General features: G+C 44.1%; 1 protein-coding gene across 1 annotated transcript; it reads right to left on the bottom strand.

Moving 5' to 3' along the window:
• Positions 1-28631: 28631 nt before the first annotated feature.
• Positions 28632-83436, bottom strand: FEM1C (fem-1 homolog C). Its single transcript, XM_040343755.1, has 3 exons — positions 83204-83436; positions 76886-77593; positions 28632-33003 (listed from the first exon to the last, which is right to left on the bottom strand). Exons 2-3 carry the CDS (start codon positions 77427-77429, stop codon positions 31694-31696), a joined length of 1854 nt encoding a protein of 617 aa, XP_040199689.1. The 5' UTR covers positions 77430-77593; positions 83204-83436; the 3' UTR covers positions 28632-31693.
• Between the last annotated feature and the right edge of the window lie 60743 nt (positions 83437-144179).

The raw sequence follows: 144179 nt of genomic DNA on the forward strand, positions 1-144179 counted from the left end.
AAATATGATGAGCAGGCTCAGTTAATGCTGCTCCTGGGAAGAGACATTGTGCAGTTTCATAAAGTAAGGGAACAGATTAATGGTCCCCGCAATGCTCCCTTTGCCCAAAGACTTGACCTGCGGTGGGTCATCGTAGGGGACATCTGCCTAAAGACTGTGCACAGACCCACCATGGTCAGTAGCATGTTTACTAACGTACTTGACAAAGTACGCCCTTCCTCCTTGCAACCATGTCACAACAGCTTCATCACAAAAGAACTTCCAGGTAGTACTCACATACCTTGTTTCTCTGTAGACCCAGACACAGATGACCATGCTTGTGACAGTGACCCAGACCACCTAGGGTGTACAGTCTTTCACAGAACAAAGGAAGATCAGCAGGTAGCAATGTCCTTTGAAGATAGACTTTTCTTGCAAATAATGGAAAGGGAGACAGCCAAGGAAGAGACAAACAATTGGGTCGCACCTCTGCCATTTAGACCCTATAGACAGCGTCTACCTAACAACAAGGAACAAGTCCTTAAACGCTTTGCCTCCCTTAAACGTAATTTCCAGAGAAAACCGGACATGAGAGATCACTTTACCTTCATGGGTAAGATATTTGAGAATAATCACGCAGAGTTAGCTCCTGCCCTTAAAAGACAACGAGGAGTGCTGGTACTTACCTATATTTGGAGTTTACCACCCCAAGAAACCAGGTCAGATTAGAGTGGTGTTTGACTCTAGCTCTAGCGAAGAAGGCATGTCATTAAAATGACGCCCTCCTCTCAGGACCAGATCTGAACAGACTCATTTGGGTGCTCCTCTGTTTCCGCAAAGACTCTGTTGCATTCATGGCGGACAACCAGCAGATGTTCCACTGTTTTCTCGTTAAAAAAGAACACAGGAACTTTTTGAGATTTTTCTGGTTTAAAGATAACAACCCTTCCAAAGAAATCGTAGAGTATTGCATGAAGGTCCAGCGTAGAACTGATGAAGGGCTTCCCCTCTCAAGACCACTCTGGGACTTAGGGTCCATCACCTTCCAGGTTAGTCGGGAAGAAAAGCCCTTAACACGCAGAGGCGTTCCGTCAACCATAAACTGTCTGTATGACCCTCTTGGGTTTGTAGCTCCAGTCACCATTGAGGGTAAAGCACTTCTCAGAGACCTGACTTAAGGGACAGTGAACTGGGATGATCCACTTCCCCCCCGAGAAAAGAGATCAGTGGACAGAGTGGAAAAATTCCTTGACAACCTTGTCTAACTTAAAAGGTCCCTTGACCATATGCTCCTGTGCCGTCTACAGAAGTCCAAGACCAAAGACTTTGTGTTTTCTGCAATGCTTCTGTCAAAGCAATCGCTGCTGTAGCTTACCTCAAGATCAGGGACAGGAAGGGACAGTGCCATATAGGTTTAATCATGGGAAAAGCAAAACTTGCCCCACTCCCAGAACACACAATACCTAGGCTGGAACTTTGTGTCTCAGTGTTAGCCGTGGAGTTAGCCGACACTATCACTAGAGAGATGAACCTAGAAATCAAAGACAGTGTGTTCTATACTGACAGTAAAGTAGTCCTGGGGTACATCTACAACAAAACCAGACGCTTCTACGTCTACGTCAGTAACCGAGTGTTGAGGATTAGGAGGTCCACACACCCAAAACAGTGGCACTTCGTTCCAACTAAACACAATCCCGCAGACCTAGCGACCAGAGCTGTCTCAGCCAACTGTCTTAAGGACACAACATGGTTTACAGGCCCTGCATTCCTGTACAATTCAGAACACAACACTTCTGAATCAGAGACCTTTAGCTTGATAGGTGTAGCCCGCAAGATCTTGGATTCTATTCCTTTAAATGGGGAATGCCAGACTCACGCATGAATGCCTGTCCACCTTTATGGCTGAAGTCTCAGCTATCATAAATGCTAGACCTCTCATCCCAGTTACTAACGATCCAGAGGAACCCATGCAGCCGACACCTGCAACTCTACTCAAAAAACCAACGCGGTCAGCGCTCCAAATGGAGAGTTTACAGATAAAGACCTTTTCAGATGTCAGTGGAGACAGGTGCAATGCCTAGCCAACACTTTCTGGGACAGATGGAGGAGATATTACATCCAAACCCTACAACTCAGAAATAAGTGGCAAGTTAACAAACCAGAACTGAAGTCAGGAGATGGGGTGCTCATTAAAGACTGCCAAGCACAAAGGAATGACTGGCCTTTGGGACTTATCACACAGACATTCCCAAGCAAAGATGGACATGTCAGGAAGGTCGAAGTTAAGACTTCCAAACAGGGTGAATATCGGACTTGATTTTACTTGTGTCTAATGATACTGGTAGTGGCGTTGATTAACGCCAGACGGGGAGTGTTATGTCTCCAGGATACCTTTCTCTTTCTTCAGGTTCAAAAAGACAATTCACGGTGTCGTTTAATGTGTTACTGCATTATTAAGCCATAATTATGTTTGTCCCAGGTTAGCTGTTAAGCTTGCACAATCTACTGGCCAAACATTAATATGAGTGTTAATATTCCTATTTAGCCCTTATAGGATGTGACATCAAAATCTAACAAAATTTCTAACCTATTGACATTAGTTGACTGCCTTATTTTAATCCACTGACGTCAATACTTTTTCAGGTCAGCAACTCAAAAGTTTCAAATTTACAGCACAATCGTCACACAACTAGTATTATGACAATAAGGGGTCATCAGTGGCAATCTTCTTATCTCTTTCATAACAAGTTTCCTTTTTACATAGGTGCTTTAGCTTGCGTGAGCCTAAATGTTTTTAGAATGCATTTTACTTTCTGGATACCATTAAAGTCTAATACCATCTTTTAGTGGGCTTCCCTCTCTGACAGCATGGGGGGGTACTTCTTCCCTGCAGCAGCTGTCAATTGTAAGTCTTACAAGGCTGTGTGGGGCTAATGAGTGAACAACGAGTCCTGCTTGGAACCATGGAATGGCAGACATCTTGCAACTCCTTAAAGGAATATTCATAGACCACTGTCCCTTCCTCCAGCTCAGTAACTGAAAGTTAATACCTCAGTACATCCAAGTAGCTGGAGGAAGAGCCTGCAGGAGCCTGTGCATGGCATCCACAATCCACTGACTGATCAAAAAATAAATAAAAAATGAATACATGCACTTTTTTGCTGCAAATTTGGGCACATTTATTACTTTTTGCTAAAAGTGGAATTAGCCTTTAAAGCATCCTTTAGCTCAGTTTTCGGGAGGTTACACACAGATTATAATAGGAGCACAGACTTGCAGTACTACTTGAAAATTGTTAAACACCTGCTGAAGCCTTTTTTTGAAACTGACAGCTCACACCTCCACTGTCATTGTCATTATCATCCCCAAACTAGAATTCCACAAAGCTAATCAAAGCTAGTGGAAGTAAACCAAACAAACTCTGCTTACCTTTCTTTTGTTTTTTTAAAATATGGCATTGAAAGTTGATGAGTCGATGAACTAAAGAGAAAATAGGATTTTTGTACTCACCATAAAATCAATTTCTCCGATTTCATCGATGGACACAGCACTCCATTAACCTTGACTACAGGGTTTTATCGTTCTCTGCAGGAGTAGGCAGAACAAAAAACCTTGGCTACGACCATGGGCTGTCCTCAGCTGGTATAACCCTCTCCCTGTTATAGGCATTCAGTTTAGTAGCTAAAAGTATTAGAAGTATCAAAACTCCATAGAGGGGTGGGTGCTGTGTCAGTCAAACTCAGTAAAATTGATTTTAAGGGCGAGTATAAAAATTCTATTTTCTCTTTAGTTCATCGACGGACACAGCGCTCCATTAATCTTGACTATATGGACATCTAAAAGCAGTGCCAAAAGGAAAATGAGGGGTTGGGAAAATAATCCAAGGCTAAACACAAGAGCCCTAACCGGTTATCAGGAGCTCAACCAGGACACAGGAGCCCCATCTGAAATAAAAATGTTAGGAAAAAAAAAACATCAAGAGGGAACAATCCCTCTTAAACAGCATGCGAAAAAAAAGGGGAAAATATTGCGCTAACCAGAAACAATTATAGCTAAAGCAGCCACACTACAATATGACAAATATTGAACAGTGATGTGAAAAAGAAAATGTAGCGCTGTGATACCATAGAGACAATGGGGCAGATTCATCAAGAGATACGACGGCGGATCTCCTGATCCGCCGTCGTATCTGTGAGAGCCGACGGTCGGATCTGTGAGATCCCATGGTCGGAGCTATGCGACTGATTCATAAGAATCAGTTCCGCATAGATCTCCCTTAGATCCGACTGGTGTAAGTGACTTACACCAGTCGAATCTTAGGCTGTAATCTCCCGCCGGCCGCTAGGTGTCGTCGCTTTTTTTTACACGTCGCATATGCAAATGAGGAGAACCGCCGATTCACGTCCGTACGCCCGCCCGTCGCTCTTTTTCAACGTCGTTTGCGTTCGGATTTTTCCGGCGGATAGCTACCCCTGCTAATATGAGGGGTAGCTAATGTTAAGTATGGCCGACGTTCCCGCGCCAAGTTTTAAATTTGTTACGTCGTTTGCGTAAGTACGTCGGGAATACGGATGGCCGTAAGTAACCTAGCCGCCGAAAACAATGAGGTCCTAGCGACGTCATTTGGAGCATGCGCACTGGGCTTTTTCCCCGGCGGCGCATGCGCAGTTAAATCGGCGCGGGAACGCGCCTGATTTAAATTGTACACTCCCCCTAGCCGCGGAATTTGCATTCCGCCGGGGGGAGTTAGGATCCGACGGTGCAATTTGCGAGGCAAGTGCTTTATGAATCATGCACTAGTCTCGCTAAATTGCACCGGCGGATCGTAAAACAGGTAGATCTGGCGGATCGAAAGATCCGCTGATCTACATGAATCTGGTCCAATGATTTCTCTTGGACAATATTAAATCAATAATCACTGTGCTAATACAGTGATGTGGTGCCAAAAAAACACACAAATAATAATAAATGAATAAACTTGTGTTGAAGAAAACACTATCAAAAATAATATAACACTAAAAAGTCCATCCAAAAACGGTGAGATGAATGGATAGTGGAATGACAACGTGGATCCTCACAGAAAATGGGTCACTTTCAAAATAGAGATGAAATTGCACTTACCAGAAAGCGTGGATCTACCTGTCAGCGACAGTAGATCAATCAGGAATGGACACTCACGGGGCGTACTCAGCTCAGCTTCCTCAGACTGCATTGCAGATGGAAGAGGTCATCAGTGGAGGGCCATGGATGCACAATATCCCGGATGGATGTCCCGATTATCCCAAGATGTCCGCTCAATGGTGGATGGGAAGGATAATGGTGAACCCCTTGAGGGGTGGGTGGAGTGGAATGAAAGACTCCAAACAATGTATGGGGGAGAGAAGGAAAACTCAACCCCAATGGTGCAGGTCAAAATAGATTTTTGTGTTTTATTAGAATAAAACCAGCAAATACAATAAAAGTGATCACAAATATAAAAAGGGCAATATGAGTAATGGTACACTCCTGACTCCCGTGCGCGTTCCCGGCGGTCGCGATCAGGGAGAAATGCCTGACCGTCTGTTCATACAATGTGTGAACAGCGATCAGTCATTTCCCCTAGTGAGTCTATCCCTCCTACAGTTAGAACACACCCAGGGAACATACTTAACCCCTTCCCTGCCAGTGGCATTTTTATAGTAATCAATGCATTTTTATAGCACTGATCGCTATAAAAATGCCAATGGTTCCAAAAATTTGTCAAAAGTGTCCGCCATAATGTCGCAGTACCAGAAAAAAAAAAAAAAAAAAAACGCTGATCGCCGCCATTACTAGTAAAAAAAAAAATATTAATAAAAATGCCATAAAACTACCCCCTATTTTGTAAACGCTATAACTTTTGCGCAAACTGTAACAGTATTATAATGGATATCCCCGTCAAAGTCTTCCCTTCTTCCCATAAAGAAAGTCACCCAATATTCCACGAGGGGGAATATTCCTGGAATCACCCAATAAGCCACACATGGGTCAAGCTTACTGCTGGAACAAGACAGACTTTAATGGTACAACACACAGCTTATATGTAATTTACAAAGCTGTTGCAATGACAATCCCCGCCCCCTCTCACACTGGGGCTTCCATACAGATTATTAGGCAGACACTTCGGAGCCGACCCTGAAACACATTTTCTTTAGATAATGACATCAGTGGAGTTAATTACTAGTTGTAACAGAATACGTTATCTAGACAGCCTGGCCCCGCATATAGAAGAGATAATTACCACAATGAAGCAATCAGAATAATTAACATGAGCCACTTCTAATCACAGTAAACAGTAAACACAGGTCTCCTTCACACACACACACAATAGATCAATTATCCTTTGAAATAGGACTGGCTGAGGAAGGGTCATTAACATTTCAATCAGCCTGTTAGCAGAGGAGTGAGTCACACCTGAAATCACCTTCCCTCTAACACACACACACACACACACACACACACACACACACACACAGCATTAAACAAGCAGGGAGAATTACACTGAAGCATATGCTTCACAATGGCCCCCCTTTTTCTCCCTGCTCCGGCAACCCGGTTGGACCTTCCCTGGTCCAGTAGGGTTGACGGGTTCAGAGCTTTTAGTCCGAGGTTAACTCCGTTTGGCGTGACTGACCTCCCTTGGCAACTGCTTCAGACTCAGGTATACCACCGGGTCGTCAGATCACACGCCGGTCAGTCCCCAAGTCTTTGTGCGATCTGCAGAGTCACCAGAAGTCAGTGTGAAGATGGCGAATGGGTCTGTGTGCCGCCGTCTAGGTGTTATGGGAGGGGGCAGGTTATGGCTCTGAAGTGACAATCACAGGAGATTAAAAAAAAAAGAAAAAAAAGTTATATTTGTTGAAATGCTGTAGCACTGGTGCTCAGAGTTTGGGGGGGGGGGATCAGTGCCCCATAGGGTCAGCCACCCCCTGCTCCCACCGCAGCCGCCGGTTCTCCTCTTTGAGCTTCTCCAGCTCCATCTCCAGTTCATGGAGCCTGGGGGGGTCAGCCTGCTGTGACCTCAGGTGGTTGATCTCCTCCTCCATGCGGCTTATGCACTCCTCCAGCTCCATGTACTCACGGATCAGCTCCTGCTTGCTCATGTCCTGCAGGCTCTCCACGTGGTCCATCATCAGGAACTGGGTGGTGGTGTAAGGGGCCACCGGTGGGCCTTTGGCGAACATCTCGTCCCGCATCTGGGACGCCCGCTGCGACTCCCTCTCCTCCAGTCGCTTCTTCTCTTCCCAGGTCAGCTTGTTATACGGCTCCCAGGACCTCTTCTTCTTGGAGGGTGGCCGGCGGTGCCTCTTTCTGCCCAGCTCCCTCCAGGGCCCCTCCGGCTCATGGCTGTCACCCATGACCAGCTGACAATGGTGTTCCCTGTTGTCCGTAATAACAGATTGTACCATGAGGGCTTCGTAGGGGTGCCCAATGGTTCTTCCGGACCCAGCTCCTGGGGATCCCAAGCCGAGTCTACACAATGGGCTGCTGCTGGTGGGCGGTACCCAGGTTGAGACCAATTTGACCTGGTGCTGTCATTCATGGGGCAATTCTGCTTGAAGTGACCCAGCTGTTTGCACCGGAAGCAGCATTGTTCGTTGTCCTCCTGGCGTGGATAGCGAGGGCTAGATGTCATTGGTCTGTTAAGAGGTTGGTATCTAGCGGCTGGTGGGTGTGAGGGCGCCGTTGGTCGTGGAGGTTGTACCCGTGGTGTGACCTGGTTTGTCTTGCGAGTATCTGCATATTCATCCGCCAACTTCGCGGCCTCTGGTAGAGTCATGGGCCTGCGATCTCTCACCCAGTCTTTGACGTCCGTCTGGATGTGATTGTAAAATTGCTCCAGGAGCATTAGTTGCAAAATGTCCTCTGCGGTGGTGGCCTGGCTGCTGTTAACCCAGTTAGAGGCCGACAGGGATAACTGGCATGTCCATTCCGCGTAAGAGTCTTTCGTGGTTTTGCGTGAGTCCCTGAACTTCTGTCGGTGGGACTCTGGGGTTACTGCATAACGAGCCAGGAGCACTTCTTTAATTTGGGCGTAGCTATGGATATCCTGATCTGGCACGGTCCGGAAAGCATCAGAAGCTTTGCCTGACAATATTGCAACCCACTCTCCTCTAGCTATTCGGTGCAGGTTACATTGTCGCTCAAAATCTGCCAGGTAGTTATCAATCTCACAGTCCTTTTCATCAAAAGCTTTAAAAGCGCTAAACGGAATCTTCCTTGTGTCTGCTGTGCTGTACTCACTGTTTGGAGAATGTGTGGCTGCTTGTTGGACTGCTGCCAGTTTTAACTGTAGTTCTGCGTCTCTTATTTGTTTAGCCTCCTTCGCTAACAGGTCCATCACTTTCAGCACCACATCCGCCGTTGGGTTCGGACCGAACCATGCTAGCTTCTCTCTCATTAGCTTGTTGGCTGGCGATTCCTCCTCCTGAATCACTGGTGTCTCCCTCTCTTGTACTGCTGGCGTTGCTGCAACCAAGTTCTCCTGATATAGCTCCATTGATTCTGCTATGATGACCCGCTTGGTTTTGTTGCTAGCAATCCTTCCACGAACTTCCAGTGGTTCTTCCAGTGTCTGCTTGGAATCCGGGTGTAATGGAGAGTAGAAGGGAAAATCCCGCTGCTGCCAACCAGTTGTGACGGTATTATAATGATATCCCCGTCAAAGTCTTCCCTTCTTCCCATAAAGAAAGTCACCCAATATTCCACGAGGGGGAATATTCCTGGAATCACCCAATAAGCCACACATGGGTCAAGCTTACTGCTGGAACAAGACAGACTTTAATGGTACAACACACAGCTTATATGTAATTTACAAAGCTGTTGCAATGACAATCCCCGCCCCCTCTCACACTGGGGATTCCATACAGATTATTAGGCAGACACTTCGGAGCCGACCCTGAAACACATTTTCTTTAGATAATGACATCAGTGGAGTTAATTACTAGTTGTAACAGAATACGTTATCTACACAGCCTGGCCCCGCATATAGAAGAGATAATTACCACAATGAAGCAATCAGAATAATTAACATGAGCCACTTCTAATCACAGTAAACAGTAAACACAGGTCTCCTTCACACACACAATAGATCAATTATCCTTTGAAATAGGACTGGCTGAGGAAGGGTCATTAACATTTCAATCAGCCTGTTAGCAGAGGAGTGAGTCACACCTGAAATCACCTTCCCTCTAACACACACACACACACACACACACACACAGCATTAAACAAGCAGGGAGAATTACACTGAAGCATATGCTTCACACAAACCAATCAATAAATGCTTATTGCAATTTTTTTACGGAAAATATGTAGAAGAATACGTATCGTCCTAAACTGAGGAAAAAATAGTTTTTTTAATATATTTTTGGGGGATATTTATTTTAGTAAAAAATATTCATTTTTTTTCAAAATTGTCACTCTATTTTTGTTTATAGCGCAAAAACTAAAAACCGCAGAGGTGATCAAATATTACCAAAATAAAGCTCTATTTGTGGGAATAAAAGGACGCCAATTTTGTTTGGGAGCCACATCACACGACCTCGCAATTATCAGTTAAAGCGACACAGTGCCGAAACGCAAAAAGTGCTCTGGTCTTTGACCCGCAATTTAACATATGACACTCCCCAGCAGTTCGCATATGGCAGTGTGAACTGCCATGCAAGTCGGGTGCGTTACGCAGGGTACTCGCATCGCACCAGTGTGAACCAGCCCTTAGAGAATGTTGAGATTTTTGGGGTATTTTGTTTATTTTTCTGTATTTTTCCTTTTTGTGTGTATCTGATTTATTTGTGCACTTTAGATTTTAATTTTTTTCATGTTTTTCTTCTTTTTGTAAAAAAAAAAAAAACAAAGCATAACATGAGGGGAAGCTAATGAGGGCAGTTTGGTACAAGAGTGTTGAATGGAGATTTCATAACCAGTGGCGTTCCAACGGGTGGACAATCCATCTACCCACCGCTTACTGGTGACACCCAGGGCCGGCCACCGGATTGCCTCCACCGCTCACTAACACAGGAGAGCACAGCAGGGAGCAGGAGGCAGAATAGGAGAGAGGAACAGCAGCGCTGAATAGACAGTGGGAGTTGCCGGAGTTAACTTTCAGAGTTAACCAGTAGGTGATTGGTTGCCATTCAGAGTTGCCGTTTCTCTCCTGCTCCGCTCTCCTGTGTCTCCCGCTCTGCATGCTCGATTAAGGTAGGAAGGGGCAGAGCTGTGGGGGGGGCTGTGAAATGTAAAGGTGTCCAGAGGCGTGGAAGGGGGGCTATGTAATGCAAAGGGAGGTCCAGAGGTGTGGGAGGGGGCTGTTGCCTTATAAAAATTTTATGTCTAATCGCCATTAGCAACTAGGAATAATTGTACATAGATATAATATACGACAATGATAAAATGTATAGTGTGTAAGGGAAGCATTCCAGGAACGGTTTGAACTAGACTCAGAGTCTAGTGTGTAAAAATCTATTCAACACCCTCCGTTTGATATGCATGAAGGCAAATGGATAATGTCGCAAGAGACGGCCCATCCACCTCACCTTTATGATATACAAACAACCCAGGAAGAGAGATAACAGCAGGAGGCTAGATGACACCTAGACACCGTAAATGACTCTTCCTGTACATGAAGGGCCATTGAAGGGATGTTAATGAAACATGAGTTAATTAACTTGTCTTCAAATCTATTTCATTCCTCAATTTAAGGTGGAAGGAAGCTGTGACCATATTAGGAAAGGAGAGTATTGTCCAATCAGAATGGGCCCCAGGAATATAAATTAAGACCTGGCAGTCTAGTTAGTTAGAAAGAAGAAATTAGAACAGATCCTGGGCCCAGGGAAAAACCGTTCTGAAGGTAATATCAAGGAATCTTCTCCTCACGCACTTATCATAGCTTAATCATCATTTGTTTTCTCAATACTTTTAGTGTGATGTACTTACTTTGTATTTGAAACTAACTTTTATTTCCCTTACTTTAAAACTGTATATGTATGCAGTATGTTAGATAACACATTTATTTAGAGAAAAGATATTGGCTATGTTGAAACTTTCACTCTGAATTGAACTCTCTTATTTTTAACCACATATCATATATGTGAGTTATTAAATCTTAAATATAAAGTTACTGGTTAACAGGGCTGTGTAATGTAAAGGGGTACAAAGGTGTGGGGAGGGGGCTGTGTAATGTAAAGGTGTCCAGAGGTGTGGAAGTGGGGGGCTATATAATGCAAAGGGGGGTCCAGAGTAGGGATGAGCTTCGTATTCGAGTCAAACTCATGTTCGACTCGAACATCGTGGGGTTCTAAATGTTTGCGCAAACGATCAGTCCGTTTGAAGATTCTGGTGCGAACCAAACGGGGGGGGGTGTTCGGCTCATCCCTAGTCAAGAGGTGTGGGAGGGGGGCTGTGTAATGTAAAGGGGTGCAAAGGTGTGGGGAGGGGGCTGTGTAAAGGTGTCCAGAGGTGTGGAAGTGGGGGGCTATATAATGCAAAGGGGGGTCCAGAGTAGGGATGAGCTTCGTATTCGAGTCAAACTCATGTTCGACTCGAACATCGTGGGGTTCTAAATGTTTGCGCAAATGATCAGTCCGTTTGAAGATTCTGGTGCGAACCAAACGGGGGGGGGGGGGGGTGTTCGGCTCATCCCTAGTCAAGAGGTGTGGGAGGGGGGCTGTGTAATGTAAAGTGGTCTAGAGGTGTGAAGCTGTGTAAAGAAAAGGGGTTCAGAGCTGTCTAATGTAAAGGGGTCCAGAGGTGCGGGGGCTGTGTAATGTCAAGGTCTTCCTACATTTTACCCGCAGTTATAGCTGCAGTCCTATAGATTTCTGTTGGGTTGCACATTTTTTCTGCATTTTCTGAAAGCGCACCAAAAGTCCCGCATTCTGCATCATTGGTGCACTTTCAGAAAACAGAAAAACATTTTTTGGGGGGGGGGAGGGGGACACCATGTTTTACTGCACTAGGTGACACCAACCCTAGTGACACCACTGGCAGTAGCACATAGCAAGTGTCAGGTACCTTCAAATAGAGCCTGACGGCCCCGGTTCACGGACCACTAAGGTTCCAACAGAGGCCGCAAGAGCATGGTGAGGTAGGAGTGCCTGCAATGTTCTTGGTAGCAGGGGAGCAGGTGAAGCAGCTGGCAGCGGTAATGGAGCTGCGGGGTATGGCTGTGGATGCAGGAGTGCTGTAGATGCAGGTAGGTTGCATGTGCTTGGCTACTGCGGATGCAAGTACATAGAGGCTGCAGCAAGTGGAGGAAACTGGTGCAGAGTCAGACAAGCCAGGGTCAGGAGTGGACAGAATCAGTGTAGTCAGGAAGCTGGGTCACAATCAGATCAAAGGCAGGTGCAGGAACAGGATACAGGGGAAAGCTGCAGATCAGACAGCAAGGCCCTAGTGCATCTGCTATTCCTATATATGGCACCGATGCTAACGTTCGTGCATGTGCAATGACCTCTGCCTTTGTACATCTGCTGCGATATGGCAAACATGTTCGCGACAGCCAGTTACATGTATTTCTATCTGGCGCCCGATGAAAATTCCCGGGTCGGTCAGCGCAATTTTTACAGATAAGGAGGAGGGGTCTGGCTGCCTAAAGAAGCAGAGGGAGGAGGATTCTTTCATGTACCGGGCCACAGTGCGCATAGGTGTTACGTCACCATCGGCGTGTCGAATTGCGGTGCGCGGCCTGCCTGCCTGGGGGGTGCCAGATATAGGATCCGCCCCAGGTGCCAAATGCTCTAGGTACGCCCCTGGTGGTTGCTGCTAATTTACTGTCACTATACATGTACTATATATTTTTTTATTTTCCCAGTTAATTTTCACTATATTCACTGGAGGTTGATGGGTTATATTTGCTTAAAAATTACACATAGTAGCGCGCAAGTTTTCCCCTTATAACAAAGAAGTGGGCAGCCCTTTCCTTGGTCCTTTTGTAACCACAAAAAGTGAGTCTGTATTTCGAAAGAACTCCATGGCTGCCAGATACACCCGAATCGCTCAAACCACATCCAAGGTATGCAAAGCAAATTCCTCGGGATGAGCTGGCTTGGGATACAAGGAAGGCAACACATTGTCCTCATTCAAATGGAAGTCTGAGACAACTTTAGGTAGGAACGATAGACAGGGACGAATAACCACCTTATCTCTGTGGACCACCAAATGGAGAGTACGACAGGATAATGCGGCCAACTCCGACACTCTAAGGGCTGATGTAAGTGCCACCAAGAATGCCACCTTCAGGGACAACATAGACAAGGGAAGCTCCTGAATATTCTCAAAATGGAGGTTTCTGGATAACCGAGAGCACCAAGTTTACAACACCGAACCTGCTATAGTAAACATGCTGCATGCCACAGACTCTGCTTCCCTATGGATCGGGTCTTTAAAGGACCGGGAATCCTCTACTGGGAATATGGTTGCTTTATTCAACCTGGAAACAGGAGGGTCTTTTTATTTAAAAGTGATTTCTCAAAAGGGTAACGCACTGCAAAACGTTTGGAGACCACAAAAGGTTGCTTTGGTTGCCTCCACTCCATAGACAAATTTGTCAAAATAGGGAAGATAAAAAAAAAACACCTTAGCTGTATTAGGGCATCTTGTGTGTACCAGTGTACCAAAAGGGACAGCCATGTCCATGGCCACATACTCCATTTTTAAAGTCTCACCCACTGCAGTAACAAGTGCATCGACCAGCATTTTCTCATTCGCTGCTGCAACCGTGGAGGAGTCATCCTCACTAATGAGATGGATCAGGGAGCGTGGTATCAAGTGCCACTGGACCGGCCACGTTCACCATGGCACCAGACTCAGAATAAGATGAGACAGACTGAGCACGCTTCCTGCTAGGCCTTTGCCCGTACGCCAGGATACTAAGGACCATAGGACCACTGTCAGAGCATTAATGGGAAGCTAGGGTTCCGAGGGACCCAACGCCTTCATGAGGGGGTTAGCGGGGGAGATGCGATCCTGAGGCTTCATAAACATAAGGAAGACCCTGCAGCAACAAAAGTTTTTTTCACCACTATGGACCCCCCCCCCACTCAGGACAATAGACCCATGCTAGCAGAGAGAGGAACTCCCAGGCACTCACTACCACCAAGCCGGAGGCGTGCCATGTGTTCAGAACCATCAGCTTGTCATGTGTGCCCATACAGTCCACTATATCCAGGAGAAGAGGAAGAGAAGAGACCGGAAGCCCAGGCACTGACGTGCAGCTTAGCTTGCCTCCAGCGTCATGCCAGACCAAAACGCAAAATGGCCACTGTGACGTCACAGACAACCAAAACATGGCTGCCATCCGGAGACCCCCAAGGCTCCATAGGGAAAAAAAAATAAACGGCCAAAAACTCGGCAGCAGGGGACGATATTAAATGGCAGCCCAACGATGTTACATGGCACCGCTGCACCCTCTGCACTGGGACTATACTCCCCAACAGTCCCCAAGACAAAAAAGGTACTGCACCCATGAGCCCCCCCAGGGAACATCCACAGAGAGGGGATCAATAGAAGGGGGTGTAACCCAAGCTTAACTGAGGGATTTAGGATGGGAGGAGAACTTACAGGCATGTCCGACCATCCCTGGAGGGACCCGCATCCACCCCACCCCGCACAAAGTAGGAGAGGGAGGACCGTACTTACAACTTCATGGATGTGGGTGTCGCTCCAGACAGAACCTCTGGCAACTCATATGGGGGAGCTGTCAGCCAGCGGGATGCTGCAACTCAGACCAGAGCCCGGTCATATGCGACCCTGCGAGGCATTTAACTCGTGGGCCAGAATCCGTCCGTTGAGGCTATGTCGCGGCCAACCTAGCACGTAGATCTCCAAGAGAAAAAAGACAAAAAGATGCATGGAAAGAGAAAAAAATTGCTAGGACCAAAAGATCCCAGCAGGGAGCCTAGGTCCCTACAGCCGACTAGACGGAAATAAACTGAATGCCTATAGCAGGGGGCATAGTCCTACTCCTGTAGAGGGTAATATAACTTTATATTAATGGAGCGTGTTGTCCGTCGAACTAAAGAGAAAAAATATAAGGAATTTTAACCTAATTGTAAATTCCATCTCTTGGAGTATAGTACAAGACACAGGCTGGATATTCATAGACCCTGGATTATAGCCTACTACCTTCAGGTAATTAAACATTGGCAAAGGTTTTGAACATGCCCCCTTGGGCATACCCTTAGCTTATAACCATAATTCACCCTGTGAATGCAAAGAGAGCGCGTCAAGTACTGTACTCCAAGATATGAAATTTGCAGGCAAGTAAAAATGCCTTTTATCTTAATCATATATGACACCAGCTAGCTATTCATAGACCCTGGAACATCTCCACGCCATGAATCAGAAGGTGAAAAAAAAAACAAGGCAAACAGAACTGTACCAATGGGCCCAACAAAAAATAGAAATGTGTCAGGGACCCAGCTCAGAATGCCACAAAAAGCACCTCGAGGCCAAAAGATGCTCCCGAAGAGGCCTGGACATCCACCTGGTAGAATTAAAAAATGTGTGAACTGAAGAGCATGTGGTAGCCTTACAAAGCTGAGCAACAGGTGCTTGATGTCAAAACTCCCAGTAACCCCCCACCTGTATGGTGGAGTTAGCACAAAGGGTACTGGAGGTAGCAAATCCTTGAGGGCTCCGTTCACTCCTAGCTATTTGGGATCACAGGAGGATTTGCTGCAATTCCAAATCGCACTACAATCATGGCAAAACGCACCACGCATGTTGGGATGCCATTCATTTTTAATACCACCTCAAACGCAGTGCAGTTTTGCCATGATTGTCACTCAGCCATATTTAGGGAGTAGCATCATGGACAGGTAAGACTATGTAAACCAGGGATATGCAATTAGCGGATCTCCAGCTGTTGCAGAACTACAAGTCCCATGAGGCATATCAAGATTCTGACAGCCACAAGCATGACACCCAAAGGCAGAGGCATGATGGGAATTGTATTTTTGCAACATCTGGAGGTCCGCTAATTGCATATCCCTGATGTAAACCTTTCAGCGCCAAAGCTCGTCCACTTAGTTCTCAGTTAAATGACCAGGTGTTCTATATCACCACTGGTCACAAATATGACTACTTCTGCCTCGAGCCCTTATAAAGTACTCAATCGCTTTCTCCCCCGCCCTGTTGCCACGAGTGCTTTTCTACAGGATCGTCTACACCCGGGATGCAGTGCACTACTTCGGAGCACTATTACCCTATATTCCACACCCTACTCCCCCACATGGGACCCCCCCCCCCCACCTGTAGATATGGCTAAACCCAGGCGAAAGGGAGAAATGGCAAAAGCTTAAACATTTTCTCTGCTGAAGGCCCGTCCAACACTTACCCCCAGCATGATTCTTTCCTTGCATCAAGACCTGATTTTAAAACTTAGAAGGGAATAAAGTTGACCTCGAGGCAGTGTTGGGGGATGCTTCAGAAGATTTCTCACACCCAGACTCTCCTACACAACTGAAGTTGCAGCTTTTACACAATATGCTTCCTAATTTGAATATGCTTACTTATTCTGTGCACAAAAGCCTTGGTAGTGTCGCAGATGATTCTCTTGCATCTTGCCTTGCCCCTTTGGATACAAAGATATGCTAAATCACCTTCCCTGTTCATGAAAAAAATGAATGGGCAATCTATGACAATTGGGTTAATCCAGAAAACAATTTTACCTCTTGGAAAATCATTGCCAAGCTCTATCCAGTGAAAAAATAATTCACAAATAAGTTGTTGTTTCTATAGTTTATCTCCCTGTCTCAGGCTTAAACATCTCATTATACCAACTGAAGCAGTTTCTTCATTCCAAGATTTTGAAGATAGGAAGTTTAAAAGGCTCACCTTACACTTACACTCCCAGCTAGGCAACAGCAAACTGGACTAGGGCAATGAACAACCAAAACTATCCTGTATTCCAGGACCGGGCCTTAAAGTGGATCTCCAAGCTCTCACCGTCAATTTTTTTTTTACACTCCTGCATGCTGACACACGGCTAGGCCCACCCCCTCCTCCTTGATCAGTGGAGAACTATGCCTCCTAAGAACATATCTATCCCAGGAGGCAAAAGGGAGGACAGTGCAGGTTATGGGGCTGGGCTCAACATTTTCCTAAAAAATAAAGAAAAAAAGTGTGCTCCCGTGTAGGGGGGAGGAAGGATGGAGAGTGGGAAACTTGCCTATGAGGGTAGGAAGGAAGAGGAGGAAATTTAACTATGAGGGAGGATATCAGATTTAACTTTATCAACAATTATAGCAATTACCTCCTGTCTTACTCTTATGTGGATGTCCTAGAACAGGGGCTGGCAAACCGTCGATCAAGATCTACCTGTCGATCTGACCGTTAAATTGTGACCCTGACATGCCACCACCTTCTGACAGCACCTTTCAGAACAGAGCAGCTACCTGCAATATGTGAGTCATGGGAAGCACTAAGGGGTGAGTCTGGACAGGAAAATGAGAAGCGCTTAAATTGGTGGGCCATGGGAGTCCTTGCAGCAAACAGCTTGGTGGTTCTAACCAGTGCAGTCGGGAAGGTCAAACACCTGTGAGGCAGACACCCCCAGGCATAAGAATGCTGCAACAATTAAGGGCACATTCCCTGAGACATAAAAGAATAATCCACTATCAAGTAAAATTTGGATTGCGATAAAAAAAAAAACAAAAAAAACACATTTCTGGATAACTCTACCGCCGTCTCAAGGTAAATAAGGTTACCACACATACATTGGATTGGAATAAATGCTTAATTATAGAGTGCCGAATGCGAGTTGTGAAACTCGCGTCTAAGCGCTTACTAACAAGCTGGGGGTATCCAGTTCCCAGGAGCAAAAAGAAGAAACTAGGACATCTAAATAAAAGAGGGGAACAAGCAAGAAAAAAAAACAGAAATATAAAAAGGAAGGGAGGGAGAGGGGGGGGCAGGACACAAAAAGGCTATCCCTACTCCCTGACTATGGACCGCAGCCTGGGATTAGGGCAGCGTCCTGCTAAGAGCTTGGAAGGCCAAGTGTCTATCCGTAGGCTTCTGAATAAAGCAGTGTTTTCAAGCCCTTACGGAAGGCCATCAAGGAGAAGGATGCTCTGAGGTGATGAGGGAGCTGGTTCCAAAGAGAATTCCCCAGTGTTTGGAGCCGGCGGCCACCCTTTGAAGCTGATCGACTAGGTTGAATAATCGCTAACATGGCATCAGTCGAACAAAGCTCTCTGGGTGGACAGTAGTGTTGTGTCATATTTGATAAGTACATCGGGCCTAGTTGCCTAGTAGGCCCAAAACACCAGACAGAGCCTTGAACTCGACCCGTTTTGCTATCGGGAGCCAGTGTAGATCTTTAAGCACCGGGGAGATGTGATTCCGCCTTGGGCAGTTTGTGACTAGTCTTGCAGCATGATTCTATGTGATCCTTGACATAGGACCCTTATGTCAAGGGAGACTGATACACTGGTAATGTTGGGAAGTTACATCTTTCCAAAAGGGTAGTACCAATCCCTGACAGCAACTCGTCTATATTGTACAACCAAGATTTCAGCCTTGTGACTAATAAGCTTAATAGACAGCCAATGGCCTGATCTGACCCTCCGTCTACAATAGGAGACGATAGGTCTTGACACGCACTTTACGTGTGTCCAACACAACTGCTGTCATAGCAGCAATGGCCTACACAAGACTGTTTGGCAGATTAACAATTTTCATAATACTGTGCTTAAGCGCCATTTGACCGCCATTTATAGCAGTGGGTCCAACTTTGAAGGTGAAGGGTGTACACATTTTCTGCACAGTGATGGTGGAAAGTTTGTGGCTCCTGGTGAAGTTTAAAAATTGTGTCAATGATAAGCACACTTTATTACAGTATTGGGACCATTTATAAATCAATCAGCCACGTATGCTCTGGATACTACCTTTTTGTGAATTTATGCACTTGCATTTTTTAATATTGTATGGATAAATGCATTTTTGTTAAAGCACTATATCTTTATTTAAATTTTTTCTCTGAATCCACACATAGCATCTCACAAAAGTGAGTACACCCCTCACATTTTTGTAAATATTTTATTATATCTTTTCATGTGACAACACTTTGCTATAATGTAAAGTAGTGAGTGGACAGCTTGTAGATGTTTTAGGGGTTACAGTCAAGTTTCATGTGAAACCCGCTTGTTTGCTCTGCTGCCGTAGAGTCTTAGGCCCTCTGCTAATAATAATAATAATTTTTATTATAATACAGAATTAATATAGTGCCAACAGTTTGTGCAATGTTTTAAAACATAAAGGCAGACAGTATAGTCACAATACAATTCAACACAAGCGGAATTAGATCCTAGAGTAATTGTGTGGTAATCATAAATAAAATAATCCCCACGCTACTAAAAAACAGAAATAATCTACCATGAGATCTCCCTGGAGCTGCTACCACTTGTCTATGCAATCACAACACATTTATATATGAGAGATAAAGTGAAGCACTCCTGAAATGTGCAATCATGCAAAAACAATCGATACACCATACAGAACTGGCAGTATTTCACAAAAGTGAGTACACCCCTCACATTTTTGTAAATATTTTATTATATCTTTTCATGTGACAACACTAAAGAAATGACACTTTGCTACAATGTAAAGGAGTATACAGCTTGTATAACAGTGTAAATTTGCTGTCCCCTCAAAATAACTCACACTCAGTACACCCCTAACTGAAAATGTCCAAATTGGGCCCAATTAGACATTTTTCCTCCCCAGTGTCATGTGACTCATTAGTGTTACAAGGTCTCAAGTGTGAATGGGGAGCAGGTGTGTTAAATTTGGTGTTATCGCTCTCTCTCATACTCATACTGATCACAGGAAATTCAAGGTGGCACCTCATGGCAAAGAACTCTAAGGATATAAAAAAAAAAAAAAAAAAAAATTGTTGCTCGCCCCTAAGTGAAAATGTCCACACTGGGCCCAAAGTGTCAATGTTTTGTGTGGTCACCATTATTTTTCAGCACTACCTTAACCCCATTGGGCATGGAGTGCACCAGAGCTTTACAGGTTGCCACTGGACTCCTCTTCCACTCCTCCATGATGACATCACCTTTACCCCCAGCTTCTTTAGCAAGGCAGTGGTCGTTTTGGGTGGTTATGTTGGAATACTGCCCTGCAGGACAGTCTTTGAAGGGAGGGGGATCATGCTTTGCTTCAGTATGTCACAGTACATGTTGGCATTCATTGTTTCCTCAACGAACTGTAGCTCCCCAGTGCCGGCAGCACTCATGCAGCCCCAGACCATGACACTGCCACCACCATGCTTGACTGTAGGCAAGACAAACTTGTCTTTGTACTCCTCACCTGGTTGCCGCCACACACGCTTGACACCATCTGAACTAAATAAGTTTATCTTGGCCTCATCAGATCACAGGACAGGATTCCAGAAATCCATGTACTTAGTCTACTTGTTTTCAGCAAACTGTTTGCAGGCTCTTGTGCATCATCGTTAGAAGAGGCTTCCTTCTGGAATGACAGCAATGCAGACCAAAATTTGATGCAGTGTGCAGTGTATGGTGTGAGAACTGACTGGCTGACCCCCCCTTCAACCTTTGCGGCAAGGCCTGTTCTGAGTGGAACCTGTCTTGTTAAACCACTGTATGGTCTTGGCCACTGTGCTGCAGTTCAGTTTCAGGTTATTGCCAATCCTTCTTATAGCCTAGGCCATCTTTATGTAGAGCAACAATTCTTTTTCAGTTCCTCAGAGTTCTTTGCCATGAAGTGCCATGTTGAACTTTCCAGTAACCAGTATATGAGAGCGATAACACCAAATTTAACACACCTGCTCCCCATTCACACTTGAGACCTTGTAACACTAATGAGTCACATGACACTGGGGAGGAAAAATGTCTAATTGGGCCCAATTTGGTAATTTTCAGTTAGGGGTGTACTCACTTTTGTTGCCAGCGGTTTAGACATTAATAGTTGTGTTGAGTTATTTTGAGGGGACAGCAAATTTACACTGTTATACAAGCTGCACACTCACTACTTTACATTGTAGCAAAGAGTCATTTCTTCAGTGTTGTTAAATTAAAAGATATAATAAAATATTTACAAAGATGTGAGGGGTGTACTCATTTTGTAAAATACTGCAAGTTCTGTATGGTGTATCGATTGTTTTTGAATGATTGCACATTTCAGGAGTGCTTCACTTTATCTCTCTATCCCCTACTCTTGCTACCTTCAGGCGATCCCCGAAAACTCACCTCTTCAGGGAAGCCTATCACGTCTCCAACTAATCTTTTACCACTTCCATCAGCTCATTCCCCACAATTACAACCTTTTGTACCACCTGCCCCATCCTATTAGATTGTAAGCTCTTCTGAGCAGGGCCCTCTTAATCCTCTTGTATTTTATTGTATTGTAACTGTTTTGTCTCCCTTTATATTGTAAAGTGCTGCGTAAACTGTTGGCGCTATATAAATCCTGTATAATAATAATAATAATAATATAAATGTGTTGTGATTGCATAGACAAGTGGTAGCAGCTCCAGGGAGATCTCATGGTAGATTATTTATGGTTTTTGGTAGCGTGGGGATTATTTTATTTCTGATTACCACACAGTTACTCTAGGATCTAATTCTGCTTGTGTTGAATTGTATTGTGACTTCATGTTGTAAAACAGGGGTGTCAAACTCAATTTCATTGTGGGCCGCATCAGCATTACGATTGTCCTAAAAAGGGCTGGTTGTATCTGTAAGATTAGATGTCCAGCACATCCCCTCCCCTTATTTTAGATGTCAAGAGCCACCCCACCATCAGAAGTCGAGTCCCCTACTCTCCCTTACATCACAGTGCACCCCCCTTCCTTATGCTGCTGCTGGGAAGAAGCTGGATGCATTGCTTGAAAGCAGAAAGTAAGGGTCTGGAGGAGGACCAGAGGAGGGCTGAAGCTCTCCTGCAGTTGCAGGAGAGGTGCGAGGGCCACATGAAATGGCCTGGAGGGCCGGATTCAGCCTGCAGGCCTTGTGTTTGACACCTGTGTTGTAAAACATTGCACAAAACTGTTGGCACTATATTAATTCTGTATTATAATAAAAATTATTATTAGCAGCGGGCCCAAGACTTTACGGAAGCAGAGCAAACAATAAGGTTTCACATGAAACCTGACGGTAACCCCTAAAACAAGGGTGACATATGGGTAACCATGCCAAGACATCTCAAGCCCACCACCAAGGGACCTGGAGACAAGAAAAAAAAAAACAGGGGGCGCAAATATCGTAAACAGACACCTGCCAATACTCCCAAGTGATAAAAACGCAGGGAATGAATGCTGCCCAAATTGTGTTCCAGCGTTTGCACCACCTTCCCTAGAAGACCTGGCTGGTAGAATCACCAGCAGTCCTAGATATATCGCCCCGTGCTTTTGCAGCCCTTGAGCTAGGAGCTTTAGTGCCCAGGCAGTCAATTGGATTGGCCCAGGCTGGTCTCCCAAGGGGGAGAGTCAGCTCCCAGTAACAGTCTTCCCACTGGGGGGGGCTCAAATCTGCCTGTAAAGGAGGTACAAGAGTGCAAGGATGGAAGTGAGCCCCACCAGAAAAAAAAAAGGGAAGTATATGGGGTAGGTGGACTGCAGACAAGAATCCTGAGCCTACTTTCACCAGGTTCCAAGCAATGAAAACACAATACCTAGCTTGGCAGAAGGACTTTCTTTGAAATGTTTCGTGTTAGGGTATCTGCCCATTTCATGTGCGGTCCTGGAAGAAAAAAAACAATTGGGGGGTGGGTTGGGCAGGGGTATAGCAATTATATGCTACGAACAGGTTTTAGTGCCTGCATTATTGTGGAAACGGATTGTATCCTAGCAACACACTGCCCATGTAACTTATGCTAATGGATACAGCCTATACAAGGTTTATGATGCGTACCAGCCATCTGAATGTCACATATAATAAAAATGACAATTTGTTGATGCTGTACAGATTTTAATAATTAAACCTGAGGTATCACACCCTTTCCAATTGGCAATTTGTGTGTTCTGTCTGCTACAGCCAAAGGATCTAAAGAAAACCCTTACAAAAAGGAAAACAGACAACTGCCAAGCTGTCATGTGCAGACATTAACCTGGTGCCTATAAAAACATAGTGTCATAAAAGGCAGATGCAGTATTTATGGTCACATATGACCACAAGTACTTATATGTAAAACTGGGTTACCCATTCAGGATTTATACTCTGGGACCTCCAAACATTCCTCTACACAATAGACTAGCAGTCTTGCACCTGTAAAATTCTTCTGCACAATTATGGATTTCCCATTTCCAGATGTATATGTCCTACTACAGTGGATTTAAAAAGTCTGCACACCCCTGTTAAAATGTCAGGTTTCTGTGATGCAAAAAAAAAAAAAAGACAAAAAAGACAGAAATAATTGCAGAACTTTTTCCACCTTTTTGACCATAAACTGTACAACTCAGTTTGTAAAAACAAATCTTTTAGGTGGAGGGAAGTAAAAAATAAAATATTATGGTTGCATAAGTAATGCACACCCTTAAAGCGGATGTAAACCCGATTCATGAAACTTGAGCTGGGCACAGAGATCTGCAGTGTTTTCTTATCTCTCTTTAAAGCACTGTCGTCTCTTGCTGCGTTCCCCTGTTATTAGATGAAGTTTGGAGTCGGGGGAGGTTGTTATGAATAGATTTAGCACAGCTCTAGGCGATACAACGGAGAGAGTCTGGATTCTCTACCTATGTGTAAATGGTGTGTGTGCTTTTCCTGCTGACAGCAAAAGGAAAATCACTGCTCCAGGTACAATGAATAGTATGAGACTCCTCATGTGGGTGCAAGCCCCGACTTGCCTGCCGTAGGACTAAATAAGGAAAGAAATTGGTTGCACACCGATGTTCTTGAAGTCCATTTATTGAATGTTCCATACAAGGACAGATACCAAGGTTGGAGTAGCCAGAACAGAGGTGGACATGTCTTGTCTGTTGTCCTAGGTTTCTCTGCAACAATAACCAGGAAGAGAAAAAATCCCAACACAAAGGGCACTTTCTAAACAGTATCTAAAGCTGAAGACAGCAGATATGGCGAAAAAAAAAAAAAAAAAACCCTTACAGTGGGTACTGAAAGTATTCAGACCCTCTTAAATTTTTCACTCTGCTATATTGCAGCCATTTGCTAAAATCATTTAAAGTTAATTTTTTTCCTCATTAATGTACACAGCACCCCATATTGACAGAAAAACACCAGAATAGTTGACATTTTTGCAGATTTATTAAAAAAGAAAAAAAAAAGAAATATCACATGGTCCCAAGTATTCAGACCCTTTGCTCAGTATTTAGTAGAAGCATCCTTTTAATCTAATACAGCCACGAGTCTTTTTGGGAAAGATGCAACAAGTTTTTCACACCTGGATTTGGGGATCCTCTGCCATTCCTCCTTGCATTTTCTCTCCAGTTCTGTCAGGTTGGATGGTAAACGTTGGTGGACAGCCATTTTTTAGGTCTCTTCAGAGATGCTCAATTGGGTTTTAGTCAGGGCCATTCAAGAACAGTCATGAAGCTGTTGTGAAGTCACTCCTTTGTTATTTTAGCTGTGTGCTTAGGGTCATTGTCTTGTTGGAAGGTAAACCTTCGGCCCAGTCCGAGGTCCTGAGCACTCTGGAGAAGGTTTGCGTCCAGGATATCCCTGTACTTGGCCATATTCATCTTTCCCTCGATTGCAACCAGTCGCCCTGTCCCTGCAGCTGAAAAACACCCCCACAGCATGATTCTGCCACCACCATGCTTCTTCCTGCTCAGCTTTCTAGCAGAAGCCAGAAGGTGTGCCAATATTGACTGGTATTCAGAACTGTTCATAATTCCCTCTACCTTCACTAAGGCCTCTGTCCCAGCTGAAGAAAAACAGCCCCAAAGCATGATGCCGTCACCAGCATGCTGCACTGTGGGTTTGGGTGTTATTTTGGCGATATGCAGTGGTGTTTTTGTGCCAAACATATCTTTTGGATTAATGGGCAAAATGTTCAACCTTGGTTGCCTCAGACCATAACACATTTTCCCACCTGCTTTTGGGAGACTTCAGATGTGTTTTTGCAAAATTTAGCCGGGCTTGGATGTTTTTCTTTATAAGAAAATGCATCCGTCTTGCCACCCTACCCCATAGCCCAGACATATGAAGAATATTTTGAAAAAAGGCGTCCAGTTCTTGGTAATGTCACTATTGTGTCATATTTTCTCCACTTGATGACTGTCTTCACTGTGTTCCATGGTATATCTAATGCCTTGGAAATTCTGATGTAGCCTTCTCCTGACTGAAAATTTATAACAATGAAAGCCTTCTGAATCTTTTTGAAGCGCTCTGCGGACCATGATTGTTGCGACTAAGAAAATGTCAGGAAAGACCTGCTAGAACAGCTAAACTTTATTTGGGGTTAATCAGACATGATAAATGATAGGTGTGTACCGAGTCCTATTTTTTTTTTTTTTTAACATCAGTTTGAATATAATTGCTTAATTCTGAACACAGCTACATCCCCAGTTATAAGAGGGTGTGCACACTTATGCAACCATGTTATTTTATTTTTACTCCCCCCACTCCAAAGATTTCCAATTTCTGAAATGATCTGTCTCAATATATATATAAAAAAAATTGTTTGTTTTACATCACAGAAATTTTAACAGGGGTGTGTAGACTTTATATCCATTGTATATTCATGTCTACAACTTTTATAGCACACATGTATTTCCCTACAGTAGAAATTGTAATATGTTAGAAGCCAGTATCGGGAATGGCACTGCTTACCATTCAACGCACACACCCTTAAGCATTTCAGGTTTAACCACCAGTAAAACTTCAGTGAGCAGTGACCAATAAGACCTTTATCTTTAGAGGATTTAAATATTGCTATGTAATGACTTTTCTCAAAAGGAAATCAAATAATAATACAATGATCTGTAATCGGTTTAATACAGCAATTCAGCGCTTTGGTTTGGTAATGTAATTTTCTGCTTTTCTAAGCAACGTGACAAACACTTATAATAAATTAAGTGATCATTTTTTTTCTTTCAAACTTATAGCTGAAATCTTCCTGGGAAAGATCATTTTACAACTTATTAAATATAATGAAGCTATTGGAGGCATTACAAGGGTCTCGATGTGGAAGGCACATTTGACATGGGCGAGAACATAGCTGCTTGGCCAGATCATTACTAGGGAAGGCAGAGATGGTCTTTAAAAAAAAAAAAACCCAACACTTTGTAAAAAAAATAAAAAAATTTAGTAATACAATTATACATACAATTGGTAGCAGCTGTCACAGCGTTGGAAAAAAAAAAAAAAAAAAAAAGTTTATCCCGATAGCTGTATTACCATAGCAAGTTTATGACAATGCATAGACATATACAGTGCCTTGCGAAAGTATTCGGGCCCCTTGAACTTTGCGAACTTTTGCCACATTTCAGGCTTCAAACATAAAGATATAAAACAGTCATTTTTTTGAAGAATCAACAACAAGTGGGACACAATCATGAAGTGGAACGAAATGTATTGGATATTTCAAACTTTAACAAATAAAAAACTGAAAAATTGGGTGTGCAAAATTATTCAGCCACCTTAAGTTAATACTTTGTAGCGCCACCTTTTGCTGCGAATACAGCTGTAAGTCGCTTGGGGTATGTCTCTATCAGATTTGCACATCGAGAGACTGAAATTTTTGCCAATTCCTCCTTGCAAAACAGCTCGAGCTCAGTGAGGTTGGATGGAGAGCGTTTGTGAACAGCAGTTTTCAGTTCTTTCCACAGATTCTCGATTGGATTCAGGGCTGGACTTTGACTTGGCCCTTCTAACACCTGGATATGTTTATTTGTGAATCATTCCATTGTAGATTTTGCTTTATGTTTTGGATCATTGTCTTGGAGGACAAATCTCCGTCCCAGTCTCAGGTCTTTGCAGACTCCATCAGGTTTTCTTCCAGAATGGTCCTGTATTTGGCTCCATCCATCTTCCCATCAATTTTAACCATCTTCTCTGTCCCTGCTGAAGAAAAGCAGGTCCAAACCATGATGCTGCCACCACCATGTTTGACAGTGGGGATGGTGTGTTCAGGGTGATGAGCTGTGTTGCTTTTACGCCAAACATAACGTTTTGCATTGTTGCCAAAAAGTTCGATTTTGGCTTCATCTGACCAGAGCACCTTCTTCCACATGTTTGGTGTGCCTCCCAGGTGGCTTGTGGCAAACTTTAAACGACACTTTTTATGGATATCTTTAAAAAATGACTTTCTTCTTGCCACGCTTTCATAAAGGCCAGATTTGTGCAGTATACGACTGATTGTTGTCCTATGGACAGAGTCTCCCACCTCAGCTGTAGATCTCTGCAGTTCATCCAGAGTGATCATGGGCCTCTTGGCTGCATTTCTGATCAGTCTTCTCCTTGTATGAGCTGAAAGTTTAGAGGGACGGCCAGGTCTTCGTAGATTTGCAGTGGTCTGATACTCCTTCCATTTCAATATTATCGCTTGCACAGTGCTCCTTGGGCGGTTTAAAGCTTGGGAAATATTTTTGCCTGGTGTGTTCCTTGTTCTTCATGATGCTCTCTGCGCTTTAAACAGACCTCAGACTATCACAGTGCAGGTGCATTTATACGGAGACTTGCTTACACACAGGTGGATTCTATTTATCATCATTAGTCATTTAGGTCAACATTGGATCATTCAGAGATCCTCACTGAACTTGTGGAGAGAGTTTGCTGCACTGAAAGTTAAGGGGCTGAATAATTTTGCACGCCCAATTTTTCAGTTTTTTTTTTATTTGTTAAAAAAAAGTTTGAAATATCCAATAAATTTCGTTCCACTTCATGATTGTGTCCCACTTGTTGTTGATCCTTCAAAAAAAAAAAAAAATTACAGTTTTATATCTTTATGTTTGAAGCCTGAAATGTGGCAAAAGGTCACAAAGTTCAAGGGAGCCGAATACTTTCGCAAGGCACTGTATATTTTACCTATAGCTGCAGTGTGGGCAATAGGACTTGCAAGATCAAACTATATTTTTTGCGCAATATTCACTGGTGTTTTATTGGACTACTGTAGCGGGAGACTCAGAACAATGTGTGGCTGGTCAGTAATGCAAGCATAGTTGGCAATGGGGAAAATAATTAGAAACATATTGGCAATGTATGACAGATAATTGAGGCAATATGCAAGCATGTACCACTATCAATGGATCAGGAACACCCACCACTGTATGTTTGTTCACTCATGTCCAGAGTACAGGTACTTAACTCCCTCTAATAACTGCTGTGTTTCCATTTACACCAATAGTAAGCTACAGACATAAAATTTCTGTCTAACCAGGTTTACCACATAAGTTATACAAACTCTGCATCACTCAGATATTCACACCCCTGAACTGTAGGAACTCTAGTCCTTTAAAGGGAGGACCGTGCAGAAAGACTGAAAGACGTTTTTTTTTTTAACCACACACAAAAAATACATACATCTCCAGTTCTTTTCCCTTACAAGGAAGATTGTGACAGTGCCACTAAACCTTCAAGAATGAGAAGATACACTATACGTGAACTGCATTTAGTGGACATTTAACCAAAATATTTTATACACATAAGTACATAGTGCAAGAGAATTAGGGAAACAAAAATATATTTGTTAAATGAGAATTTTCCAGATTCGATATGAAAAGGATTTATTATGACAGAAAGCCTCTTTCCAGATGACCAAGTATCTAAATTGAATTTAGTTTAATATGTTATGTTACTGGTAATTACATGGTGAACATCGTAAAAGGGTCCAGACAAAAAAAAAAAACACAACACTGACATTTCATTAATGGTGGCCCATGGGTGTTTTTATACCTCTCATGAAGTTTCAGGAACTTTACTCTGCCTTTCCTTTATAAATCGGCCTGCGTATGACTGTAGCACAAGGGCACAGCTGGGAACAAAGACGCAGAGATCTTGCTTGTGGTATCTATGATGTATAAATAGCTGAGCAAAATACAGCTGGGATACAACTTTTTATGGCCATGTCTGCCACACTGCACACAGTCAAGCAGATGCCACATTTAAATGCTGCTTAGGTAATGCAATTTATATATCAACCATCAGCCTGCTCAAGGCACGATTAAGCCAGCCATAGACCATGTATGGGCAAGATGAATGTACCAAAGTTGATCAATCAACTTGGGTACAAAAACCGCCTGCTGGATTTTACATGATTATCGCTAGTGCAGGGATAACAATGGCTTTGCGGGAGGGATTGCCCTGTCAACACTGTTAAAGGGGGGAATCAAGCAAATGTTTGCTGCAACCAAAGAAATTTGCTGTTTATGACTCGCCCAAGTCAGCATCGTCACCTAAAAGCAGTTGAAATGAACCAGGTGTGATAGAGCCCAAAACAAAAATGACACTTTTTTGCACATAAAACACATGTCCTTTAGATGCAATTTTTGACATTTGCCTGAAGATCTACTTCATCATTATAAAAGGTTTCCAATATATGGAGCATGCATTGCAATCTTTCTGAAAATGCAAGTTTTTGGACCTTTATATCGACTCGCAGGCATCAACACTTCCTGAGTACATGACCCAGAACAAGTATATAGACCAGAAAAGAAAAATATATATTAAGAAGCCCTTATTTGCATACTTGTTCTCGGTTAAAAAGTCAAAGTATTGAACCAAGATAGTCAGCATATTTGACCTGCAGCCAGCATTTGCAGAGTGACACGTCAGCCCCCAGGTTTCTCCAAGTGCTGGTAAAATTACTAGTTGTATTACAAGTCTAGGATCATGGAAGAAAAAAAAAAAAAAAAAAAAATGAACGTCTGTGAATATCAATTATTAAAGAGTTGTCAAACACTAAATTCTGCCCAAGTAAGCAAGATTTTTTTTTTTTTTTTTCACTCAAGAGTTTTATTGTAAGATGTTTGCAAGGCCAATAAAAAGGTTATTCTGGAGCAACAGTAAAGTGCTGTTAAATTAGTCACCTGAATCTTACTCATTCGCATTTCTTTACATCTGGTCAAACAAGAGAGCCCTTCCTGCTAAGGACAAAGTAGCATGATGGGTTGACTTGACAAATCATAATTATCTGGATTTATAGTCTACACATACAAAAGGATGTTGTTTCTGCTTCTTTGAAAAACAAAAAAAAAGGCATGTCGCTGATTAAAGAGGCATACCAACGCATGCAGGTTACCTGAACAGATTACTGAAAACAGAGCATACATTAATACAAACTATAAGAAGCCCTGACCTCAATGCAACTTCCTACCCATTATATAATCATACTACAGATGCATTAAGATTGACTGATAATGCAGCATACCACACAGACATCTAGTATGAATTTCAATTAAAAAGGGACACCGTCAGACCTTCATACCTAGGTTAGTACTTTTTTTTGCACATTGGTGTATTAATATGTTTCATCGTACTCTAAGGCTGCTATTTAGTGCACAGTTTTGTTTCTACACTCATATTGCAGCGAAAGATAGTAAGGTGGCTGGTAACTGCAAAAAGAAAAATAATCATTCTATTATGCAATTATGGACAAAGATACCATTACTTCTAGGTTTATATATGGAAGTCACTAGATTAGGATGGAGATGTGCAAAATTGTCCATATTCAACCACCGCTCACTTTTGGTTAAAAACCTCACAGCTCTAGGTTTAAATCTTATATATTCTTAATAGTGTCCCTTTAAGGGCAATTAAAACCTACCATTGGTCTAATTTATGCATGTCTGCAATGAGAAGTATTGGTAATAAAATGGCAGCAGAAAAGGGTAGCAGTTCTGAATGTAATCACGACTGCTACAGGCCAAGACCTTTCTTATTTCTGATTTGCTAAATGAGGAGGTATCCAAGGACAAACAACGAGTAAGGATTTCTGCACACTCTTGTAATTTTTAGCATTAAATTTAATTCAAAGGATTTGAAGAGCCAAAATACTCAAAACCCACAAATTACCCATTTTCTTGTATTTCTAGATCAAGGGAAGGCAGTTGTAAAGTCAAACACTGTTTTGCCTGCAGAAGCCGGCAAAACTCCTACAAAATAGCCATGCTGTTTAGTGCAGAATGGAAACTGACTTGAAAACAAACTACAAATCGTGTTCTAATTGGGCTGGCAAAATGCTGCATAGAAGTATGCTAACACACAACAGTCATGTCTAAGCCAGTGCATAGAGGAGATAAAGCACTTATGGTAATTGCAAACATTAACATGTTCATAAAGCTTTTACAAATTAGCAATGGTCCATAGAAAGATACCCATTGAAACATTGGGAGTGAAAGGCTTGAAGATTACAAGAGCGGAAATGGCCTGAACTCAGGTAAGAAAAAAAATCCACGAAACCAGCAAAATAGCAGGAAGCCACCAGAAAAGGCATATATAAAAAGAAAAAAAAAAAAAAAAAAAAAAAAGTGTGCCACTCTCCCCTACTGAACAGGCAGAAAACAAGCCAAATGAAAACAGAATTTGGCAGATTGTACAAGTCGGGTGCAGAAAATACAATTTAAAAGGACATAGAAAATCAAATTTGATATATTTTCAGATTTAAATATGGGTAACAAATCCTTCCATAGGAGATGATGCTATGTTGGAGACAAGTGGATCATGACATTACCAGCTGAAGCATACTGATGTCTCCTATCAACAGTTCTTTATTAAGAAGCCAACAGTCAAAGGGCACATCCTTCAGTTGTACTAGAGGTCCAGGCAAAGCATCATCTATGAAGCAAAACAAAGCTCTCCAGCTTCTCTGGAATTTGCTTTCTGTAGGTTATACTGTGTTTGACAATCACACGTGCAGCCAAACACTGCAGAGTGGTGTGGTTGATGGGCTGGATTAAGTTCTTTGCCATTTCCTTCTCATCAAGCAAATCACAGGCAGTTTGGTTGTGCGAATTTGTAGAGTCAAAATGTGCCCCGGCTTTTATAAGCAGATTCATGATATCTGGGTGGTTGTTGAGAGCAGCAACGTGTAGTGGACTGTTCTGTTCAGAGTCTCGGACATTAACATCAGCACCACACTCCAACAAGATGGCAGTCACCTGAAGAGAAGGGAATTTGCAAACAGGGTAGCGGCCGACACAAGTGGTGTTCTTATCCACAGCCAGGTGAAGAGGGCTAAAGTTATTTTTACCTTTGGGTTGCAGCTTAAGGAACCTATAAATGTTCTGCTTTTTGAAGTGCTCTTGGTCCGGGCTGCAGGGCACTTTCTCCAGCAAACAGATCAAGTGCAAAATTATAGAGAGGGCCTTGTTTAACTGGACTTGGTCAGGAGGCATCAATGCTTGTCTGACCGCTCGGTCTATTTCCAGTACGCTTTTACACAATATACCCATAAGGTCATCAAATGTAACTGTAGTACCAAGCAATCCTTTAGCCCGATCCTGAAGCATGAAGGAAAATAACTCGGCAAATGACAATAGGCTACTGGCTGTCATTGGACTTAAAGGATCCAGGTTGTTCTGTTGCATGTCCAAAGCATACTTCCACAGATTGATGCATCGCTTGAAGTTCCCAGAGTCAGCATAGACTGCCCCCCGATACCTGATGTAATAAGATGTATCTGGATGTGAAGGGCCCAAAATTCGTTCTCTAATTAAAAGAGCTTGCATTCTCATCTCATCAGGGTCAGCAATAAGGTTATCTAGCTCTTCAGCAGTATTTACTTCCTTCGCATAATCATATGCCATAATTAATTCCGGTGGAACAGGCTTGCTAATAACGTTAGTCCTATCACTGTATCTCATATCCATAGCTCTCTTCCAATACTTTAAGGCACCAAGAAGGTCCCGTTTTTTATCAACAAATGTAGCTCCAAGAAGTTCAAGGGCATTGATGCGCTCTCGCTTACTGGTCTGTGGGTGCTGAGTCAGGAAGTCCACAATGTTTGTGTGACCAGTTACACTGGCTGAGAGTAGCGGTGTCATTCCATAGCCATCCTTCTCCATTCTGGCTCCATATTTCAGAAGCATTTTCATGATTTCTAGGCTTCCAGATTCTGCACAGTCATGCAAGGCGGTGTTTCCTAAAAAAATAAAATAAATTAATATTTTCATGGTATAAACACACAGATAAAGAAGCATGCACAAAGGAAGTTACAGCTCACTTGGTAGATGGCCTGGCGGTAAATACATTCTAGTGTATGCATGGTAGCAGGAGGCAGAAATCAAACAGTCTGCTACAGACAAGCTGGGATCTATACCTATGTAGCAGAGATTTAAAAAAGTAGAGAAATATTTTGATTACTACAATAGTGCCATAGAATCATAAACAATAAATCCTATTTACTTTAGGAAGTCCAGATCAATGTAGGTGGTAAGCAAATCTATGGTTTGATTTCAAAGAAGCCATCTACATGGAGTTAATCCTTCAGTGGGCAATATTGCAGAAAATGAAATTGCGTAACAATTTCAGTTACACTGACCTGGGATCTACTTGTATATGAAACTATTTTAAACCTAATTTGGTGATAATCATTCCATCTATGAGGGGGTATTATAAGTACCTGTTCTAAAAGCTTTACACAGAATTTTTCAACTGGCTTCTATAGAATATATGCGCAATCAGTTATGTTCCTTTATTCCAGTAATCCCTCAAAAACTGTGGCCAGTGGGTCGGGTTAATTGCCTTTATCTGGCCCTTGGTGCACCGCCCCTCCACTAGACATGAACGATGGGGTACTATTCCTCCCTTGAATATCAACAATGTGACATTAGTCCACCCACTAGAACCAAGATGGGGCATTTTCTACTCCCACTGGCCAAGTTTGGAGAGCCCTGCTTTTCTCTCTGAAAACTCCCTAAAGTGGTGGTGCTTGGACATCAGGATCTGCAAGCTTTGGTCACCCAATTATGGAGTGTAAGCAGGTTAGAAAAATATACCGTCACACCTTTAGTCCAGGTTCACATTGGGTTGCAGGAGTGAAGACTTGAGAGTTCAGCTGAACTTGCACGATTTCACTCCCGCTTGTCAGTCCCAATTTTGGCCGCGTTTACAGAGACATCTGTGCAGATGTCAATGTAAATTGCGTGCCAAAAATCGCAAAAAGTAGTACAGAAACTACTTTTAGAAATCAGTGCAGCGCCGCACCGATTAGGGCGGCGCCATTGCCGACATTTCAAATCGCACCAGTGTGAACCAGGGCTTACTGTGTGAAAGTCTACCTATATCAGATCCTTAAGGGGGAAAAAGTTTATACTGTATTAATTATAAATTTAGGTCAAGACGTTACAAAACCATACGACTATCATCAATATAAAAAAAGCCTAATCAAAGTGGAATTTCAGGCACATACCCAAGTAATCTTAAAAATGCTGCCACTCCTCACCCAACACCTATTCTGACTAACCTATGTAAGAAAGATACTTAACTATTTTCAGGGCTCTCTGCTTTGGTCATGTGATCTCTAGTGTCAGCCAGTGCAGCTAAAGGGGAGAGGAGTGAGCGCTCAAAGGCTAGTAAACTTGGGAGTGGAGATTTCATCCACAGGCTTACTATGGCCCATCTATTGTTGGCACTCCCTCATCTCCCCTGAAGCCACGCTGGCAGACAGAGGGGGCTGGATCACATGACCAGATTGAAGGGGTCTGAAAACAGGCAAGTACATGCTTTTTTTTTTTTTCACAGGTTAGTCAGAATGTGTTGGGAAAAGGGAGGAGGCAGATTTTTTTATGAATAAGTTGGGTGGTGCCCAGAATTTCAGTTTACATTGATAGTCCTACAAAAAGTTCAAACAACTAAGCATGTTGCAGCTCCTAGATTAGTTTTCCTGTAACCTCCGGCCCCCATGCTTCACACTACAGTACTGAAAATAGACAAAGAAGCAGCTAAGCAGTCCTAAATCCTAATTAACTGATCAGAGGTAATAAGATACCAATTCTTAAGCAAAGACTTATTGCACAAAGGCGACAACATGAATCACTAATGTTTTCAGATCTGCTATGTACATATCCTCTTTAGAAACTTATCAAGCTGTTTTTTTTTTTTTTTTTTTAAATATACAAACACAGGTATGATGTGTTAAAAGACACAGACTATGTGAGTATTACTCATCTGTAACATACATCTTGTTCCACCCACCGGAGTCTTGCATTTCACACTTATTTTTAACAGAAAACGGAGCTTATATAATGAAATACAGTATTTTTAAATCCGTCCGACTGCTTGGATGTTGAATTTTAAAAGCAGAAGAAAGCCTGCTGATCTCACAGGTTTTCTAAACGTGACAAACACATACACTCTAGCACTGCAGCCCCTTATGGCTCATCCCTCCTCCCTTCCTGGCAAACTCCAGGAGTTAGGCCCCATTCACACCTGAGCGTTTAGTGACTTGAAGCTCAAAAGCTACAAAAAGCTGGAGGGAAAAAAAAAAAGATTCTCTGTGGAGATGGTTTACATGTCCACTCCAAAACGCTTGAAGCCAGAAGCTCCAAAACGCCTGAAGCTCAAACAAGTTCTGAAATTTTTTGGCAGATTACCAGCGTTCTTCTGTTTTTTACATTGGTGACCTTTTGACCGCAGCAAAATCGTGCAACTTTCTACCCAAAAACGCTACACTTGGGTGTGACTGGGGCCTTGGAGAGCTGTGCATGAGGTCTTAAGCCTAGGGTAATGACCAGACAAGAAACAGGAAGTGGGCTGTATAAGGCATTTACTGGCAGGAAAAACACGTTTTACTATCCAAAAGTTAAAACAAGGGTAGAGGATTTGATAGATGGAAAGTAAAGAAAAAAAGAAGGACTGAAGTTCCACTTTAAGAAGCAAGACTATCAAAAGCCCGACAGATCATATACCTAAAAACGCATTATACATATAAAACTATGCTAGCTTTTAGTAATGGTAGCTACCCCAATGCAATGAAAATATGACAACCTTGGATATCCTGGAGTGAAGCACACAAGTCTACTTAATCCGCAATAAATTATATAGAGATGTGATAAATTACATAGTTACATAGTAGGTGAGGTTGTATATCCCTGTATGCTGTGATCGGTCAGGTGCTTAATAGTTTGACACCATCAATGCCCTCCACTGAAACTACTGCCTGTGGAAGGGAATTCCACATCCTTGCTGCTCTTACAGTAAAGAACCCTCTACGTAGTTTAAACTTAAACCTCTTTTCTTCCAATGTTAATGAGTAGCCACGTGTCGTCTTGTTAAACTCCCTTCTGCGAAAAATCTTTATCCCTTTTGTGGGATATTTGTAAATTGAAATCATATCCCCTCTCAAACATCTGTTCTCCAGAGAAAATAAGTTCAGTGCTCGCAACCTTTCCTCATAACAAATATCCTCCAGACCCTTTATTGGCTTTGTTGCCCTTCTTTGTACTCTCTACATCAGGGCTTGACAAATCCCGGTCGCCAGGGCGACTAGAAATAGCGTCCTGGCGACTTGGCTTGGAAGGTGGGCAACAAAAATAAAATAAATTTGTTTCATAGGACCGGCGCTCCGGACTAGGCCGAAGCTGCGGCCTCGCCTAAAACATCCTGCCCGCAGCTCGCCGGGATCCTGGAAAAAGGCCACGAGAGGCATCTGCCGCTCGCGGCCTTTTCCCAGGATCACTGCAGGCAGGATGTTTTAGGTGAGGCCGCAGCTTCGGCTTGGTCCACAGAGCGCCTTTTACCCAGGGTCACGGCGGACTAGGCCCCCACCTCCCCTGCCGCTCGATCGCAGGGGGCCCGTGATGTCCGGTAATTGAGGCCGTGGCTTTGCGGCCTTGTTAAGTCCCCAGCTCTTCCATGTGTGAGCTGGCGCCATCTGGTGGTGGCCGTTGGTATTACAAGTTAAGCATTACAAGTTAAACAGCAATTCTAATGTAATTTTCTTCCCTCTAATTAGAACCCCCAAACATTATATATATTTTTTATCCTAACACCCTAGAGAATAAAATGGCGATTGTTGCAATACTTTGTCACGGCGTATTTGCGCAGCAGTCTTACAAGAGCACTTTTTTGGGGAAAAATTACCCTTTTTTTAATTAAAAAATAAAACAGTAAAGTTATCCCCATTTTTTTTAATATTATGAAAGACAATGTTACGCCGAGTAAATTCATACCCAACATGTCACACTTCAAAATTGCGTCCGCTCGTGGAATGCCGTCAAACTTTTACCCTTTAAAATCTACATAGGCGACGTTTAAAAAAAAAAAATCTACAGGTTGCATGTTTTGAGTCACAGAGGAGGTCTAGGGCTAGAATTATTGTTCTCGCTCTACCAATCGCGGCGATACCTCACATGTGTGGTTTGAACACCGTTTACATATGCGGGCACTGCTCACGTATGTGTTAGCTTCTGCGCGCAAGCTCGTCGGGACGGGGTTCGTTTTCTGGCTCCTAACTTTTTTAGCTGGCTCCTAGATTCCAAGCAAATTTGTCAAACCCTGCTCTACATGTCCAGTACATCCTTCCTGAGGACTGGTGCCCAGAACTGGACAGCATACAGTAGGTGTTTGTGATATTGTGTTTTTAGCACGACAGCATCGCGACGATTCTCGGCGACATGGTGCCGAGATCTCGCCGACATCTCGCACTCACTGGAATAGTGACAGCACATCCCAGCAAGCGCGTCATAGAAGCGACGGGAGATCCGACTTGGATTCCCGCCAATTCTACACGTGTGCGGCGTTTGTTATGAATCCTGAGGGGGAAGTCCCCGCCGGATTTTAAATAAAAATCCGGCATGGGTTCCCCCTCGGGAGCATACCGGGCCCTTAGGTCTGTTATGGGTTGTAAGGAGAGCCCCCCTACAAACCATACCAGACCCGTATCCAAAGCACGCTACCCGGCCGGCCAGGAAGGGAGTGGGGACGAGCGAGCGCCCCCCCCCCTCCTGAGCCGTACCAGGCTGCATGCCCTCAACATGGGGGGTTGGGTGCTCTGGGGCAGGGGGGCGCACTGCGGGGCCCCCCCACCCCAGAGCACCCTGTCCCCATGTTGATGAGGACAGGGCCCCTTCCCGACAACCCTGGCCGTTGGTTGTCGGGGTATGCGGGCGGGAGGCTTATCGGAATCTGGGAGCCCCTTTAATAAGGGGGCCCCCAGATACCGGCCCCCCACCCTAAGTGGATGGATACGGGGTACATCGTACCCCTAACCATTCACCTGTAGGAAAAATGTCAAAGTTAATAAACACACCACACAAGGGTTTTTAAAATAATTTATTTTTCTGCTCCGGAGGCTCCCCCTGTCTTCTTTATTAGCTCTGTTTACCAGGGGGGGCTTCTTCTTTGACGTCTTCGGGTGGGTGGGGGCCGCCGTCTGGTTCTCTTCCACCGCCGGGGGGGGGGGGGGTCGCTTCGCGGGGGGGGGGGGGGGGGGCTTCTTCTTCCGCTATCCCGACGGGTCTTCTCCGCTATCCGGGGGGTCTCCTATGTTTGCCGCTCTCCGCTGTTGACTCGGCGCACCCCGGTTCTTCCTCTCGCTGTCCGGTGCCTTCTTCTTCCGTGCTGTACGTGGGTAGGTATCACATGGGTAGGTACCAGAGCATGATGGGATTGTGAGGTCTATATAGGTCCGATGCAAGCCGCGCATCCTTCATTGCAGCGAGGAAAGGCGACGTGTCAACATCGGGAGAAGAAGAGAAGTGAAGAACATGACGTCACAGCACGGAAGGAGAAGACGACGTACAGTACGGAAGAAGAAGGCACCGAACAGTGAGAGGAAGAACCGGGGTGCGCCGAGTCAACAGCGGAGAGCGGCGAACATAGGAGACCCCCGGAGAGTTGAGAAGACCCCCCGGATAGCGGAGAAGACCCGTCGGGATAGCGGAAGAAGCCCCCCGCCGGAGGAAACCCGCCGGGGGGTGGGGGCTTTTTTAAAAGCGACCCCCCCCGGCGGTGGAAGAGAACCAGACGGCGGCCCCCACCCAAAGACGTCAAAGAAGAAGCCCCCCCTGGTAAACAGAGCTAATAAAGAAGACAGGGGGAGCCTCCGGAGCAGAAAAATAAATTATTTTAAAAACCCTTGTGTGGTGTGTTTATTAACTTTGACATTTTTCCTAGAGGTGAATGGTTAGGGGTACGATGTACCCCGTATCCATTCACTTAGGGTGGGGGGCCGGTATCTGGGGGCCCCCTTATTAAAGGGGGCTCCCAGATTCCGATAAGCCTCCCGCCCGCATACCCCGACAACCAACGGCCAGGGTTGTCGGGAAGGGGCCCTGTCCTCATCAACATGGGGACAGGGTGCTCTGGGGTGGGGGGGCCCCGCAGTGCGCCCCCCTGCCCCAGAGCACCCAACCCCCCCCATGTTGAGGGCATGCAGCCTGGTACGGCTCAGGAGGGGGGCGCTCGCTCGTCCCCACTCCTTTCCTGGCCGGCCGGGTAGCGTGCTTTGGATACGGGTCTGGTATGGATTGTAGGGGGACCCCCTACGCCGTTTTTCGGCGTGGGGGGGGGGGCTCTCCTTACAACCCATAACAGACATAAGGGCCCGGTATGCTCCTGAGGGGGGAACCCATGCCGGATTTTTATTTAAAATCCGGCGGGGACTTCCCCCTCAGGATTCATAACAAACGCCGCACACGTGTAGAATTGGCGGGAATCCAAGTCGGATCTCCCGTCACTTCTATGACGGCTTTGTCTCTATCGCGGCAAGCCAGCTTGGCGCTGGCTCCCGCGATGGGGCTCGTAGGTGCTCAATCTCGCCGAGAAAGGGAGCGAGATTGACACAATATCGCGTGCACCTACTGTACTCCAGATGAGGCCTGACCAAAGTCTTGTAGAGCAGAAGAATTATCATTTTTTCTTTAGAGTTAATATTTTTAATGCTGGCCAATATTCTGTTTGCTTTGTTAGGCTCAGCAATGGCATGCAATACCCAGCTGCTATCTACTAGGACCTCTAGGTCCTTTTCCATCCTAGATTCCCCCAGGAGGTTCTCCCTGAAGTGTACAGATTGCATACGTATTTTTGCCACCCAAATGCATTATTTTATATTTTTCTACATTGAACCTCATTTGCCCTGTAGTTGTCCATCCCATTAATTTGTTCAGATCTTTTTGCAAGGTTTACACAGAGAAATTGCCAATTTATCCTCAGCCACTGTACCTTCCACTAGACGCAATACTGAATAGCAAAACTCTGAGGCTCGATTCTCACTGCAGCAACTTGGGATACAACGCAAGACCCCCAAGTCTCTTGAAATCACATTTTAGTCAATGAAAGCTGTCTTAATTAGCACTACTGAAGTTGCTCAACTTTAGGAACGGTTCCTGAACTACTTTAAGGCGACTATCGACTTATGCCCAAAGACTAATGAATGCCACCAAGTAGAATCGGCACCTTAATTGACGTGATTTAGATCAGACATTATAGGAAGATTACACAGGCATTCCCTGATGTTGCATCGAAGTTGCCTGGCAAAGTCGCATTGTAAGTCGCAACAACTTTTAGGTCGCGGCAGTGTGAACTGAGCCTGGCACTTTCTTATAATGGACTATTTTTGATTGTTATTGAATTGATTGTTATTGAATTTTATATCCCCCTGGCTTCGAGATGTAGGCATATCTCAATCTCACCATGAGATCTTGTTCTATGAAAATGTCATGACTACACTGCTATACAAGGAATTGTTTTCCTGGCATGCCAAATACCATGGACTGTTGATTGGAAAAATTCAAGAAGAACTGAAAGTTCTAATACTTTGGACAGGCGAGAGGGACCAGGAGTGCCAACGGGGGACCAAAGAGGATGATCAGGGCTGCTCTGTACAAAACCACTTTTTTAGTAACTGAAAAGAACTATAGGAGTAATTTCGTTAACCTCCTGGTGTTCAGAAGGAAGTGATCAATTTAACAACATTTTAGAATCCCCACAAATATTTGATACAGAATCCAATAACTCAAAATGCAGCCAAAAACAGAAGAAAAGATCATATCCAGTTGCCACGTAAAAGGGACAAAAAAAAAATTAAAAAAAATACAACCACAAGCCAAACACCCATTGTATGTAGCTGCTGAGCAAACGCCTACAAACTGCACAAACTTTACAAGTTCTCAATACGCAGACACGCCCAAAGTAGGAATGTGCCTGTACCTAAGCCAGAACCTTATGTACAGTACTCTATTTACATAGCAGCTTGCCAAGTATTTCACACAGACTTTAACCTCCAATGTTTGCAATATACTCTAGGAAACAAATTGGCATTGGAATGCCAGAGACTTTTCCAAGCACTTCATCAACTCAAAAGGCAATAGAAACAAAGCCAGAGAAGAATAACTAACCGTACACTGGAAACATTGAGGGGATATTCATCAAAATTGGAGCATACAGATCCTGTAGCAATGGTGCAAGGCTTTTCATTTTCAAAGTTTATGCTGCATTTACACTTGGGTTGTAAGTAGGTTGAAGATGCAAAATAAATAAATAAAATAAATAAAACACACACACACACACACACACACACACACACACACGGTTATTTTACCTTCCTGCATTCTATGCAGAAAGGTGGGGGGGGGGGGGGGGGGGAAACACCTTCTTGCATGCAGCTTTCCCTGCTGCCCCTCCCCAAATACATACCTGGCCCCGGATCTGGATCCAGCCATGTGTACGTGAGCCGAGCATGTCTCAGATCTCACTCCCCATTGACTCCTGCTACTGTCAATCAGAGCCAGTGACAAGGGAGCAGGGGGCTGGGCAAAGATTTGCTCTGTGTGTCTAATGGATACACAGAACGAGCATGCATGAGTGCCCCCCCCCCCCATAGCAAGTGGCTGACACACACACACACACACTTGTTTTTTTTTTCGTTCAGAAAAAACCTGACGGCGCCAGAGGAGCCGCTGTACTAACTATCCAATGTTAGTACACAGTCATCTCCCCTGCTGTTCTATCATGTTCTGACATAGGGACGGACCCCACGCTATAACACTCTGGTCAGCAGACCTTTTTCGGTCATGCCCCTTTTGAGAGAAGCCAAACAGGCAGCTTCTGTCGGACCCACTGCAGTACCTACGGGCCAAATGTAGGCTGGTTTCTATTGGACCGGCCGATGTTGCCAGACATTCAGCCCGTTTGTACTGGGCTTTAGTGAACAATCTAAAAAACAGAAGCAGAATTCGTTAGTTTTGACAAAAATTCCCCCATTGTGTTTTAAGAGATATTTTCACATGCCCTTGATGGCTCATTACCTTTCTATACGTGGCAAGTACGGTTGTACGTAAGAAAACATTTTTATCGTCAAGTACCGATACTTTGCGTCGATTAAAAAAAAAAGTTAATATTTTGCCCAGGTCGCACTGCAAAGAATCACATGCAATTTCCATGTGTGTATAGAAGAGCCATCTTGTGGGCAGTTTAGAACTCACAAAACTCAGCAGAGGGCGCGCTGTTCTAGAGACATTAGAGGTTCAAAGCAGCAATCAATTATTGGAAAACTGATGACAAATCGATCACAAACCCATGCAGGGAGCTGGTAGTGTGCAAGTGAGGCACTGTGACTTTTTTTTCTCTTCCTTGTTTTTACCTCCCATTTCCCCCCCCTCTTCTTTTACCTCCCCCTTTTTTTTTCTCCTTGTTTTTACCTCCCATTTCCCCCCCCCCTCTCTTTTTTTACCTCCCCTTTTTTTTTCTCTTCCTTGTTTTTACCTCCCATTTCCCCCCTCTTCTTTTACCTCCCCTTTTTTTTTCTCTCTTCCTTGTTTCACCCACCCATTTCTCATATTTTGCGATCTGGACTGGTATTTTCTTTGATGCACATCTGTGCATACCATGTGTGTTGGTATGTCTCCTCCAGCAGCACGCACATAATTATGTATGCATGAGGTGGATAGACACCACACACGTCTTTGATCCACCAATATACTTGTCTTATTCTTACAAATCTTACATATAATAACTGTGTGCGAACATGTTCATATGTGCACGTGCTCATCTATTTATATGATGCCTTATACATGATAAGGTATATGTGGTCTTTACAAACACCACTAGATCTCACACACTAATCTTTCACCATCTTCGACAAGTATATATTCTCAGGTCCTCATTTCTTGATATGTCCCACTTCATTGCTCATATATATTCTCTCAGGTATACTTTGTCTCTATATGTGTCCACATAGCCCATTTTTTACACTTTGAGGCTTTTTGCATGAACACTTATAGAGCCTGTATATTGTCCCCTGGTTTGAGGCTTCTGCTTTATTAAACCTTTTTACTTTGTTTTACCCACAAATATAAAATGATATATAAAACAAGATTTTAATTTTTGAATACTCATGGCAATCCCATCAGTTTCAGGGTTTTAAGATATTTTACTCTTCCCAACAAAAACTTTTATGCATACCATACATATTCCCTGTGCCGTAACATAACAGCCTTATTGGTTTTATTTTTACTAGCTTGCACAACTGAATAATCATCTCTATTGAGATAAGCATATCTGTGGGATGTTACACTGCTACAGTGATATAAATGGTTTCAAACCCTGTTACTTTATTATTGACTTTTTACTGTGTTTTTCACTATTTCATACACAATATCACATATGTATACCACCATTGGTTGGACTCATACTTCTTATGTTCATCATCACGGTGCATTCTTTACTCCATTTTCATTATGCCTACATATTGTAGGCATCTCACTTATTAGTTCTTTCAAACGATACTGTCGGTCACTTCGAACCAACTTGTTCTTTGTTTTCCGACCATAAAACATATCACAGGACACACTTCATTCACCACATGTATATATATTTTATTTACCGGTAATTAGCCACACGCTCTGTGCTGGGAATCCTCCCGCACATATCATTGCTTTGATATTGTTCTCTCTTCTTGGAACTTTTCATTGGTTATATATACACAGACGTTTTATTTCTATTTCTCATGCCCACCGCCGTCACAGTAGTTCAGTCTTTTTTACTTCTTTTTTTCACGATGTACTCCAATGCTCATTTACTTGGTGGTCTTTATGACCACGATTACTATCACCACTGTCATTTTTTGACACGCATTGAATACAGCTATACAGGCATACCCCGCTTTAAGTACACTCACTTTACATACACTCGCGAGTAAGGACATACCCGTGTGTGTATGTAAAGTGCCTTACAAGCACTGTACAGACATTTTGCAGCCGCAGTAGAAGGAGCTGAAGCTCAGAGAGCATAGCCCACCCTGTTCCAGTGTGCCCCTGACACCCCCACTAAAGCCCCTGAGACCTTAACTACAGCTCCTAACACCACCACTACACCCCCTGACCCCCCACTACACCCTATAAGTGGAAAAAGTTATTGTTTCACTTTAAGTACATTTTCGTTTTACATACATGCTCTGCTCCCATTGTGTACTTAAAAGTGGGGTATGCCTGTACTTTTCACATTCACTGCATCATTGCATATATTTTGACACTTCCCATGGTCTTTATGGTTTACACACATCACTGTTCATTACCTTTACTTCCGTTTATTTTACTTTACTTTATTTCTATACAGGTGTACCATATTTGACTTTTTATCCAATATGCAACCTCACTTGTAGGGTTTATTAATAGGTTGTCGGCCTTCTTGTGGTTTTGTGTGTTCATATTCACTTTTATGCCCTTCATCTATATACATATAAATCTTTTTTAGTTTCAATGTTTTTATTGAATTTTTTTTACAAAGAAATACAAAATGTAAGTAAAGTCCTTAGTTATTCTAACAATGCATGGGAACCTCCATTACAGCCAAATTACAAACTAGAATCATTATGAAGCGGAGTAAGTAAGACATCATTATCCTCAACAATGACTTCAAAACTCACTTGAAGTTTCACACATGGGCTGGATCTACTACCTTATGACATTTTAGAATTAAATCCTCCAACCATTAAAGGTCAACAAAAGTCATCCATAAAGAATTATTTAGACAAGCATATATGTTAGACACATCAACTAACCGCTGTATATATAAGCAAATCGGTGTAGACGGCTGTGTGGTAAGATCTCCCCCTCACTCCCTGAGATCGAACCACACTCCATGGAAATGCTCGCTACGGGAGCAAAGGCAAAAAAATAAAATAAAAATTTAGATGACTCTCACATCATCATAATAACAAGACAAGGACAGAAAAGTGAAAAGGAGAAAAAAGAAGATAAGAGATAGTAGAGAAAATAGAGGAAGAAATAGAAAAAGAAAGTGACCCCGTGCTCCAACCCCACCACCCCGAGACTGCCCTACTCAGGCAAGAATCTCGGATCCCCCGTCAGGTATTTCACCCAGGGGTCCCAAACTTTGTCAAACATTTGCATTTTATCCTGCAATAGTGCAGACATACGTTCGTTTAGCATAATCCAAGAAAGCTTGTTCTTAAGATGCGCGAATGGTAAAGCCGCCCTCTTCCAGGATTTTGCAATAATAATCCTGGCTGAAATAAATATAAATGAGATAAGACGCCTCTGAGGTTTTGATGCCGTCTCTATCACACTACCCAGCAGGTAGTGACCTGGGTAAGAGTAAATTAAGTTGTATACTCTGATCCAATAACGCCGTACCTTGGGGCACTGCCACCACACATGGTACATGGTTCCCTGCTGACCACATCCGCGAAAACACAGAGGGGACGCAGCCGCTACAAATGATGCCAGCCTGGTTGGAACCATATACCATCGCAGGAGCACTTTATAGTTCGCTTCAATAATTGATGTATTAATTATGGACTTTGAGGCCCCTTGAGTTATAGCGTACCAATCACCCAGTTCAATTGTCTCCCGAAGGTCTTCCTCCCATTTTACCATATAAGCCAATTTGACGGCAGAGTTAGTCAAGATAGTATATATTTCAGAGATATGCCCTCGGATTTTGTCGAAGCTCTGACACAGGTGCTCCATCGAGGACCTAGTTGTCATGTCAGAATCTCGCGACAAAGTCCCCAAGAAGTGCAGGATCTGAGCCCCTCGGAAAAACTCAGAGGGCGGAATTTGGTACTTCTCAATTAGTGCCTGTCTCGTCAATATACCCTTATGGTTACACAGATCAGCTATCCGTAGTAGCCCTTTGTTGGTCCACCAAAGAAACGTTCTGGGGGTGAGGCCCGGGGTGAAATCCGAATTTCCAAGAATCGGGGGCCAATGGAGTATGTTGGGAAGAAAACTTGTACGTCTTCCTCAACCTATCCCAAATACCCAGGGACGAGGACAATGCCGGACACAGGATTGGGGGCCGGTCCCCAGGCGACAACCATAAAAGGTGCGACATCGGCCTTCCCGTGCATGCAAATTCCTCCATCTTCATCCAAATCGGATGGGGCTTGGCAGAATGAAACCTGGCAAGTTGAGCCAGTTGAGCTGCGTAATAATATTTTTGCAGATCTGGGGCACCCAGTCCACCCCTCCTTTAGGGGTAAATAGTGTGCGCTTATTCACCCTGGGCCTCTTATCCCCCCAGATAAAAGACAAAAAAATTTTCTGGAATGCTAACAAGTCTGAACGGACAATCGAGATTGGCAACGTTCGAAACAAATACAATACCCTCGGGAGTACATTCATCTTAACGGAGTGTAGTCTGCCAAACCACGAGGGGGGACGAAGCGTCCACCTGGCCAAGTCAGCCGTCAGACGTTGAAATGATGTTGGGTAATTTTTTGAGTACAAAGTGCGTAATGTCGGGGTGAGATTTATTCCTAGATAAGGGAGTGACTCCGCGTGCCAAACAAATTTAAAGGAGCGTTTGAGTGTCAATAGCGTATTATCTGATAGCGAGATGTTCATAGCCTGGGACTTATGATTTATACTAAGACCTGAAATCGCCGTAAATAGTTTAAGTATAGTGTATAGGTTAGGAAGGGTGGTGATCGGCGTCGAGACCATCATCAAGATATCATCCGCAAAGAGGATACATTTATGCTCGTGGTTGCCGCAAGTAATGCCCCGTACGTCAGTTGAATTACGTATTTTTATAGCGAGCGGCTCTAGAGCCAAAACGAAAAGTAACGGGGACAGGGGGCACCCCTGACGAGTCCCTCTACGAATAGGGAAAGGGCCAGATGAGTATCCCTTCACCATCAGTGAAGCAGAAGGGGACTCATAGAGAACCCGTAATATGGACAGAAAATTTGACCCAAACCCCAGCTTATTCAGGACATAGAAGAGGTATTCCCACGATAGGGAATCAAAGGCTTTGTGCATGTCCAAAGACAACAACATCCCCCTCCTAGGTCCCCCATTATCCCAGTCTGAATGTATCGCAGAAATAGCGTCTATGACTCTCCTAGTCTGATCCGAAGCTTGTCGTCCGGGGACAAACCCTGCCTGATCTGGGTGAACATACTGCGCGAGAAACGAATTAAGTCTGGCTGCCAGGACTTTAGTCATGATTTTGAGGTCGGTATTTATCAACGATATGGGGCGGTAATTTGCACAAAGCCCGTGATCTTTCCCCGGTTTCGGGATAACATGGACATAGGCCCTGTTCTCCTGAGCCGGGAGACCAATGCCCCTCCGAATTGCATTAAAAAACGCGCAAAGGTGTGGGGTTAAGATCTCCTGGTATTTATGGTAATATTGTCCAGGGAACCCATCCGGGCCTGGAGCTTTAGAGGGATTCAAACCTTTTATAGCCTGTCTAACCTCTGCCTCTATAAATTCCATGTCCATGAGATCCGAATGATCCTTAGTCAGCATGGGCAGGGGTAAGTCTCTAAAGAAGTCGTCCATTTTAGTCTTGCTACACTGTTCAGGGCTGTCGTATAATTTGGAGTAAAATTTGGTAAACTCGCTTACAATAGATTCTGGGTTCTGGGTCAACCGCCCATCGTTTAATCTAAGTTTAGGTAGGGCAGGTGCACTAGGGCAAGGGGTTAATTTTCTTGCTAAAAGAGTGGTAGGCTTGTCCCCCAACGTATAGTATCTATGTCGTGACCATCGTAGTCGCTTTTCAGCTTGTGTGGTGAGGCTTAAGTTCAATGACAGCCTGGCCGTGTCAATTTTGTGCCTAATGTCAATCAGCGGCGATGCCCTTTGCTCCGCTAGGAGAGTGGTCAAATCAGTTTCCAGTTGTGCGATTGTGTGTTCGCGGTTGCGCTTCAAAGTTGCGGCTACCTGTATGAGTTTCCCGCGGAATAAATCTTTTTTATATATTTTACATATATTGTATCTTGTTTGTTTATGAGCTTTACATCTTGCACATATGTTTTGGACATTGGGTTTTTATTTTCTTTCCCTCCCCCCCTGCATGTGGTTTGCATCCAGCCAATTACTGGAGCTAATCGGAGGCTGGGTGGGACCTGGAAAGTTTACACCCTCGTATGTATATATTGAGAATTTTGTATTTCATTTGTAGCTATGACTAAGCATTAGTTGTTAACGCGAAACGCGTCAGATGTCTATCCCACTGTATGCTGTTGTGTGCTGTGCATTTTTTCCTTTTTACAATAAAGAGCACCTCTTTTTTCAAGAAGACTTTTTAGAGTGCGGCTGTCCATCCATTCTCCCACCTGCTTACGGGTTCTGTAGTTGAGCCTGGTGGAATGAATGGCTGCCTATACCCTGGAGGCTCCTAGGGGTGGGCGGTGAGCCAAATGGATGCCGGATCGATGGACAACCAAGAAAAGGACAGCTGCCATCAGTGCTACTCACCACCAGCCTGGGAAATTAAAAAAGAGGGCAGAAGTGCTCCAATATGCAGACAGTACTGTGCAGGCAACCGAGGATGTCCATGGATCAGGAGGTATCAGTTTCTGGAGCATTTGGGCGAGTACCGATACTCGCTCAAATGCCTGGATCAGTGCATCTCTAGTAATAAGGAACACACATTTCTTAAAGGATAATTGGTGGCTGGGGGAACCACTGTCTAGGAAATATTGCATTGTCCTACATGCCAACTTCTGTGGCGAATGCCTACTGAATTTTGAGTTTCACGCAAGCTATTCCAGTTCTACTACATTCTTCCTGTACATATGAATTGAATAATCTTCTGTGCAGGAACTCCAATCATGGACAGAAGTGCTCAGAGAAGAATGTTCAGCCAAGAACCCAGTTAACCATACTAAAAAGGAGTTTGGGTGTGCATTTACTTGTTCATTACCCAATCCTTTTCCATCCAAAACTGGGTGCCGTTTCCAAACAAAAACCATAGCTGCCAGGACCACTTCCACAAGAAACCTGACATTCCATTGAAGAAATATATACACGCTCCCGCCACTGCTGCTGAAGTAAGGCCCCTTTCACACCGAGGCGTATTTCAGGCGTTTTAGCGCTAAAAATAGTGCATAAATAACGCCTGAAATACTCCTGCCCCAGCATTCCCAATGTAAAAGACCGAGTGCTTTCACACTGAAGCGATGCGCTGGCGGGAGGAAAAAAAAATCTCCTGCAAGCAGTATCTTTGGAGCGGTGAGTATACCACTCCTTCCCATTGAAAACAATGGGACACTGCAGTAATACCGCCGGCAATGCGCCTCTGCAGAGGCGCATTTCCGGCGGCATTAACCCTTTTTCGGCTGCTAGCGGGGGTTAATACCGCACCGCTAGCGGCCGAATACCACCGCAATTCCGAGGGTATAGCGGCGCTAAAAATAGCGCCGCTATACCGCCACTGCACATACTGCCCCAGTGTGAAAGGGGCCTAAGCCTTACATCGGAAGCAGCAAAAAATGTTACGAGGAAACTACAATGGTATTTAATACATGACAAGGATTACCAGAACAGTATGGGTTAGCTGAAATAATTACAGCTCAACCATTTCTTGATTCCTCACTAAAAACTAGATGGAAGCATCTTAAAATTGACATGTCACTCCTAGGACTCCTTCATTTGTGTGTCGAAATGTACCATTTTAAGAAAAAAAATAAGGTCATTTTGAAATTGATGGCAGCAACGCATCAAAAAAAGTTGGGATAGGTCAACAAAAAGCTGGCCAAGTACAACCCCAATTCCCAAAAAGTTAGGACAGGGCCATTCTCCTTTAGGCTACTTTAACACTGGGGCGGTGGGGACAACGGCAGTAAAGCGCAGCTATTTATAGCGGCACTTTAACGTTGTTTTTTTGTGGCGCTATTCAGCCATTAGCGGGGCGCTTTTAACCCCCGCTAGCGGCCAAAAAAGTGCTAAAACCGCTCGCAAAGCGCCGCTGCCCAATCATTTCAATGGGCAGGGGCGCTTTAAGAGCGGTGTATACGCCGCCTCAAAGATGCGGCTAGTAAGACTTTTTTACCATCCTGGCAGCGCACTGCTCCAGTGTGAAAGGTTAAAAACAAATGGATATTCTTATGCTTTTGTAAACACTTTTGTATAGATCAGGACAAAAATGGTTACCTTCATTTTAAACTGGTGCGGATTTTCCAGTCAGTCATTCAGAATTTCCACACAAAAAAAAACAAAAAAAAACACAATAGAAAAACGTCATTCAGTGCAGTGTACGCATTAAAAAAAACTATACACGTTTGAACAAGCTCCCACTCTACCACCAAGACTAAGGAACAATTACATGTTCCATGGGTCATTTTTTTCAGTGTGTCACATAGAAACCAATAAGTCTACAGTGACTCAGTTTCTATGGGTGTGAAGTACACAGCGTATGTTCATATTCTGAGAATCCATTCTGAAGGTACCCAATTAGAAAGGAAGATGCCTAAATTGTATGTACTTGCAAAAAGATTAAGCGTTTATGTTGTTACATGATATTACAGTACTGCAAAAGAAAATGCAAAATTTCTGAAAAAAAAAACCCCACGAAATTTAAACTTATACGCAACCATAATAAAACAAAAGCCGAGGTTGCACTGAGTAAATAGATGCTCCACAGGACAAACAAAGTTTGCCTGTGTCGGGGTCTTGAGCCCCTTACCAGCGGGAATGTGGAAGCAATCTAAAAGCTAGAAATTGGCTTGTCAGGGCTTGACAAATTTGCGATCCTTTAACCTTTTCATAGCCAGAGTAATTTTTTTTGCAAATGCTTAAAAAAAAAAAGAAGGAATTTTTGTACTCAGGGTAATATCCTTTTCTCTGTCGTCCATGGACGGATACAGCCTTCACAAGTTTCAACATATGGGTTATGTTCCTGTTAATAGGAGAGGACTAGGCAGAACATGTTAGATATTTAAATACATGTTACTTTAACAGAGTTAAACAGCCCCGCCCAGGGGGCGGTCCCTCCGGACATGACCCTCCTCCCTGCAGCCTCAGTTCGTAACAAGCAGTACAAACCTAAAAAGGAGGAGGGGTGGGTGCTGTGTCCGTCCAAGGACGACAGAGAAAAGGATTTTACGGTGAGTACATAAAAAATCCTATTTTCTCTTATCGTTAGAGCTGCACGATTAATCGTGGAGAGAATCGCGATCTCGGTTGTCCCCGTCCGCGATCTCCCCGCGGGATGACAGGCGATTCTTGTGCGTCACCGCTGGTTCCACGTAACCAGCGTGGAACGCAAATGGCGGATAAAGGAACTGACGTCAGCAACCGGAACGGACGTCAGTTATCAGATGCAGCGTGATGCACCACGCTTCGCGGCCGGCGGGAAAATGTTACGAAACGGCGGAGGAGGAGCGGGGCACCGTACACTACATGCACCTTCCCGGGACTCTAGAGACACCACCCTCACCAGACCGGCCAGTCCGTCCATCAATAGTGAGGGCAGAGAGGAGCTGGAGGGGGCACAGAGGGAGGAACGGGAGAGAAGGAGCTGGCTACAGCTCTGTCCTCATTATGAGGTGTATCGCCTATCCCTCCAATGCCAAACAGCCCACCGACATGACCAGGAGGCAGCAGAAGGTAACCAGCCCGTGTGTCTGTGTGTGTGCAGCAGGTGTCATCTGCCACTACAGTCTCCAAAACAGTGAGTTGAGTGATTTTTATTGCGTTAAGCAGTGTATACAATGTACATAATATATCACCAGTGACCACAGTGAGAGTCAACTACCCCAGCCAGGCCCAGACCTTGCAGTCATTCTATTAAAAAGGGGCATGTGAGCATGTGAGCCTGTGAGCCGAGGAGTGGACTTAAAATACCAGCAACCACTGTCCCTTATTATGAATATTACCACAGTCTGCTACCCAGAGTCTGGGGTAGCTGACTGTGGTAATATTGATAATATGGCTAGCTGACTCAGACTGTGGTAATAATAATGTTCATAATAAGGGACAGTGGTTGCCAGTAATTTAAGTTCACTCCTCGGCACACAGGCCCCCCTTTCATAGCCTGTCTGACTGTCAGGCTATTAGAGGGGGGCACGTGAGGAGTGGACTTAAAATAACAGCAACCACTGTCAGTGCCCCCCTTATAATATATTATGAATATTACCACATAGTCAGTTACCCATATTATCAATATTACCACAGTCCGCTACCCCAGACCTTGCAGATGACACTGCAGTCAGGCTATTAAAGGGGGGCATGTGATGTGAGTCTGAGGAGTGTGGACTTAAAATACCGGCAACCACTGTCCCTTATAATATAATGAATATTACCACAGTCAAATAAAAAAAAAAAAAAAAAAAATTGAGAATCGTGAGTGAATCGTGATCTTCATTTTAAGCAAAAGAATCGCGATTCTCATTTTTCCCAGAATCGTGCAGCCCTACTTATCGTCCATGGACGGACACAGCCTTCTCAAGTCTTGACATATGGGACGTCCCCAAGCAGTGTCAAAAAACGAGGGGCGGGAACAGAGTCAGTAAAAAACAAACAACTTCACCCCAAAACAAGCAGAGCTCCTCAATGGAGGAGGTGCAACTTTAAACAGCCGCCTGCAAAACCTTGCGGCCGAATGAAAGCATCTGAAGATGCACTCACATCAACCTTGTAAAATTTGGAAAAAGTGTGAACGGACGACCAAGTCACCGCCTTGCACACCTGTGAGACCGATGCTTGATGTCAGAAAGCCCAGGAAGCACCAATTGCCGTGACCGCAAAGGGGGGCACCCACCCCTTAAGAGCATAGGCCTGCAAGACGGTCTGCCTGATCCACGAGAAAAGGTGGCCAACGAGACCGCCAGGCCCTTTTGTGGACCAGATACCGACACAAAAAGAGTCAAACCTCCGAAAACAGAGCCGTAGCAGACAGGTACACCCGCAAAGCATGTACCATGTCTAAAGTATGTAGCGCAACCTCTCTAGGATGCGCGGTCCGAGGACACAAGGTCGGAAGTACAATGTCCTCATTAAGGTGAAAGGCCAAAACCACCTTCGGAAGGAAGGTTGCGGGCACAACACCACCTTATCCTTAGAGGACCAAGTATGGCGACTTGCAAGACAAGGCCGGCAATTCATAAAACACGTCTGATGTAGATGGCCACTAAAATTTTTTTTTAAAGGGAGGTTCCTGGAGAACCGAGAGCATCAGATTCAAATCTCATGGGAGGAAGAGGTGGTTTAATAGGGGGAAGGGGGCAGTACATGACAAACCCCCTGAACAAAAATACCCACCAGAGAATGGACTGCCGAAAGAACACTGGCCCTTAATGGTGCTTAAGGCAAGTTTCTGATCTACTCCCCGCTGTAAAAACAGCAGGACCCTGGAAACCGAATATGTCCGTGGACGCCACCACATCTCTTCACACAGAGATGTAGGTCTTCCAGGTGCGATGGTAGATCTTCCTGGAAGACGACTTCTGTGCCCTCAACATAGTTGAGATGACAGAGTGCCCTGCCACCAGGCGCACGAGATCGGTATACAAAAAAAAAAACAAAAAAAAAAAAAAACACATCCAACGCGTCTGCCCAGAGAATCTCTGGACCTGGCCACAAACCGACACTTTGCGGTTGAGGCGAGAGGTCAAGAGATCCACATCCGGTGTGCCCCACCTCCTGCAAAGGAGTTGAAACACCTCCGGATGCAATGACCATTCCCCCCTGGTCCAGCATCTGGCAACTTAGGTAGTCTGCCTGCCAGTTTTCTACGCCCGGAATGTAGACGGCCACGCTTCTTTCCGCCCACCTTAGGATGTGATCGACCTCGGACGCTGCAGCCGAACTCAGTGTTCCCCCCTGATGGTTAACATAAGCCACTGCCGTGGCATTGTCCGACTGGATCCTGATTGGGTGACCTTGCACAGCCTGATCGCCTGAAGTTCCAGGACATTGATCGGCAGACGGGATTCCTCTAGAGTCCAGCGACCCTGGGCCGACTAAACCCCCAGACGCCCCCCCCGTGGGGCTGGTGTCCGTCGTAATCACCGTCCACTGGCAAGGAAGAAACGACTTCCCAGACCGAAGAAGCCGGGGATCTCAGCCACCAATTCAGAGAGACTGACTAGGTGGCTTACCTGAATCTGGTAATCCAGAGACCAGAGATTTGTTCCATTTGGACAGGATCTACTTCTGCAATACTCGTGTGGAACTGGACATATGGTACTGCCTCAGGAGAGGCTACCATCAGACCCAGGACTCGCATGCAAACAAAATGGAGAGACAACCATTTGCGAGATGCCAACAGCTTCACCGCAGACTGAAGAGTCTGCAATTTTTTCAGGGGGAGAAAAACTCTCCCCTTTGGAGTCCAGAATCAACCACAGTATTCCAAATGCCGAGTCGTTACCAGGACCAACTTCTGGATATTCAACACCCACCCGAATTCTCGGAGGGTCTGGCTGGCTGTAGACACATCCACCTCCAATTCTGAGCCAGAAGCTGCTCTCAGAAGAAGATCGTCCAAGTATCCCACGATGGCAATGCCTCGCTGTCTCAGCAAAGCTAGAATCGGTGCGAGCACCTTGGTGAAAACTCTTGGTGCTGACGCTAGTCCAAAAGGAAGGGCCACAAACTGATAGTGGTCTTCTCCGATTGCAAAGCGCAGATACCTCTGGTGTCTTGCGCAAATTGGGATATGCAAGTATGCGTCCTTGATGTCCAAGGACGCTAGAAAGTCCCCCGAATGAAGCGCAGTCACCACCGAGCGAATGGATTTCATGCGGAACTTCCGTACTCTCACAAAGGCATTTAGGGCTATGAGGTCCAAGATTGGACGGACCCCATCCTTCTCCGGAGCCACAAACAGATTCAAATAAAATCCCTGAAACCTCTCGCCCTGCGGAACGGGTAAAATTCCCCCGAAAGCTAGCAAGTCTTGCACTGCCCCCAATAGGGCAGACCGACAAGCCGGAAGGAGAGGAAGATTTGAGGGAAAGAATCTGTTCGGTGGACAGGAAAGAAACCATCTTGTACCCCGAAGAGACCACCTCGCAGACCCACTGGTCGGAGAGCAGGGAGGTCAACTGAGCTGTGAACCTGCAAAAACCGTCCCCCCACCCGTGAGTCGGGCGGGGGCAAAACTTCATGTGGTGGCGGGTATGGATGCCACCCTCCACAGCTGAGCCTTTGTCAGCCTGGGAGGGTGTACCCGCGGGTTCTTTCCCCTTGGTGGACTGAGGGAGGAGAGTGCTCTCATCTCCAGTGACATCCTTAAAAGCGGGAGTTCACCCAATGATGTTTTTTTGATCTTTTCCCCTTAGATGGATGCTCGTTTTGTCTAGAGCAGGGATCTCAAACTGGCGGCCCTCCAGCTGTTGCGAAACTACAAGTCCCATCATGCCTCTGCCTTTGAGAGTCATGCTTGTAACTGTCAGCCTTGCAATGCCTCATGGGACTTGTAGTTTCACAACAGCTGGAGGGCCACCAGTTTGAGACCCCTGGTCTAGAGGAATCGGCTAGTTGTTTTAAAATATGAGCTGTACTTACCGTTTTCGAGATGCATCTTCTCCGTCGCTTCCGGGTATGGGTCTTCGGCAGCGGGCGTTCCTTCTTGATTGACAGTCTTCCGAGAGGCTTCCGACGGTCGCATCCATCGCGTCACTAGTAGCCGAAAGTCGGTGCGGCTCTATACTGCGCCTGCGCACCGACGTTCGGCTTCTTTCGGAAAATCGCGACGCGATGGATGCGACCGTCGGAAGCCTCTCGGAAGACTGTCAATCAAAATAGGAACGCCCAGTCCCGCAGCCCATACCCGGAAGCGGCGGAGAAGATGCATCTCGTAAACAGTAAGTACAGCTCATATTTTAAAATAACTAGCCGATTCCCCTAGACAAAACGAGCAGGAATCTAAGGGGAAAAAAAAAAAAGTGTTCTGTGCGGGTGAACCCCCGCTTTAATAATGTCGTCCAGCGAGGTACCAAAAAGTCTCCCACCTTTGAAGGGTAAATCTGCCAGGGCTTTTTTGAATGCTTGGTCAGCAGACCAACATTTCAGCCAAATCAGGCAGCGCAACACCACCGCAGGTACAGAGGCTCTGGATATCAAGGGGGCTGCATTCAGAGTAGCGTCACAGACATATACAAGGCCCTGGACCAACTGGTCGGCCAGTCTAATAAATTCATGAGGGAGCTGGTGCTCCTCCACAGCCTGGTGCAAAACCTTTGCCCACAATCAGTGAGTGTCTGAGACACCAAGGTTGCAGTCAAAATAGACCACAATGCAGACCCCAGCATGCTAAACATGGAACGGGTCAGCGCCTCGAACCTATCAGTATGGTCCTTGAAAGCAAATATTACTTTCACTGTCCCACAGTAAAAAAAAAAAATAAAAAAAATGAACCCCTTACAATAGCGATTATTTGCTCTTTTTGTACTTTTTTGTTTTTTTAACCCCATTATGTTACTAAACATCTCAGGCCTGGGTTCACACCTTTTGGTGCTTTTTGCAGAAACACACTACAGTTAATTGACATGTTTTCCTATGGGACACGTTCACATCCATGAATTTTTTTTCGGCTGCTGCGTATTCGGAAAGGGCAAGGACTTGGCGCAAAACGGTGCCATTTCGGGGTTTTTTTGGTTGAATATACTTCAATGGAGAAGCTGCAGAAAAGCATGTAATGTGTTTTTGCGGCAATTTGTGTTTTCTATATTTCTGTAATCTGCCCAACAACAAATTGGCCCAAAAAAAAATGTAAACATTTTTTTTTTTTTTAAAGGCTATTATCCGATTAATCGAAACAATAATCGGCCAACTAATCGATTATGAAAATAATTGTTAGTTGCAGCCCTATTCACATCACAGTGGTCGATACCATTTTGCCATTTTAAATTTTGCTTAAGTGTGCATGTTCAGCTCAGTTTACATGCCAAAACGGAACTTCCGCTTTTTGGAATCCCCTCCCCCCCTCCAGTGTCACATTTGGCACCTTTCAGGGGGGAGGAGGGGGGCAGATACCTGTGTAATACAGGCATCTGCTCCCACTTCCGGGCATAGATCACCCTAACCGAAGATAGCGGCAGCAGCACCTGAGAGCCGACGGACAGATCGGCTTCCGACATCGCAGGAGCCCTGGACAGGTACGTGTCCATATATTAAAAGTCAGCAGCTGCAGTATTTGTAGCTGCTGACTTTTAACACTTTCCTTACTGAGTCATTGTAAAAATGACGTCGGTGGGAACCCTCCCTCCCGGTGGACGTCATATGACGTCCTTGCCACATTGCTCAGGACCCGGTGGCCGCAATGTCCGCCAGGCACCCGCGATTGCCCGCAATTGCGGCAGGACCATGGATCTGTGTGTAAACACACAGATCCATGTCCTGTCAGCGGTGAGGAGACCGGTGTGTGTTCCCAGTACAGAGGAACACACATCGGTCTCCTCCCCCCTACAGTTAGAACACACTTTAGGGAACATATTTACCTCTTTAGCGCCCCCTAGTGTTAATCCCTTCCCTGCCAGTCACATTTACATAGTAATCAGTGCAGTTTTATAGCACTAATCGCTGTATAAATGTGAATGGTCCCAAAAAATTTGTCAAAAGTGTCCAATGTGTCTGCCGCAATGTCACGGTAAAAAAAAAAAAAAAAAAAAAAAAAAAAAAAAAAAAAAAAAAACCCCAAGATCGCTGCCATTACTAGAAAAAAAAAATAAATAAATAAAAATTAAAAAAAAAAAAAAGAATGCCATAATCCTATTCCCTGTTTTGTAGATGCTAGAACTTGTGCGCAAACCGATCAAATACGCTTATTGTGTTTGTTTTTTTTACCAAAAATATGTAGAAGAATATGTATCGGCCTAAACTGAGGAAAACTTTTTTTTTAAATAATTTTTATTAAATCAAAAAGGGTTTTCAAAATTGTCGCTCTTTTGTTTATAGAGCAAAAAATAAAAACCGCAGAGGTGATAAAATACCACCAAAAGAAAGCTCTATTTGTGGGAAAAAAGGGCGTCAATTTTGTTTGGGAGCCACGTCGCACAACCGTGCAACTGTCATTCAAAATGCGACAGCGCTGAAAACTAAAAATTGGTCTGGGCACCAAGGGGGTGAAAATGCCCTGTATGGAAGTGGTCAATTTTTTTTTTCCCAGGGGAACTTTCAAAAATGGAAAAAACAATAAAAAAAAAATACAGCATAGTTTATCTCTAGAACTTTAAAGATACAGATTTTGCAACAGGCACACAAGCAGCAGCATCAAATGATACTACTTTTGCATAGGAAGAATGATGGACAGTTCTAGGAGTCTGAACTCCCCAACTATTCCACAGCATAGGCTGCTGGCTAGGGGAGGGCAATATATCACAGCACATGATGATACAGAGCCGCTACATTTTAAACAGGTTCATTTTTCACATGTTAACATTTTTATTTTAAAGACACTTCTGCATCTAGGCATACTGTCGCCATCAATAGAGGTATAGAATATTTCTACAACTAAACAACAGGCCATTACAGAGATAAATTAAAGTATGTCACATCTTTGTTTACTGCAAAGCCTTGAAATAGCCCAAATATGTGTCAAGATGTCTTGTCTAAGTGGTCAGAGCCATATAGGATTTCAGGTACAGCTCTTTCCCTGCTCAGAGAAATAAATTACATGCAAGAAGAAAGCTTGTACAGATGCCTGTCCAAAGTTATTTTTGAAGCTGCTGTTGCCACACAAATCCTCGTCAGGTAATCTTACTTAAAGCGGTAGTTCACCCTCTCGTACTTGATGTTACCATCGAGACAGGCATTGTAGCGCGAGCTACAGTATGCCTGTCCCGATTTTTTTAACCCCGTACTCACCTCGTAGTCGTCCATCGTAGATTCCGGCTCCCGCGGGGAATGGGCGTGCCTATGGAGAGGGAGGATGATTGACGGCCGGCCCTGGCACGTCACTCTCCCCGAAGACAGCCGGAGTAGGTCTCGGCTCTTCACGGCGCGTGCGCACAGGCTATGCGCACGCGTCGTGAAGACCAAGCCTATTTCGGCTATTTCCGGAGAAGCGTGACGCGCCAGAGCCGGCCGTCAATCATCCTCCGTCTCCAGAGGCACGCCCATTCCCCGGTATCTTCGATGGACGACTACAAGGTGAGTATGGGGGGAAAAAATTCGGGACAGGCATACTGTAGCTCGCGCTACAATGCCTGATTTAAAGGTAAAAGAAAAAAAAAATTTTTTTTTCCTGTCGATAGGGTGAACCCCCGCTTTAAGAAAAAGCTGATCCCTGCTGGACTCCCTTGAAAAGTTTCAGTGTATTCCAGCCTAAGATGCTGGATAGTAGAAAGGTCTGCCCTAATCCAAACATGAACTACATACAAAAAGTGCTGGAGATGTCAAATTATCTTAAAAATGAATAATTCAAAATGCAGTGTTGATGTAGCAGTCTATAAGAAAAGGCGATTAGATGTTCTAAACTTCCGACTTCTTCACTCAGACAATGGTTGGATATCCACACAGGTACTGTAGTACCCTTACCTTGAAGGTGCTATATATAAGCATATAGTGCCGTCTCTCCAGGTCTCAGATCTCGTCTATCCCAGAATCACTGGCTCCAGCTGCTCAGGTCACTGTGTGGATCCAGGCTCAGTAATCCAGAATGGGGGGGATGCAAATAGCAGGGAGAGAAGAAAACATATGCCTCCAATGGTGTAGTGGGTTTATAATCCAAAAAAGTTTATTTGCACCAAAAAAGGGGGGGTTGCACAGAGAAAGCAAAATAAAACGTGCAAACAGCGTTTAAAATGAGCGGGGAGCTGTGGTGGCTCAACGCGATTGGCACTGCGCTGACAAGCCATTCACCTCTGTAGCTATGGGTTCGGATCCCGGTCTCGGCTACATGTGAATTGAGTTTGGTGGTCTCAGCCCGACTCCCGGTGGGTGTGCTTTGCGAGGTAAGCCTGCGCTTAGTACGCCCACCCCCCTCCCACAAAAAACCACCACACTTGCACGCACTCTAAATTAGGTTAACATGCACGCACTTTGACCACGCGGTCTCTAAAAAGAGAGGCGAAGGACTAACAGGGCTGGTTGAGCGGGCTAGATCCTCTCACTCCCTTATAGGGAGTCCCTCTGCCCCGTTGGGCTTCAAAGCGGAGCAGGTAGGGCGGGCTGTGTGGGAGGACCCCCTCACACACCCGCCATTGCCACCCGGGGCATGGAGAAAGTTGGCAGATTGCCTCTGGGGGAGGCCTGCCTACTCCCAACTCCTGCAGTCCGGCTCCTCTCTCGAGTACACGCACAAAATACACTTTAAAAAGAAAAAAAAAAAAATGAGCGGGGACATGACGATATACTTCTCGCCACGTCCCCGCTCATTTTAAACGCTGTTTGCACGTTTTATTTTGCTTTCTCTGTGCAACCCCCCCTTTGGTGCAAATAAACTTTTTTGGATTATAAACCCACTACACCATTGGAGGCATATGTTTTCTTCTCTCCCTCCTATTTGCATCCCCCCCCATTCTGGATTACTGAGCCTGGATCCACACAGTGACCTGAGCAGCTGGAGCCAGTGATTCTGGGATAGACGAGATCTGAGACCTGGAGAGACGGCACTATATGCTTATATATAGCACCTTCAAGGTAAGGGTACTACAGTACCTGTGTGGATATCCAACCATTGTCTGAGTGAAGAAGTCGGAAGTTTAGAACATCTAAATCGCCTTTTCTTATAGACTGCTACATCAACACTGCATTTTGATTTTTTATTCATTTTTGCACATCACTTTACTTTTGATGCATCTAGGTACATAGAGGTACAGACCTCTACAATACATAGAGGTTTACACCTTTACATCTCCCTTTTTGAATACACTCTGCACACACTTGAGTGTTGTCACTGATTTTGTTTGTGCATTATACGTTTTATTCATATACCTTTGTTGTGATTTATCACATATCTGGAGCGCTTATCATACAATTTACCTTGCTCATACTTTTCGTGTTATGTGAACACTTCTAGATATAGCTGCATCAGGTATACTTTATTCACTTTTTTTATCATATTTGTATACTCACAGTAGCGCATCGGACTTTTCTTTATATTATCTTAAAAATGCTCAAGCCACAACCAAAATTTTTATGGCCAGAATACTCAAGCAAAGGAAATCTGGAGCAGTTTCAGCTCTCGAAAGCTATATACTAACAAATCAGATTATCGTACGATCGATTTTCAGGATGTGTACAGGCCATTAGCATTTAGCTGCTTATATTCTCCAATTATGTGGCCTATGAAACCTCAGCAAAGGACACCAGACTTGTTTTTACGCTCCTGCACCCTATCTGAAGCAGTGTATACACCAAGTATTTTTCCTTCCAACCAGCAGGTAGAGGATTTTTTTTTCTTTTTAAATCAGATTCCTGAATCCACACAAGTGATGTGGATGCAATAGGGGCAGGGGAAGGCTGGCAGGGTGGAAATCTCCCCCGGGCTGGTGACACCATGTACAGTCACCGGCCGCCACTACCAAATGCTGTTTTTGCAGAACAGGATTATGCCTGCTGGAGCTCTGTTAACACGTCACGGCCGCTGTTCACCTCTCACTGTGCAGGCGTGCCTGTGTCAGCTTCGAGGTAGATGGCTGCAGAGCCGAGCTATGTCTCGTCTCACACATAGCTCAGCCTCAGCGCACACCAGTGCTGACATCCCCTTCTCTCTCTGCACAGACACAGGGAGAGATAGAGCTTATCTGCTCCTCCCGAGTCTGCCCTGCCCACACTCGCCGAGCATGTGTGGGCACTGGACAGGAAGCTTAAACCCAAAAAAGCATCAGACAGCCTGCCTGCACCTCAGCCTCCATCCTGGTAAGCTCACCCTCTCTAGTCTATCCTGCCTCCCAGTGTATAAAAAGGGGTGCTCTGGGGACTTTGTTAAAGGGGAGGGGGGGGGCAGGCTTTAATGAGCAGAGACCCTCTTTACACAATAGTCCACAGCATGCACCCTTAAAGCGGAGGTTCACCCAAAAAACAAGTATATAACATTACATTCAGTATACCTCAAACATGTACCGTATGCTTTTTTTTGGGGGCTGTACATACTGTATTATCTGTATTTTCCTCCCAGCTTCCAGGTACTCACTCCCGCAGGAATGGGCGTTCCTGTGCAGTGCCGCAATGTCATCTGGGACTTCGCCCATATGATTAATGTGCCTGAGAAAAACTCCCCCCCGGCGGATAAGGCGCGTCACGACTTTCCGAAAGTATCCGAACTGCGAGTCGGCTCTATACGGCGCACCGACTAGAAGCCGTGTAGAGCTGACTGCGCAGGCGCCGTATAGAGCCGACTCGCAGTTCGGTTACTTTCGGAAAGTCGTCACGTGACGCGCCTTATCCGCCGGGGGGAGTTTTTCTCAGGCACATCAATCATATGGTCGAAGGCCCAGATGACATTGCGACGCACTGCACAGGAACGCCCACTCCCACAGGAGTGAGTACCCGGAAGCCAGGGGGAAAAAAACCTATAATACTGTATGTACACCCCCCAAAAAAAAACCCAGCATACTGTACATGTTTGAGGTATACTGAATGTAATGTTATATACTTGTTTTTTGGGTGAACCTTCGCTTTAAATCAAGTTTCCCAGAACACCCCTTACATCAGATCTGATGTATATGGGGTCTGTGCGGACTCTGATGTAAGGGGAGCCTCTGTGCAGACTCTGATGTAATTCCAGGGTGCACGGAAACCAAGCAATTTTTTTTTTTAGCCATTGACTTTTACTCATTTATGAAAAAAAATTGGACAAGACTAGAGTAAAATTACACAGCAGTGACATTCAGCAAGATTCACTTCCAGTGTATTCTCCCAGTGTTTGTGTATTAATGATTCACTTATAGTAAATTACACATTCACCGCTTTATAAATATGCTCCTGTAAATTCCCTTTCACGCTGCTGCGACATCCCAAGTCACACGACATGTGAAATCCAATGTTAGTCAAATGAGAGCCATCTTAATTAGCACTACTGAAGGTTCCTGTACTACAAGGCGACTTCGGGCCAACTTGTGCCCAAAGACTTTAATGGAAGTTGCCTCGTCAGATCTCAAGTCGCCAGCAAGTCGCACTGTAAGTAGGGCAACTCTCAGGTTGCAGTAGTGTTACCCAAACCTTTAGCATTCTTACTGAGCTACTATATAAATACAAAAAAAATAAAAAAAACTGGGATAGGAATTAACAAATAGCTGAAAAAACAATTCCCAGCTAATGAATGAAAGCTGCAATTAACATGTATAACAAAGTACAAAAAAATGGAATTTGGAAAAAAATATTGCGCTATTCTTAAAGATAAAAGACAAAATAAAAATGGATAAATTGAAAAAATAAAACCACCAATAACAATTAACCCGTACATAACTTGATAGTATGATGAATGTGAACAAATAGTGAAGCCACAAATAAATGAAAATCAGTAATATTAAGAATCCATGAAAAATTCATGAAATCCGAAGGATTAGTGTCCATAAATTGGTGAGAATCAGGGCGGAGCGACGTGCTGTTTATTTGTGGATTCACTATGACTATTGTTTTTTCACAAATTCATCATATTATTGGTGGTTTTATTTCATTTTTAAATTCATCATAATCTTGCTGGAAAGGATAAAAGTAGTAATAGAAGGGCTGAAAAACTTTCATTTGCCAGACAAAGTGCTTTGGGAGGTTCCCTCCAGTGCCGACCAAAAGCCTAAAAGAAACCAAAAGAGAAAGTGCATCCGGAAAGTATTCACAGCGCTTCACTTTATCCACATTTTGTTATGTTACAGCCTTATTCCAAGATGGATTACATTCATTATTTTCCTCAAAAATCTATAAACAATATCCCATAATGACAATGTGAAAGAAGCTTGTTTGAAATCTTTTCAAATTTATTAATGAAAAAAAAAAAAAAAAAAAAAAAAGAAGAAGCTTGGCACACTTATTTTTGGGCAGTTCCTCCCATTCTTTGCAGGACCTCTCAAGCTACATCAGGTTGGATGGGGAGCGTCAGTGCGCGACATTTTCCCATCTCTTCAAAGATTTTTAATTGGGTTCAAGTCTGGGCTCTGGCTGAGTCACTAATGAATTTAATCCAATTTGGAATAAGGCTAAAACATAACAAAATGTGGAAAAAGTGAAGCGCTGTGAATACTTTCTAGATGTAGGCTGCCAATGCCAAAATTATTTTGAAAAAAAAAAAATGCCTGGCTTTTAATGAAAAAAAAAAAAAAAAAAAAAAGCATAGCGCTAGTGAAGCCAGAGCAAGGTCTGCATACTTGTTCTGAGTCAGTGACTCAAAGTACTAAAACCAAACCGTCGCCATGACAGCAAAACTAGCATGTTCACAAGTCATCTACAGCAGTCTACACATTTTCCACACTGCAGCTTTCCTTTAAGGCCAATTTCACAGTGGGGAGGGAGGCATTAGCAGTAAAGCGCCACACATTTTAGCAGGGCTGTTATAGCGGCGTTTTTCTACCGCTAGCGCACGAAAAGCAGCGCTGCCCATAGATTTCAATGGCTGGGGTGGTTTAGGAGTGGTGTATACACTGCTCCCGCAGTGCCCCAAAAATGCTGTTTTCAGGGAAAAAAAAATAAATCCCCCGTCTTGCAAGCACACCGCTGCAGAAGAGGCAGTTTACAGGCGCTTTTCAGGGCAAAAACGCCTGTAAAACGCCTCAGTGTGAAAGCAGCCTAAAAGATACCTGTGCTGACAGACTGCCTATACTGTCATACTCTCCTACAAATGCCAGTTCCTGGCTGTAATGCCAATCCAATGGCTTGAATATTTTATGATTCACTGGCTTGATGACCAATTATTTTGAATCAACGGGTATCAAAATACTAAAGACCGAGTCTACAAGGAAATTAACATCTTCAGAAGTCTGCAACCCTGGAAGCACTTGAAACTTCTCTGGGTTTCCCTGAAAACAGAACTCCAGAAGATATAAATGAATAGCTAAAAAAAATAAAAAAACACCACACACATACCAAAACTACTTCCTCTGAGCCCATGTGATTCAAGACCCACTCCAACATGTGAATGGAAAGTGAAAGCATTACAGTGATGAGATCGTCTCTGTAATTTTGCTTTCACTTCCTATCTGCGCGTTTCTCAACAGCAAATAAACCGATTAGCTCCTTTTACCACTTCACACACACATACACACACGTGTTGTACAGGGACTGGAGGCGAATAGAATACCAGGTCATATTCAGGTACTTGCCCATTTAAAAAAAAAAAAAAAAAAAAAACACTTAAAGCGGGGTTCACCCAAAAATTTTTTTTTTTTTTTTAACATTACATCCAGCATACTAAGGACATTTACTGTATGCAGGTCATTTTTTTTCTCAGTACATACCGTTATATTGTCATTTTGTCCAGGGCTTCCAGGTTCTGATGACTGCGGTACTGGGCGCTCCTATCCTTGGATTACATGATTGACGGCTTGTGAAACCGTTCCCCTGTCGCACAATGCGCGTCACCAAATTTCCGGAAATACCTGAGCTGCGAGTCAGCACTATACGGAGGCGCCGTATAGTGCCGACTCGCAGCTCGGCTATTTCCGGAAATCTGGTGACGGGCACCATCATTCATGTAATCCAAGGATAGGAACGCCCAGTACCGCAGTCATCAGAACCCTGAGGCAGGGATAGGAACGCCCAGTCCCGCAGTCATCAGAACCCGGAATCCCTGAACAAAATCAGAATATAACGGTATGTATGAAGAAAAAAAAAAAAAAAAAAAAACGACCTGCAAACAGTAAATGTCCTTAGTATGCTGGCTCCAATGTTAGACATTTGTTTTTAGGGTGAACTTCCGCTTTAATTATGAATTACAGAGCTGCAATGATGTGTGTCTTTTATATCTGCTTAGAGTTCAGTTTAAACCACTTGACCACCACCTCACTGGGAAAATACACTTGTTTGCAGTTTAATACTGGGGTTATGGCTGCAGCAAGATGCCATAGCCCAGTATTAAAATGTTATGCAGTCGCTCTTTCCGATAAAAGTGACCCGAGCAGGTTTGCAGTGGTCCTTAGAGTTTAACAGGGGAAAGATGGCCTCCCCTCATCTACAACCTAGGAGGCATTGAGAGACGTTGTGACATGACTTTCGGTTCACAGCCAATGTAAGCAAGAATTTTTTTTTTTTTTTTTAAGCGTTAGAGCAAATTATTTTTCTTTGACAATGCTTTCCATTGTAGGAGCTTTATTGACCAAAATCTCTCCATAAGGAGGTCCTGTCATGCCTCATGTTTACATTTCTTATGATTGGAATAAAAGCGCTATTTATTTTTATTTAGAGGGGACAGCGTAAAAAAATAAAATAAAAAAAAAGACCCCCCCCCCCTACACGTGCAGTGGTGAACACAAGTATAAGTCACGCCCACATATGTAATCTGTTATCACTGTCACTATCACTATCACTATCACTGAAATGTCAGAGCGAGAGCAATAATTCTAGCTCTAGATGTCAACTGTAACTCTAAACTGGTAACCTGTAAAAAAATGTTAAAGTGTTGCCTTCGGAGATTTAAGTTCCATAGTTTGGTGCCATTTCAAGAGTGCGCACAATTTTAAAGCATGACGTTGGCCATCTATTTACTCTGTGTAATATCTTTTATATTACACAAAATTGGGTTATACATTTTTTTTTTTAATTCATTTAAAAAATAAAAATAAAGTGTATTTTTTCGAACAGAAGAATACTTCTGCAAAATCCCTCTTAATAATGCCTGCACTCAGCTACACACAGGCTAGTGAAAAAGTAACCGATGTAAAAAGCCCTTTTAATTTGCCTAAAACCATAGTCATGCCACACTGCAGCTGGGTGGATATAATGCAACGATATAAAAAAAAAAAAAAAGCAAAAAAAAAAAAAACACAATAGTTTAACCACTTGCCGCCCGCCAATGACAGATTGACGTCGGCAAAGTGGTTTCAATATCCTGAGTGGACGTCATATGACGTCCTCAGGATATTGAGCTGCTGCACGCCCCCGGGGGCGCGTGTCGCGACGATTGTTGTTGCAGGTGTCAGTCTGAAACCCCCGCAACACCGATCTAGGTAAAGAGTCTCCCACGGAGACTCTTTACATCGTGATTGGGCATGGCTGATCACATGGTAAACAGGAAAAGCCGGTAATCGGCTTTTTCTCACTCGCGTCTGTCAGGCACGAGTAGAGGAGAGCCGATCGGCTGCTCCGCTGACGTGGGGATTTATGCTGATCGATTATTAGCACAGCCCCCCCGAGGATGCCCACTGGACCACCAGGGATGTAAAACAAAGGTATGCCACCCTAGACCACCAGGGATGACAAATAATGGATGCAAAAATCAGTGCCCGCAATGGATGCCAATCAGTGCCCACAATGGACATCACTGATTGGCAGGCATTGTTTGGCATCCATTAGTACAACACATACATACCGCCCATCAGTGTCGCATATCAGTGCCTATCTATGCCCATCCGTGCCATATATTAGTGCCCATCAATGCCACTTCATCGGTGCCCATCAATGCCACCTCATCGGTGCCCATCAGTGCCGCACCATCAGTGAAGGAGAAAACCTATTTATTTACAATGTTTTATAACAGAAACAAAAAAATAACCTTTCTAAAATTTTCGGTCTTTTTTTTTTTTTTTTGCAGAAAATAAAAATCCCAGGAGGTGATCAAATACCACCAAAAGAAAGCTCTATTTGTGGGTACAAAATTATAAAAATTTAGATTGGGTACAGTGTAGCATGACCGCGCAATTGTCATTCAAAGTGCAACAGCACTGAAAGCTGAAAATTGGTCTGGGCAGGAAGTGCCCTGTATGGAAGTGGTTAAGAAGAGGGGATTCACATTTTGCCCAGAGCGGGGCTTTAATAATAACTGATGCAGTGCATGTCCACAGCAGGTCTCACTCCCATTCCTGGCATTTCTGTATTGCAACAAACATGGCTACCTGGACATCTTTTCTGCGTGCCACACAGCCACTAATTGCAGTTCTACATAGGGATCCCCATACATGCATTCCATTAAATCCACAGACTTAAAAATGGTAGGCCAGGGCTCGACAAAACCTGGGCACCAGGTCGCAATTGCGACAAGAAATTGTGACCTGGCGCCTGCCGGTAATTGAGGCTGCAAAGCCACGGCCTCAATTGCCAGGATCCTGTGTCTCCGTGCGCCCCCACCTCCCCTGCCGTGCGATCGCGGCATGCCCGCGACGGCCGGTAATTGAGGCCACGGCTTTGCGGCCTTGTGAAGTCCCAAGCTTCCTTCTGTGACCTGGCGCCATCTGGTGGTGGCCGTTGGCATTACAAGTAAAACAACGGTTCTAATGTGTAATCTTTCACCATTTTCACTGCCATCTCCTTCCCTCCAATTAGAACCCCCAAACATTATATATATATATATATATATATATATATATATATATATATATATATATATAATTTTTTATTCTAACACCCTAGAGAATAAAATGGCGATTGTTGCAATACTTTGTCACGCCATATTTGCGCAGCGGTCTAACAAGCGCACTTTTGGGAAAAAATACACTTGTTTTAATTTAAAAAAATAAGACAACAGTAAAGTTATGCCAATTTTTTTTTATATTGTGAAAGATAATGTTACGCCGAGTTAATTGATACCCAACATGTCACGCTTCAAAATTGCGTTCGCTCTTGGAATGCCGACAAACTTTTACCCTTTAAAATCTCTATAGGCGATGTTAAAAATTCTACAGGTTGCATGTTTTGAGTTACAGAGGTGGTCTAGAGCTAGAATTATTGCTCTCGCTCTAACGATCGCGGAGATACCATTTACATATGCGGCCGCTACTCACGTATGTGTTCGCTTCTGCGCGCAAGCTCGTCGGGATGGGGCGCGTTTTCTGGCTCCTAGATTCCAAGCAAATTTGTCAAACCCTGTGGTAGGCTTATGTGGGCAACCCATTTTAAAAACAGATTTTCACTGATACGATAAACTTAAAAAACCTTAGGTTTTCATTTCTGCAAACAGATAAATCAGGGCTCAAAATTTCAAGTCCAGAGCTACTAGCCAGGCCTTGAGGGTTACCCGCCAGTTGCCCCACTCAACCCCTACCCTGTCCTGCCGCCAAATACACCCTCAAATTATCTCATGAGATGACACTTAAAGTTGTTTAATATTTATTTTTGTAACTTAATTCTGCATAAAACAACAACATTTATCGCTGCTCATCAATGCCGCTTCACCTGTGCCCAACAATGCAGCCTATCTGTCCAGTGGAAGAGGGGAGAGGAAGAGGATTGCCGTTCAGATCATCAATGTGCCAAAGGAACAATTGCTGAAACAGCTTTCATTTGAATTGCAGAGTGTTCCTGCTGCTCGCCGTCACATACAGCCCCGCCTCCTGGCCCGGGTACTTTGATACACGTCCCGGGATTCAACAGGTGATCTGTCCATCACAGTACCTGGGCCAGGAGGCGGGGCTGTATGTGACAGCGAGAGCAGGGAACACTCAGCAATTCTAAGGAAAGCTGATACAGCGTTGTTCCTTGACGTCCTTATGATCCAACTGCCTGCTCTCCTCTCTCTCTCTCTTCCCCACAACTCCCATTTAATGGCGCCCACTTACATTCACGTGTAACTTTCTGCACACAGATCTCAAACAATGTTATCAGCTTTTAAAGTGCTTTTCTGTGAACTACAAAATCCTTCCTTGCCATGTCAGATAAGCTATGGGTGTTTGTAGTCAAAAATCATCAGAATAGCCTACAGCAACAACGATACACCCCCATAGATGCATTTAGTAAGCATTGTCACCTTACGATAGGTTTACCAGATGGAAAAAGGATAGATTATATATAAATTTCACACACACACTATTTATTGGCGTATAACACTCACCTTTTCACCCTGTAAAATCGGTTGCAAGTAGTGTGTGCGTGTTATACACCAATACTGCAATTTGGGCTACCTCAGAGAACTGGGAGGGGGTGGGACGAGTGCCTTCACATTACATACAGCGAGAATCCACTGTTTACTCAGCAGCCTCTGTAATAGGAAGTCCCGTCTCCTGGGCCAGCATTGGACCAGTGTTCTGTCTATCATAGAAGACGTCCAGGAAGCGGGACTTTGTATATAAGAGGCCACCAAGTAAACAGGAGATTCTCGCTGTATGTAATCTGATGTCACTCATGCCGCCCCCCCACCCTTATATGGGCATTGATCAGGCTGCATTCATGGCAATCCAGAGGCTGCAGATAGGCATTGATCAAGCTGCATTGATGGGCAATTTTGAGGCTGCAGATGGGCACTGAACCTTATTTTGCTTCAAAGTTCTTTATTTAAAAAAAAAAAAAAAAATTCCCTGAAACTCCCCTCTTAAAATGAAGGTGTGACTTATATGCCGATAAATACGGTATATCTTAGAATCAATATGCTGTAATATAATCCATTTTTGGGCTTAGATCTACTTTACCACACCTACACTGGAACAGGAGGGCACCTTATTGAAGTTCAAAACTTTTAAATACATTTTCTTTAAGGCTGGGTTCACACTATTGTCACATGCGGCTCACAGCAGGGGTCTGGTGCGTCCCCGTTCACCGATTCAGGTCCGATATCAGCCCAAATTTTCGGGCTGCATTTGGACCAGAAAAATGGAACAAACGACGTTGCAAATTAACACCAGAGCTGCTGCGGAGACATGTGAACCTGCTCCCTAGAGAGCTGGTTACAATCTCCTACCATGAGAATTTGATGTGCAGAAACCCACAGCCAAGTCACATAGGTGTGAACGCAGCCTTAAACTCGAAACATTTTGTTACCCGATAATTAAAACATATGCCCTACCGAATCCTGTTCTTTATGACTTGATTGAAATGGGCCTTTCATTTAAAAATAGAATACAAAACACGTATTAAAATACAGAACCGATTGGTACTGGGGTATAATTAGCATGGTGTTACATTAACTTTAACTTAGAAGCTTCTGTACAGCACACATGTCAAAGTTGATTTAGGGTTATGAGCGCTGGAGCAGTGCCGTGTGCGATTACTGACATTTCAGATCATAAGGTCATTGCCCAAAAAAGACAAACACAAAAAAAAAAAAAACCCACACACTAAAAGCATGTAAATCAAGACAAAGTAAATATAAAGCTTGCATTAGTCTTCATTAACCACTTGCTGACGGCCGTACGACTTTGTACGGCCTCAGCGCGGCTCCCAATCTCTAACAGGCCGTGTTTTTACGGCCTCTCCTTTACACGTTCCCCGCGCGCGCTCCCGAGCGCGCGGCGGGGAACTTCTGTACTGGCCGTGTCCCTTGGACACAGCCAGTCACAGATCGCCGTGAACGGCCAATCGGAGCGGCCGTTTCCTAGGCGATCTGTGCGGCCAATGAGAGATGATCTCATATGTTTACATATGAGATCATCTCTCATTCCCGGCTCTCGCAGACAGCGGTGCTGTCAGGGGAGAGAGGAGACGGATCTGTGTCTCTTGTACATAGAGACATAGATCGGTCACCCCCCCCCAGTCACCCCCCTCCCCCACAGTTAGAACACTAATTAGGGTACACATTTAACCCCTTCCTCACCCCCTAGTGTTAACCCCTTCCCTGCCAGTCACATTTATACAGTAATTAGTGCATATTTATAGCACTGATTGCAGTATAAATGTGAATGGCGCCAAAAATGTGTCAAAAGTGTCCGATGTGTCCGCCATAACGTCGCAGTCCCAATAAAAAAATCGCAGATCGCCGCCATTTCTAGTAAAAAAAAAGCATTTATACAGTAATTAGTGCATATTTATAGCACTGATTGCAGTATAAATGTGAATGGCGCCAAAAATGTGTCAAAAGTGTCCGATGTGTCCGCCATAACGTTGCAGTCCCAATAAAAATCACAGATCGCCGCCATTTCTAGTAAAAAAAAAAATTATACAGTAATTAGTGCATATTTATAGCACTGATTGCAGTATAAATGTGAATGGCGCCAAAAATGTGTCAAAAGTGTCCGACGTGTCCGCCATAACGTCGCAGTCCCAATAAAAATCGCAGATCGCCGCCATTTCTAGTAAAAAAAAAAAAAAAATAATAATAATAATTCTGTCCCTTATTTTGTAGGCACTATAACTTTTGCGCAAACCAGTCGCTTATTGCGATTTTTTTTTTTTTTACTAAAAATATGTAGAATACGTATCGGCCTAGACTGAGGATTAAAAAAAAAACGTAAAAAAAAAAATTGAGCTATTTATTATAGCAACAAAGTAAAAATATTTTATTTTTTTTCAAAATTGTCGCTCTATTTTTGTTTATAGCGCAAAAAATAAAAACCGCAGAGGTGATCAAATACCACCAAAAGAAAGCTCTATTTGTGGGGAAAAAAGGACGTTAATTTTGTTTGGGAGCCACGTCGCACGACCGCGCAATTGTCAGTTAAAGCGACGCAGTGCCGAATCGCAAAAAGTCCTCTGGTCAGGAAGGGGTTTAAGTGCCCAGTATGGAAGTGGTTAAACAAAATGTACTTGAAGTAAACAGGAACAGCAGGACTATTAGATCTTTTTTAGGGTTGTCCCAATACCGATACAGAGCATTTGCGCGAGTACTTGTACTCGCACAAATGCTCCCGATGCCTGACCCGATACTTGGTCAGCGGGCGGAGGTTTTGAGCAGAGAGGGCAGGCAGAGTTTGTGAGCTACGAGGGCGGGTGTATGCTGCTCCCCCCCCCTCCGCGCGCCGCGTCCTCCTTCATGCTGTGTCCCGTGTCTCCTTCCATGATGCTGCTTCCCCCCCCCCCCCCCCGAGCGATGCTGCTGTCCTCGCTCCGACCGTGTCCCCCTCCGTGCTCCTGCTGTCCAGCTCCATGCTCTGTGTGCCCTTCCATGGTGCTGCTCTCCCCCTGAGCGATTATGCTGTCGGCGCTCCGCGTCCCCCTCCGTGATGTTGCTCTCTCCCCCTCTATGCTGCGTCTCCCCCTCCTGCTGCTGTCCCCCTCTGCTCTGTTTCCCCTCCATGTCCTCGTCAGGATGGAGAGCGGAGGTAGGAGCCACTAAACCCGGCTCCTACCTGTTGTGAATGATCAGAATCAGTGATCACTGACTCTGTCCATTCACATAACTGAGCATCGTAACCTATGTTTACGATGCTTCAGTTTATAAATGGAGAGGAGCCTCTCCTGTCCATTCATTTTAGCTGAGGCTGCAGAGAAAGGGACTGGGGAATCTGTGTCCTTAGTCCCTTTCTCTGTCTCAAAGGTGAGATGTCTGGGGTCTGACAAAGCAGCAGCAAACCTTAAAATGGTTGCTAATGTGACAAAACACCCGACTTTCACATTTAGTTAAATGTGAAATTCAGAGGTTCTGTCACATTAGCAAGCATATAAGGTTTGCTGAAGCTTTTAAAATTCAACATGTAAACAGTCCGTTGGATTTCCAAATACTGTATTTAAGCACATAAGCTTAATTTTGTGTTGAAATTAATTGTGAAATCTAAAACTCTGGTGGGTGCAACAAGATGTCTGCTTGCCCCCTTATCACTATCATTACTGTGCAGGAGCGTGGGGTGGAGCAAGATAGCGGCGACGAAACGTCACTTCCCGACAAGACAGCCGCAGCCGGGTGTACCAAGATGGCCGCCGCTCTGGAGCTAGGCCGAAGCTGGGGACTTTCCTATGGCCGAGGCTGCGGAGCGCTCCGCGGATCGCGTGGTGTGCCGATCGGAACAGGGTGAGCCGTTCGGATCACGGATCGGTGACGATCTGTTGCACCACTACTCACCAGTGCACAAAGCAAGGTCCATAAAGACATAGATGAGCGAATTCGGGGTGGAGGAACTTGTCTGACCTGCACAGAGTCCTGACCTCAACCTGATAGAACAGTTTTGAGACGAATTAGAGCGGAAACCGCAAGTCATGGCCTTCTCATTCACATCAGTGCCTGACCTCACAAATGTGCTTCTGGAAGAATGGTCAAACATTCTCAGACACTTCTAAACCTTGTGGACAGCCTTCCCAGAAGAGTTATAGCTGCAAAAGGTGGGCCAACGCAATATTAAAACCCTACGGACTAAGACTGGGGTGCTGCAGCCATCTAGGCTTTTTTTTTTTATATTTCCATACTTATCTTTTAACCACTTCCATACCACGCCTATTCTGGCACTCCTCTCCTACATGTAAAAATCATAATTATTTTGCTAGAAAATTACTTATAACCCCAAACATTTTTTTTTTAGCAGAAGCCATAGGGAATAAAAATGGCGGTCATTGCAACTTTATCTTGCATGGTATTTGCGCAATAATTTTTCAAAAGCTTTTTTTGGGGGGGGGGGGGCGGACGGTTTCATGAAAATGATATGGAAAAAAAAAACCCACACACAGTGTTAAGCTAGCCCAAATTTTTTGAATAATGTGAAAGATGTTAAGTCGAGTAAATAGATACCCAACATGACACGCTTTAAAATAGTACACTCGTGGAATGGCACCAAACTTCGGTACTTAAAAATCTCCATAGGCGACGCTTTAAGTTTTTTTTCAGGTTACGTTTAGAGTTAGAGAGGAGGTCTAGTGCTAGAATTGTTGTTTACGCTCTAACACACATGGCGATACCTCACAAGTGTGGTTTACATAGGTGGGCGGGACTTGCGTGTGTGTCGGCTTCTGAGCGCAAGCTACAGGGGGGGGGGGTTAATTTTGTTTTTATTTTATTTACTTAACCACTTAAGCCCCGGACCAATATGCAGCCTAAAGACCCAAGGTGTTTTTACAGTTCGGCACTGCGTCGCTTTAACAGACAATTGCGCGGTCGTGCGACGTGGCTCCCAAACAAAATTGGCGTCCTTTTTTCCCCACAAATAGAGCTTTCTTTTGGTGGTATTTGATCACATCTGCGGTTTTTAGTTTTTGCGCTATAAACAAAAATAGAGCGACAATTTTGAAAAAAAAGCAATATTTTTTACTTTTTGCTGTAATAAATATCCCCCAAAAACATATATAAAAACATTTTTTTTCCTCAGTTTAGGCCGATACGTATTCTTCTACCTATTTTTAGTAAAAAAAATCGCAATAAGCGTTTATCGATTGGTTTGCGCAACATTTATAGTGTTTACAAAATAGGGGATAGTTTTATTGCATTTTTATTTTTTATTTTTTTTTTACTACTAATGGCGGCGATCAGCAATTTTTTTCGTGACTGCGACATTATGGCGGACACTTCGGACAATTTTGACACATTTTTGGGACCATTGTCATTTTCACAGCAAAAAATGCATTTAAATTGCATTCTTTATTGTGAAAATGACAGTTGCAGTTTGGGAGTTAACCACAGGTGGCGCTGTAGGAGTTAGGGTGCACCTAGTATGTGTTTACAACTGTTTGGGGGTGTGGCTGTAGGAATGACGTCATCGATCGTGTCTTCCCTATAAAGGGAATGACGCGATCGATGCGCCGCCATAGTGAAGGACGGGGAAGCCGTGTTTACACACGGCTCTCCTCGTTCTTCAGCTCCGGGGAGCGATCGCGACGGAGCGGCTATAAACAAATAGCCGCGCCGTGGTCCCGGATCGCTCCCCGAGCGGACCCGACCTCCGCATGTAGCGGGGGGGGTCCCGATCGGACCCCCCACCCGCTAATAGGCGAGGACGTACGTGTACGCCCATGTGCCTGTACGTGCCATATTGTGGACGTATATGTACATGCGGGGGTCGGGAAGTGGTTAATTTGTACACCTTTTTTTTTTTTTACATTTACATTTTTTTGATCACTTTTATTCCTATTACAAAGAATGTAAACATCATTTGTAATAGGAATCTATTGTGACAGGTCCTCTTTATGGAGAGATGCGGGGTCAATAAGACCCCACATCTCTCCTCCAGGCTGGAAAGCATGTGATCGAGAGAAAAAAAAAAAACACACCAATCTCATGCCGACAGCCGCGATCATGGCTTTATTTACATCCGGGACTGAAGACAGAGGAACAGCAGCACATCCAGAAAACTAAGAGGACACAAGGAAGCCTTAGGTTTAATGTACACGGGACATTTTACAACCTCTCTTGAACGATGTAACTTGACAGATGGCAAAACAGATGTTTGTAAACATTGTTTACGTGCCGTGTTTGCGTTTAAGATTAAAAACGTCTGTAAACAACACATAGCTAAACCGTGTTTACAAGCGTTAGGCATTTCATATGCCTCTGAACATTCGTCCTGAAGGTATTTTTTTTGCGTTCCAAAAAATGCTTCTAAACCCAACAGCCTAGAAAGGACTATAAACTATCCTGGGTAAATGTACTGATAAGATAACAGGAGAGTTCAGGGGAAGCTGAAGAAAAACACCCAACTGCTCCTAAACATCCGTTTACCAGCAGCAGTGTACATGAAGCCCAAGCATGTCTCTTAAGAGAATTTAGCAAATCATCGATTTAGAAAAACCTAAAGCATACAGGCAGTGCAATCAGCTCTCCATACATGCACGCTTACTCAAGGTCAGTAACACATAAGGTAGTGATGTTAGAAAGAAGGCTCGGAGTAAGCTGACAATGGATACACCAGTAAGCTGACAATACACACACACACACACACACCTCTGATGATCAGAATTAGGGAATTAAAACTATTAGAAAAGCTTTCTGGATTCACTACTCTCCTCAGCCTCTCTACACATGTGGAAAAGACAATCAAACTCTAAACTGTCGGAGAACCTAAATAAAACAGCAAAATATGACAGTAAGAAAAGACCAAATTATGCTTTACAAACAATCACTATCAAGTTAAGTACCATTTTTACAAGGGAATTAGGTGGAAGGGGGATTTAGATCCCTCTGATTATTAACTTGGAAGATGTTTTATCATATGGAAGCAAAATTACCTTTGACACTTTTCCTATTAACATCTGCTCCCTTTTCTAGCAGGAACTGGGCTATCTCTTTGTGACCTTTGTAGCAGGAGATCATCAAACAAGTGTGGCCATGACGATTGGCCACCTCCAAGTCCGCTTTGTGCTCTATTAGATATTTCACAATGTCCAAATGCCCATCAAAGCAGGCAGCCCGCAAAGGCGTAGAGTTGGTGAGGGTTGTGTTGTTCACGGAAGCTCCATGATCCAGTAGCGACTGAACCACTTTAAGGTGGCCGGCTGCAGATGCAGCCCACAGTGGTGGTGCTCCTTCTATGGTCTCCCCATCAAAATTGACCGATCCCCCGATTTCCACAGAGGCACTGCACTGATCCAGCAGGTAATCTACCATGTCTAGGTGACCATAACGGGCTGCCATTAAAAGAGGTGTTGCTCCATTGGTTTTCTCAGACATCAGCAAAACAACTTCATCTTTGGCCTTGTTTTCCAGCAACTTGGAAAGAAGGCGTAGCTTGCCATCACGGGCAGCATTGAATACTGCAGTCTTGAGATCCATGGTTGTTCTGCTATGACAGTCTTGTGTGAGTCACAGAAGCCCAGATCTGTTCAGAATGGCAGCCAGAGTTTTCCAGGAAAGGCACAAGAAAAAAAAAAAAAAAATGGAATGAGTTCCACCACGTCTCAAGAGAAGCATAAATATGGGCTCACAAATGCATAACGCTGAATAAAGAGAAAAAAGGAGAGAAAGAAATGGTTAGCTTAACAGATTACTAGTCAACCTTAGAAACACTTCGCATCACATGAACATTTGTTTAAAGTGTAATAAAGGAAAGGCCAATACTGGTACTAAATATTCTTGAAAAGGTTCCTTTCCCACCACTCCTACCCATACCATGTATAAAAAATAATTCTGTGTACTTACCCATTTATAATCTGGTTATGTGATCCAGCAGCTCTGACTCCCCTGTGTAAGGGAGCGATAGACAAGAGTTGTGAATTCCCAGAGCAATGTGACCTATAGGCTCCAATGGCCCAGCCGTTCATGGCAGAGCCACTCACTGGCACAGGGGAGCTGGTGCGGCAGGATCACAGAGTGTATGAACAATAAGTGAGTACACACTACAGATTCTTTTGTCTATACCGGTTTAGTGGTGGGATATCAACATGTTTAAAGCGGTAGTTCACCCTCTCGTACTTGATGTTACCATCGAGACAGGCATTGTAGCGCGAGCTACAGTATGCCTGTCCCGATTTTTTTAACCCCGTACTCACCTCGTAGTCGTCCATCGTAGATTCCGGCTCCCGCGGGGAATGGGCGTGCCTATGGAGAGGGAGGATGATTGACGGCCGGCCCTGGCACGTCACTCTCCCCGAAGACAGCCGGAGTAGGTCTCGGCTCTTCACGGCGCGTGCGCACAGGCTATGCGCACGCGTCGTGAAGACCAAGCCTATTTCGGCTATTTCCGGAGAAGCGTGACGCGCCAGAGCCGGCCGTCAATCATCCTCCGTCTCCAGAGGCACGCCCATTCCCCGGTATCTTCGATGGACGACTACAAGGTGAGTATGGGGGGAAAAAATTCGGGACAGGCATACTGTAGCTCGCGCTACAATGCCTGATTTAAAGGTAAAAGAAAAAAAAAAAAATTTTTTCCCGTCGATAGGGTGAACCCCCGCTTTAAGAACGGTTAGTATTAGCCTCATCTCCCACTTATGTAAAGTTATGCAACAGAACAGCAGTTGAGCTCCATACAAACCTACAGAATGCAATCATGACTAAAAGTGCTGCAAAACTTTTAAAGCAATGTGCTCTGTGTTCTTATCAAAGTATGGTGCTGGCAGCGACTGTCTCATGCATTTGTTCCTACTTCGCCACACGAGCTGGCAGAACATCTTTCAAGAATAGAATCATAAATTGAAAAGCAGTATTCAGTCATTTGGAGCAAGCTAAGCTTCCAAGCTGCCTTTATACAAACTGCTACATATTCCAAAAACTACACCTGCTTTATACAAACTGCTACATATTCCAAAAACTACACCTGCTTTATACAAACTGCTACATATTCCAAAAACTACATCTGCTTTATACAAACTGCTACATATTCCAAAAACTACATCTGCCCACATAAAAAGTGCACTCATTTTCATCCTGGTATGATAGCAACCTACAGCATAATGGATGGACACAGTAATTTCCACACAATAGGGTACATTTACTAAAGGCAAATACACTGTGCACTACAAGTGCACTTGGTAGCGCAGTCATTGTAGATCTAAGGGGGGACATGCATGGAAAAAAAAAAAAAATAGTATTTTTGCTTGCACGTGATTGGATGATTGAAATGAGGGGACGTTCTGCTGATTTCTAATCTTCCCCTTAGATCTACAGTTCCAAGTGCACAACAGATATACCTTTAGTAAATAAACCCCAATACCCAATCGTGTGAGGAGAGAGGGATGACCTCACAACCTTTATCCAGGTCTCTAAACATCATTTACTGGTCTTAATACAAGACAACTGCCGATTTCTGTCAGAGACACAAGGAAAATCAGCCATGGTTGCAATTTCCAGATCCTTCCAGCTAGTAAAGTCCTACGTGCAATAAAACATTCACAGAAGTGCATTTTATATCATCTGAACATTTGCAATACGGTTTGTTTTGGCTACTATACTAAGACTACTCTAAGCAAACACACAGTTGCAATACACAAACCAGTCTTAGCAATAGTCACATTCTTTATGCATTGTTTACATGACAACCAATATGGAACAATGACATAGTTATCATTTGGCTCAGGTATGTGTTACCAGCAGAGGCAGAAAATGAATAAACATATAAGAATATTGAGTGTAAGGCTTGCTAACAGCTTTTTCTGAATGATGCAAGCCAACCAGAATAGGACTTGTATCCACAATGTATTAGTTTGCAACATTTATAAGAAACACAAGGGAAAAAAAAAAACAAGCATCTATTTATGTAACATTTTTAACTTGGGCACCAATAGAGGCAGAACTAAAATTAGAATAAACCCAACTGTCAGGAAAGAGTATGTAGTGAGCTAGTAGATACAGCTTCATAAACATGTGATCAACAAAATAAAATAAAAGTGAGTTATGCAACAAAAATAATAATATCTATCTACACAAATATAAAAAGCAGAAGGGTGCAATCAGCACAAAAATTAAATCTCAACAAAAACCCCCTATGCAAACTGAACACTAAATAATTTTCACGCAAATCAAATGGCAAATATTAAAACAAAATATACAATAAGTGCAGCGCAATGCAATCAGTCCAAAATAATGACAGAATGGTAAATCTTAGAAAGTAATGTGAATTGAGTAACAGTCCAGAGAAACGGTGAACAAGTTCCACAGAGTCTCCCCCCGGGGAAGGAGCTGCGGATGACGTCACCCGCTGCTGTCCAAGGAAGTGATGCAGACCTATGTCGGCAATACACGCTGTATTTTATTGGTTTCAATGCAAGTAGATGGGTGTGAACGCATTCAATTCATACTGTTAGGCAGTGAGCACTAAGATCCTTTTTATCACATGATTTGGCGCCCTTGCTGTGAACTAAGGAGATGTGAAAGAAGCATATGGTCCGTGTTAACCTTTTAATTTCTGCTTGCATGACCACCTATTCGCTCAGGGGTCTATGCTGCAAGGTGAGAGTAATTAGTTAGACCAGAGGTGGAGGGATTGGCACCCATTGTGGACATTTTTCAGCACTGGTGAAAGACACCCATCTACTATTTGAAACCAATAAAATACAGCGTGCATTGCCGACATAGGTCTGCATCACTTCCAAAGGACAGCAGCGGGTGACGTCATCCGCAGCTCCTTCCCCGGGGGAGACTCTGAAACTTGTTCACCATTTCTCTGGACTGTTACTCAATTCACATTACTTTCTGAGATTTACTATTCTCTCATTATTTTGGACTGATTGAATTGCGCTACACTTATATTTTGTTTTAATATCCATCTACACACACACACACACACACACACACACACAAAGTACACAGGCTATGTATATGGCAAGTCGTACCCCATGATTTCCAATGAGAACCATTCAAACCTGTATGACTTCCAAGTAGTCAGTATGGAAGGGGCCTATGGCTGACGACAATACCCTATGTTTTTATTTTTTATGTGTTTTATAAGATTTTTGTACAATTGGATGGTGTTGTAAATTTTTTTAATAATAGATCTTTAAATAATTTTCTGTGACAAACTCCTATTCTGGAGTCTTGGCCGCACCAAGTGGAGGTAAACAAAACCTGAGAAAAAAAAAAAAGCTTACTTCTGCTGCATACACTCGGCCAGAAATTTGGCCAAAAAAAAAACAGTTGGCTCAGCAGTTGTGTACAGCTCCTTGTCCAACAGAAAGCAGTCTCACAACCGCTTCTGTCAAAGCGGCATGCTAAAAAAACAGTCAATGGCTGCAAGCACTGATCAGCATATTTTTTTGGAATTGGAATAAACATGTTATACTTCCCTCCACTGTGCAGTTAGTTTTTCACAGAGTGGCCCCGATCCACGTCTTCTGGGGTCCCTCGGCGGCTGTCTCTGTCCTCCCCGCAATTATTCACCATAGTCATGCGAGAGCTCGCATGGTGGCGAGTAATTGCGGGCACTTACTGTATCACTCGGCGCGCCGCGTCACTGGATGTGATTGACAGCAGCGCCAGCCAATGCACTGCTCTCAATCCATCCGCTCTAGCCAATCAGCGGCCAGGCTGAGCGGCGAAGAGGATCTCGGGACCACGTGGGACTTTCGAGGGGTCAGGTAAGTATAACGGGGGCTGCGGCAGCATCTGATGTTTTTTCACCTTAACGCATTAAGGTTAAAAAAAAAAAAAATTCTTTACAACTTCTTTAAGTTTGACAGCAAAGGTGTAAATATACTTTACAAAAAAAAATCATACTCATTCTGCTGTGATTGCTTTGTGAATTCAGCCTATATTGATGGAACTCAAGCGATTGAACTGTGCCCAACTATAGATCTACTGGAACAGGAGCAAAGTGGAAATTATTCATCGACAGATAACTGGGGCGTACAGCTCCGCCGCGACCCGGGTCATACATTACAAGCTCTTCTGCGACTCTGAATATAGACCATCAAGTCTACCATGACCTAGGATTATATACTACCAGCTTTACCATGACCAGGAGAGTTACTAACAGCTATATCAGGATCAACATTACTAGCTCTACCATGACCTGGATAAGTACTACCGGCTCCTCCATGCCCGGATGAGAAGTATATCACCTACCCTAGGGACCTGCCCCCCGCTACTAGCAGCTCCTCCGTACCTGCCCCCCGCTACTAGCAGCTCCTCCGTACCTGCCCCCCGCTACTAGCAGCTCCTCCGTACCTGCCCCCCGCTACTAGCAGCTCCTCCGTACCAGCAGCTCCTCCGTACCTGCCCCCCGCTACTAGCAGCTCCTCCGTACCAGCAGCTCCTCCGTACCTGCCCCCCGGTACTAGCAGCTCCTCCGTACCTGCCCCCCGGTACTAGCAGCTCCTCCGTACCTGCCCCCCGGTACTAGCAGCTCCTCCGTACCTGCCCCCCGGTACTAGCAGCTCCTCCGTACCTGCCCCCCGGTACTAGCAGCTCCTCCGTACCTGCCCCCCGGTACTAGCAGCTCCTCCGTACCTGCCCCCCGGTACTAGCAGCTCCTCCGTACCTGCCCCCCGGTACTAGCAGCTCCTCCGTACCTGCCCCCCGGTACTAGCAGCTCCTCCGTACCTGCCCCCCGGTACTAGCAGCTCCTCCGTACCTGCCCCCCGGTACCAGCAGCTCCTCCGTACCTGCCCCCCGGTACCAGCAGCTCCTCCGTACCTGCCCCCCGGTACTAGCAGCTCCTCCGTACCTGCCCCCCGGTACTAGCAGCTCCTCCGTACCTGCCCCCCGGTACCAGCAGCTCCTCCGTACCTGCCCCCCGGTACCAGCAGCTCCTCCGTACCTGCCCCCCGGTACTAGCAGCTCCTCCGTACCTGCCCCCCGGTACTAGCAGCCTGTATCACATAACAATAGAAGACACCGATTCCTATCCCATCCCCCAGCCTTGGTCCTGACCATCTGAGGTGCAGCAGCCCGTTCAGGGTGAGCGGAGGAATCCGGAGATCGCTATGGCTGCACCTGGGAGTGAACTTCCTCAGTACAGTCCGCTCTGCCCTGGTAGTACTCCGTGTGTAAGGAGAAGGAAGTTGTAGGCGCAGAGCCATAGAACGGACTGTACTTCTCCCTCCCCCATAGAAAACACAGTGTAGGCGGAAGCAGACGGTCACCCGCTTCCCGGCACACACATATACGGACATTACCGCGGCCATGGTCGCTGCCTGTAGCCCGGCTCTCTCCTCTAACGTCACCGCATCCACCGATCCAGCCTGCGCCAAGCCGCGGCCGGTGTGACGGTTGCAGGCGGGGCTCTTCTCCGTCTGATAGCAGACGCACCTAACCTGCTAGCCACTGCTCGCCACTAACAGAACCGCCCTCAGCCAATGAAAGGCGGAAGGCGTGGCAGGAGAATGAATCGCGCACATTCGCCGAGCGCATGCTGACGTAGCCACGTCTCGGGTTTGGTTGAGATGACAGCGGCGTCGAATGGTTGGGCGGAGGGAGGGAGACGACAATGGTGTGGGCGGGGTAGGGGGAGGTCCCAGGAAGGCGGACTGATTATAGCTCTGGAATGTTGGGACTGGTTGTGTCAGAACAGAACATTGTCTGTGTGCGGGGCGTGCTTGCTAGTTCACCTCAAAGGCCTTCTGACAGGCGAGAGTACAGGAAGTGTATCCGTGAGGGGGTCATATTTACCTGGACTTGGTGTCTCATAGCTTCTATAAGTTAGGTCTAATGAGACCTCATGGACATTGGTCATTTAGCGCTGATGTATGAACTCCTGGCAGGGTTGCCAACCGTCAGTAAATTTAAGGACAGTTTGTAAAAAATCTGTGATTTTTTACAACTCCATAAATGTCGGGCTGATAATTTGTCATGCTGTGCTTACTTTTTAAAGTGACTTGTTATATGTATTGTCACTCAATTTGTCAGTGTTTCAATGTCGTGTTTATACTGTTTAAATATTGATTGTCTTAGTTCTTAATAGAAGTTCTGTGATTTTTAAGTTTGTCAGTAAAAAAATATATGCTCTATTCGCAGCAGTGGCCCATCTATTAGGGGCACATGGGCGCCCCCCCCCCCCCCCCTATCCATGTGTCTGGCCCCAAGATCTACATACAGGGTGCCAGATGCAAAGTGATTAGAGACAGAGGCTCTAACAGGCTTAAAGCGGAGGTTCACCCTAATAACATGTATATCTGACCAACTTCCTTATATTCGTAACAAGTACTGTCCGCAATTTATTTATTTTTTATGCTTTATGTACCTTGTAATCCATCTTTTCAATCTACTTCTCTCCGCGGAAGTAGGCGTTTCTATGCCTAGGGGGATTGTCATCTGGGAGGTCGCCCAGATGACTGACGTCTGTTCCCCCCTGGCGGTTAAGGCCCCTAGTATTGCGTAGGCGCGCACGAGTTACAGGGTTTCCGAAAGAAGCCGAACATGGAGAGCGCAGGCGCCATATAGAGCCGACTCACATCTCTGCATGTTCGGCTTCTTTCGGAAACCCCGTAACTCGTGCGCGCCTACGCAATACGAGGGGCGGGGCCTTAACCGCCGGGGGGGAACAGACGTCAGTCATCTGGGCGACCTCCCAGATGACAATCCCCCTAGGCATAGAAACGCCTACTCCCGCGAAGAGAAGTAGATTGAAAAGATGGATTACAAGGTACGTAAAGCATAAAAAAATAAAATTGCAGACTATACTTGTTACGAATGTAAGGAAGTTGGTCAGATATACATGTTATTAGGGTGAACCTCCGCTTTAAAAAAAGGGTGGGCTGGGGTGCAGAGCACTGTGCCCCGATTCCACCCTGTTGTGTGACAGTAGCAAATTAATATTTGCTATAGGCCACACTCCTTCCCTCCAATTAGGAAGCGGGTCTTGAGACCTATCACCCGATTAGCTATGTAGTGCTACCCCCGGAGGAGCCGATGGTTAGATTATGGGATGGCGTGTTACCTCTATGTGCGTCTAGGGGTAGATGGATGAGAGCAGCAATGATGGAATGTCCAAACAGCAGGTGTCTTTCTTGTGCTTTTATTCTTGCCCAACACGGCAAACAGTGAACTTGAGGTAGATAGGCAAAAGATAGGTGAGGAGGACAATTGCAGATTCAGGCCTAACAGCGACGGAAACAATCCTGCTTCCAACGACACTTTAACTTCGTCGCCACTCCAGCCGGAGTGGGTATAGTGTACCTGGACAGGCCTCTCACACCAACCTGGCAGCCAGGGTATCACTCGGAACCTACCAAGAGGAATCATTGTCCCTATGGTATCACAGCGCTACACCTTTTTACCTACATCACTGTTCAATATTTGTCATATTGTAGTGTAGCTGCTTTAGTTTTAATTTTATTCATTTAGCGCAATATTCACCCCCCTTTTTATGTCCCCCTCAGATCTACAGCGACTGCACTTCCAAGTGCACTTTCTTGTAGTGCAAAGTGGATTTTCCTTTGGTAAGACACAGGCCCAGATTCAAGAAGCACTTGCGCCCGCGCAACCGCTTACTTGCTCCGGTGTAACGAGTGCTCCTGATTCAGGAACCTCGTTACACCGAATGCAGCCTAGGATGTGACAAACATAAGCCTCCTTATGCCTTCACATCCCAGGCTGCATTCTTGCGTTGGCCGCTAGGGGGCGCAGCCTTTGTGATCGGCGTGTAGTATGTAAATTGCATACTACCACCGATTCACAAAAGTTGCGCGGGCCCTGCGTACGCAAGGTACGGAGTTTCCGTACGGCGCCTTTAGCATAAGGTTGCTCCTGCTAATAGCAGGCGCAGCCAATGCTAAAGTATAGCTGCGCCTCCCGCTCGCGACGTTCAAATTTAACGTCGTTTACGTAAGTGAACCGTGAATGGCGCTGGACGCCATTCACGTTCACTTACAAGCAAATGACGTCCTTGCGACGTCATTTGCCGCAATGCACGTCGGGAAAGTTTCCCGACGGAGCATGCGCTGTTCGCTCGGCGCGGGAGCGCGCCTAATTTAAATGATTCCCGCCCCCGGCGGGATCATTTACATTAGGCAGCCTTGCGCCCGGCTGCTTAGCATATTGCCCGCGCAATTTACGGAGCAACTGCTCCGTGAATCGCGGGCAAAGCGCAATATTTGCGTGGGCGCAGAGAAAAAAATTTGCTCTTTGCCCACGCAAATATTGCGCGATTCTACTTGAATCTGGGCCACAGTGTTTGTTTTATCCTGCTGTATTTACAACTTATAACATCCAAGTGAACAAGAAGAAAAAGCAAGTATCCACAGAACAGGAATTGTGGGATTTTTTAGGCAAACCAAAGTAAAGAAAATCTGAACAATATCGTATAAAAATATATATAATTTAATGACAATGAAAAAGTATATACATATAAAATGGTGTAGGAGACACCAACAATAAATTTAGCGTTTCGGGACATACGAGTAGTCCCTTCATCAGGGGTATATCCGGATGGTACGACCATAGAAAATTCTACAAAACAAACAGAAAAAACATACATAATGGAACCCATGTATACAAACAGAAGAAAAATTCACATGTACACCTACATAACAACAAAATGTATACATACAATAAATCAAAATAAAAGAATAATCACAACAATAAAGTGTTCACCATGAACAAAGGCAGCAAAGGGGACCATCGTTGAGGGCAAGACTATGGATGGCAACCTACCGGCTCAAAATGAATAAAATTGAATTGATCATGTGCGTCTCCAGGCACTGCAGCAACAACGTGCGATGTAACAGTTAGAGATGCTTCGAATCACCTCATGCAGGGTATAGCTAGGGAAGCTTTATAGGGAAGTGTAACTCCCAATAAGAATTATCATGCCAGAAAGTGCATGGGATCTACGGGAAAAAGACAAAGGCCCGGATTTACAAAGCACTTACACCGCGTATCTCGAGATACAATCTAATAGGCTTCCTACGACCGACGTAACTTGCCTATGCCGTCTTATCGTGGGCGCATATTTACGATGGGCGCATTTGCCGCTCCCATTGATTTTCTATGCACGTATGCAAATGAGGGCGATACACCGATTCACGAATGTATTTGCGCCCGGCTCATAATATACGCGATTTGCGTAAGTCGTACGTCCGGCGTTAAGTTATTCCCCATATATGAGGCGCAACTCATGCTAAGGTATGGACCAGGGAACACAGCCGGCGTATTTTACGTTGTTAACGTAGTACGTGAATAGGGCTGGGCGTAGGTTACGTTCACATCGTAGGCAGTGAGCCGTCGTATCTTAGGGAGTAGTTCTGACGTGATTCTGAGCATGCGCACTGGGATGCGTCCATGGGACGGCGCATGCGTCGTTCGTTTTAAGTACTTCTATGGCGCTTGGCCCATCATTTGCATGGGGTCACGCCTCATTAGCATGGCTCACGCCCACTTCCACCTACGCTGGCTTACGCCGAGGAAACCCAGCGTAGATTTTAGAGCGAGTGGGAGCACTGGCTTCCTGAATACTGTGCTTGCCTCTCTGCGCTGCGTCGGCGTAGCGTATATTCGATACACTACGCTGGCATAAATATGCGCCAATGTATGTGAATGCGGGCCAATATATATATTGTGAGGATGGGACCCTGTGCTGTGGGAGAAATGGCTGCTTTACGCCAAAATCTGTAGAGAAACACACGTTAAAGGGTCACTAAAGGAAAAAAAATTTTTTGCTGAAATGACTGTTTATTGGGTATAGAGACATAAAAGTTAACTGATTGCTTTTAAAAATGATTAAAAATTTAACTTAATCTATCATATAATGTGCCTCGAGTTGCACTTTCGGTTTTAAAGGACATACATGAAGTTCCGGGTGAGAGGTGAGTCGGGAAGACTCACAGAACAAAAACAAACAAATCCAGGGCAGTGTTTTGTTTTTAAAATGAATCTGATTGGTTCTAAGGAGTTTTAGACACACACTAATGACAGCTTAGACCACCGTGAAAATCTCCCAGTATGATGGTTATAAGGAAACAGGCAACCAGGAAGTGTGGAGATCACAGCAGAATTACAGCTACTTCAAAGCAAAAACGAACAATGAGGACATGAAACCAGTACTGCAGTAAGGTAAAGGAAGCTATTTAGCTAAAAAAAAAAATCCTTTAGTGACCCTTTAATGGGTCAGCTGTGTTATGGGCTTTTTAAGGCTGACCTGAACAGCATTCAGGGCCCCACCCCACAGACAGGAAGTCTGTACCCAGGTGAGCGCCCATCTGTGAGAGAAGTCAGAGTGGATGCATCTCTGCAGGAGGCAGAGGTCATCAATACTGGAGCAGCAAGACGTAAGCTTCAAAAGGACAAGTTGCTGTGTGCAAATCTAATGCTGTGTGCAGATAAGTCGCTGTGTGCGAATCAAACGCTGTGTGCGGACTGGTGATTTTTGCAAGACACAGAAATGATGAAACCCCCCTGCGAGGGCTACTTTTGTTTTCTTTGAACTTTACTTTTAAATAAAAGTGGGCTACCAGCCCTTAAAAACTCAGTATTGGATTGGCGTCTCACTGAAAAACGCATCTACCCTTGGAGTCTGATCCCCCAATCTCACATATGGTGGAGGTATTGCTTCGGGCAGTTTGGAAGAGTCCCAGATCTGCGCATACCAAACAGTGAGTAAACCGTGTGTTTTGCAGCAATGCTATGCTGAACAGCCAATATGAACGGAGGGTTGAAAGTTTTCTGCTGTTAGCTGTGTGTGGCAGTCAGGAGAACAGCATTGCACAGAAGGTCAATTAATGGACTGTGTTGCACATGGCCTGAGAAGACATATCCATTTGGGAAGGCCCAGTGAATGGATGGTTCAAGTGGAATCGCAGAGAGTGAAGTCTGCATGTGAAAGTGTGCTGTTTGCAAGTACACCAACATTTTTCCTGTATTAAGAAGGAACTGTGTGATAAACTATTGCCCTGTTTGCAGCGATGGGAAGGTCAAATCGCAAACAGAAAGCAATATTTGCTGAAATGAGAGACAGAACTTTGTGGCTGGAGGGTTTGTTGCCGACAGAACAAGCCCCAGAATCGTGCAAAAAGCACTTGGCTGCGCTGAACCAAGCCAAAGTCAAAGTTCATGCTGTTGCCCCTGGCAACGCTGGTGTAGGTCGGCCAGCTGTCAAGGTGAAAAGTTTTGAAAGCCAGGTGTGCTGTTTGCGATGCAGTGAGTGGGGGCATGAAGTGTCCAAATGCCCTTTGTCCCAGGCTTCAACAAAGCAAAGGTATGAGAAGCCTGTGCTGAATGTAAAGAGTGAGCAGATGGGTGCAGTTGCCCATAGCAACACCTATGGTGTCAGGTCAGTGGACCGCAAGACAAAAATATTGCCTACAGAAAGTCCTGGCAAGTTTAAAGCAACGCCGCTTCATGGAGAGATTCTACGTGTGTCGTAGAGCCAGCAACGTGCAGCTGGCAGAGCACCGTTTCCGTTAGCAACCGGAGAAAATGGGTCAGATGCAAGTGAAATTCTGCGTGTTGGGAGAGTGTCATCTCCCTTAGCAGCAGGAGAACATCGCCAAGTGCCATGCCTGGAATGTGGTCAGCTGGGGCACGGCATATTTTCTTGCCCTAGATTCTTGGGTGCAGTTGAAAGTGAAGTTGATGAGCAGAACTCTTTGTCGGTGGGCCCAGTTTCCTTTTCAGGTGTGTTTGCAGTCACCCCTGGCAACAAGAAATCTTCTGTTGTGTCTGCAGGGGGTGCTAAACAGTGGGAGATGCCTGCTGTAATTTCGTCCTCTGGCCACCAGGAGGAGTTCACCAGTGAATATGCAACTGAGAGACGACGCCCTCAAGTGAAGATCGATTTGCCGACTTCAGAATATGGTAAGACTGTTGCAGTTTCTGTTTCAAGTGAAGTGTGTCCGGTGAGGAGATCGGCAGAAGTTGTAAAGATGGACTTGCTGCAGTGTGCTACCCAGATCAGTGGGGAGACACAGGGTAAAGCCCTGCTTGCAGCAAGGTCAAGGTCTGAAAAGGACATATGGACTATGGGTGCACCTAAGGTAGTCCAGCAGTATGCTGAGAGAGATATGTTAGGGGTGACCTAAACAGTTGGTGTGTCATGTTCCCTAGCGATGGAGACAGCTGCTGCGGAGTTGCCAAGGGAAACCGCCAAGGAGCCTGTATTGGTAAGGCAAGGGGTTTCCCAGGACAACTGTGAAGCCGCCCTAGTGGGCAAAATAGTTCCTTTGGAGAGGAAGGGTGATGTGCTGAGTCGCATGCAGGGTGCCATGCAAACTGACAAAAGTCAATCTGATCGAGATTATAAAACTGCTATGTTTATGAATGCTGATGTTGATGATACATGTACTTATGGTGATGTGTTCACTAGTAATGAGGTAGGGGTGATCGCTAAGCAGGATATGCGATTCACCTTAGCAACGGTAGATAAAGCTGCAGAGGTGTCCTTAGAAACCTCCAGGAAGCTCTGTGTGTTGGAGTCAGAGGTTGCCGGGGACAACTGTGGTGCCGCTCTGATGGATAAGAGGGTACTTGACCCTGGTGATGAGGAAAATGGTAAAACTCAAATGTTTAAAATTACTTGTAGTGATAATGGGTTACTACGGTCTGTCACTGATGGCAGAAAAAGTTCTCATGAGTTTAATGAAGCGCCAGCTGAGCAATGTGGTGAAGTTATGCTTTTGCAGCCTGCTATGTTTAAAAATGTGTTTGCAGTGGACACAATTTCTGCTATGCAAAATGGAGAGACTGCAAGGCCGGTGTAGTGTCACCGTTTGCTCCCTATCGCAGAATGCAGCCTAAGTCACGTGGCGTCGAACTGCGCATGTGTTCCTACGCCAAATGCGATGCGTTCCAGGGGATTCACGACACTACCGTTCAGTGAACCCATCACAATTTGTGACGGAAGTGACGAGGAAGCATACACAGAGTGGGGGGGGGCCCGTAGCGAAAGACATACAGATGTAATGAGAACCATACAAAGAGCGGGGGGTGGGAAAAAAAGAGACATGCAGATATAATGAGAACAATACACGGAGCGGGGGGAGAGATAGAGACATGCAGATACAGTATGGTTCTCATTACATCTGTATGTCTCTTTCTCTCCCGCCCCCCCTTGCCGCTCTGTGTATGGTTCCTCGTCACTTCCGTGACAAATTGTGATGGTTCACTGAAGGGTAGTGTCGTAAATTCCCTGGAACGCATATCGCATTTGCCGTTGGAACGCATTGCGCATGCGCAGTTGGCCGCCACCTGACTTCCGCAGCATTCTGCGATAGGGAGCAGAATATGACACTGCACCGGTAGACACGGGTGCGTTGGCTTTTGCAGAAGTTAACCCTCTCCAGTTGGAAGGATCTGAAAAGGGCGCATACATAGCAGAGGTTTTGTCATCAACAAAAGAGATAAGGAATGGTGAGCTTCAGAATGATATGGTAATGGATAGCGATTTGGAATCGCTCAGTGTTGCTGGAAGTGAGAGGATGAGTGTCGCACATGCGATTTGCAGTGCTCAAGGGAAGCCGCAAGTTTTGTCAGTTGCCTCTGAGGTAGAGGTCTCTTTAAATGACTCAGCCTCTCACGCTTTAGCAAATGAGCCCCTACACATCGTTGGTAAAGGGAAAATTCCTAGAGTTGTGTGTTTAGATGTGGCATGCCTAGAAATAACTGAGATGTTGTTGCAATTGGTGAAAACCTTTCCAATGTACACCTGCATGTATCCACAGCAGAGGAGTGACGTGGTACTGCGTAGTACCAACCGGTGGACACAAGTGGTACAGACATGGTTAGGCAGTGTTGATGAAAATTGGTTGCTGTACTGTTGGCTAATTTTGTGTAAGGTTGTCTCACAGTTCTCCTCGAGAGTGCTTCCAGCAGCGGTTGTGTGCAGAAGGCGCTCAGGAGAATTGTTAGAAATAATAGACATGGTGGAAGTCTCTCTGTGTGCTGATGTGATGGGATGTATTCCTACTGGTGCAGTCCGAGGTACGGCTGAGCAGTGGTTGGTACATGGCGCGCGTACTGTCTCACCCTCTAGACCTCATGTAAAGGAAGGGCTCGGAATGGACGTGGCAGTAGTGGGAATTCAGTCCATCTCTCGCAAAGAGGTGCGGTTTGAGGTACCCGGAGACACTTTGACAGGAAATAACAGTGGTGGTAACTGTAACGAAAACGTGTGTGAGAAGCACTGTCAGACAATTCTGAGCCATTGGTTGAGGTACCAATCGACACAGAAGTGGTTAAAGAGAGTGGTATGGAAAAATGTGCGTTGGTAGGACAATTGCTATCGGAGTGTTGGACAACAGGGGGTGATGTGAAACTGCGGGATTGTCCCATAGGGATTGGCTGCTTGCCTGTAGGTGGTCCCTCCATAGACACTGTCCTAGCAAACAAGGGGACAAGAGGTCCCAATGACAATGTTGAGTAACCCTTTGTGGAACAGTGCCAGTGAGGTTACACAAAAGGGTGTGTTGATCTCAGATGGTTTGGTTGCCAAAGGTAACCACGTGGGGGTTGGTGAACCTGATAAACAAATGTTGTTGGTTAATGTTGAGTCAGGTAGTGAGAGCGGTCAGTCCCTGACAGACCCTGTGGAAGTAGGTCCCCAACAGTCCCAGGAGAGTAGGTCCGAGGGAGGAAAAAGAAGGATCTTGAGGCCAGCAGATAGAAGGGGTAGAGACATTAATGGGAGTCCACGGTTCAGGAAGAAGTGCTGGTGGAAGCACACCCGGAAGAAAATGTGGGTGGAGTGCCCCTTTAGAGAAAAGGTTGGGCAGGTTAGGGCTCCTGCTGCTGATATTTGGCACAAGGGCGCCACGGTGAAGTGTTGGCAACATACCCGAAAAACATGGGCCTACGCAGCCTATGACTGGCCTGGAGGTGTCCCATTGGTGGTGGGAGGTCTATGTGTTCCTCCCTCCGGTTCGAAACAGGAGGGGAGGATATGTGAGGATGGGACCCTGTGCTGTGGGAGAAATGGCTGCTTTACGCCAAAATCTGTAGAGAAACACACGTTAATGGGTCAGCTGTGTTATGGGCTTTTTAAGGCTGACCTGAACAGCATTCAGGGCCCCACCCCACAGACAGGAAGTCTGTACCCAGGAGCCAGGTGAGCTCCCATCTGTGAGAGAAGTCACAGAGTGGATGCATCTCTGCAGGAGGCAGAGGTCATCAATATTGGAGCAGCAAGACGTAAGCTAGAAGCTGTGTGCTTCAAAAGGACAAGTCGCTGTGTACGAATCAAACGCTGTGTGCGGACTGGTGATTTTTGCAAGACACAGAAATGATGAAACCCCCCTGCGAGGGCTACTTTTGTTTTCTTTGAACTTTACTTTTAAATAAAAGTGGGCTACCAGCCCTTAAAAACTCAGTATTGGGTTGGCGTCTCACTGAAAAACGCATCTACCCTTGGAGTCTGATCATCCAATCTCACTAACTATCTATCTATCTATCTATAAAACTCAACGTGTGTGTGTGTGTGTGTGTGTGTGTGTTCCAGCATCACGTCCAAACGGCTAAAGATATTAACATGAAACTTGGCACACATGTTACTTATATGTCAGCAACAAACATAGGATAGGTGGTTTAACCCTTACCCACCCCCATTTGCCATGGTCGGGGTTTTCCTTTAAAGTCCCATTCAACTCTATGGGAAATACATGTTACTTCATAACTTCCAAACGGCTGTAGATATTTCGATAACACTTGGTCACATGTTACTTATATGTCCACTTAAACTATAGGATAGTTAATTTATCCCTTAACTACCCCCATTTGTGAGGGTCGGGGTTTTTGTTTAAAGTCCCATGCAAATCAATGGGAAATGTATGTTCCCACATAACTTCTGTACGCCTGGAGATATTTCAATAATACCTGGTGCACATATTACTTATATGCCAAATAAAAATATATGACAGTTAAATTAACCCTTACCTACACCCTTATATAAAAGATGGGTATATTTATATTACTATGATTTTCTTCCCCAAAAGGTTAAGATAGGAAGACCGGGCAACGCCGGGTATTCAGCTAGTTTTTAATAAAACTGAAGTGAGGAGGGCTTGCTCTTCCTGTTTGGGATTGAAGCTGAGAGAGGTGAGATGTGGAATTTATTTTGTCTATAGATTTGCACATATTTCACCATAGTAATTTGAATCAGACGGCAGAAATGGGTAACCCTGAGATTGTCAGGAAATTAATTAATGAGTCTCTATCAGTTGGCCGCCCAACGTTTACTTTGCTCTAATGGGAAGATACAGCACGCAGAGATGCCATGGGGTGCGTCTGTGTGGATTGAGGCTGATCACCTCCATGGATGCGCTTCCAAAGCCGCAGTCCGCTTCCGTGCAGGCGTCCTTCATTCTCTCGGTCTTTGTGCTGTGCCTTATCCATTCAATGATGGGACCTTCTTGGGCAAAGATTTTAACCCATAGTTCCTTTCTGCCGGTTTGACGTTTGTTTTCTGTTTAATGTCTTTTGTTTGACGTTTGTGTGTTTCTGTTTGACGTGTTGTGTTAGTTTGAATGTGGCTGTTTCAGGGGTCTATGTCTGTAGGCGGTGGGTGGACAGTATCTTTCCTTCAGGGGTCCTGAGCCGGTCTTGGGGTGGAGAGGTTTATGTGTGCATGACTGTCCCTGGATTCCTTCCTGAAACATCCATGATTTGCTGGTGTTGGGTTAAGTGAGGTTGGCAGTATGCACATGTCAATATGTCTGGTCTGAAAGAAGAGTATTTGGGGTTTCCTTGACTAAGGTAGTTCAAGGCAGAGTTTAAGGGGTTTCCTTGACTAAGGTAGTTCAAGGCGGAGTTTAATTAAGGGGGTTTCCTTGACTAAGGTAGTTCAAGGCGGAGTTTAATTAAGGGGTTTCCTTGACTAAGGCAGTTCGAGGAGTTTAATTAAGGGGTTTCCTTGACTAAGGGAGTTCAAGGCAGTTCGAGAAGTTTAAGGGGTACAGGGTGTTGTAACGGTCGCTAAGGGAGTTGACTTGGGGGGTTACATAGTCTGGGTTGCAAGGAGGGGTGTTTGGTAGTGATGTAACACGTTAAATCCTCACCAGATTACATTATACATGGGTGTATGGAGACAAGATACATTTATGTGTATATATATATATTTTTTATATATACACACACACACATTTTTGGGGTTAGGGGTTAAGAATTAGCGCCCTGCGGACAGAAGGGCTGAAAGAGTCGTGTTCCGTGTATTTCGTGTCTTTTGTGTTCTTTTATTGTTTATGTGCGTTTTTTACATGCGTTTTTTTATGGTTATAGCAAGCAATCCCAGAATGCTGCCTCCTGGAGTTTTGTATTCCCCTCGCTTCACGCTTGCCCCCCCTCTCCAGCATAGCATACTTAACTCTGTATTCTCCCTCCCCCTAGCTCGGAGTGTTTCGTGCTCCATGAAAGTTATTTTTTTTTCTCAAAGAACGCTGCGCTGATGTCCCCCCTCCCCTTGACTAGCTTTAGATCAGGTTTCTCTGTAAGGTTCTGGGAGAAGCTGGGATACACATAGTGCAAAGGTTTTTTTTATCCGTAGGACTAGTGTCTGTCTAGTATGTGTGTGTTTGTTTTTTTTTTTGTTTTGTTTTTTTACAAGACTGCATCGGCTAGAAGTTCTTTATAGTTGAAACGCAGGAATCCCCCCCCCCCCCCCTTCACTTCACTCTTTCTCTGCTGAACAGTAATTCTCTTTCTCTTTCTCCCCCCCACTTCACTTTTTATCTGCTGGGAAGAAATTTGCTCTCATCCTCTCTCGGCTTCTTCCCGCCTGCTTTTGTTCACCCTTTCGCTGCCAACCCCACTGACACGTACCTTGGGAGTGAGCCTGACGTGCAGAGGGAGACCTCTTGTACCGTCCTGGTTCCGGGATCACTGGGGTTGCGACAGTGACCGTAGGAGCACAGTGGGGTATGAGTGCCAGCAGAGTCTCTGAGATTGGAGATGAAGTCTAATGAGAAGGGCTGGAGCGCTGAAGGTGCAGGTCACCGGATGCAGGTCAGCGGATGCCGATTAACTGGTCAGCGGGATGCAGGTCATCGGGATGCAGGTCAGCGGATGCAGGTCAGCGGATGCTGATTATCTGGTTAGCGGGATGCAGGTCAGCGGATGCAGGTCTACGGACGCAGGTCACCGGATGCAGGTTAGCGGACGCAGGTCACCGGATGCAGGTGCGCCTGAGAGCAACATGCACATGCAGGTGCAGGCGACAGCAGGAGAGGAGTCAGACAGGCCAGGTCATACACGGAGGATCAGTACAGACAAAAGCAGCAGGCAAGGAATGGTCAGATTTCAGGCTGGATTCGGCAACAGAGGATCTTGCAGACAGGTAAACAGAGCAGGTCAGGACTGGAGATGGCAGCGGAGTCAGAAAGCCAGGTCAGAATGATGCAGGTTCAGGATCAGGTCTCTGGATAAGATGCAGATCAGACAGCAAGGACACAGTGCTGCTGAGGGGTTTAAATAAGGCAGCCTGTTGCCAATCATTGGAATCAGTCTGCACTATTAACCCTTAGGTGGCAGATCCCTGACACCCCCCTTCTTCTTTTGTTGTATGTCTGTTCATCCTCTCCTGGCTGCCTGTCTGAAAGGAACATGGGGAGATGTATGTGTGTGTATATCTGTCATGGTTTGGCTGTTTAAAATCTCAGCAGATGCTGATGTATCTTTTTGATTCACAGTAATTTGAGGTTTTGGGACAGCCCAGGTTATTTTTATATTCGAATCTAGGGGTAAAGTGTGGCTTATTATTGTCTTTTTTTAATAGTCCTGAGATAACTTCCTGATCACAAAGATGAGGTCCTGCCCCTCCCTGGTGGGGGGATAATACTGGGTGTGTGAGGAATGTGGGAAGTCCGGACCTCTTTCACCGGTCCGGTCCTCTTTCACCCCCCCCCCCCCCCCCAAGAAAAAAAAAGCAACCTAGAAGACAGTTTTTTTTTTTTTTTTTTTTTTTTTTAACAAAAGGTTGAATTGGGATATTGCAACTGTTTCTTTAGTATTGATGTATGGGATTGTGGAGCCTCATGGTGCTGGGCGTAGTTTAGCGGTTACATGGTGACCAGCCCGTCCTGTTTTTTTTATCCTTTTATTGGGTAGATTGTGTGTTCTGTGGGGACCTGTCTCTCTGGGTTACATCCTTGCACACCCTGACGGTGGTGTGATTCATGTCCTGATACATAGTGGGCTTTTTGCCAGTTTGATTGTTGTAATGTGATACCCAGGGCCTGTTGCTATGGTTATTGCCCCTTCCTTCCCCTCATGTTCTGCTCAAATGTATGCCCGGCTGGAGGAAGCATGGGCCTGCCCGGATGCTCTCCCCTGCTGAAGGCTTTGCCCCGTCTTGAACGCAGATGGTGTCACCTTCTGCCCGCTGCCCATGCTGGATTCTGTGCTCTACGGGCCACCGGTCCTTCTTCTTCTTCATTCTCACCTTAGTCTGTCCAGGGGGGGTAGATAACATGCCACTTCGCTGGACAGACACGTAAGGGAATAGAATGATATAGAGTGGCAGACCTACCTGAAGGTAGAATCCGCTCATTTGCTGTCCTGGGTGCCCTGACGCCAATGTTGCTGGCTCCATGGGGTGGCTAAGGTGGTAGAGAGAGTGTGTAAATCCTTGCGTTCATTGCTATAGTCCTTGTGTTCACAAGTCACAAATGAAATATGAGGAGATTCTGGGTATCACATTAGAACGTTTTACATATTACATTTAAATGGTTTTATTCATGCCACCCTCAGGGTTAGTGGGTAAGTGGCCCCAAGGGGGGAGCATTCATTATCCCTTTTTGAAATTTTGTTTGAGACAGTCTCTAGATTTGGTTGTTATAAGCTATGACAGTTGCAATTACAGTCTGATACTTTAAAAAATTATGTGACCGCTCTTGGAAAATAGTTAACTAATATCCGTGTACGAGTTTTTCCACGCATTTCTGATGTAGGTACCGATAATTACCGATATCCCCTGGGTGATGATTAAGAGGTTCCTTTGAAAACATTCTCTAGAGATGAGATATGATGGACTGTGCCACCCACATCTGAATGAAACTATATATCTTTTTTCAAATACATGGGATTGTGACCACTGGGGTTTGTGGGTTGGAATATCTCAAAGGGGGGTCCCGGATACATAGGGTAATTAGTTAATTAATGTCAGAGTGTAAAGAAGTTCTCTAATGAGATAATTAAGTTTAATTCTGCCTGTAAATGTTTATGAATATGTTATCCCCAACAATTGAAAATGTATTATGACATGTCAAAGCATAACATAGGATTAGAACAAAGGTTTAATAGAAAAAATGTTGATTGAGATTGTGTAAAGAATTGTATACAATTCAGTTAATGGTAAACAACATGGTATTTTGTATTTAATTGAAATCCTACAGATCTGGTTGTAAGAATGAATAAGTTGAGGTTTGAGCAATGTTTACAACAGATTCTTAACTTGGGTTTGGTTTATTATAAGGTTCCCCAGGAAAAATATTAAAATATGAAAGTTATGTTCAATCTAAAAACTTTATAAAAAATATTATTATAAAAATTGTAAAAATCAAATTAAAAACAAACAAGTGTTAAAAGTTATTATAGTGTGACATTTCTGATAAAATATAAATTATGAGTAATTTTCTCGGAAGAAAACAATGGTCGGTTCATGCGCAGGGACTGGTCAGTGGATTTTGTGAGATTTGTCCTCTAAGCGATCTTTGTCGCTGCTGTAGTTGGGAAATGTCATATTATAATGTAATGTACATGATTTTTGACAGATGTACAAACCAAATATATTTAAACATTTTTGAAAAAGGGTTAAAAATGAGAAAAACGATACAATTCGATTGTATTGTATATGGTATAGATTGTGTACAATCTTCTCTAAGCAGTGGGGGGAACAGATGTTGAAGATTAGGTTACACGGCCTGACACACAGTGGTAAAATTACCCTTCTGTGTGGAATGCTGGCTTGAAACCAGACACCAAGTGAAAACATCCTTAAGTGATGGGTTTAAATGACTTTGAAGGAGGGAAAAAAATAATAAAATATCAGAGTTTATGTTAAGTAGACTATACATTTTTTTTTTTTTTTTTTTTTTTATAGGGTAAATCTTTCTTTAATAAGAGGTAATTTGTACACAATCATTTTAAAGTAAGGAAAGCCCTTATTAATAAAATAGATTTTGTTTGAAATAGAGATTTTGTTCGTTCGTTTTCTCTTTCTCTCTTTCTCTCTTTCTTTCTTTCTTTCTTTCTTTCTTTCTTTCTTTCTTTCTTTCTTTCTTTCTTTCTTTCTTTCTTTCTTTCTTTCTTGAATACCTTACTTTAATGGTGTCGTTTCAAAGAGAATGAAATATGGTGTTAATCTGCATAGCTTAAGAAAGGTCAGATAAAATAGTGAAAATTAAAGATACGACATGAACAGATGAAGCAGTATGATAAAGAAGATTTTCACCACTCCAGGTGAGCCCTATAGACAATCAGGGACGGTCGGATTACCAAGGTGCTGGCAATGCACGTAGCAGTAGCAATAGGAGGAAGGAGATGGACAGCCGCACTCCGAAATAACTTTTCAAAAAAGTTGTCTTATTTTCAAGCAGGAACATGCATAATCGCCACAACCATAAACCAGGACAGCCGACTAGTTTCGCACTCTTGCTAGTGCTTAATCATGGCTTAACCATGATTAAGCACTAGCAAGAGTGCGAAACTAGTCGGCTGTCCTGGTTTATGGTTGTGGTGATTATACATGTTCCTGCTTGAAAATAAAAGACAACTGCGGCTGTCCATCTCCTTCCTCCTATTGCTACTCCTATGATAAAGCCATATTTATGGAACAAAATGTCACTTTCCAGGCTTCAGATTGATTAATGTATTAATGGAGGGAATATTGGGCCCTTATATTTGGATCCATGTAAGGGTACAATGAAACTTCTGTATGTTCGTTTATGCTGAAGGCTGCTATGTTTGTTTAACCACTTCCCGACGGCCGTATGAATATGTGCGGCCGCAGGGTGGTTCTAAATCTCTAACAGGACGCATATATGCGTCCTCCGCTCTTCCAGGCCACTAGAGGGCGCGCGAGCCCGCCGCATTCCTGAGATGCCGATGCGCGTGCCTGGCGGCCGCGATGTCCGCCAGGCACTCGCGATCGGCGGCTACAGGGACAAGACGTGGAGCTCTGTGTGTAAACACAGAGCTCCACGTCCTGTCAGGGAGAGAGAAGACCGATCTGTGTCCCCTGTACATAGGGACACAGCATCGGTCACCTCCCCCAGTCACCCCCTCCCCCACAGTTAGAACACACACAGGGAATACATTTAACCCCTTCCATGCCCCCCTAGTGTTAACCCCTTCACTGCCAGTCACATTTATACAGTAATCGGTGCATTTTTATAGCACTGATCGCAGTATAAATGTGAATGGTGCCAAAGATGTGTCAAAAGTGTCCGATGTGTCCGCCATAACGTCGCAGTCCCAATAAAAATCGCAGATTGCCGCCATTACTAGTAAAAAAAAATTATAATAAAAATGAATAATAATTCTGTCCCCTATTTTGTAAGCGCTATAACTTTTGCGCAAACCAGTCGCTTATTGCGATTTTTTTTTTTTTTTTTTTTTTTTACCAAAAATATGTAGAATAATTCGTAGCGGCCTAAACTGAGAAAAAAAATATTTAAAAAAAATAAAAAAATAAATGGGATATTTATTATAGTAAAAAGTAAAAAAACTTGTCGCTCTTTTTTTGTTTATGGCGCAAAAAATAAAAACCGCAGAGGTGATCAAATACCACCAAAAGAAAGCTCTATTTGTAGGGAAAAAGGACGTCAATTTTGTTTGGGAGCCACGTCGCACGACCGCAATTGTCAGTTAAAGCGACGCAGTGCCAGAAGCTGAAATTTCACCTGGTCAGGAAGGGGTATACGTGCCCAGTAAGGAAGTGGTTAAACAGTCATGCGACAAGAATATTCATGCTGTGTGATCAGTTCTGAAAACTAGTGTAATGTAATGAATAAGGGCCAGATTCAGGTACAATTGCGCCTGTGTAACGTAAGCCGTTTACGTTACACCGCCGCAAGTTTTCAGTTTTACTGCCCGATCCACAAAGCACTTACCTGGAAACTTGCGGCGGTGTATCGTAAATACGTCCGGCGCAAAGCGGTCCAAATCGAATGGGCGGGTACCATTTAAATTAGGCGCGCTCCCGCGACGGACCTACTGTGCATGCTCCGTTTCAAAATTCCTGCCGTGCTTTGCGCGAACTGACGTCATTTTTGCGATCGGCGACGTGCGTAGCGTACTTCCGTATTCCCGGACGTGTTACGCAAACGATGTGAAATTTTAAATTTCGATGCGGGAACGACGGCCATACTTTAGACAGCAATACGTTTGCTGTCTAAAGTTAAGGCACCCAAAACGACGACTAACTTTGCGACGGGAAACTAGACTAGCGGTGACGTAGCGAATGCAAAAAACCATCGTGGAGCGCCGTAACTCCTAATTTGCATACCCGACGCTGGTTTACGACGCGAACTCCCCCCAGCAGCGGCCGCGGTACTGCATCCTAAGATCCGAGAGTGTAAAACAATTACACCTGTCAGATCTTAGGGATATCTATGCGTAACTGGTTCTATGAATCAGTCGCATAGATACTCTGAGAGATACGACGGAGTATCTGAGATACTCCGTCGTATCTCCTTTGTGAATCTGGGCCTAAGTTTCTTTAGGAAATAACATATTTAGGGAAGAGCCAAATATAAAATGAATGTGCTTCTGCAAATTAAAATGCTTATGAAGGAAAATATATAGTAATTAGGTGGGAACGGATGCTTTTATGAAATGTAACTTAGTAATGGGAATGTAGATTGAATAAATTATGTTTGCTATGGTCAACAGAGGTTCGTTAACTGTAAACAAGGATGCATTCCAGTATATTACTGAACAGCTAGAGGCCACTTCACAGATGACTTTCCAAAATCGCATGGCGTTATACATGATATTAGGTGACAAGGGGGGTGCATTTAGAATGTCACCTGGGGACAGTACTGATACAATAATCATTTTAAGGGGGGACTGTGGTAGATGTGAAATAAAATGAATATTTTTGTGTTATGAATAGAGCCACTCAGATGTTGCCTTTCCTTCATTATATCGTTTGTTTTGTTTCCGTTTATTGCTTGATCTATGGAGTTATTATGTATGGATATATATGTATTGCAACACTGTTATTATCCTTACATGAAGAAACAGATAATGCCTTAAAGTTACGACTACAAATCTGTTTGAAATGAAGGCAAAGAAGTTATCAATATAGGGCAAAAGACTGAAGATGGAAGTAGATGCTATTTCTTCTCCATTATGTTTCAAACGTGTTCAAACCTTCTTCCCCTCCTCACTCCTAATTACGGCCCCTCCTTTATGTTGAATTCCTGGACGCTTCACTTTGGAGAAGCAATTGTGGATTTTCGAGAGGAAGTTCCCATTCCCCATTGCATTCCTAAATGAACTGTGAGCCTGTGTGACTTTTTGGAAGAAAACTGTTTGCAGAGCTGAATGAACTTGTTTACACTGGGCAGCATGCCCAAACATGGACTTCCATTTCTTTCCCTTTGCTCATGGACTTTGAAATATGTGTCATGTGTTAGACGTCACAAGGGGGTGGGTGGTACTGAGTAATCAGTGGGTGTTTCTGTTTAATGTGAACCAATCAAATGCATTTTTGTGATGTTGTATTTTTAATAAAACTGAAGTGAGGAGGGCTTGCTCTTCCTGTTTGGGATTGAAGCTGAGAGAGGTGAGATGTGGAATTTATTTTGTCTGTAGATTTGCACATATTTTACCATAGTAATTTGAATCAGACGGCAGAAATGGGTAACCCTGAGATTGTCAGGAAATTAATTAATGAGTCTCTATCAATATGATCTACCACTCGGGACTCAGTGATTAACTTGGTCCCCAATCTGAAGAGCTCCTGGGCTGTCTGTCCTGTTGGAGGAAGCTGTTCGGTGGGGAGTCTGCCTGAGGAGTGCCAAGAGAGGCTGGTGTTCCGATAGGGGCCTGACCATCCATTGGGGACCAGGGTCACCGGACACTGAGAGGCTGGATGTTGGTTGCCTATCAGTCGGTAACCTAACTTAAACAACCTGAAGGAGATCCAGGTTTTAAATCCAATAAAGAGGATTCTGGACCACAATTTTCCGCAACCATTGAGAGGGTCTGTGGCAGAGACTTAGCCCCAAGTTCGAGTGACATTCTGGCTGCCAGGCTGGTGAGAGAGGCCTGTCCAGGTGCGCTATACCCATTCCGGCTGGAGTGGCGAAATAGAAGCTATCGTTGGAAGCAGGACTGTTTCAATTTTATCCACACCTGAATCTGCTGTTCTTTAATTCTGCTACTCTATTCTTCACCAAGTTCTATTGTTTTACCCGGCTGGGTAATAAAAAGCACAGAAAAGACATTCCATTTACTACAACTCTCAAGTACCCTAGACGGCGGAGCCACAGAGGTAACATACCACCCAAAACAAACCAGCAGCTCCTTCGGGGTAGCGCTACACGTGGGGGCTCGTCCGGGATTGGCTGTTGCCTCGGACAATGGAACTGTGCACTTTATTCCGCCAATGAGAGCCAGGAATTGTCGTGGGGTTTGACTGTGTTGGTGAGGAAGGAGTTAACTTCAGGTGGTGAAAGTCTGGGCGCACATGCAACAGAGTGGCGTGTGTCTGCAACGTGCCCAGAAAATAACTCAAAGTGTGCGGAGTTACCCACCCCTGCGTGAGACGTAGGGCGAGTTGGCTCCAAAGGACAGAGTGATTGCCCACCCACGAGATAGGATCGTGCAACATGTCTGTGCCCCCAATGTCGTTCGAGAGATTGAGGCCTCCGATGTCTACAGTGGCAGTCCACCCGATGCCTGCTGATCGATCAACAGGGGTACAACCAGATTTACTTGCAAATATTGCTAGTGGCTGCTATAGCTGCTAGCAATAATCACTGGCCTCCCCTGCAGGGAGAATACAATGTCTCGGCAGAAGGGATTCCCTGTCAGTGTCTGTGTTGATGGGGGAATCGTGCACATTTCTTTCCTGCAACACGTGTTTCCAGGAAAGAAATTTGCACCATCTATGGCCTGCCTAATTCTGTGTGCTGCAACACTTAATGTATAAAAACATGTGCATGGCAGTGCAGTGTGGAGTGAATGGATACTTGGTGTCTTGGTTCTTTATTGGAGTGATTCCTCTTTAACTACTACAGATCCGCGCTATAGCCGAATGAAGGCTACATCGCGGACCTACTTTGCCAGGAGGCCATCAATAGACGTCTTCCCTTATGCATGCTCCCCCTGCCAGGCGATCCCGGCCCCTTACCACATGATCAGCTGTCAGCCAATGACAGCTGATCATGTGATATAAACAGAAGCTCTGTAATCGGCTTCTGTGCAAAGGACATTGGTTTCCGAAGAGGAAGAGGCACAGCCACCTCATCTGTGTCAACCAGTACTGCCTGCCAGTGCCACCTGCCAGTGCCCACAGTGCCACAAATCAGTGCCCACCAGTGCATAACAGTGCCACCTATCAATGCCCACCAGTGGTGCCAATGAATGCCTCATCAGTGCTTCTTATCAGTGTCACCTACCAGTGGCAATCAGTGCCCATCACTGCCACCTATTAGTGCCACTTCTCAGTGCCACTTCTCAGTGCCCAACAGTGCCACCTATCAGTGCTGCCTTATCGGTGCCCATCAATGCAGCCTATTGGTGTCTATCAGTGCAGCCTTATCAGCATACATCAATGAAGGAGAAAAATTACCTGTTTGCAAAATTTTATAACAAAATATAAAATGGTTTTGTATTTAGTTTTTTTTATTCTGACTTTAATTTTTTTTTAACAAAAATAAAAAAACTGCAGAGGTTATCAAATACCAAAGAAAGCTCTAAAATGTCATAAGGGTACAGTGTTGTATGACCGCTTCGTTCAAAGACAGAAAATTGGTCTGGGCAGGAGGGGGGTTTAAGTGCCCAGTAAGCAAATGGTTAATTAACTGGGAAAGGATATGCAGATTCAGCAAAATGGTGTCAGAAAAAAAAACAGACAGAGATACTTTCCCACTCTATCCAACTTGAAAAAAAATGTTGACTGGAATTTTTCCCTTAACTCTTCTCGGTAGTTGTTTTATGGCTTTGTACTAAATGTTTCACGTCACTTACATTGTTTTAAAACATTTATAATTATTACGTTTCAAACTTACATAACTGGAACTCAGAGTATTTAACAACATTTGTCCGAGTGACTCCACCTTCAGCTCCAGGTATTCAAGGTTGCACAATAAGCTGTTGCTCTGGATTGGCTTCAAATATTACTAAATGAATTCTTCTTAGGTGATAAGGCAGAAATGTCACTACCTCATCATATTGAATTTTATGCCCTTACATTACAAAATAAAATATTGTTTGGAACTTCCTGTAACCTGATCTTCATCATTTAGGCCTCAGACAATCTGGCCTTTTTTAACGCTGCTGTTAGGTGCATCTGGCGTTTTATTCTGCCATTAAACCACCCTGTATGTTAGCCTATGTGTCCTTGCAAACATAGGTGTTTATTATTATTATTATTAATATTATACAGGAATTATTTAGTGCCTACAGTTTGCGCAGCACTTTACCATATAAAGGGAGACAATACAGCAGCACTACAATTCAATACAAGGAGGATTAGAAGGGCCCTGCTCCTGGGAGCTTACAATCTAGGGGCTAGTAAAACAAAAGAGTTTAGAGGCAGAAACCAGCACATCCAAGAGCAGCGGCATTTTGGCAGAAAAAATGCTTGATGCATGTAAATGTATATAAACATCTAAAACGTGTGTTAACAAAATAATAACTATTATTTTGGTCAATAAAATTAACGTCCAAGCTTGGCATGCCTAAACGTGTTACATACATTATTAACACCTTCCCTTCAATCTGCTGTAGGCGGTGGGCCTTTTGTCCTTCTGACTGGATGTCATATGACGTCCTTTCAGAAGGTGCATCAGTGCAATCTGTCACCGGCCATGTCCACCGGACACAGCCGATGACTGATCAGTGTACTAGATGGCTGTCTGTACCATCTGACCTCTATAACCAATCACAGCAGATCACATGACAGTTATAAACAATGGATGGCTTCCTTTTATGCCATCCATTGTGTACAATTGTGTTGCTAGCTGTGATTGGTCAATATGATCAGTTGATCACATGGTACAGACAAAGCCAATCACAGCCCATCTGTACAATGTGATTAGCTCTGGCCACTAATCACAACAAAACAAACTGAATGAATCAGTTTGATTCAGTAAAATGCTTGCTTATAGCAATGTAATGCACTGTTATAACCAATCATAATGTGTAAAAAAAAAAACCTTATTACTTCCCCAGGGTAGTACAATGTCACTATGGTCACAGTGTGCTTAAAGAAAGAAAATGTAAAAAATATATATATTTATATTTTACATACTGTCACCACTCTGTGTCCCTGATCACCACCACGCCAGTTATATGTACTGGTGACAGTATGTGAAAAAATAATATTGTGAATATTTTTATTTTATTTTTTGATTTCTTAATTTTCCCCAAAAATATGACAAAATATTACAACTTCAAAACACGTACTAAATACTTTTGACTGTCTACTTTCCAAAAGGGGTCATGTGAGGGGTATTTATACTGTCCTGACGTTTTTGGTGCCTTAAGAAATTAGAGTCTGTCAGTACATCAGGGTTGATAAATGTTCAGATATATACCATAGTTTGTGGAGTCTATAACTTTCCTACAGAATAAATAATATACACTGATTTGGGTTATTTTAACCAAAGAAATCGAGCAGAATATATTTTGGCCTACATTTATGAACAATTAATTATTTGCAAAATGTTATAACAGAAACAAGGAAAAACAAGCAAAAAATAAAAAACCCAGTGGTGAATAAATACCATCAAAAGAAAAGCTCTAGTTGTTTGAAAAAAAATTATAACAATTTTGTTTGGGTACATTTGGGTTAATTTATACCAAGTATACCAACAAAGTATCATTGTCAATTTTGATTTATATGACACTAATACAGCCAGAACTTTCAATAGCTATCCAGTATCAAATCCATCATTTTTTGCTTAAAATTATTTATGGACTTCCATTATATTTGTAAATAACATTGTATTATATTTCTAAACAACCCTGGGTATTGACAAACACAAGGTACATCACACACACTTCCCCCCTCTCCCTATCTCCCTAACCACAGGTTCACCCACCAGGTAATGCATCAATTCGACATCATAATATCATTAATGTGGTGAGACCTTTTTGGCTTCCCACATATGATTACCTAACATATAGTCCCCATGATTCATGACCGGGCTATTTAAAAATTGTCATATTCCTATGATGCATGTCACTGACGTGTGAACTTCCAGCGCGCGCAGACGGGCGCCGTTAATTGTAGTCTTTGTTAGTCTTGTCAGTCTTGTTACATGTGTTCAGGAACTTTAAATACCAATTCGATTTTATATCTGATAACTTTTTAATTGCACGAATTGTGCTAAATAAATCCAATATTTTGATATATTTCTAATCAAGTCTCATGGTCAATTACTGCTACTAATGGTAACCCTCTTATCTAAATTCTATAGTTTTTCCTTAAACTAATTCCCATCCCCCAACTTATCCATTTCATTTATTTATTCTACAGTGTTGCATGACCACGCAATTGTCATTCAAAGTGCAACAGTGCTGAAAGCTTAAAATTGGCCTGGGCAGAAAGGGTGAAAAGTGCCCAGTATTGAAGTGGTTAAGCTTCAAATGTTTATTTTCTGCCAAAATGTTCTCTATATAAACTCTGATGGAATTCCTTGGAATTTCCTATGGGAATAATCCGATAGGGGAATACACACAGTCGGAATTTCCAAAGGAAAAAGTCGGAAATTCCGATCGTGTGTACAGGACATTAGAGAGATGGCAAAAGTATTGTGTGCATGAGGCCTTAGATATAGAAAAAAGTACAACCCCCAGTTCCAAAAAAGTTGGGCCACTGTAAAATCTACATAAAAACTGAATGCAATGATTTGCATATCTCATAAATCCATATTTTATTCACAATATAAAATATAAAAATATATCAAATGTGTAAACTGGAAAAATTTACAATATTTGAAAATGTAATTGTAATTTTACGAAATGTAATTTTGAAATTGAAGGCAGCAACACCTCTCAAAAAGTTGGGACAGGGTCATGTGTAGCATCCCCTCTTCTTTTAACAACACTTTGTAAACATCTGGGAACTGACCAGTTGCTGCAGTTTTGGAAGAGGAATGTTGTCCCATTCTTGCCTGATATAGGATTCTAATGCCGCATACACACGACCGTTTTTCGGGTTGTAAAAAATGTAATTTTTAATGGTCTAGAAAAAAACAATTTTTTTTTCAACCCGATCGTTAAAACGGCCTTGCCTACACACGACCGTGAAAAAAAAATGCTCTAGCAAAGCGCGGTGACGTACAACACGTACGACGGCACTATAAAGGGGAAGTTCCATTCGGATGATGCCACCCTTTGGGCTGCTTTTGCTGATTTCGTGTTAGTAAAAGACGATTTGCGCTTTTCAGTCTGTTACAGTGTGATGAATGTGCTTACTCCATTACGAACGCTAGTTTTACCAGAACGAGCGCTCCTGTCTCATAACTTGCTTCTGAACATGCGCGTTTTTTTCACGTTGTTAAATCCCACACACGACCATTTTTTTACGACGTTAAAAACAACAACATTAAAAACTTTGTGAAAAATTAAAGCATGTTCGAAATTTTTAATGCCCATTTTTTACATCTTGAAAAATGCTCTGGAGCCCACACACGATAGTTTTTAATGACATAAAAATTTTTTTTTTACAACCAGAAAAACGGTTGTGTGTACGCGGCATAACTGCTTAACAGTCTTGGGTCTCCTTTGTCGTATTTTTCAACTCAAGATGTGCCAAATATTTTGAATTGGTTAAAGGTATGGACTTTGGGCAGGCCAGTTATGCACCCAGACTTTTCAACAATGAAGCCGTGCTGTTGTCATAGATGCAGTATGCGGTTTAGCATTGTCTTGCTGAAATATGCAAGGCCTTCCCTGAAAAAGACGGCATCCGGATGGAGCATATGTTTCTTTAAAACCTGAATATATCTTTCAGCATTGATGATGCCTTTCCAGATGTGCAAGCTGCCCTTTCTATATGTACTAATGCACCCCCATAACATCAGAGATGGAGGCTTTTTAAGTGAGCACTGATAACAAACGAGGCACCCATGGTTGCCAAAATGAATGTCAAATTTCAATTCACCTAACCACAGAACAGTTTTCCACTTTGCAACAGACCAAATGAGCTTTGGCCCAGAGAAGACCACAGATTATGTTGGATCATGTAGATGTAGCACCTGTGTACTTTCAGTACAGGTGCTATGTTAAATTTAGAGGGGGATGAGAGAGTTAGTTTGCTCTCATCCATGTTGATTTGTTTAAATTGGGCTTCTGCTGGGCTGGGTCTCCTGTGGGTCCGTTCTGTGTTCCAAAGATGCTATTCCATCTTTGGATAGCAGGTGGCGCCAGAGGGGTTCAGCCGGAGGCACTTTTCTCCAGCAGCCAATCAGAGGAGTGTTTCCCTCGCGGGGCATGCTGGGGGAGGGTATTTCTGTGGCAGACGCCATTTTTGTGGGGTCTTCGCCCGTTACTGGTTCCAGGTGCGGCACCCACCTTTAGGGTGTGCGCACATCACGGGCCCCGGCGATATGGCCTACCAGGCCGGGGTGCACGTGCTACGCGGAGTTCCTGACTCTGGGCCCTCATGGCCCGGAGCAACTAAAACTGCAAAGGGGCCCCAGTGACTTACTGGGTTCCCACATTTCATGAGGAAGATCCCAAGCGAGTTGTGCTGTTCGGTGGGGAGTCGGTCTGAGGTGAGCCCGGAGGCAGGTGATCCAACAGGGCTTATACAATCCATCGGGGATCTGGGTGGCCGGACACTGAGAAGTTATATGCTGTAACTTATCAGTCGGTGACCCCAAACTAAGAAGTCTACCTGAGGGAGATTTAGGCAAACTATATTTACTGGGAGGATTCGCTCTACTATCCATGTTCCTGATGAGTACTGACCTGTGGCAGAGGTCTCACTACTAATCTAAGTCCTACTAGAGCCAAGTCGGTGGTAGAGACTTGTTCCTTCCCAGAAGTTCTAAGTGATACTCTGGCTGCCAGGTCAGTGAGAGAGGCCTGTCCAGGTACACTTCACCCACCCGCTGGAGTGGTGACGTGAGTTAAAGTCCCATTGGAGGCAGGACTGCTTCCGTTATCCATAGGCCTGAATCTGCAATTTCTCCTTTCACCAACCTCTTTCTATCCATCTCAATCTAATTGTTTGCCATGTTGGGCAGGAAATAAAACCACAGAAAACGTCAGCCTGCTGTTTGGACATTCCGTTATTGCATCTCATCATCATCATCATCCCTAGACACATCACAGAGGTAACATAATCATGCCGTCCCAATCTAACCAGCGGCTCCTGAGGGGGTAGCGCTACATGGCCTCTTCTTTGCATTCTTCTTTCAACTCGCATTTATTTCAGAATATAAAAACATTGATATAAAATCCATCAGGTGTATCTCACTTGTTGTGACAGGTTCCACTGCCAGGCTCCACCTCTACTAGTTACGCCACCTCCCACGTGGCTTCATCTGGAGGAAATTACAAATATGATAGAGCTTTAACTTGCATTTTTAGATGGCACGGCGAACTGTCTTCACAGATTATTGGAAGTATTCCGGAGCCCACGCAGTCATGCCTTTTTTTATTGCAGGGCTGTTGAGGGCCTGAAGATCACACAGAGATTTCTGCAGATTCTCATAACCTTTGATTCTTATATTTATTAGTTGAGTATATCACATATGCAGCACTGTCACATTCACTTGATTATCCCTTTACAGCACAGCCCCCCTTTATATCAGTGTCCTCAGGTCCCTTTAATGGCTCCCTTTACGTGCGTTCCCGTTCGTAACAAATGAATTTTCATACCAATTTGTTCGTTTTCGTACATTCGTATCAATTCAAACATCCGAAAAGCTGAAAGAACCAAAATACGAAAATTACGAATAAGCAAAATAGCGAACAAGCGAAAATATGAACATATGATTGGACAATCTTACTCAAAAACGAAACACCGAAAAAGCAAAAGAACGAAAATTACATCTATAACAAATGATTTGCATTCCCTATTTTAAATCCTTTGTTCGTATTTTCATTCGTATGTTCGTATTTTCATTTGTGTGTTTTGTAAATCCGTTTCTTTGTCTGTTTGTAAATTTGTGTACTTGTATCGTTCTTTCGAATGGGCACTGGGCAGTGTAGCTAGTGAGTGGTTACTTAATATCTTAGCCAATCAGCTTATCTCTTTTGTGCTGAGTCACATTGTACAGTGTAAAGCCTCGTACACACGATCGGACTTCAAACAAACTTTTCCGTGGATTTTTGTCTGAAGGGAGTTGGCCGTACTTTTGAAACCGAAAAAGTTTGTCCGATAGAGCGTACACACGGTCGGATTTTTTGGAAAACGCTAATTTTGACGTTTGTTGGCAAATTTCGAATCAACGAAAATAAATTGGACAGAATTACAAATCATTCAGTATAAACGAAAATAAAACTGTTACAAAAATACGAACGGGTCCGAATAGGAAAACTTGCGTCTTACGAAATACGAACGGGTCCGAATAGGAAAACTTGAGTCTTACGAAATTACGAATCTTTACGAATCTACGAAACGAGATGAAACGGAAAAAAAAAATACGAAATTTTTTGTTGTGCAGACGAAACTGAAAAAAAAAATACGAAAATGTTTTTTGTGCACATGTCTAGTGCAATCCCTTTTTACTTTACAGTGCCCTTTTACATAAATGTAACAGAGACTACTCTGTAAAGGGGGCACTGTAATGGAAAGGGTGGCTGTGATGTAAAGGGGACTGCACTTTAATGTAAAGGGGGGCTGTGATGTAAAGGGGACTGCACTGTAAAGAATCCCTGTAATGTTTATAGTGCCCCTTTACAGGTCATTTCCCTTTATATTACAGTGCCCCTAGCAATCACAGCCTCCTCCATCACATTATTAGCATTTATTAGCATGTAAAGTTAATAGTCTGGCACCAAGAAACTGTCAGCTAAATTACAATGAATAACAAAATACCATTGTAATTTATGTTAAGGATCCTATTGTCACGAATCCCTCTTTAGGTGCCTAACCCACCTCTAGCCCCACGGTCTGCAAACACCTTAGCATGCTGGAATTATGCAGTGAAGTAAATCCTAATTATATGCATAATGGAAGTATTTTTTTATATCTGCCTGAAGTTATGACTTAGATATTATAGTTATTTGAAAGAAATGCAATAAATGTTCAAACGATCAGATCAGATCAGTATAGCAGTACAGCGTAGAAGTATAGCATAGAAGTTTTTTTCAGGGCTTCAAACTTTCCAGGCTTTTCGGGCTACACATATGTTTAGTGAGGTAAGGTGCAGCTCAGCTCAGCATGTGTTTCCTCACTCCGCCATTGTTAGGCCACTCCCCCCGTTAAGCAACGATCTGGTGAAATTACTTATTTTGTTGGAAATTGGGCAAAAGCAAAAGCAGCTGGGAGCTACAGAATTTTGGAGCCTGAGAAGCTGAGCCCGAGAAACCTACCTGAAGCCTGAATCCTGCCTGACTATAATCCCGGATCCCGGACAGAACAGCACCCCGGTCATCTGGAGCCGTTCGGAGCCTCTGTGTGGGTGAGTGGAGCCGAGTGGTGTGAGAAGGTGGAGACTGCTGAGCGCGCGGTGCGAGAAGGTGGAGGAGAGACTCAGAGCAGGGAGCTTGAACGGGGGAGCTGAGATAGCCGACACATACCGACATATACCGCCGCACTGATACGCCGCGAGGAGGGGGAGAAGTCGGCGGTGAGCGAGAGGCGGAAGGAGGAACGGACCCCCGTAGATCATTGCAGCAACTGCAGCCGGGAATACTGGGCGGCACAAGTGATCCGGAGGCGCCGAAGAGAGACGAGTGAAGTGTGTGAGTAAGGAGTTGCTGCTGCTGCTGCGGTAGCAATCCTTCTAACTTTACTTTTTTTCTTTTTTTTTTTTTTCACACTTCCCTAAAAGATGAGTCAAGCTGTTTGCCTTTTTTGAGATCTCATTGGTGAATTCCTTTTTCTGCTGCATGAAGGACTTTTTTTGTTGGTTTGTTTGGCCTTTCAAACTTTGAGGAAAACATTATTATTTGATTATTCTCTTTCCCGTCAAACAATCCTTGGTGGATCATATACATACTAAACACTGTCATCGAGAAAGAGATCAGGACAATAAAAAGGGGGGGCTTTCAAGGAAGCACAGATGCCTGGAGGCAGTGGCAGTGGATATGAAGTAAAGGAGCCCATGAGACTGTGAGCTTATTATATAAGGGGGATACAACGGAAAAAGGGGATACAGGCTACAGGTGGTGTTTTAAGATATGTGATATATAGACCCTGGAAGATAATGGTGATTATATCAGGACTTTTTTCTTGAACTTTGTTGATCGGATAAAGTGTAAAGGGGAAAACCAGGGAGACTGGGCAGTATTTATTTCGTTGGCTGCAGGTGGGATGAATGTAGTAAATGAAAAAAAGGCAAGGAACCCACAGCTAAAGCAGCAACAGAATCAAACCAAAAAAATATTGACCCCACTGACACAGCCAGAAATTAAAGACTATTTCCTACGTACAAGAGCAGCTACAGCTACTGCAAGAGCCTCAGTGATTGAGACAAGGGGGACAGAGTACCCGGAAATTTCGAGAGCAGCACCCCGGATGAGCCTTACTACATCACAGGCGATGGAAGGGGAGCAAGAACAGGAAGAGATAAGTAGTAGGGAGTATAAGAAAATGGTTGAAAATAGTGTAGGTGGATTAGATTTAATGGCGATTCTGCAGGCATTACCAACGAGAGATGAAATGGCGATCCTTCAGGCTCTTCCAACAAGGGATGAGATGGAAACATTGGTGACCCGACTAGAGGAGGGACACCGGAAAGAAATGCAGTTAATCAGATCTGAGATGCAAGCCCTTTCAGAAAAAATCTCAGAAGAAGGGACACGGGTGGTGAAGTTGGAAGATCGGGTAACTAAGCTAGAAGAGATAAGGGAAAAAGAATCCCCCTATAGACTACAGAGTCCAGCGATATATCTGAAATTTGAAGAAATTGAAGATAGAAGTCGAAGGCTAAATTTACGTTTTAGAGGGATACCGGAAGAAATTGAGGGAGAATCTCTACAAAGAGTAGTTAAAACAATATGCCAGCAGCTAGGGGCAGAATTAATACAGGAACAGAAACAGATTGAATTTGATCGACTACATAGGGCCCTGGGGCCCCGGCCCAATGACCCAGCAAGACCCAGAGATGTGATAGGCCGTTTCCACCATTATGCCCATAAAGAAATAATTAGTCGCAAGGCTTGGGAGGCAAAGGTAATGAAATTTGAAGAAATGACAATAAAGATTCTCCCGGACCTCTCATGGGCTACTTTACAACGGAGGTCGCAATTACGACCGCTTTTGGAAAAAATTAAATCGGGGGGCGGGACCTATAGCTGGGGATACCCGATTACATTATTGGTTAAAAAAGGTCCACTTTCTTTTTTACTATCTGAACCGTCAGAACTTCCAGAGTTGTTTAATTTTCTGGGAATAGAAAAGATAGAGGTCCCAGACTGGTTACAACCAATGGAAAGAACACGTCGGAAAGGTGGCCCACAAATAATAAGAGATCGAGAACCACAACGTAGAAGAATAGAAGAAAATCGAAATAAAACATAGAGACTGGGTTGGGGAAATGGAAAACTGTGAATGTTTTTCCCTTTTTTTTTTTTTTTTTTCCCTCTCTCAAGATAAAATAGATGATTATACAGAACTATATATGTCTCTCCTAGGTATCAATATAGACCAGATTACAGGTTTGTCCTCTCCCCTTTTTTTTTTTTTTTTGGACTGAGGAGAAGGGGAAATATGAATTGATGGTATGGACTGTATACATCCTCATTTCTATAATTTTTTTTTTTTTTTTATTTTTTTTCTCCCATGAAGGTATTAATGTAAAGTCTGGACATGAACCCCCCCCAATTGACCCCCTTCTTTTTCTTACTCATATGTGAATATTGAACCCTTATTGGAATGTTTAGTTATGTTCGAAATAGGAGAGGATAAAAAATATGCTAGAATGACTATACAAGAGAATATAAATAATACAGCACTATATATTATTAAATAGATCAGGATAGACCACCCTGAGCCCTTTTTTTTTTTTTTTGTAACACAAAATAAAATTAAACACTTGATCACGTACATCACTGTACACATATAAGAATATTGAGAGGGGTTAGTCTATGGGGAGAGGGGGGGGGGGGTAGAAAGGGAGATCATTTGCACTATTGTACATATGAAAGAATATTTTTTTTTTTTTTTTAAATAAATTAATATAAGGACAACAGGGGGGGGGGAGGGGGGGAGTGAGATATGGCAAATAAAAGTGACACAATTAAGTTAATAACACGTCACACAAATCACAGTTTAAATTGTTATTCTGCACTTTCACATATTAGGGATTAGGTAACGCACATAAGGAGGTTCAGGGGGTTCAAGGCTGGGAATATGAAGATGCCGTATTAAAAAAGGGGAAAAAGAAGAAAAAGGGATAAGGAGAGGAACAGAAGGGGGGAACTATGGAAAAGAGGAGAGGATGAATATATAAGAAAAAGGGGGGGGAGGGGGAAGGGAAAAGATTTAAACTAGATTTAATAAATAGAAGGGATACTCATAAATTGAACTCAATACTGATATAGGAAATAAGGATTATGAATAACAATGATACTAATGTCTGACTTTCTATTAATGTGAAAATAACATGTTAAAGTATATGGGTTATGAAGTGAAACTAGATATGTCAATGATGTGTGTATATAAAAAAGAGAATTATGAGGAAATGGGAATGGGGAAAGGGGAAGGCTGAAGGATTTTGGAGGTAGGGGAGGGATACTAATATAGAGATCAGAAGGTGAAGGGGAGGGGAAAGGAAGGAAGGGAGAGGAGTAAGAGAAGGGAAAGGAGAAAGGGCAGATCACAGGGTAAATAAGATTGGAAGGGTTTAAAGAGGAATTAAATATAGTGAGGAAGGGCAGCAGGAGCTTAGCCACTCTAGCCTTTGGAGGTTAATTCCCCCTATTTTCGGTAACTACAGGATAATTGAAGTCCCACGTAGAAGCCGTAACATAAAATTCGTACCTCATAAGACCCCTATAGGAGGAGTTTGTTGAGCTCTTTCCTTATTTTTTTTTTTTTTCTTTTATTTTTTTTTTTTTTTTTTTTTTTTTTTTTAATTATTTATTTATTTATTAAATTTTTTTTTTTTTTTCTCGTTGTTGTTTGTTACCCCCCCCCCCTCTCTCCGCTGTCGGCCAATCCTGGTGCGTTAGATGGATACAATAAGGATCACCTCTCTAAATGTTAGAGGACTCAATATCCCAGCGGAAAATATTATTAAACAAACTAAAATCTCTCAAAACGGATATAGGATTTATTCAGGAAACACATTTTAAAGATGGGGTATCTACATATCTTCAAAACAGGAATTTTCCCAATGTATACCAGGCCTCTAATAAGGAAGCTAAAAGTAAAGGGGTGGCAATTCTAATAGCAAATAGAATACCATGGTCCTTAACGGATAAATACGCGGATCCAGGAGGGAGATTCTTGTTTCTTAAAGGGAAAATAGGGGGCGAGAATGTAACATTAGCGACGATTTATGCACCGAACATACACCAAGATAGTTTCTTATCAAAGGTGATCACTAAACTGATGAACTTTAAAGAGGGCAAATTGATATGTGGTGGAGATCTGAATATAGCTTTGAACCCAAAGGAAGATACCTCAGTATGGATGTCGTCAGTGTCAAATAAAATTAGGAAACAAATCATAAAAAAACTATTTGAATTTCAGTTAGTAGATGGATGGCGCATATTACATGCAGGAGAGAAAGACTATACATATTTTTCAAACCCACATCAAATATATTCAAGAATAGATTTATTTTTGATACCTCATCAGTGTTTACACTTAATAAAGGATATTTCAATTGGGAATATAACTTGGACAGATCACGCCCCAGTAACAATGGAAATAACTTGGGGAGGGGGAACTCAGACGTCAGAGCGGAGGTGGAAATTAAATGAGAGTTTACTACAGAATCCCGATATAATTGAAGACGTAAAAAAAGAAATAACGTGGTATTTCCAGACAAATGATAACGAAGAAAGTGATCCGGGAATAGTCTGGGAAGCCCATAAATCAGTGATTCGAGGGGTTTTAATTAAACATGGCTCCCGAGTTAAGAAAGCTAGAGAAAAACAAATAAAAGAACTATTAGAAAAGATACAGAGATTGGAGATACAACATAAAAAAAAGACAGAAATGGGTATAGGAATTGAATTAACACATTTAAGAAGACAGGTAGCGGATCTCCTGAGATATAAGGCTGAAGCGGTTCTACAATATGCAGAGAAGATCACATATGATTCAGGTGACAAATGTGGGAAGTTACTAGCAAAAAAATTGAAAAAATTACAGTCACGGTCATATATCCCATTTATTAAAACCAAAGAAGATAAAAAACTCCACCTCTCAAAAGAAATAGCAAAAGAATTTAGGAAATACTACGCCGCATTATATAACCTTCAAGGGAAGGAGAACCCCTCTGGGGCTGTGGAGAAATATATATCCTCAGCAGGCTTGACTAGATTAACATCTCCAGAGTGAAGGGATTTGGGAAAACCAATTACTCTGGAGGAAGTGCAATCAATAATGAAAACAATAAAACAGGGTAAAGCCCCAGGCCCAGATGGGTTCACCATACAATATTATAAAAGCTTTAGTACACTATTAGGGACCTATATGACTAAATTGTTTAATACAGTAGGACAAATAAGAATGTTACCCCCGGAGACGTTACTAGCACATATTACGATCATCCCAAAAGAAGGGAAGGATCCAGGGGCATGCACTAGTTATAGACCAATATCATTAATAAATGTAGACATTAAAATTTTGACAGATTTTGGCATCACGTATACAGCCCTATCTATCTAAACTGGTACATTTGGATCAGGTCGGGTTCATCCCAAATAGAGAAGCAAGGGATAGTACTATTAAAGTGTTAAACTTAATAAACCTAGTAAAAGAAAAGAAGATATCGAGTGTTTTCTTGAACTCAGATGCAGAGAAGGCATTCGATCGAGTAAATTGGGAGTTTATGTTGGGAACAGTAAAACAAATGGGATTAGGAGAGCGGATGGCTCAGTGGATAGCGGGGGTGTATGCGGGACCCAGAGCTTTGGTAAAAGTGAATGGGGTGTACTCTGAGCCTTTAGCAATTACAAATGGTACTAGGCAGGGCTGCCCCCTGTCGCCTTTATTATTTGCATTGACATTAGAACCATTATTAAACAAGATTCGACAGAACAGAGATATAGTGGGTATTCAATTGGGAGGAAGGGAATATAAAGTATCGGCTTACGCAGATGATATGCTCTTCTCCCTAACAAAACCACAGATATCCCTTCCAAATTTAATGAAAGAAGTAGAACTCTACGGGAGGATGTCAAACTTTAAAATAAATTATAATAAATCTGAAGCAATGGGGGTCGCTCTGCCAGGGTCGATTAAGAATGGTTTGGAATTTAGTTTTAAGTTTAAGTGGACGACGAGGGCATTGAATTATTTGGGCACTCAAATGCCACCAGATTTAAAGGATACTTTTGAACTAAATTTTAAACCATTATTGGGTACATTCAGAACAATGTTAGATGGATGGAGTAGAGGGATGCACTCTTGGTTTGGGAGATCTAATATTTTGAAAATGAGTGTAGTGCCAAAGTTTCTATATCTTTTTCAAGCGCTACCAATTCAGATCCCCATGTCGTACTTCAATCAAATTCGGGCCTTATTTACAAAATTTATATGGGGGAGTAAAAGGCCCAGGATCGGTAGGAAATTATTGATTCTACCCAAGAAGGTGGGAGGGATATCAGCACCGGATATGTTAAAGTACTATCACGCAGTCCAGTTGGGAAGGATAGCAGATTGGAGTAGACATGGGGATTATAAATTGTGGATCACTATAGAGCAACAAATGTGCCCTGTACCGTTAGATAGGGCAATATGGTGCTATTCTGCGTTACCCCGTACAGTTAAAACTCACCCAACGATAGGACCAACTCTATGGACTGGAAATAAAATATGTCATAATCCGAATTTCTCAACTAATAATTCCCCCCTCTACCCAATAATAGGAAATCCAGAATTCCAGCCTGGTATGGAATCCCATATACTCAAGAAATTAAAAGAAAAGGGTAGATTTCAAGCCTCCCACTTTCTGGGTGAAAGGGGGTGGATGACAATAGGAGAAATAGCACAAAGGGGAGGGAGCGGCGAGATACCGATATGGCAAGCGCGACAGGTACGACATTTTCTGGAGACTCTGGATGGTGCGGAAAAGTATAAACGGGCACTCACAAAGTTTGAGGAGTACTGTGGAGGAAAGGAACCACTAGCCCATATGGTCTCTAAAATGTATATATTATTGACTGCACCACCAGAAGACTTTAGAATGTCGAGCCTAGTAAAATGGGAGAGAGATTTAGGCCAAGTTTTTTCCCCAATACAAAGCCAAAATATTATAAATTTAGCATTAAACTCTTCAAGATGCACGAAAATACAAGAATTAAATTATAAAATATTAACAAGATGGTACTATACGCCAGCGCGTTTAAACACATTTTTTCCTGAAATGTCAGATAGATGTTGGAGAGGCTGTGGGGAGAAAGGGACAATGCTACATACATTTTGGGGATGTCCAATAATACAACAATTCTGGGAAACAGTACGGAGAATTACACAAGTATTTACGGAATATCATATTCCAGTTGACCCATCGTTTTTTCTACTACATCATGCTGAAATATATCCGGTGAGATATAAGGGATCAATGATGTGTCATTTGATAAATGCGGCGAAAAGTTGCATTGCAACAAAATGGAAAGACCCCGAGGCACCTCCAATATCTATGTGGCTGAAAAAAGTAAGGAAAATAGGGATAATGGAGAAACTCCTCCCAAAAACAATAGATAAGAAAGAGCAAATTAAAATGATATGGGCACCTTGGGAATTATTTTTACAGTCGGAGGAAGGTAAAAAGCTAATAGGAGAATAAGATAAAGGGTAGTAGATGGAAGAAAGAAGGAAAATAGGAGAGAGAACATTTTGCGCACGGATGGAGGACAGCGGAGGAGGGGAGGGGTGTATTGTATTGTCTTATTAAGAAATCTTTTTTTTTTTTTTTTTTTTTTCCCTCTTCTCCTAATTCTTCTCTCCGGCCTGAGGATGGACGGCTGGAGGAGGGGAATGGGGGAAGAAGGGGGTCTAGAGGTAGGGATAAGGGGGGAGGGAAAGGGGGGATAAAATGAGGAAGGAAGTGCTGCGGGAATAAGGAGGGAATTAGTACTTTAGATAAAGAATAAATGGATATTTAGTGGGAGATGGAATACTCGGGTAGTCTGAAAATTAGTTTAGAAGTAGAAAGTATTTGGTCTATCATAGAGGAATGGACTGAAACTAATAGTGATACAGATATTATGAATAGTAAATAGAGTTGAAGAGAGAGAATAAATATAATTTCCATATATATGTTGAGGTATAGGACTATGCTTAGTCCTCTTCTTATGTTTCCTGTATCACTTTCTTGCTTTTTGTTTTCTTGGAAAAGAAACGAAATAAAAAGGAAAATTTGAAAAAAAAAAAAAGATATTATAGTTATTTATGCACTAAAGCAGGGGTATCAAACTCAATTTCATTGTGGGCCGCATCAGCATTATGATTGCCCTCAAAAGGGCCGGTTGTATCTGTAAGATTAGATGTCCAGCACATCTTCTCCCCTTACATTATGTCAGGAGCCACCCCACCATCAGAAGTGGAGTCCCTCACTCTCCCTTACATCACAGTGCACCCCCCTTTTCTTATGCTGCTGCTGCTGGGAAGACGCTGGGTGCATTGATTGAAAGCAAAAAGTAAGGGTCTGGAGTAGGACCAGAGGAGGGCTGGAGCTCTCCTGCAGCTGCAGGAGAGGTGCGAGGACAACATGAAATAGCCTGTAGAGCCGGATTCATCCCGCAGGCCTTGTTTTACACCTTTGTACTAAAGGATTGGCTGCTAATAGCCACCTCCATCACAGTGCCCCTGCAGTCTGCCCCCCTTTCCTCTCTAATATCACACTTCCCCCATTCTAATCTCTGCCTCCCCTGCATAGGACTCCTACCTTTGGCAGGGCAGAGGCTGTGATCAGTCCTCTCCTGACTCCCACACCCACTGAACAATGTCATCCTATCAGCAGAGTCTGCCCCCTGCCCTGCTGATAGGATGACATAGACATGGCCGCATAGCTGGAGGTGAGCAGCAACCATGGTCTGTAATAGCCCTGTGCGGACCTCGTTCACCGCTAACCTCCTGCTGTGCAGCCCGGTCATCAACAGGCCGCAAACTGGGCCCTGGGGTTTCGGAACCCTGATCTACAGTACATAATATCAAAAGATTACAAGAATGAAGAAAATGTGTAATTTGTCATTTCCTCCAGATGAAGCCACGTGGGAGGTGGCGTAACTAGTAGAGGTGGAGCCTGGCGGTGGCACCTTTTGCAACAAGTGAGATACACCTGATGGATTTTTATATCAATATTTTTATATTCTGAAATAAATGTGAGTTGAATATTAGCTGGGGTGGAGAGGTTCAGTTTTTAATCCCCTTGGTTCTGTTTTTATATGTTGCTGTGGAACTATCAGCAAAGACTGAGGAGCCAAAGTTGAACCAGTTCACTGGGAGGTCACTCTATTTGCTGTAGAGCTTTATCTATCTAGAAGGACCATAAGGAACCACCCAGGACCACAGTGGAGCATTCCAAACTAGGAGAGGTACACTGGGTGCAAAAGTGTGTTTGACCCCTGCCAGGTCTTGCAATGAGGTGAGCGAGCATTGCACGTTGTGGTGAGAGCACTGTTGTTGGTAGAACAGTGAAGCACTTTTTTTCTTGTATTTCGTTTTACTTGCTTTTTAGCAGAAGAATTGTCACTGTATTGATGTATGGACGTTTTTCATTGAGCACTATTCACCTGTATTTATTTGTGGACGTTTTTTATTGAGTACCATTTTTTTTTCTTATGTTTTTTTTATATTTATTATTTGAGCATATCACATATGTAGCACTGTCACATTCATTATATTATCTTCTTTTCTATGTGGGAACACTTAGGTAACAGCAGCAGCATTTGTTAATTTGTTCAGTAGTTTTTCAGTAGTTTTTCTCTTTAGTGTTGGTCTATTGATTAGCAGCGTGCAGCTACCTTTCCATTTAATTTTGTGCTGTAAAGGGGGGTTGTGGTGTGAAGGGGGGCTGAGGACAGACTCCATGAATATTCCATCCCCTAACCAGTCCAGCAACAACACCCCCGGTTCCTGGGAAAACTGGCTGCCATGAAACCGGTCCCTGATGCCAAAAAGGTTGGGGACCACGGCTGTAGATGATGATATATTTAAAGTCTTTGTAATTTTACATTGAGGAACATTATCCTGAAATTATCCTTGTGGGTCGCTATTGCTAGTGTTGGATAATGATACCTTTGAGACATATATAATGTTTTGTGGTATATTTGGTTCCATTTCTCCACTTCTGATGCCCTTAAGGAAATCGCCTAATGGTAGTTCTACACTGCCTTAGTCTTCCAATAGGATAGTATAGAGATCCCCTTGGCACCTTCCGATCCACATGCACGACGGCAGCGCCGATCCCCGCCCCCCGTGACGTCCTCTCAACTACATGAAAGAGGGTTATCCTCGCGCGAGTGACGATCCGCACGGGGATCTCGGGGGAAGGGAAGGGAGGGGGGAAGCGGGTCCCAGCTCACCTCAGCTGGAATCACCGAAATTCTCCCCCCTCTTCAGGCAGCTGTCGACATGAGAGGGAGAGGCAGAACTCCTTCACAAGTGCTGCTGACAGACATCTAACCAGGCAGGTATGGAATGCTGACACCAGGTATGAAACTTTACACCCTCTAGTGGTAGGAGAAAATACAGGCAAGACATCATCTGTTCATAAAAAGAAGCCCAAAAGGATCTTCTTAAACTTTCCATTCCCCCACAGGGTACTACTGGAATTATCACAGTGACCCAATCTTCACCCATCACGGTGGGTTGGAGTCATGCCAGACCTTCAAGGACAGGGTCCCTTTTCATTTTTTAGGGTCCACTGCCTTGGACCTGTATAGCGCCCTGCCACAAACCTGTGGTATAGCAATGAGACCAAGGTGCTGGAGACCAGGGCCCAGCTCTCTTAAGAGAAGCGTTTCAGGCATAACCTCGTTCTTCCGTATCGAGGCTCGGGTACCATCCACTTTTGCCTTTGTTTTTGGCCTTTTGAATGGATCCGATTGTAAAGATCCTTGACCAAGGCTAGGGCCATCTAAGGAGCATAATCTTAACCGTGACCAACACGGGAGGGGTTATATAGAAGGGGACTTCCGGTCTTTGATTATGCCAGTGTTCATCACCTGAAAGTGGCCCATAACCCATGTAGTAATTACTAGTGCTCTGTGTCCTGTGATGTACAGTAATGAAATATATATTTGTCTCTAAATACTTTTCTATTTTGAACAAAGAGAGGGAGGGTTAGAATCTCTGTCAGCTGATTATTGCTAGTTGGGTCTGCATTGAAAATCTTTCCACTGGCAGTTTTGTTGCAAAATCCTGCATTGTCAAAACTCCAAAGGAACCTGCACTGAAATTAATCTGCCCTTTATATTACATTAAACTTATAACATGTAGGCTGTGTGACAGGAAGTCAGGTAAATCTGTGGGTGTTGTCACAGATGGGACATACATTTCTGCCTTGTTTAGACAATACACCAATTGTTATTAGGCGTCGGCTGCAAATGTTGCTAGAAAAGGCTAAAGGCCGTTGGAAGACTCCAGCTGTTCAGAATGAGGCAATTAAGGCCTCTATAAGTAGTCCAGAGGATTACCACTGAATTGCTGCATCTTGAGTCTTTGTGAGTAAGGAGAGCAGTGCCAGAAAGTCTTCTGAGGAGGTGAGGAGAGGATTGATTTTTCTGTGTGATAAAAATCAAAAGACTATTGTTTTTTCTGCTGTATGACCAGCACTGTCTACCCAGCAGTAGGCTGTGCTAGACTCCATAGATACGTTTCTGTGTGGAAGGTAGACGCCCAAAGTGGCCAGGGTTTATTTTATGTTTGATTTTGTTTATGCTGTTTGGATGCTTGCACTTGTTTCCAGCAAGATCGAAGAATAAACCAAAATCTTTGTTTTCAACCGTCTTCGACTGCCTGTCTGTGTATAAATTCAGTGTGTGGTGAACCCATCCAAGGGGTCACACACCCCGCTACCAAGCTAACCCCTTACAGCTGTCATTAACCTTCTTTTCAAAATACTTGTCTGGCTGTCACTGGTCTCAATCCTTTCTGAATCACCCAAAACATGTGTAGGGGATTTGAAGACAAAACCTCCTAATTTTCTAGGTTTAACTTGTTCTAGGTCAGTGACTCAGAAGACAATGAAACCAGAGGAAAAGTATGATAGACAAACAAATAGCGTTTGCAGGAGGAGAGGTGAGTAGTAACATCCACCATATTTCTCTCAGTGTAAGTTTTCACAATTGCAGAAAGGGGTCTTTATTGTGAGCAGACTATGAAATTCTTTGCAAAACAAAGTAGTTCTTCTCACCATTGTGAGAGAGTTTAACCACTTGAGCTCCGGGTGTTTTTACGCACTTCCTGACCAGGCCATTTTGTGCGATATGGCACTGTGTCGCTTTAACTGACGATTGCACGGTCGTGCGACGCTGTACCCGAATAAAATGTATGTCCTTTTTCCCACAAAAAAAGCTTTCTTTTGGTGATATTTGATCACCTCTGTGGTTTTTGTGCTAAAAATAAATAAATATTGACAATTTGGAAAAAGAAAACTATATTTTTTACTTTCTGCTATAAAACATTCCCAATAAAAAAAAATCGAATTTCTTTTTCAATTTAGGCCAATATGTATTCTGCTCTACATTTTTGGTAAAAAAATCCCAATAAGCTTATATTAATTGGTTTGCACAAAAGTCAAGGGGCCAGATTCACGTAGGAAGGCACATCTTTGTGTGGGCGTAGCGTATCCTATTTACGCTACGCCGCCGTAAATTAGAGAGGCGAGTACTGTATTCAGAAAGAACTTGCGCCCGAAGTTATGGCGGCGTAGCGTATATGGGCCCGCGTAAGCCCGCGTAATTTAAAGTAGGCTGGTAGGGGGCGTGTTGTATCGAAATGAATCGTGACCCCCACGTAAATGACGCGTCTAGCGAATGGCGCATGCGCGCGCATGCTCAGTATCACGTCGAAATTTCTCCGTAAATTACGCCGGCTCAATGCTTAGTCGACATTAACGTAACCTACGCCCATCCCTATTCACGTACGGCTTACGCAAACGACGTAAAATACGACGCTGTTCCCACGTTTCCGATGTCCATACCTTAACATGACTTACCCCTGCTTTATGAGGGGTAAAGTTACACCGGTCGAACACCTTATGTAAACAGCGTATTTTAATACGCCGGACACAAGTACGTTCGTGAATCGGCGTATCTAGCATATTTGCATATTCTACGTGGAAAAATACGGAAGCGCCCCTAGCGGCCAGCGTAAATATGCACCCCAAGATACGACGGCGTAAGAGACTTACGTCAGTCGTATCTTGGCAACAGTGAGGCGTATCTGATTCTATGAATCAGGCGCATAGATGCGACGCCTCACATTCGGACTTACGACGGCCTATCAGGAGATACGCTGTCGTAAGTCCTTTGTGAATCTGGGCCATAGTGTTTTTTTTTGCTCTTACTAGTAATGGCGGGACTGCGACATTGCGGCAGACAAATTGGACACAAAGTGACACTTTTTGGGGACCAGTGACACCAATACTGTGATCAGTGCTAAAAAAAAAATACACTGTTATGCCTCGTACACACGACCATTTTTCTCGGCAGGAAAAAAAAAGTTTTTCCCGACGTGATTCCTCTCCAGCCTGACTTGCATACACACGTTCATGCAAAAAAACGCCTGACCAAAGCGCGGTGACATACAACACGTACGACGGGACTATAAAGGGGAAGTTCCTTTCAAATGACGCCACCCTTTGGGCTGCATACTTGATTCTGAGCATGCGCATTTTTTCCCCCTCGGAAAAGCATACACACGACCGTTTTTTGCGACGAGAAAAGGACTGACAGGAAACACGACGAGAAAAAAGAGAGCTGGTTTCAATTTTTTTGCGGGAAGTTTTTTCGTTGAGAAAACTGCTAGGGAGCATACACACGACCGGTTTTCACGACCAATATAAAAAATGGCAGTTTTCTCATTGTGAAAAACGGTAGTGTGTACAAGGCATTACAGTATAAATGACACTGGCAGGGAAGGGATTAACACCAGGGGCGATCAAGGGATTAATTGTGTGCCTGGGAGGTGTTTTCTAACTGTGTGGGGGAGGGTCAGACTGGCGGAACCGAGAGATCGTGTTTCAGCTTAGCTGAAAGATCTCTCCTTTTCTCCCTGACAGATCAGCAGTTTGCCTTGTTTACATAGGCACACCGCTGATCTGTCTCTTCACAAAGTGATCGGTGGGTCACGGTGGCCATCGCGGATGCTGTACCTGCTGATTAGCTCCCGTTGTGTCAAATCACAGCGCGAGTGGCGTGTCTGTGCTCCCTACACCGCATGCACAAAATCACGTACAGGTACATGATTTTGCGCAGCCAGGCCGCCCTGCCACAGTATGCGTACAGTGGGCAGTCTGGAAGCGGTTAAATATGGATTAGATGGCTTTATTATTTGAGTACAGTAAAACCTTGGTTTGAGAGTAACTTGGTTTGATAGGGTTTTGCAAGACAAGCAACATTTTTAAATACATTTTGACTTGATATACAAGCGATGTCTTGATATACAAGTAGGGCCAGATTCTTGTAGAATCCGCGGCGGCGTAGCGTAAGCCATTTACACTACGCCGCCGCAAATTACTGGAGCAAGTGCCGTATTCTCCAAGCACTTGCTCCGTAAGAATCAGTCGCATAGATACGACGGCCCAGATTAGAACTTACGATGGCGCAAATGGCGTTGCGCCATCGTAAGCCCTTTGAGAATCTGGGCCGTAGAGTCACTTCACAACTGAGTATAAAAGGGTAGAGAGGCACCTGCAAGTGTAGCAATATGGTTACATTTAGTGAAGGTACAACATTTAGCAACATATTGCTACACTTATGCCCTGTACACACGAACCGATCGTGTGTGGGCCCCATCGTTTTTTTTCCCATCAGTGAAAAACCTTAGAACCTGTTTTAAAATTATCCGATGGTTAAAAAAACAATAGAAAAAAACGATCGTCTGTGGGCAAGTCCATCGGTTAAAAATCCATGCATACTCAGAATCAAGTCGACGCATGCTCGGAAGCATTGAACTTCATTTTTCTCAGCACATCGTAGTGTTTTACATCACCGCGTTCTGACACAAACGAATTTTTAACTGATGGTGTGTAGGCAAGACTGATGAAAGTCAGCTTCATCGGATATCTGCTGAAAAAATCCATCGGTTCGTTTTCATCGGAAGAACCCGATCGTGTGTACAGGGCATTAGAGTTTCCTCTCTTCTCTTTTATACTTTGTAGCTCCTGCTGGATTTTTTTTTCTAATCCCCTTGTGGAGGCTTCCATTTGTGGATGTACATTTTATGGTTACACAACCTATCACATTGCTAGAATCTTTTTTATATGGACTATAATCTGAAGGACTTATGAATAAATGGTTGTGGAACGAATCATTTGAGTTTCCATTATTTCTTATGGGGAAATTTGATTTGATATACAAGTTCTTTGGATTACAAGCATGATTCTGGAACAAATTATGCTCGCAATCCAAGGTTTTACTGTATTTAGAAGGATTTACTTGCTAAAAAACATGGAAAGTATTTTTTTCCTCATGGTGAAAAGAAATGGTTGGCTTCAGCACTGGCTTATTGATTTACTTTTTATTTTGACCAGTGGTTATTTACTTGGTTCCCTACATATATGGGGCATGTGGCTCTCTACCATTCCTACCATGATGCAGCACTTGGTGCATGGGCAGGAGATATAAAGTAGGAAAGGTAAGTGGAGGGAGCTATTTAAAGCGGTTCTCCACCCTAAAGTGGAGTCCCGCTGATCGGAACCCTCCCCCCCCTCCGGTGTCACATTTGACACCTTTCAGGGGGGAGGGGGGTGCAGATACCTGTCTAAAGACAGGTATTTGCACCCACTTCCGGCCCGGCATTCACGGGCAAAAGACGGGCATTGCGTCACATCCCGTCGCCCCCCCCCCCCCCGTTGTGTGCTGGGAACACTCGGCTCCCAGCACACAGCGGGAGCCAATCGGCGGGCGCGGCGCGACTCGCGCATGCGCCGTAGGGAACCGGGCAGTGAAGCCGCAGCGCTTCACTTCCTGGTTCCCTCACCGTGGTTGGAGGGGGGAGCAGCAGGGTGACGAGCGATCGCTCGTGCTCTGCTGCGGACGGCGCTGAACTCCAGGACAGGTAAGTGTCCTTATATTAAAAGTCAGCAGCTGCAGTATTTGTAGCTGCTGGCTTTTAATATATTTTTGGGGTGGAACATCCGCTTTAACTTGACCAAACATATAGATTTTTTTTATACTAGGTGCAGGCATGCTAAGTAACATATAACGACATACATGGGCGAATTGGCTCGAACAGTCAAAAAATCTTGCATTTTTGGGTGTAAAAGTGCCACAGGTACAGCATATAGCATTTCTATGCTGTATAAGCTAAACTGCCCATATTCATGAGCCCTAAATGTAACAGGTTTATTTTAAAAAAAATCTCACAGAGATCATAGTGCTGCCTCTTACAATGCCTGAGTCAACTTTGCTCCGGCATCAAGGTTGGCATCTACTTCCTGGACTAAGATACTGGCGCAATTAGATAAATCCAGATGCCTGTGAAGTTCTTGACTGTATTCACAAATGTCTGACAAAGATCAGTCCCCTGCTGCAGCCTCTTACCTTGTGACCACCTGCATAATTACAATGTACAGTCTGATCCCTGCTAGAGAGCAGAGGTGAGTTAAGGTATCCTCTAAACTCATCTCTATTCAAACGTCCTAGTGGCATTCTTTTTAGTCAAGTCAGCTGTGGGGTGTGTCAATCCATGCCCCACAGCACATGTAAATAAAGGGACAGGATGCTGGTGACCAGTGGCGGCTGGTGCTCCATCCCCCCGTGGTTTGTAGGTCAGTCAGTTGGTCGAGGCATAGTAGCGCGAGCTACAGTATGCCTGTCTTGATTTTTTTATCCCCGTACTCACAGTGCAATCCTACTTTGAAGATTCCGTCTCCCCACGGGGAATGGGCGTTCCTATCCAGACGGAGGATGATTGACGGCCGGCTCTGGCACGTCACGCTTCTCAGGAAATAGCCGAAATAGGCTTGGCTCTTCACGGCGCCTGCGCATAGTCTGTGCGCAGGCGCCGTATAGCGCCGTGAAGAGCCGAGACCTACTCCGACTGTCTTCGGGGAGCGTGACGTGCCAGAGCCGGCCGTCAATCATCCTCCGTCTGGATAGGAACGCCCATTCCCCGCAGGGAGATGGAATCTTCAATGTAGGATTGCACTGTGACAAGACAGGCATACTGTAGCTCGCGCTACTATGCCTCATTTTATGCTAAAATGCTGCTATGGAGGGTGAACCACCGCTTTAAGAAAAACACAGAAATTCAAACAGAGATGAGTTAGGATGCCCAAGTAAGGCTGGGGTCACACATATGTGAATTTGATGCATTTTGAACCTCATCCAATTGGAATAACATGTGAATATGAACGGGTTTCCGTAGAGACAGTTAACATGTGCGGGGTGGCTGTGGTTTCAAAAAGGGTCAGGTTCAGGTGCGATTTCAGGTAAAAACTTGCAGCTGAACCGGTGTACAGAAACGCACCGGACTGCAGTATATATGTGAACCCAGACAAAATCTCTACTAGTCAAGAGACTGAGGAATTATTCTCTCCTGCCTTAATGACATCATCTCAGCCTCAGCATAGTCTCTGTATTTCAGGATGTGATACTTTAGTTGAAAAAAAAATCGCCATTATTATTTTTCCAAAAATTCCTATATGTCACATTAGAAACCACTTTTGTTCAACCTGTTATCATTTGCTTTTTTGCTAAAAGTGCATTATTGTTAACTCCATACCTGTCAGCAGAATACAGAATATCTGTATTAGATTCATTGTATGGCACATAAAGGGCAATGCGTATTACTGAGCTGCTTAAAGGCTTCTGTTAGGCCAATCACAACTAATGAAGAGGAAAGCTGCACCATATTTTTAGATGTCCAGAAATAGTCATGGGCTACAGCTTGGGCAGGGAACACCTAGTGCAGACCTGATGAGCAAAGCAGGAAAACAAAACACAAACTGCCAAGCAACCAGCTGAACATGAGCTGAACATTTGGAACTGTGACAAACATAGTAGATTAGGCAGGGTAGGTATTGCCAAGATTCAACAGACTTTACAGGTTACAATTTCAATCATGGACAAATCATCAGTCAAATGGATTGGCTCTTACTTAATATTAGCAAATTCAGCTTAACGTGGCCTGCACACATGGGAATAATGGCAAAAACTGCCTGCCTGCATAATATGTGCGGTTTTCACCACCGATTACAGTATTGGTGGGTGTCTAGTTAACAAACGAGTGTGCCCTGGAAGTGACAAGTGTCTTCAATGCAGCTACAATTTAGAATTTTGTCATAGCTCCCAACTGTCCATGATTTCGAGGGACTGTCCCTGATTTGGAGCAATGTCCCTCTGTCCCTCTTTCCCCCTCATTTGTCCCTCATTTTGGTCTGATTCATATAGTCAGGGCTTTTTTTCAGGGGGAACTTAGTTCCACCACCTTTGGCTCAGACCCTTTGGTGCCTGCTCACCACAATCACTTGTAAACACAGAAGTCTGGTTTCTGTGTGTACAAGTCACAGCTCTACACTCTGTGTGTAACCCCCTGAACTCTAAACTGTATGTAATGCAATCCTGGTATTTAATGCCCCCTTAAGACCCTTCTACTGTTTTTGAAATCTGAACGGGGTCGTGGTTGAGTTCCTGCACCTATTTTCTGAGAAAAAAAGCTCTGCCTATAGTTGTATATCAAATGAACTTTTTATCTTTCAAAAAGTGTTTCCCAGGAAAGGAATAGTAGTGGTAAAAAAAAAAAAGCCCTTCTGAATTTAATTAACCTTTTTTTTTGGTTAATTCTCCTTTAAGGGGGTGTGGCAGGGGGCGTGTCCTATGCCTACATACGTTTGTCAGGTGTCCCTCATTCCCATCTCAAAATGTTGCTAAGGGTTACATTGAGCTAATGATTTTCTGTGCAACTTTAAACTGCATACCCTATGTAGCGCCTGTGTACTTTATGGCACTGGTGCTAGTTAAATTTAAAGGTAGATCAGATTGTAGTTAAACTCTGATCAAGATTGTTAAGTGCAAAACAGGGTCTCTGTCCCAGCTTGGCTGTGCTGTGGCCTTATCCTGTTGTGCTGGGGTGTTCTTCCAGCCCCGGTACTGCAGGTGGCAGCAGTGGAGTCAAGGTCTGGGTGCTCTTTCCCAGCAGCCAATCAGGAGGGTTTGTCCTCGCTGTGCATGCTGGGGGTAGGGTGACCATGTGTCCCGGATTGCCCGGGACAGTCCCGCATTCTGCATGTCTGTCCCGGGCACCTTCACTCTGGGACAATACAGTGTCCCGGAATGAAACTGACACAGGTCCCAGCATTAACCCCTCAGAGCTTAAGATGTGACACCCCCCCAAACTAGTGAAGAACTACAGGTCCCAGCATAGATCTGTGAAATCTATGGGGTCACACCCTTAGATCTCGGGGGTTCATGCTGGGTGTTGTAGTCCTTCAAATTTGGGGGGAGGGTCACATCTTTAGATATTAGGAATGTGACCCCCAAAAGTGAAGGACTAAAAGTCCCACCATGAACCCCTCAGAGCTTAAGATGTGACCCCCCCCCCCAAACTAGTGAAGAACTACAGGTCCCAGCATAGATCTGTGAAATCTATGGGGTCACACCCTTAGATCTCACGGGTTCATGCTGGGTGTTTCAAAATTGGGGTGGGAGGGTCACATCTTTAGATATCATCGGTTCATGCTGGGATTGGTAGTCCTTTACTTTGGGGGGGGGGGGTGACCTGCCCAACGTTAAGGACTACAGGTCCCAGCATGAACCCCCCCTCCCCAGAGCTAAAGATGTGAGACCCCCCTGCCCCCCCAAATAGTGAAGAACTACAGGTCCCAGCATAATCCTGTGAAATCTATGGGATCACACCCTTAGATCTCAGGGGGTTCATGCTGGGTGTTGTAGTCTTTCAAATGGGGGGCGGGCACATCTTTAGATATTAGGAGTTCATGCTGGGACTTGTAGTCTTTCACTTTTGGGGGGGATGTGACCCCCAACAGTGAAGGACTACAGGTCCCACCATGAACCCCTCAGAGCTGAAGATTTAACCCCCTCCCACCCAACTAGTGAAGAACTACAGGTCCCAGGATAAACCAGTGAAAACTATGGGGGGGGGTCACAATTTTTTTTTAAAAAAGTTATCTTCTTTTAGGAAGAGGGGGGGGGTGTCCCTGAATGGCAGTTTGGAAATGTGGTCACCCTAGCTGGGGGGGGGGGTATTTATGAGACAGACGCCATTGGTTCTGGGTCTTCTTCGTCCAGTGTGGCACCCACCTTTAGGGTGGCCACATTGCGGCGTCTCAGCATTATGTCCTACCTGGCCGGGGCGTGCGTGTCACACGGTGTTCCTGGTTCTGGGACCATGTTGGCCCGGAGCATCTGAACAGCGTCGGGGACCCAGTGAGCGACTGGGTTCCCACCTTTGAGGATCCCAAGCTGTACTGCTGTTCGGTGGGGAGTCAGTCTGAGGAGTGCCATTGAGAGGCTGGCGGTCCAAAAGAGCCTGGACAAACCACCGGGTTCGAGGTAGCCGAAAAACACTGAGAGATTGATCACCTGTCAGTCGGTACCTGGGCGACAAGTTGAAGGAGATCCAGGCGTAACTCACCTAAGGAGGGATATCTCCAAGAATTCAATCCAGAGAGTGGCAGAGGTGTCTTTCTGAGGCTCACCGAGTAGGGTCTGTGGCAGAGACTTTTCCTCAAGTTCAAGTCCAGCAAGGAGGGTCTGTGGCAGAGACTTTATCCTACAATTGTCCGAGTGATACTCCGGCTGCCAGGTCAGTGAGAGATGCCTGTCCGGGTATGCTAAAGCCACTCCGGCGGGAGTGGCGCATAGAAGTGTTACGCTTGGGAGCAGGACTGTTTCCTATTATCATGCCTGAATCTGTTATTCTTCATTCTTCTTCAACTTTACTTTCCTCACAATAAGTTTACTGTTTTTACCCGGCTGGGTAATAAAGAGCACAGCAAAGAGCACCTGTCATCGACATTCCTTTACTTCTACTATATGCAATACGTATCATTCACCCCTAGGAATTCGGAGGAGCCAAGAGGTAATACGCCGCCCAAAAATCCTGCAGCTCTTCCGGGGGCAGTGCTAGACCTAAGAAAATCTTGGATTAAGACACTGTTATGCCGCGTACGTTTTTCCAAATGGAATTCCGCTCAAGCTGTTTTGCATACACACGGACACACCAAATTCCGACTGTCAAAAATGCGGTGACGTACAACACTGCGACAAGCCTAGAAAATTAAGTTCAATGCTTCCGAGCATGCGTCAAATTGTTTCCGAGCATGCATGTTTTTTTCTCCGTCGGAATTCCAAACAGACAAACGGAATTTCAGATTTTTTTTCTGTCCGAAAAAAAGAGAACATGTTCTCTTTCTAAGTCCAACAAAATTTCTGACGGAAAAAGGCCGATGTGGCATACACACGGTCGGAATATCAAAGTAAATTCCGACCATGTGTGCGCGGTATTAGTATGCAACCTTTCTCAAGAATGTGATGCCTGCAGCAGTAATAACAACACAGTAGCTTTAGTTCTGAAATGGATAGATGGGGAAGGTTGGTAGAGTTCCTTGCTTGTGACAGGCACATAAATGTGTAAATGCAGTGATCAGCAATCAATGTCTCCACACGTGAGCCACACGCTGCTTTCAGCATAGCTCCCAACTGTCCCTGATTTCGAGGGACTGTCCCCGGATTTGGTCCAAAGTTCCTCTGTACCTCTTTGATCCTTATTTGTCCCTCATTTTGATCTGATCTATATAGTTATACCTCCCAACATTTTGAGATGGGAATAAGGGACACCTACTAACAAATGTATGTAGGCATAGGACACGCCCCTGCCACACACCCTTAAAGGAGAATGTACCAAAAAAAGGTTAATTAAATCCACAAGGACTTTTTTTACCACTACTATTGATTTATATTGGGTTTTAAAATGTACAAATGCAGCAATTTGTAAATTGGATGAAAGGTTTGGCACTGGGAAACACTTTTTGAAAGATAAAAATTACCAAAATGAGGGACAAATGAGGAGGAAAGAGGGACAGAGGGACATGGCTCCAAATCAGGAACAGTACCTCAAAATTAGGGACAGTTGGGAGCTATGAGTTATGAACAGCTGTGTTGGGGGAGGCCTAAAGCCTAAGGCCTAGCCATGTGTTCGGGGCTCTGCCAGAGAGAGACTGTTTGTTGCCCGGAGGCATGAGAAAAGGGATAGAATTACATACATAGTTGGTAAGGTTGAATAAAGACACCAATCTATCAAGTTTAACCTGTGTAGGTGTGCCTATTCATAATAATTTCCCATATCCCTGTATACTGTGCTCGCTAATATACATGGCCAAGAGTTTTTTAAAACTATCAATACTTTCAGCTGATACCACCGATTGTGAAGTGAATTCCACATCCTTACCGCCCAGACAGTGAAAAAAACCCTGAGCAGTTTAAGGTTAAACCGATTCTCCTCCAGTTTCACTGAGTGGTCCCGAGTCTTCTTACACTCCCTGAAACTGAATAGTTTATTCTCATGCCAGAATCACCATTGATGTTTTTGGATATTGCTATCATATCTTCTCTCAAGAGTCTCTTCTCCAGAGAGAATAAGAGAATTTGTTCTTCGTAACTGAGGTTCTCCAGTCCCTTTATTACCTTTGTTGTCCTTCAAAGAACTCTCTCCAGTTCCTGCACCTGCCTCCTGAGGATTGATGACCAGAACTGGACGGAGTAATCCAGATGTGGCCAAACCAGAGTTTTATAAAGTGGCAGGATTATTGTTTTCTCTCTGGAGTAATTTCCTTTTTAATGCATGCTAATATTCTGCTAGCTTTGCTTGCTGCAGCTTGGTGTTGATCTACTAGGACCCTCAGATCCTTCCTCCTCCTGGATTCCCCCAGAGGTTCTCCCCCTAGCGAGTAACTTCCATTAGCATTTTTAGCCCCCAAGTGCATTACATTTTTCAATATTAAACCTCATTTGCCATGTAGTTGCCCAGCCGATTTATTTTATTGAGGTCCTCTTGTAAAGTTTCTATATCTTGCTTTAAAGTTACCGTATATCCCTACTTAGCTTCGAGTCGTCAGCAAACACAGAGATTGAGCTGTTTACTGTAAACCAACCTCTATATAATTTATGACAAAAATTAAATATAATTGGTTCCAGGACAGAACCATGGGATACATGCCCCTGTAACCATTTTTTTTATCCATGTACAAGCCCTATGGTTCATGCTTACAGTCCTCAGTTTGTGAATTAAGCGTCTATGGGGGACTGTGTCAAATGCTTTTGCAAAATTCAGATACGCCACAGGCCTTCCCTTATCTAGACGGCAGCTTACTTTCTCATAGACTGTCAATAGATTGGTTTGGTAAGAACGACCTTTCATAAACACTGTTTTCATCAGCAAATTCGTTGATGTAGACCCTTATCATCCTCTCCAATAGTTTACATACTATCAATGTTAGACTGACTGGTCTGTAGCTCCCAGGTAAAAGTTTCAGCCCTTTTTTGAATATTGGTACCACGTTGGTCCTTCATCAATCAGCTGGTACCATTCCTGTCAGTATGCTGTCCATAAAAATTAGGAATAGTGGTCCGGCTATAGCCAGACTGGATTCTTTGAGGACTCTCGGGTGTAAGCCTGGTCCTGGTGATTTATTTGTGTTATGCCGCGTACACATGTCCATTTTTAATGTCCTAGAAAAAAACGTTTTTCTCAACGTGATTCTTGTCAATCCTGCCTTGCATACACACGATCGTAAAAAAAAAGTGCTCAAGCAAAGCGCGGTGACGTACAACACACACGACGGCACTATACAAGGGAAGTTCCGTTCAGATAGTGCCACCCTTTGGGCTGCTTTTGCTGATTTTGTGTTATTAAAAGTTTGTCGAGAGACGATTCGCGCTTTTCAGTCTTCATGCTTTTCAGTCTGTTACAAAGTGATGAATGTGCTATCTCCATTACAAAGGCTAGTTTTACCAGAACGAGTGCTCCCGTCTCATAACTTGCTTCTGAGCATGTGCGTTTTTTCCCCATTGTTAAAGCCTACTCACGACCGTTTTTCATGACGTGAAAAATGACAACGTGAAAAACGACGAGAAAAATTAGAGCATGTTCTACATTTTTAATGGCCGTTTTTCACTTCGAGAAAAATGCTCTGGAGCCTACACACGATCGTTTTTAATGACCATTTTAAAAAATTTAATTTTTCACATCATGAAAAACGGTCGTGTGTGTACGCGGCATCAATCTTTTCTAGTCTTTTCTGGCATCTGTTAGTGACGTGTTACTAACAATACAGTCGTTGTTATACCCCTCCCTTTATTGTATAAAAACTTAGTTGAAGAAAACGTTTAGTACAGTTGCCTTCTCCTTGTCATTTGTAACCAACTACTTTTCATCATCCTTTATAGGGCCAATATGCTCTGACCTCACTTTTTTTTTACTGTTGATATATCTAAAACATTTCTACCTTTTGTGGTCTATTTTAGCTGCCCTGATTGCATTCTTACATTTCTTATTGCATTCATTGTAGAGTTATATAGTTCTGGGATAAAGTACCTGAGGTTACTCTTTCAGGAACTGTGGAGAGCCTGTGAAAGCATCAAGATGGACTCACCCAAAGTATCCCTGCACAGTGCTGTGAGTTTTTGGTTGCTGTAGGATAAGGTGACCAGATTTTTAAAATGAAATCCGGGGACATATTTTTTCTTTACTAGTATTGGCAACAATCAGCGACTCTCTGCCCGTCGTTGCCCGCCTCACAGCCTCTCAAGTCTTACTCTTCGGGCCCCGGCTACTACTGGATGGGGAGCTGAGGAAGATCACTCCGCCAGGGAAGGCAAAGAGATAGGCAGGTGGCTGGCCAGGATTTGAGCCAAGGCAGAAGAACATACAAGCGAAGCTAAATGGGCATGTGCCCGAAAGTGAAGAAATATTCCCTCCGCTCCGACCAGCACATGATCATCAGAAAGGGCCACAGATAATGGGAAAAATACAACCCCCCTATGCTAGTAGGCAAGGCGGAGCGGGGGTGGGGGGTGTAATTCAATTTTTTTTATTTTAATTCTGCACTGATTGTCTTTGAAATTGCCCCTGCCCCCTATTACATCCAATCTGGGGACAAAACCAGGGACAGACTTGGTCCGGGGAGAGTGTCTTCAATCAGGGGACTGTCCCCTGAAACTGGGGATATCTGGTCACCCTACTGTAGGAGATAGCCGGGCACAGAACAATGGGTGTAGGCCTAAGGCTGTTGTTTTGTATTGCTGTCTACCTGCCTGTTTTTTGTCTTTGGAGTCTGCTGGTCTGTGCCTACTGTCCTAGGGTGTCCTGTGCCCTAACCCTCTCTCCCTATATTTTGTTGTTGTGAACAATAAACTCACTGTTTATCCTAAAAGTGACTGGTGACTATTTTTCTGCAACCGTTCATATTCACCCTGTCTAGTAACCAGCACCCTGAGGTGAAATGTCAGCCCTTCCTGATGCAGGGGGTCAGCACGTGAAAAACATCACATTGCTTATTTCATCTTTTCCTTTTTAATATATCTTTATTTTCATTTGTGTTTGATTATATTATTTTGTAATTTTCTTGGAAATTATTAAAAATGTAATTAAAAATAAAAGTGTTATTCCAGTAACACATACCCAGCAAGTGACTTTTGCCCAATAAGGCTTAATCATGAAAACAGAAACTATACACTTTACCTCAGTGTTAAAAAAAAAAAACTCTAAAATGGTATGCTATAGAATACTTTAGCAGGTACAAGCAATTTGAAATATGTTTTTTGGCTGTGTCCCAATGTGGATATTTTGCTTTACTTCCTGTCCTGTAGACACAACATGAAAATAATTTTAAAGTGAAGCTAACCCCCTCCTACTTATCCTGTAGGTCAAACTTTTCCATCTGCATTGCAGTGTGGGTGGAAATCAATGCATAAGTGTGAATGAGTATAGTTACATTTTTATGCAGAAACAGCCATAAATTCTGCTTCATGAATAAAGTGTGAATAGGTTCTTGGACAGTTGTAACTGGAATAGGTGTTCTCATTGGAAGTTTTACTCTGTATTTCTGTTTTGATGAAAACTAAGAAATGTGAGGTTTTCCTTCCTTACCGTCCTGGTGTTCTTATGGGTCACCGGAACAAATACTGTACAAAATCTCCCTAGTGGAGGTCACAGACAACAACAAATATTTGACAGAGGTTCTAAACTCTCCCCGCTCTAAAACAAGGAAGACTTCACTTTATGGAAACACTTTTAAAAAGGTTGAAATAATCCAGATATTTGCTGTGCGCTCACCAATACCAACATGTATTTAAAAAATATATATCCATGTTGCAGTTGTGACACTGATATGTGTTCCTACTTCAGTCAAACTCAAAACCAAATAAAAGTGCAATGCAGGTGTCTTTCACTTTGACAAAGTTGTAGTGATGTAACGAAACATGTCAAGGACGTGGCCGGATGACGTCAGCATGCTGCAGAGTGACCTCGAAGAGAGGTTTTATATACAATGTCTCACAAAAGTGAGTACACCCTCACATTTTTGTAAATATTTTATTATATCTTTTCATGTGACAACACTGAAGAAATTAAATTTTTGCTACAATGTAAAGTAGCAAATAACAGTGTAAATTTGCTGTCCCCTCAAAAATACTCAACACACAGCTATTAATGTCTAAACCGCTGAGTACACCCCTTAGTAAAAATGTCCAAATTGGGCCCAATTAGCCATTTTCCCTCCCCAGTGTCAGGTCACCTGTGGCCAGATGACAGATGCACCCTGTTGGAGTCAGGAGTGCACCACAAGGTAGTGAACCCTATGTTAGACTGCTGCGGATGGAACACAGAGTGGATATGGAGGACGGGTCCACTGGAGCACAAACAGGGATCCCACAGGAAGCTTGAGCCCAAGATTCCCCAGGGTACGGAGCCTAAGATCCAGCTGGTATTCACCAGAGCATCTAGTGTTGAGGATGGCCTTAGCTGCAACTGAATACAGGTTGCGGCCCCCAGAGTCCCCTAGGTCATGCTCCGTAGGGAGAGAGGGGGACACAAGAGATAGTGAAGGGTTAAGCCAAAGAGGGGGGGGGCGACAAACAGACAAGGATAAACAAGGGACAGGCCAAGGGTCATGGTCACAGGCAAACAGGAGTAGTCGGAGACAAGCCAAGATCGATACTCCGAGATAAACGTAGCACACGGCAAGCAGGAAACCAAACACACAATGCTTAACAAACAACGTTAATCAGCAAGGAAGACCTGCAGTGCACTGGTTAAGATAGAGTTCCTGATATGGCCTGGGGTGGTGCCATACAGGGAGGAGAGATGATAAAATCAGCCAGGTGAGAGGGTCTGGCCTCTAAGGTGAACACATGGAGAGGAAGGTAAGCTGCCAGACATTACTTCATATCTATGCCATCCGGTGTCATGTGACTTGTTAGTGTTACAAGGTCTCAGGTGTGAATGGGGAGCAGGTGTGTTAAATTTGGTGTTATCGCTCTCACTCTCTCATACTGGTCACTGGAAGTTCAACATGGCACCTCATGACAATGAACTCTCTGAGGATATGAAAAAAATAAACGGAGCTGCAGCATGGTGGCCAAGACCATACAGCTGTTTAACAGGACAGGTTCCACTCAGAACAGGCCTCGCCATGGTCGACCAAAGAAGTTTAGTGCACGTGTTCAGTGTCCTATCCAGAGGTTGTCTATGGGAAATAGACGCATGAGTGCTGCCAGCATTGCTGCAGAGGTTGAAGGGGTGGGGGGTCATCCTGTCATTGCTCAGACCATACGCTGCACACTGTATTAAATTGGTCTGCATGGCTGTCATCCCAGAAGGAAGCCTCTTCTAAAGATGATGAACAAGAGTCCACAAACAGTTTGCTGAGGATAAGCAGACTAAGGACATGGAATACTGGAACCATGATCTATGGTCTGATGAGACCAAGATAAACTTATTTGGTTCAGATGGTGTCAAGCGTGTGTGGTGGCAACTAGGTGAGGAGTACAAAGACAAGTGTGTCTTGCCTACAGTCAAGCATGGTGGTGGGAGTGTCATTGTCCAGGGCTGCATGACTTCTGCCGGCACTGGGGAGCTACAGTTCATTGAGGGAACCATGAATGCCAATATGTACTGTGACATACTGAAGCAAAGCATGATCCCCTCCCTTCGGAAACTGGGTCAGAGGGCAGTATTCCAACATGACCCCAAACACACCTCCAAGACGACCACTGCCTTGCTAAAGAAGATGAGGGTAAAGGTGATGGACTGGCCAAGCATGTCTCCAGACCTAAACCCTATTGAGCATCTGTGGGGTATCCTCAAACGAAAGGTGGAAGAGCGCAAGGTCTCTAACATCCACCAGCTCTGTGATGTCATTATGGAGGAGTGAGAGAGGACTCTAGTGGCAACTTGTGAATCTCTGGTGAACTCCATGCCCAAGAGGTTTAAGGCAGTGCTGGAAAATAATGTTGGCCACACAAACTATTGACACTTAGGGGTGTACCTACTTTTGTTGCCAGCGGTTTAGACATATAGGGGCAGATCCACAGATCTGCACCCGCGCAGTGTATCAGAGATACGCTACGCCGCTGTACCTTACCTGGCTTTAGTTCGAATCCTTAAAGATTTCGCGCCGTAAGTTACGGCGGCGTAGTATATCTCTGGCGGCGTAAGGGCGCGGAATTCAAATCGGCGATTAGGGGGTGTGTTTCATTTAAATGAAGCACGTCCCCGTGCCGAACGAACTGCGCATGCGCCGTCCCTAAATTTCCCGCCGTGCATTGCGCTAAATGACGTCGCAAGGACGTCATTGTTTTGACGTGGACGTAAATTATGTCCATCCCAATTCACGGACGACTTACGTAAAAAAAATAAAAAATTCAAATTAAACACGGGAACGACGGCCATACTTAACATGGCAAGTTTAACTATACGCGACGAAATAGCAGCTTTAACTATACGCCGAAAAAAGCCGACTAGAGACGATGTAAAGGAATGCGCCGGCTGATTGTACGTTCGTGGATTGCCGGAAATAGCTAATTTGCATACTCGACGCGGAAAACGACACGAACGCCACCCAGCGGACGCCGAAGAATTGCATCTTAGATCCGAAGGCGTACGAAGACGTATGCCTGTCGGATCTAACCCAGAAACCGTCGTATCTTGTTTTGAGGATTCAAAACAACGATACGACGCGGGAAATTTGAAAGTACACCGGCGTATCAGTAGATACGCTGGCGTACTCGCTCTGTGGATCTGCCCCTAAGTGTGTTGAGTTATTTTGTTATACAAGCTGTACACTCACTACTTGACATTGTAGCAAAGTGTAATTTCTTCAGTGCTGTCACATGAAAAGATATATAATAAAATATTTACAAAAATATGAGGGGTGTACTCACCTTTGTGAGATACTGTACATGTAACCGATGCTAATGTATACCATAACTGCTTCCCGCCCTCGTCATTGTAAAATGACGGACGTGCGGGAACCCAATTGTTCTGGGAGGATATCATATGACGTTCTCCCAAGAATGCACTTTGCACAGCTGCTCGAGGTCATGCTCTGAAGTGATCTGTCATCCGCTGCATGCACCGGACACAGCAGATGACTGATCACTATACCAGCCTGTGTCATGTGATTGCTTTGACCAATCACAGCAGATCACATGACAGTTGTAAACAACAAATGGATAAAAGTGTATATCCATGTTGCAGCTGTAACATTGATACGTGTTCCTACATCAAACTCAAAACCAAATAAAAAGTGCAGTGTAGGTGTCCTTTGACAAAGTTGAAGTGGTGTAATGAAATGCGTCAAGAGCATGGTCGGATGATGTCAGCAGGCAGCAGAGTGACTGGAAAGAGGTTTTGTATACATGTAACCAGGGCTTTTTCTCTCAGAAAATAGGTACAGGAACTCAACCACGACCCCCCAAAAATCCCATCCCCCCCCCCCACACACACCCTCCAAACCGCATCAAATAGTGGGTGTGGTCCTTTTTTTACTAACAGTGGGAGGGCCCTAAAGGGACATGAAATACCAGGAGAGCATTATGTACGGAGTGCAGAGTTCGGGGGGGGGGGGTGCACACAGAGTGTAGAGTTCAGGGGTGCACTACATAAAGAGTGCAGAGTTTAAGTGCAAGTCTTCTTCCACAGCTACTTACCTCTGCATCCCCCATCCACATCTCACTTTCAGCCCTCTTCAGCTCTGACCTTTGCATACAACCCCCCTCCCCCCATCTTTTCCCCACCTCCTTAAAAGCTCCACCATCTTCCACATGTCCACACCGTGCTCTCCTCCCCGCACACTGTAGTTTGCTCCACCTCTCTTACTTGCTGGGAGATCATCCAGTAGGAGTACTGGCATCTGCACTGCACACCAGACACCTGCATCTCCCTTGTCCCCATTCTGCACTGAGTGGGAGCCACTCGGGAGATCAAATGTGTGGTAGCCGTTGGGATACAAGCTGTCACTTGTAAACACAGAAGCCGGACTTCTGTGTTTACAAGTAGTAGTGGCCAGCAGCGAGCAGAGGGCATGAGCCAGGGGTGGTGGAACTGAGTTCCACCAAGTTCCAGCTGAAAAAAACCTGCATGTAAAAGATGCTAATGTAAACCTTTTTTTGCAATAGTGGTTGTTGGTGCCTTTTAAGTCCCTTTCCCCACCCAGTTTGTTCTTTGTAATGTATTCCTTAACTGCTTCTCACCCTCATCATTGTAAAATGCTGGATGGGTGGGAGCCCTATTGTTCTGGGAGGACATCATACGACGTCCCCCCCGAGAACGCACTTCGTGTGGCTGCTCCGGGTCATGCTCCGTCACCCGCTGCATCCACTGGAAACAGCATATGACTGATCATTATACTTGCCCGCTGCCAGTGTCATGTAATTGCTGTAATCAATCACAGCAGATCACATAACAGCTGTAAACAATGAATGGCTTGCTTTCGTGCCATTCACTGTATACAATTGTGTTGCTAGCTGTGATTGGTCACAGTGATCACATGGTACAGACAGGGCCAATCACAGCCCATTTGTACAATGTGAGTAGCTGATCTCAGCTAATCACAACAATAAGCAGTGTCTACGTACTGTCATTCAGTAAAAATATTTGCTTATAGCAGTGAAATTTGCTGCTATAAGCAAGTATAGTATGTAAAAAAAAAAATCCTGATCAAATCCCCAGAGTGGTGCAGTGTTACTATGCTCTAGTATTGCTCTGGTCACAGTATGTAAAAAAATGTAAAGAATATATTTTTACATACTGTCGCCATTCAGTGTCCATGGTCAACGCCACACCAGCTATATGATGATGCTGTACTGCACTGGTGACAATATGTAAAAAGAACTAAAAAATTGGAAAAAAATATACATTATTTCCTTTATTTTCCAAAAACAGTGACAAACAATTACAACTTCAAAAACACGTCTACTTTACAAAAAGGTAATTTGGGGGTATTTGTACTGTTCTTGTGTTTTCGGGCCTCAAGAAATTAGATAGTCTGTCAGTACATCAGGATTGGT

Source organism: Rana temporaria, chromosome 1, assembly GCF_905171775.1.
Source record: "Rana temporaria chromosome 1, aRanTem1.1, whole genome shotgun sequence".
Taxonomy (NCBI): Eukaryota; Metazoa; Chordata; class Amphibia; order Anura; family Ranidae; genus Rana; species Rana temporaria.

What these genes read in the sequence shown, in the direction of transcription:
- FEM1C (XM_040343755.1), bottom strand. Translation starts at nt 77,429, where the DNA reads ATGGATCTCAAGACTGCAGTATTCAATGCTGCCCGTGATGGCAAGCTA. An exon ending in TAATAGGAAAAGTGTCAAAG is followed by an intron (nt 33,004 to 76,885) that starts GTAATTTTGCTT and finishes TTATTTTTTTAG; the next exon opens with GAAACACCGCCTTGCATGAC.